We start from the raw sequence: 144,179 nt of genomic DNA, 5'->3' as shown, positions 1-144,179 counted from the left end.
GGTGTGTGTGTGTGTACTGGGCAGTACCTGAAAGCACTCAGAGATACAAAAAGCATTTTACCTGTTGAAAGCCTTTGGCTCACTGCACCACTGTAGAACTACAGACGTTTTGTCTACTCTTCATTATTTACTATGGGGGGAAAGGGAGAGGCGGGGAGAGAGACACTTGAAACAATGGATAGGATTCTGTTTGCAACAACATGCCACATGTAAGCAGGACTGAAACTGCTAACAGATGCAAGAATCAGATTATTATGGTGCATCCATTTCCCCACCTCCAACATCTTTCCTTTGGTGAGGTGGGGGAAGTTCTATTCTCCATTTCTAACCTACGGCACACAACTTACTTGCAACTGAAATCAGTTTCATGGCTTGCAGAGGGGCTCCCATCGCATATCCTCCAACATTTCTCTGATGAAAATAGAGCTGTCCCATTCCATAATGATGATTTTACTATTTATGCCGCACACATCTTATTGGGTTGCCACAACTACTCTAGGCAGTTTCCAACACAGATAAAAACATAACAAAACATTAAACATTAAAAAAAAACCTTCCCTACACAGGATTGCCTACAGGCGGCACAGGGATCGGATAACTCCCTACCCTCCAACATTTCTCCAATGAAAATTGGACATCCTAGGGAAAAGTGGGACACTCTGGGATCAAATCAGAAACCAGGACTGCTTCTCTAAATCAGGCATGTCCCTGGAAAATAGGGACTCTTGGAGGGTGTGCCATCATTGCACAGAAGTGCTTCTTACACAGCACTTGGTTTTCCAGTTTCAGTATCAGAGTACAAAAGGCATGTGTAATGCATCAGATACAAAAGGGGTCCAGGATAGATCACTAATTTTCCCTTTAAAACACCCACATTCATTTATGAAGAAAATACCAGTGCTCTGTTTATGTGTGTTTCAAAGGAAAACACACACGACAAGGAAAACCTAGTCAGGGTCAGAGAAACTGAGCCTCTCTGAGCCTGCAATATTGGTACAAAAGCAAGGACAACCATCGAAGTGGATCAGACGAGGTGAAACTAACAGAATGGTTTCTTTCCCCCATAGCTGATATGGCTGCCTGGTGTCCATACAAAGCCAACTCAGAGCAAAGACAAGAAACAGCCTCCGGCTCCTCCCAATGTCCTGATGTCATGCGCGTGACATCAGGGCATCACATACGCAATGCCCCCCCCATCACATTCACAAACTGGCGCCTCTGGGACCATATTTTCCTTTAAAAGTATTATGGATTGGTTTCAGGGTTTAAAACATATCAGAAGCACTTAAATGCCATCCGTTCTGCTTTCAGTGGAGTTGATGCAAGTGCATTTATTTTGGAAAGACAGGAAAACAATAAACCTGTACAAACAACCATTTCTCTACGCCTTGTAGCACATATTTTGCTACTCAGGCAGCAGCAGCAGCAGATGTCATTCTCCTTACCTCTTGCTAGGAAGGTCCAGATTTCTGAATGACACTGGGCAAGAGATTACTGCAAAGTAGTTTGGTTTTCTCTACAGGTTCAATTGTTCTCAGACAGATACAGCGGCTGTGTCAAGATATGTGCGTTTCCATTGTTTCCACATATTTATTTGTCAGTTCCCACCCCCCCTCAAAAAAGTGAAACTCTAAGCAACTTTCCAGAAAGGAACATTAAAAACAAGGATAAAACTAAATGGTACACAAGCAATATACATTAAAACAGACCCACAACTCAATCACAGCCCATTAAAAGATAAGCAGAAGAAGCAAAGGTCTAAAGCCCTGAATGAACAGTGTTTCTTAATTCATCCCAGAACATGCAGTGCAATAATGGTTTCCTCAGGATATCTTGAATATTTGAAAATAGAACAATCTCCCAGGACATTCTATACAAGATCTCAAAGTAGCTGTCTTACTACAAAAGAATTTCAGAAATAGACTGGAAAGAGAAGTTGCTGAATTACAACTTATCACCAAGCTCAAAACAATGGAGGGACCTGGTTTGAACAGAGATATCGGATTCTTATCTCATTATACATGATAAGTGATCTTCAGCCATCTCAACCCTTGCTTTTTCATGCAAAACCATTTGCAGTCGTTTTCGGTCATCAACAGCTATCAGTCAGTCAATCACCCACTTCCACCACCCTTCTGAGTGATCTCCCCTCCCCATCCCCACCCCTCCCCACCCCTTCTCTACATAAGTGCCTGGGGACTTCTATTTCACTGTATCTGAAGAAGTGTGCATGCACACGAAAGCTCATACCAAAATAAAAACTTAGTTGGTCTTTAAGGTGCTACTGAAGGAATTTTTTTATTTTGCAAGGGGGATAAGGGGAGATGAGGGGTTTGCAATCAAAGCAGTGCTAATGGAAATGTTTTCACAGGGCGAGGATTTCTCCTTGCACAACGGAACGTTCTCTCTGTCTCCTTCTCCTGCAATACTTCTAAATCTGTTACGGGGGTTCCCTCAATCCTCCAGGACAGATTTGGGGATGGCTGAAGGAGAAGAGGGGGGGGAGTTCCCTCGCACAGGTGGAAGTTGTTCCACCTGCACCATTGTTCAGTTGAATCTACCCCATGGTCTCATTCTGCTGAGCTGTCCCTATGCCAGCATTCTGCCAGCATAACAGTGATTGCTTCCACGAAACCTTTTAAACGAGCATTTAGCCTCATTTGTTTGCATTGAGATTAGGCAATGGTGGCTATTTAATGAGGATTCGCCCTGATTTGTCAGTGGGGCAATTAGACGGCGTTGTGCCAAGCTAATATTACCCCAGTGCATTTTCCCATTGCTCGCCTGATTACAAAAATATATTTTCGGGTTGTTTCAAAAGAGCTCCAAATCAGCTTTAATTGCAGAGCTTGAACTTCCTGGGCTGTGACTGAATCTCACCTCCAAACGGTGGCAGTTTGAGTTGTGATCTCATGCAGAGTTGGAACCACAGCAATTGTGTAGAAATGCATTAGAGTAGCGACGACAATTGCAATATTGTGACATCAGCACTCTGGAGGAGCATTGGCTTCGGATGCAAGCCTATTCCTCCTCTATCCTACTCAAAATTTCACCCATTTGTGCATCAGTGGGGTCCCATCCCTAGAAGAGGTCACACACACATAATGTCCTGCTGGCACAACAGAATTGCTACAGCAGCATAAATACCAGTTGTAAAGCTGTGCTGCATACCGTATCAGGAAATCTAGCATGCTTCGTACTTGAATTAATAACAGTGACCACATAACTGTCTACCTGAAAAGGCCAAGTGTCTAATTAAGAAAGAGAGAACATTAGTCTTTACAAAATTGCGAGTATCAATCCTAGGCTAGTTTGTTCTCTGGTAAGAGTGTTTGTGTCTCTCTTCCGACATACATTGTGTGCTTGAATTTGGGCTAAGAGCTCCACCAGTCATAGCTTCCCCCCCGCCCCCTTGCAAGTATATTCTGCAACATGTCATTGATGCAATAATAGTGTGTTACTGGTGGATTTAAACTGGAACTCGTTCCAACTTTGTAGTTGGTTTCCCCAATGTTATTGTTATTGGAGGACTATAGTTCAACGATAGCCTGATTTTTTTAAAAAAAGTGGAACATTTGTGACATAAAATATTACAGGATTTCCCCCCCCTTCAGTAGCACCTTAAAGACCAACTAAGTTTTTATTTTGGTATGAGCTTTCGTGTGCATGTATCTGAAGAAGTGTGCATGCACACGAAAGCTCATACCAAAATAAAAACTTAGTTGGTCTTTAAGGTGCTACTGAAGGAAATTATTTTATTACATTTCAATCAGTTGGACTTTCTTCCAAGTTAGCAGGCATAGGATTGAGAATGCAATCTTTTTTTACAAAATTAAAATATTTTGAATTGCGTCTGAAAGCAATCAGGAATCTAGAGACGGAGTTCTTCGTGGCTATTCATCACAAATGAGCTAAACATTCTCAATTCATAAAGAAGCCTGGGTTTTTCCATGCTTGGTTCGTCCCAGATTTCAGGAGCTGTGGGATGCAGATGAGAACAGGCTAGAAAGTATCTGTTGTCATGAACACATGTCAAAACCAGTTAGAGTGGAACACTTGGAAGTCCCATTGATTTAATATACTTAAGCATATTCTATTGAACCAAGAACTTGAAAGTACTTCAGTGCGATTCTATACCTGTCTCCTCAAAAGGAAGCCCCACTCAGCTGAATGGTGCTTGCTCCCAGTTAAGTGGAGATAGGATTGCACTCTTAGCCAAGGAACCTGATCTCGCATATTTTTTGTTCTTGGTTGTTTATAGCTTTCTTAACAGAGAAGGCATATGTTTTAGTTATTAGAAGTTAATTTGTACATGCATATGTTCCTAGACAGTAAAAACATCACTTCAGTAAATATACAATTTTGGTGGGGGATGGGGTGGGGGGGTGGAATAATAATAACAATAACAACAACAACAATAATAAAGCTAAAGGATCCCTGGATGGTTAAATCCAGCCAAAAGAGACTATGGGGTGTGGTGCTCATCTCGCTTCAGGCCGAAGGAGCCAGCATTTGTCCACAGACAGGTTTCCAGATCATGCGGCCAGCATGACTAAACAGCTTCTGGTGCAATGGAACACCATGACGAGTGTCAGAGTGCACAGAAATGCCCTTTACCTTCCCGCCACAGTGGTACCCATTTATCTACTTGCACTGGCGTGTTTTTGAACTGCTAGGTTGGCAGAAGCTGGGACAGAACAACAGGAGCTCACTCCGTCGTGGGGATTTGAAACACCAACTTTCCGATTTGGCAAGCCCAAGAGGCTCAGTGGTTTAGACCACAGCACCACCCGTGCCCCTGAGGGTGGAATACAGTACAGAGAACCACAGACAGCTATTGCATGTGTATGAAGAGCAGTGCCCATTGTGGATAATTGCAAATAGGAGTCAGGCAAGTCAATTGGTACACACAAGCACTTCTGTAAACATACTTGTCCAGTTCTGCACCTGTGGAGGGGCCCACAGAGAAAGAGGCAAGGCAGGTTACTTGTCACAGCACCACAGACAGCTCCAAGTGAGACATCCACTCTCACAAAGGCTGGACTGAACCTCTGCCTCCAGTCCACCTCACGAAAACCCTGCCCACCTTTTGAAAACTAGAATTTCTTAAAGGGCCAATGCTCTGAACTGAAGATGGACATTTTTTCTTACCTGAGGTGAACCCTGTGCTTTTGGAAAAGCAGCTTGGGAGGCACTTGGTTCCTTGGTTCCTGGAAAAGGTACGGTACTCATGAGAGTTGTGCCTCTGGTTCTGCGGGCTCCTGTCTGCCGGCTTCAGTGGTCCTGTGATCAGCAGCATCGGCTTCAGAGTCAAGAGTCCTCAACAGAACCACCGACTTTATGTCCTAGTCACTGCTGTACTCTGGGGTCATGATAACATTAAGGCATGGGTAGGCAAACTAAGGCCTGTGGGCCAGATCAGGTGCAATTGCCTTCTGGATCTGGCCTATGGGTGGTCCAGGAATCACCTCTCTCTCAGTGGCAGGGCCTCCTCCTCCTCCTGGCTTCTCCCTGCCCTGCCTAGAGGAGGAAGGGGGCTGGGCTTTGTTGGTGCCAGCAGCAGCAGCGCTCGAGCGGCCAATTTAAGCAGCCCTTCTCTGTAACCCTTTCGCGCGCCACTCTCACAGGTAAGCAGCCACCAGGGCTCATGGTGCTCTTGCATCATTTTTTCCCTTCAAAATATAGTCTGGCCCCCCCCACAAGGTCTGAGGGACAGTGGATTGGCCCCCTGCTGAAAAAGTTTGCTGACCCCTGCATTAACAAGTCTGATGTTGACGTTACTTTTTTTTAAAAAAAGCCCCCCCCCCATGATTTGAGTTCCTCAAAATTTTGTGTAATTTGAGGAAACTGTTATTCTATGCAAGTCTTAATTACTGAAATTAAGATTTTCATTTGACCTATTTGCTGTAAAGAACAAGTCAGCCTGTTTCTCACTTACTCATCAGTTCAAAAGCTGTCAGAGGAATAAATCAACTTGCCATTGCAAGTATGGAGACTAGGAACTAATTATCAACTTTTTCTTGTATTTGTCATTTAAGAGCCCTGGCTAGGACCACGATGACCCCTTCTCTTATCTTAACTGCACATCAAGTTCAGGCCTCTGTCATATGCATATGACATGTTATTAAAAAATTTCCTTTTAGAACTGTAATCTTGTTATAGTTCTGATGTTGGAAAAGATTAGTTTAAACCTTCTATCTTGGAAATTTAACTCATTAGATCAGATGTACTCCAGATGGTTTGGACTGTGGGATGCAAAGGGTTAAGTGCAGTCAAGTCACAACAATCCCTAGATAGTCCACTTGGAGGACTGAGGAGGAGGATATGACTAAGCGTAGTTTCCTCTTCCTTCACATGCAAATGAGTTGAGGAAGTGGCAGATAAATCCTGAAGGAAACAGCCATTTCCCCTCTCTTGGACCAGACCTCTTGGACTACACACATCTTAGTGAGTCTCTCCCTCAAGGCCTCCAGCCTAGAGAGAGAGATGAGATGGAGTCTCACTTCTTATAAGTGAACTTCACAATGTATATATTACCTTTTAACTAAGCAAGTCTACCTCTTGAGTGTGCTGTACCTCGAGATGCTTGTAAGTAAACATCTTTTATACTTTTAAGAGCATTGTGTTGTGTCTTTTCTTTTAAGAGGGAAAAAGGGGAAATACCAGGAAAATACACTTTATTTTAGTGGCTTAAATCAAGCCTGCGCAAACGTTCTTCTGCTGTGTATTTTGCAAAAGGGGAATGTTTTACTCTGCTAAAGTTTTGTGCTTGCTAGCGCAAGCGGGGATAGGATATATTAAACAATATCTCCTCATCCACATTCCTGAACATTCCCACATAGGGTTATTGCGGCCCAGAGTTGCGTATTTTGTGTATTTTTGAAGGATTGATTTGGATTGTGATTTTGAACTCTGTAGGATTTTTCCAGTTAGGATTTCCTGGTTGAGCACATGGTCTCTTTGTTCTGCAGTGTGCTTGGGGGATTAACTACCCCTCCCCTCCCTCAGAGTTTACAGCACTGAGAAAGCTCAGAGGTAGTGAAGATATTTTTGAGATTTTGAATTTGATTTTTGAAAGATTTTTGAATTTTGGAAATTTTTGAAGTTTTAAGATGGCAAGCTCCAGTTTTGATAGTGAGGCAAGACCAAGTTTTATGCTGCTGGATGACAATAATTTTGTGCAGTGGAAGCAGCGCGTTTTAGTTTATCTTGCTGCTAGGCGTGTTCTGCAGGCCATTAAGGAAGAAAAGCCTACAGGAACCGATGCAGAAGCTTTAGCTAAGATAGAAGCTTGGAGTATTAAAAATGATGAAGCCAAGCACATAATTTTGAGCAGTTTGAGGAATGAGCATCTATCAATGATAAATTTTGAAGATGATGCATCTAAGATCCTAGAGGACATTGAACGCATTTATGCACAATCTACAGAGAGTTCCTATAGATACTTGTTGGATAAGTTACTCAAGTTGAAGATGAATTCTAGAGAAGAGTTTACAGAGCATTTTAAGAATTTTTCTGAGATTGTTCAAAGAATTGCCCTTACTCCCAGAGCCTTTGATGATGTGACTAAAGTAACGTTTATGCTTGCATCATTGGGACCTACGTTTGCTCCATTTAAAAGTATAATGGATCACACAAAGGATTTAACTTTTAATGAGCTTATCAACCATTTAAGAGAGGAATGCAGAGATAGCCTTGATTCTCAAGAAAGGAATCCAAGGAGGAAGGATAGCAGCTATGCATCCAAGCATTTTGGAAAGTCCAGACAGACATCTAGAGAAATAATTTGTTTTAAATGCAATGGGAAAAACCACATAGCAAGGAACTGCAAGAGTCAAAATGGGGATAAAGTTGAATCCCACCCCTCAAAACCACAAGGTGTTAAGAAGGGGAGTCATGAGCAAACCATGTTGATGCAGGAGAGGAGTTTAGCTGTCCAGGATTGTGAAAATAAGCGCAATAAGTGGATTCTTGACAGTGGAGCGAGTTCTCATTTCTGTTATGAAAAGGAGTATTTTAATGAGATTAATGGGGATGAAACCTCTGAAATTGAGATTGCTGATGGCAACATTGTAAAGGCAATTGGTTCAGGAACTGTGAATTTGAAATTCAACGTAGATCATGAAACAATTAATACTAAGATAACTGAAGTTAAGTTTGCACCAAAGCTTAATTGCAACTTACTCAGCGTGTCCAGTTTGGACAGGAAAGGTTTTAAAATTACATTTGAAAAAGGACAATGTATTGTGACTAAGCATGATGAAGTTTATGTTCAAGGCACACTAAAGGATGGTGTATATGAGCTTAATGTTTCAGAGAACCAGCAGAACCAGTCTGCAAAGGTGGCGCAACCAAGTCAAAAGGACGAAGGAAGTCTGGAACTCTGGCACAAGAGACTTGGACACAGAGACACCAACGTTATTCTGGAACTACAGAAAGGTGATCTTGTGAGAGGTCTGCAGGTAAAGCAAAGCAACACAAATACACCAACATCAAAATGTATAACTTGTGTTAGTGAGAAAGCAACTAAACCTTCTTTCCCACGTTGTGCAGAGAAGAGAAGCACTAAAGTATTGGACATTGTCCATACAGATCTATGTGGACCAATGAATGTGTCTTCTCTAGGAGGTAATAAATATATTTTGATATTTTTGGACGATTTCTCGAGATTCTGCGTAGCCTACTTTATCAAGGAGAAGAGTGAGACAGTGGAATTGTTCAGGGACTATCTTAACATGGTCAAGAACAAGTTCCAGCGAGCCCCTTCCATTTTAATGTCCGATAATGGTGGGGAATTTTGTTCACATGAGATGCAGGCCGTCATGGCTAGAGAAGGCATATCACACGTGACCACAGTTGCCTACACACCCCAACAAAACTCAATTGCAGAGAGGAAATTTAGATCCATTTTGGAAATGACAAGGTGCATGCTAAAGGAAGCTAACTTGTCACACAGGCTGTGGGGTGAAGCGGCTCGTTGCTCAGTCTATCTTCAGAACAGACTGCCCACAAAAGGCGCAGAGCGCACACCATTTGAACTTTGGCATGGAAAAGCCCCAAATTTGTCACATATACGTGTATTTGGAAGTTTGTGCTACTATCATGTGCCCAAGGAGCACAGACACAAACTTGATTCCAGAGCGAAGGCAGGGATCCTAGTTGGGTACGCTTCTGGAGGAAAAGGATATAGAGTCTTGGATCCGCAAACTGGCAAGACAAGTTCGCAGCATGTAATTTACTTCGATGAGCAAGGCAAAGTTGATACAAAGGACACTGCCATTGATTGTTCCAAGGAGCCACAGGATGAGGAATTTGTGATTTTTCCTTTTGAACCAATACAAAGTACTAATCCAACTTCTAGTGTCGTAGCACCCCCTATAGGTGACACCCGAGAAGACGTGGAGGTCCAGGCCCCTGGCAGCACCAGAGACGAAGATGATGACGAGCAGCTGTATGGGGATATGCCACTGCTGGAGGAGGATGAGGAAGCTGATGCGGTCGAAAGACCAGAGGTCAGACGCTCATCCAGAACCAACAGAGGTGTTCCACCATTACGGCTGTCCTACCTTACAAGGTCGGCGTCTCCACAGGAACCTTCCAAATGGGAAGAGATAGAGAGGATGCCACCAGATGAAGCCAGTCTCTGGAGGAAAGCTGCTCAGGAGGAGATAGATGCACTTCATCGGAACAGGACCTGGACACTCACAGAACTACCTCCTGGTAAGGAAGCAATTGGAAGTAAATGGGTGTTCAAGGTTAAAAAGGGTTCAGAAGGGGAGGTGCAACGCTACAAAGCTAGGCTTGTGGCACAAGGTTTTTCCCAGAAGTATGGAGAGGATTACGATCAAGTGTTTGCACCGACAGTTCGATACAGCAGTGTCAGACTACTTTTAAGTATTGCAGCATCTAAGCAAATGTCAGTTTACCATATTGACATTGCGACAGCCTTTCTTCACGGCGAAATTTCTGAGCAGATTTATATGAAGCAGCCCAAAGGTTTCATTAAACCAAATGAGGCACATCTAGTGTGCAAGCTGCAGAAAGGACTTTATGGTTTGAAGCAAGCAGCGAGGGCTTGGAACCAGAAACTCCATGAGATGCTGGTGCAGCTTGGGTACAAGCAAGGGACTGCTGATAAGTGCTTGTACACCAAACAAAGGAATGGACAGTTTTCGTACATTTTAGCCTTTGTTGACGACCTTTTAATTTCTACGTCAAATGAGAAAGACTATAAAGACATAGTCAAACACCTCAACAGGGAAGTAGAGGTCAAGGAACTTGGAAAAGTGAAATACTACTTGGGAATTCAAGTTGAGAGAGAAGAGGATGGATCGTTCTTACTCAGCCAAAGGCAAAAGATAACTGAACTGATTGAAAGCATGCAGATGCAGGACGCACACCCAGTTGCGACACCGATGGCCACAGACTTCTTGAAGAATCAACAAGGTTCGAAGTTGCTGCCAAACAACACGCAATACAGGTCAGCGATTGGCAAACTTTTGTATTTGGTTACCACATGCAGACCTGACCTGGCAAGTGCAGTGGGGATCCTAAGTAGGAAAGTAAGTTGTCCCACTGAGCATGATTGGGCTGGAGTTAAGAGGGTTGTTCGTTATCTAAAGGGAACCATGGACTGTAAATTAAAACTGCCAGCTGTCAGAGACCCTAAACTGCTTGGGTACACTGATGCGGATTGGGCTGGGGACAATAAGGATTATAAATCCACAAGTGGCTATGTTTTTATGTATGGGGACGGAGCTATTGCATGGGGCAGCTATAAACAGAAATGTGTAGCTTTATCGTCCACAGAATCTGAGTACATTGCGGCTTCGGAAGCTTGCAGAGAGATCCCCTGGCTGGATCAGCTCCTGAAGGACTTTGGCGTGCCAAGAACGGGACCTGTCAGCTTGATGGAGGACAATCAGAGCAGTATGAAGCTGACACAAAGTGAAAAGTTCCTTGCACGCACCAAACACATTGGGGTCAGGTACCACTACATACGCCAGGTGATCGAGGATGGACTTGTTGAAATGTGTTACTGCAACACTGACCAGATGACTGCAGATGTCCTAACAAAGCCCCTGCCAAGAGAGAAGTTCCAGGATCTTCGTGGCAAGCTGGGACTCTTGGGTGGTTGATTAAAGTTATTTATGTATGTTTTTGTGTATGTTGTGAATTGCCTGAGAAGGGGTTTGTGGGATGCAAAGGGTTAAGTGCAGTCAAGTCACAACAATCCCTAGATAGTCCACTTGGAGGACTGAGGAGGAGGATATGACTAAGCGTAGTTTCCTCTTCCTTCACATGCAAATGAGTTGAGGAAGTGGCAGATAAATCCTGAAGGAAACAGCCATTTCCCCTCTCTTGGACCAGACCTCTTGGACTACACACATCTTAGTGAGTCTCTCCCTCAAGGCCTCCAGCCTAGAGAGAGAGATGAGATGGAGTCTCACTTCTTATAAGTGAACTTCACAATGTATATATTACCTTTTAACTAAGCAAGTCTACCTCTTGAGTGTGCTGTACCTCGAGATGCTTGTAAGTAAACATCTTTTATACTTTTAAGAGCATTGTGTTGTGTCTTTTCTTTTAAGAGGGAAAAAGGGGAAATACCAGGAAAATACACTTTATTTTAGTGGCTTAAATCAAGCCTGCGCAAACGTTCTTCTGCTGTGTATTTTGCAAAAGGGGAATGTTTTACTCTGCTAAAGTTTTGTGCTTGCTAGCGCAAGCGGGGATAGGATATATTAAACAATATCTCCTCATCCACATTCCTGAACATTCCCACATGGACTACAGCTAACTCCCATTATCCCTGAGCACTGGCTATACTGGTTTTCCATGGGTGCAGCAGTTCAAATTGTATTCCAGCCATAGTGCCATCCATATACATGGTGCTTTACAAAAAAGAAAAAAATAGTCGCCTTGTTATCTAGATTATGGCTCAAGGAGACCACAGAGGAAGGGCTGGGAAATGAAAGGAGAGGTAAACAGGAGAACATGTGGCTGTTGCTTCCCCCAGTATTTATGCTTAGTTGCAACATGTCTTCCAAATCTTAAGAAAAAGAGAAGTCGCTGGTGTCACACAGTTTACGTGCTCCATAGTATTTAAGAGTGGATTGAGGAGTTACAGTGTCAAAAACTTTAATCAATGCTTTATTTTTCTAAAACAATGTTTAGGGGTACTCTCATTCCATCTGAGACTCAGGAAACACTGTGACAGGAAATGAGGCTGCCATCGGGGGTAGCAACGGAACTGACAATTCACCGTGCTAGAGAAGAAACTATTTTTTTTTTTAAGTTTCTTCTCCCATTAGATTCACAAAATGTTTAGGGGTATGTGTCCCCCTGCATCCCCCAGAATAAAAGCAATGGTTGTAAGTGCACGGCCTATAATTTTGGTTGTGCTTTCCTTTCAACTGTTTTAAAATAGGGGTGTGGATGGCACCTGAAAATTTCCAGGACTTGGGCTAATCCCAATTTTACCATTCCCCCTCCTTTTTTGGATGTTAAGTAACACATAAACCAGGGGCAGGGGCTTTTTCAGCCCCAGGGCCACATAAACTTATAGGCAAACTTCTTGGGGCCACATTCCTGTGGTGAGTGGGCACAGAGGGAAACGTAAATGGAGCAATTCTTAGCTTTCTAAAGTAGGCTACATTTCAAATACACCAAAAACAGATATTTCTATACATGCCCAGCTTTCTCCATCTTCCACCCATGCAATCAAAGGGTATTGTTACAGTGAAAGGGCACATTCTACCCAGCAGAATGTGAGGGGGTGGTCTGGGGAGGGACGTGGCCTAGGTTGAGTCTGGAGAGCCAAGTAGAGAGTTCTTGAGAGCTACACTTAACCCCTGGGTCTGAGGTTCCCCACATAGGAATAAGAGAGGTAGGACACTGAGTGATTTTGTGCAGAGCTCTCTCTATGGGCCTTTGGATCTCAACCTATGCTGTTTGCACATGTTATGGCAGAGATTTTTGCTCACAACTTGGATACTTGATATCGGGGAGGTGTTAAGGAAATCAGGTAAGTACAATAAATAACCACAGCTTGGGGGAAAAAACCACTCTCGAGAGGTAGTGGTAGAAAATTGCGGCTGCCTTCCATTCCCCTTTCCTCTCTGCTATGGCACTGTGCTAAAGAGCCTTCAACATACAATCACGTCTGTTTACTTACGAACTAACGTAAGTCATCTGGAAAATGGAAGAAAGCATCCCCGGCAATTGCAGGTAGAAGACATTTCTCATTTAGATGTATCCATAATGTTCTTTCCCCACAAATTGCTTGTCAAGCTGCCTTCAACATAATTAAGCTAAGCTAGTCAGACAAAGTTACTGTTATTTTTCAAAGAGTCTGTGCTGGTTGCCAGATCCTTGACTCTATTTTTTCAGGACAGTTAAGCACAGTTGCCTGTGGCATCTCCCACAAGGAGTTTAACCCTGCTTGTCAAAACCTCTGAATTGCTTGAAGGTGGCTTTATTTTTATTTCGCTTTTCTGAAGGCGTGCTGCTGTTTACCTTTCCTAATAGATTTTCGTTTCTTACCTACCTTTTCTTTCTTTTCTTTTCTTTTTTTGATCGGTAAAGCTGATAGAACATCAATAATTTAAAGGAATCTGTTGTGAAGGTCTGCTATAGAATCTTTTCATTTGTGCTGCTCTTTAGATTTTTTTTAAAAAATGGCCACATGATCAGTGGAACCTTTCACTTCTCATAGATGAAGCTTAAAACAAGAGCCTTTGTAGGAGCAGTGATTTAATCTGCCAGGGTTCGTTTTGCTTCCAACTGTTGCAGCGACACAATACATTTCTATGTCCCTGCCAATCCATGTAGGTGGGTTGAGTATAATTACCCGTACTGGAATTTGGCCAGGATGTTGGTTTGAACATTCCTGTTTTCCACAAACTGTACGGAGAGAGCTTGAATATAACAGGGCTACCGAGGACCCATTTTCACAGTTTATTCAAAGCAGTCCCACCAACATCAAACTTTCCACCATGGCCATGCGACTGTATTGACTGGGATGAAAACTTCCCAAATTGCCACTGTGATTTTCTGCTTTAAAGTTTAACACTCTCTGTGTACCACCACTCACTGCATTTCTACTTATAAGGGCTGATGTGATTACATCTCAGAGCTGGATCGTGAGAAAATAAGGTAATTTCCTGAAGAGCAATTCATTGCAATCCCAGTATATAGGCTAACCATGGTTGGTTAGAGACACCATTTGCTGCTGTTCTTGAGATAAGTAGCAGAAGATGAGCTGATGAACCTTAAACCTCGGTCCTAAACAACTTCACTTTAAAATAAGCCTCTTTGGCTTTGATGAGATTTATTTATATGTAAGCAGACTTTAGTAGTGAAGACAAGCAATGGGGGAAATCTAGCATGCCTTCATTCTTATCACAGGCCAATTGGCTAAAAGTTGGTTCTCTAAGGCAGGTCTTTTGAAGCATATACAGTTAATATCACTTTTTATGAATTAGTTACACCTTAACATCCATTTTACTCATCCTGTCATAGTAAAAAAAAAAAGGTTGTGGAAGAGTACCCTTTCAGATCAACTTCTGTGATTGTATGGAAACATGTAGTGGTAGCACTTCCTCCAGCAGCTATGCAGTGATAATCCTCTTATCAGTTAAAGGACTCAGGTAGGAGGTGATATGAAAGACCTATGCCTAAGACCAGGCATAGGCAAACTTGGCCCTCCAGATGTTTTGGGACTACAACTCCCATCATCCCTAGCTAACAGGATCAGTGGTCAGGGATGATGGGAATTGTAGTCTCAAAACATCTGGAGGGCCAAGTTTGCCTATGCCTGCCTAAGATGCTGGAGAGCTGTTGTTAGTCAGAGTGGACAAAACTGGGCTAGATCTGACCTGATATAAGGCAGATATAGCTGGGATAAAGTATTATAATGCACAACAGCTGGCTGCGTGTCTGCAGCTACATTGGTGGAAACACCTCAATCTCCCTTACTGGAAGGAGAGAGCACATTCCAGGCACCCAGAAATCTCTCGTCAGTTATCTGTTTGGTGGTACTTGGGGCAAGTTGGACAACGACAAACGTACATCCTAGAGTACAAGGATGTGATATTGGGTATTGTCACACCTAGGTTACATCTTCTGCACTCCAACAGCCACCAGCGGCAAAATTGGGTTTTAATCTCCTTGTTTGTGCTATAATAGTCAAGAGGTGTTCTCAGGCAAGAGGTGCTATAATAGTCAAGAGGTGTTCTCAGGTAAGAATAGATGCTGTTGGGTCCCATACATTTAAAGCACTCTTGGACCACTTGTTAAGAATGACGAGAACTGTAGGTCTGCAGGTTCAGGATTCTTAACAAACTACTCATTCTAGGCTTCTCCATGACTGTTAAAGTGGTACAAGAGTGCTTTAAATATATGGCAAATATCCGGGGCACAGCTTTTTAGTGCAATGTCACCCACAATTTGGAAAACACTCCCCTGGAAATTAGGACGACACATACAATTTGTTCTTTCGGGTGTCTGCTTCAGAGTTCTTTTGTTCAGCCCAGCTTTTTCAGGGTAGCATTGCTGCTGGATATTATTCTTGTCAGGTTATACTTGTCAGTATATTATACTTGTCAGTTTTACAAATGGATTTGATGTATTTTTGTGGTTTCAACTTGGTAGTTTGTTTCCATTTCCTTTTTTGTACACCACCACAATATTTTCAAACAACGGGTGGTCTGTCTGAGGCAAAACAGGAAGGTGCCGCTCTCCTGTTCCCCAGCCGTATCCTCGCTCACTGGGCTGAAATGGCAGCAGCAGCTTCTGGTGAGATCTCCCTGGAAGCTGCCACCACTGTACATCAACATTGCCCATAGGGTGTGTGTGCTGCCCAATGGGGAGATCTGGCCCATGGCATTCTGCCCGCCCCCCAGGCAGCTGCTTCAGCCCACCTCATGGGCAGGCCAGCCCTGAATAAACGGAACCATCTTATCAAACAAGGCAACCATCTCATCAATGGCACAAACAACATTGAGGTCTCTCTTTCCCACCCTGCTTCTGGAAGCTCTATGGCTCCTCCTACAATGATTAACCCTTTTCTGCCCACAGTACTGTTGCATGCACTCTGCCACATTCTGAAAGGCAAGTTGAGATCTGGCAGGGCTGCATGCCATCTGAGCTTAAGCAATAGCTCCCAGCTGCACACATGGACCTCTGGGTTGCAATGTGTTTGTGGAATTTAGGCCTGATGAAAAACAAATTGGACTTCTTTCCCTGTAATGTGTTCAGGAACAGGATGCCAGACTTTAAATATACGTCCTCCGCATCTGTTTAGAAGAAACTGACCCAGTAATTTTAAACCATTTTGCGATTTCTATGCTAGGCTTGTGGTTTGTATGTAGACATTCATCTGAGTCTTCCGCCCCCCCCCCCCAATTGTGTCAGCTGTAGTCATCTTCCTGCAGTTAACTACACAGTGTGTCTTAGAAACCGAGCGTGCCAATAACCTCAGGATGCAGTTCTTTCTCATTGTGGCTAATGGAAGAGCTGGATGAAGGACAGGAAAGCAGAATCAGCGCAAGCTTGGCTGAAATAGTGGTTAAGCAAGAAGAGATGGGCTGGGGCGGGGGAGAAAAGAGGCACACATCTATTCTTGCGGTGTTCATATGAAATATTCACAATGCCATGGTTGAATGGAAGGCAAAGGGCTGAGTTTAGCTTAGCTTGTCTCATATTCTGTTCTCAAGAAAAGCACTGTTAGTATTATTATTTTTAAAAACAACAGAAAAATGCTGGCCAATTACTTTTTATCATCTGTATGGAACAAACTAAATAAGTAGGTGCCTATAGCCCATTCCTATGTTCTACTGCATGGTAGCCAAAAAAGACAGGATTAGGTGCTGGGCTCCCAACTGGAGCAAGACTAGAGCTATAGCTATCTAGTTATGTCTTGTGCTGATCCCGAAAGCTAGGTGCTGCCTGTCTAGAAGGACTCCTTTTATCCTACAGGCTGTGGAGATGGGCCTTTCTCTCTAACACCGGTGCTAATCTGTACCAGCAAATTAGTGCAGCAAGTGGACAATCCAACACTATATTTGGGTAATGACCCCAGGTTCAATCCCTGGGAGCTAGGAATGTCCCCTACCTCAATAAGCCTGGACAGCTGCTGCCCATCAGTGTAGACAACACTGAACTAGATGGAGCAATGGTCAGACAGCATTCTGTGATCCTGTGTATACAAATACACACACATGACACCTGCAAGGATCACCTGCAAGGATCAGCATATTGCAACAGAATCTTTATCAAGGGAAAGTATTCACGGTGACCCTTCATTAAACAACTAGTTATCTCAAACAGACAAAATGAAATGTGTGTGTGCCTGTCGTGCACTTGTGTGCCAAGGCCCCATGACCCACAGTTCCCCTATGGACAATAAATTACATGGACACAATTATTTTGGTTTATGTGTTCAGATAGGCTACAACTTTGTTGTTTACAGATGTGAGTGGTTTGGCTTAGGCATTGAATGAAGCTAGGCTATAGCTTGACTCCCACCTGTCTGCAGGGAGTCTAAATAATAATAATAATAATAATAATAATTATTATTATTATTATTATTATTATTATTATTATTTATACCCAGCCCATCTGGCTGGGTTTCTCCAGTCACTCTGGGCAGCTCCCAACAGATTATTAAAAACACGATAGGGTAAACCACCAAATGGCTCACCGCCAACCAATCCCTGATGCATTCTGAAATGTCATTCAACCAGATATCATTACCAACATCGGAAAGGTGCACCCCATCACCATGAAACAAGGCCTCCTGGTCAAAGGTGATGGCAGGGTGACGTATCACACGGCCGCTCAACTGTTGCACTTTTTGCGCAAGTGCACAGTTTGCCTTCTTTCTGGCTATGTTAATGGCAACCACACCAACAATGTCTTTCCAGCAGCTGGGACCAAATTATGGTCAAGTTCAGGTACAGGGTCACAAGCTTATCAAAGTCCTCCTTGATGTTCCAGGTTAGGTCGATGCCCTTTTCTGATCCTCTTTTTGATCACCTGGAAACCAACAATACCCATGTTTAGACTGCAGTGAAGGGCCCTTATTTGACTCCTAGTGTATATCCCTAATCATTTCTCCCTTGAGTTCAGTTCCATCAGCTCCTTCCTCTCCTTTATTGATTGTTATACAGTATTTATATAGCCATTCAAATGCTTCCTTGTCATCCTTAACTGCTGTGTTAAGGCCCTACCATTGACTTTCGACCTTCCTTTGAAATCTGCCTAGCTCTCCTGCTACTGTACTACTTCTCATTGCCAGTGAAGCAGTTAGGCCATTTTAAACACTGGACTTCATGGTCTTATTATGGTCCCTTCTTATTATATAGCAATGTGCATTACTTCACTTACTTCCAGTGTGGCAAGCCAACCCCACTGCGCTGAAGAGAGCTCTTGCATATTCTGCAAAATGGGACCCTGGACATCTGCCCCAATCACACCTCTGTCCATTACCAACGTGTAGATCCCTACGTATTGCTGTTTACTCTTGAGTTCCATTCTCTTCACTCTGCTCCATAACTGTTACTCTCTCCTGCCATTTCTGGTTTGCTCCCATCATATAACTCCTGCCTTGACATTATCCTCACTTCCACACTTGAATCAGCGGATGTTCTTTTTGAATGATTGCAGACTCCACACAAGGACTCTTCCGTTCCCTTTATAGAAAGTTAGGCTATAATGTGGTCATGAAATTGGATCATCATAACCACAATAAAAACACAGCTGTCTTCTCCTCTGCTTCATGTTGGTAAATCTTCATTTGAGATCCCTTGTGTGAATGCATTTTACTGTATTTGATTAGGCAATACTGTGGATACCAAAGAGGACTTGATACTACTGGAATGCATTTCTGAACCATAGAATGTGGATTTTGCACAAACTTTGGGCTCTGATCTGCTGGAAACAGTTTTCATTTTATAACTTTATCTGCAATGAATGGTTATTCATTTCCCTAATATTTGGTTTCTTTAATGACCAGCAGATTTTTACAGTTGTTATTCACACATCATATGCACACAACAGATCATCTAAAATTAATGAAAAATACAATAAAAAGAGAAATTGATTTATTCCCATCTCTTGAGGATGATTAATGATGAATTTGAACTGATTATCTGGGAAAATAACCATATTTAACATAACACATACACACAGAGAGGGGTGGGGAGGGAGGGAGAGAGAGAAGGTTAAAACAATTTGTTACATTTCAGAATGAAAAGATGCATGGGTGGAAACCTTTTGTTACTGAGTAATTGATCATGGGAGGAAGTGTTGAAAAAACCTCTTCCTAATCCTTCTCCACATAGAATTTGATTCAATAGAGTGAGCAAAGATCAATTGATCACAACAACTTAAGGACTTCAATCACATGCATACTTTCATAGGAGAAAGCCCCATTGAACACGGTGACTCAGTTCACGCCTAACAATAAGCCAAACCATAGTTTAGTACAAATGTATGAGCATGTGGGCTTCCAGACAGATCATGGCCGCTTTCCTCCTCCTCTGGTCAGCTCTTGCTGAAGTTCTGTGATTTAAGCCATGGTTTGTCTTAGCATGCTATTCAAACTCAGATTCATGGTTTATTTCTTCCAGACAAATCATAAACTGTAAACCAAGACAAACCTTGGTTACAATTCGTGGTTTGTTTGGAGCTCAAAGTAGTGTGGCACATTTGGTGGCTTGTGAGGTCCTTGGGGTGAGGAGGTTAACCACCTGGTGCATAGCCGCCAACTCCCAGATTGCAAAATAAGGGATCAGCAGCGGTGCGACACTGGAAGTCGCATCTACGCATGTCCAGACATGCGTAGAAGCGACTTCCGGTGCCGGCGCTCCCTGATTTCCGGTGCCCAGACATGGGCAGAGTGGCACCCGAAATTGGTTCTGCGCATGTCCAGACATGCACAGAAGGAGCCTCCCTGGCCGGTAGGAGCTGCTTTCTAAATCCGGGGGATTTACGGGATTTTTTTTCAGTTCGGGATAACAGCGGGAAACGGGTTTAAATACGGGGGTTTCCCGGCGAAAAACGGGAGACTTGACAGCTATGCCTGCTGGCACCTGGCCCAGGGGTTGCAATCTCTGCAGGTCCTAACCCTCAACAGCATGACCTGGATGCTCAAATGCCTTTGCAGTTTGTGCTACTGGCTTCTCTTTATCTGACTGGGTGTCTATATTGCTGCAGGTCAAGTGATGATTTTCATGTGTCACAGATATATCTGGGCATCACAAATATAAGACCAAAGATGGAGCCTTCAGATTGCTTTCATATCTATTCACATGCAAATGAGTCATCACATAACACTTTGTGGTGGAGTCAGTTCACACATGTATTAATTTGATTATTCATTTCCAGTGTAATTCTGTGGTCTACTCAGAAGTTCAACGACATTCCTTTCCGGGTAAGTGTGCACGTAATATTGTAGCCTTTAAATACTGTATTTTTGCCCCACCTTCCAATGGTGTGGTCCACAAGGCAGCATACAATTTGTTCTTTGAAACAACATTGTCATAAAAAAATTAAGTGGCCTAAAAATAGAAGCCTATAAACACAGTATGATTAAAAATAACATAAAAACACAGCAGGACGGGAGGTAGTGCAAAGTTAATCAAATGCTGTTAAATGCTTGGACATTTTTTTTTAAAACCTGGCACCTGAATGCAGGTGCTTGGTGAATTAACAAGGTGAATTAAAGATGTGGGATCCAAGTCATTTTCTTGGCTCTTTCCAGCTGTGATTGATAAACCAGCTTGGGGAGGGTGGTTTTGAGCTAGAAAAATGACAGGAGGGTAAAGGTTTAAGCAACTTCTACCCACACTCACTTCTCATGCTCATTCACAGCCTGACTTTTTCAGTTCAAATAAATGGAAAGGGAAAAACCACGGAATGCTGTTTAATGTGTGGTTTCATGAGCTTCACTTGTCCATCATCATTAAGTTTATAGTACCCAAGTGTAGAGAAATCAACCCATTTACATTCAAGAAAGCAATTAGAAGTTAGAACATTTGAACAGTTTCAGCGAAGAGGAATTATCCTCACAGGAGTCAAATTTCTCCATCTTTGCTGGAAGCCAAGCATTCCCTTCTGTCTGTTTGGCTCCAAGTGGACAGAGAGTGGAAGAAACTTGCTAGCATTTATAAGCTACCTTTTTAGTTAATGGATGCATAGCTGCCAAGTTATCCCTTTTTTTCAGGGATTTTCCATTATGCTGAATAGGCTTCCTCGCGAGAAAAGGGAAAACTTGGCAGCTATGAATGGATGGGAAGGATACAAATAAAGACAATGAAAAATATCAACTTGATTTTATTGGGATCCTTATCAGTTTAATAATCAGAAGAGGGATCAATAAAGATCCCTGGCCAGGCTATTTGGATTTGTGGGGACAGCCATGTTTTTCTGGGAGTGATGGAATGTCATCAAGCCCTGTTGCTCCCAAGGTAACTTGTTCTTTGTTCAGTCAAGGTGTGCTCATTCAAGCAAAAGGCCTTGTATCCTAGCTACTCAGGTTGGCAGTGGTTGGATACATCATTTCAGAAGGTTGAAAAGGAAAATATTTTTATGGGGGGGGGGGCAGAATGGATAAAGTGTGTAACCTTTGGATCACTTTGTAAGTTGTTTAAAATTTACCTTTATAATTACTGTTTGTGGATGGATTTTTAAAATAAATTTGCCCTTTAAAATCTGCCTGGAAGTAGGATGGGACAGATCTCTGGGAATTGAGATGCAATGGACTTCAGTGGTTATGTCCTTCCCTACATGAGGAGGGAGAAATTAAGAAGAAGCTATTTGTTTCATAGTTTATAGGTCGGCCCATAGTTTCTACAGCAGTGATGCAGTGGAACTTGCCATGTGGATATTCATGTCCCAAGAATTTGGGCACATGCACCAAGCTGCGGAGTAATGATTTGCTATGACTCCATGTTGTGTTACCATACACTTAAGAACATAAGAGCTTGCTGGATCAGGCCAATGGCCCATTTATTCCAGCATCCTATTCTCATAGTGACCAGACAATGCCTGTGGGAAGCCTGTAAGCAGGGACTGAGCACAACAGCACTCTTTTCTCCTGCATCTTATAGCAACTGGTATTCAGAAGCATACTGCCTCCAGATTTGAGGTCTCTTCCTCACATTCTACCTGAATGCTACTATAAACATGGGTGAAAACAACTGGGGTTGTACATAGTTTGAAATGGCCCTTACAAGCTACACATATACATCAACAATTTTGTGACTTGTCCATTTCCAAGTGGGTTTGGGGCCTGCCAGGAAGAATCTCTTCTTCTAAATGCAAATAAAATAGCTGGTAATGTAGGCACACTCTGTACTTCAGAAGAGAAACATGAAACTCCACAATAGCAATTATGTGATAATCCCCACTATAGCTTTGACATTTGGAGGGGGGGTATGCTGGAAAATATCCAGAGATTCTTGTGGATGTCATTATTAAGTGGTACTCTCTGCTCATGTTCTCTGGGCCTTGTTCTTTCCCCAGGCAGCCTGCCCAGCCATCACTAATCTGCTTGGACAGTGTGGTCCTACTACACACTCCAAATATTGGTAAAACATTGTTTCCTGGCAGTGATGTAACTGGTATCTGGAGTTGCTGGGAAGCAAGAATGACCATGTGCCAAATGGCCCGTGACACTGAACTCGTCCTTTCCAAGTTTCATTATTCTGTCTCCCCCCCCCCCGCCACAACGCTAAAGGGCAGGTGCCGGTGTAATAATAATAATAATAATAATAATAATAATAATAATAATAATAATATATTCTACCCCGCCCATCTGGCTGGGTTTCCCAAGCCACTCTGGGCGGCTTCCAACAAAATATTAAAAATACATTAAAACATCAGTCATTAAAAACTTCCCTAAACAGGGGTTCCGGTTTCCGCCTGCAGGAATGGCGGACCTGTTTTCCATCTCTCTGACCTTCGTAAGGAATTTGGCGGTTGCTAGGGGAGTAAATGGCAACCCCCTACCCTCTCCGGGGGTTACAGAGAGGGGCCGCTGGCCCGCGATGCCCCCAGACCCACTCCGACTGTTTTTGGAGTGGGGGGAGCTTGGGCTGAGCACTTACGAGGGCCAGGACTCCCGGACGCTAATCTGCATGGTGGGGATTTCCATGGTTAAAGAAGATAATTAGGCTTAAATCTATGGACATACTTCAGAAGGAGGGGAAGAAGCGCTGTTTACTGCTGAGAAATTTATGCTGCTGAGGGAGAGGAGTCAAAGACTGTATTGCATCTGGAAGAAGGATTGATGGGGACGGAGCGATAAGGGAAGTGAGTTTTTATTTTTTTTCTTCATATTGTTGCCTCGTACCTTCCCGGACGCGATGTCCTGGCTTGTTTGGAGTGAAAGAGAAGCAAAAGACTGTGTGAGTTGAACTTTATAACTGTTGTTACTGAGCATATTTTTTAAAGATGTGGAGTTGCCGATGAGAAAAGCCCCCCCCCTAGTCGGACGGAAGGAGTTCTGGACGCGTTCGGAGGATTTATGAGCTGTGACGCACTTTAAATTGGAGCAGCGACCTGAAGCTAAGTTCAGCTATGGGGCAAGGAGATCTATTAATTTACCAAGAGTTTATGGTTTGATGTTTGGGTCTCCTGCCTGGAAAAGCTGTAAATTCTATAATGATTGTAAATCTTCGTGGCTGTGAGAGAAAACGAAAGTGATTTGAGCTTTTTAGGATGGCGCTGCTTCGAGCTGCTTCGACGCAACAGGGAGCTCCATTAAGAAGATTTATGGGGAGGCTGGACTGATTAACTCACACAGGAGAAAGAACATCTGTGAAACTTTGTTTGATATTTATCTCAGCAGCTGGGAAACAATCGGATGAAAGTGGAAAACATCTATGTGACTGTAAGGGGAAGATCTGGATTATTATGAACTTGGAGGACGATTTGAACTTTAGAAAAAAGACGGCAGTGGACAGTTGCGAGGAATTCCCAATTTCTTGAAGCATGGGAACCCAAATAAAAAATTCTTTAGATGATTTGGCATAACATTCGGTTTGATTGATATATATATGTGTATAATTTGAAATATTGAATGTGATATAATTGGTTTTAATTGGAAAATTAATAAAAATATTAAAAAAAAAAACTTCCCTAAACAGGGCTGCCTTCAGGTGTCTTCTAAATGTCAGATAGTTGTTTATTTCTTTGACATCTGATGGGAGGGCATTCCACAGGACGGGTGCCACTACCGAGAAGGCCCTCTGCATGGTTCCCTGTATCCTCGCTTCTCACAGTGAGGGAACCACCAGAAGGCCCTTGGTACTGGACCTCAGTGTCTGGGCAGAACGATGGGGGTGGAGATGCTTCTTCGGGTAGCTGGACCGAGGCCGTTTAGGGCTTTAAAGATCAGCACCAACACTTTGAATTGTGCTCGGAAATGTACTGGGAGCCAATGTAGGTCAATCAGGACTGGGAAATCAGGATTGGGGCAGTGGCATGCAAGAAAGGGGTGGGGTTAACTATTTTTTTGTGCCCAGTGCAGCCCTTATGAAAAACTCTGCTTTCTGAGATTGGCCCCAAGAAGAGAGAGTTCATTGCTAGCTTCCCTTCTAGGGTTAATAGCAGCTTGGTGGGGGAAGGGCAGGCGGGATAACTTCCTCTAGAAAGCGTCCCCCATGTGTCATGTTCCTCATCCTGATTGTGTCCTCCTGGGACCTGGTATTTAGAGTATGGGGGAGGGAAATAGCACTTGAAGTGACATATTTGACCACCGGTCATTTTTATTCAGACAGGACTGGGTGACATGTCTAATTTGTTCAATGGGATGTTATTTATTTCAGTTTCATTGGGGGATCTGTACAAATATTTTACAATTTTGTTTAAACCGTTAATATACTGCCCTTCATTGAAAAAAATTCCACAGCATCCCTTTTCAATGACATTGAACATAACCTGGTACTTTTTAACTGCTTCTTTGCCTCGTCCCATTTTCATTCTCTTCATGCCATTCCAACATATGCCTCCTACAGGAAAAACAAAATGGGAATGGCCTGTATTGATTGTTTAAACATTTCTGTGAGGTAGGTTGGGTCTGGAGTCAGTTTTAAAAGTTGCTTAAGTTGTAAATAGAAAAATGTCATACAAGTTAGACCTACATTTAAAAAAAAGCTGTGTCCAGAGAGAAGCTTTGAGTTGTTTGTCAGGGAAAAGCCCCCCCTCCCCAACATGCTCTTTCAACTTCAGTCCCATTAACTATGCTAAGTGGGAAATGCAAAGGGCTATCTGTTGAAGTTCATGGCTGAGCAAAAAATCAAACCTTGATTTCCACAGCCCTCCTTCTATTCAAGTATACCAGAAGTGGTCTTCCAGATATGGCCTTTTAATTTCATCTGTAATGTCTATTGATTCCTATAATTTCCTACATTTTCCCTGTAGCTAGGCAAAATATTCAATAAATTATCAGAACAAACAGAGTTGAAAATGAGATCATTTAGCTGGGCAATTTCCTTTCAATTCTGCAATGTGAGGTAGGAAAACAATGCTGCAGCCTGCTTTTATCTCATTAGAATGTTTCCACTTACGTTTAATGGCCACAATTAATTAACCTTCAAGCAAGAGCCTTTTATCTTAGATACATACCAGGATTCTGCAAAAAGAAGAAGTTTGTGTTTTAGTGTTCTCTTGTTGACTGTTGGTTGAAAAAAATACAAATGGCAAAAATTAAAATAACGCAAAAAACAAGTTTCAGATGGAAATTGCACTCCATTACCATTTTGCAAAAGCCTGTATTTCAGATTTGAACTGATTTCAAAATAGCAAGGCAAGCAGTGAATTGAAAACTCATTTGTGCACAAAGCACTGCAAAGTGTAGGGAGCAGTTTAGCTTTTTAAAAATATTCTAAACAAAGTGAGTAAACAACCAGAGACCCGTTACAAATACAGTAGTTTTCCCACTCTTTCTTTGTTTCTACACAGTTTCTCTCTCTCTCTCTCTCTCTCTCTCTCTCTCTCTCTCTCTCTCTCTCTCTCTCTCTCTCTCTCTCTTTAAAAAAGTTCTTCAATCTCTGAGCTGCTTACACGATCATAGAATTGTTGTTGTTGTTGTTGTTTAGTCGTTTAGTCGTGTCCGACTCTTCGTGACCCCATGGACCATAGCACGATCATAGAATTAATCAATGGTTAAAAGGGTTTGTTGTAAGCAGACATACGCCTAACAATTACTGGATCTCAGCTTACTTGTGTCATATTGATAGAAACGAACACATCATCAGTGGTGTCTTCATTATACCAAGAAGGACAGAATTCTCTATTATATGACAGAATCACCTGAGAAAATAAGAAGATTTTGTCATTACTCCCATGCCCTGCTCCAGAATTCCTTTAACTGCCATATATTGTTGACTCAGCATGAAAATAATGAGCAACTTTAGTCTGGTCAGACAAAAAGCAAAAGAAAAAAAAGCAAACATTTTCAACAAAACAACATAACCATTTTAATTCCTTCATTATAAAAGCATTTTATTTGAAAGCTAGCCCACATAAACATGCCAGGCACACTTGCATTCACAAGAATGGTATATATCAAAACCATCGGAACTGTGGGCTCACATTTACTGTTATTGCTTGAAGAATTAATTTGTTCATTTATTTTATTTATTAAATTTGGGTACTGCCTTGTCCACATCCTCAAGCCTTACTATCTGAAAGTTATCCAGCACAACAGGACTAGACAGTGTTCTGGACACTCCTTGAGATTCATCTGCTATCATAGCAGAGTCACGATCCTGGTGGAGGCAAGTGATTATTTCCTCAAAATGCTTTGCAAAGAAGTGTACAGTGAGCTACCATCAGTTCTACCACCTCCTGTAAGAGGCCCCACACTACCCAGAAGAGCTCTGACTGGACAGACGGCAAAGTGAGGATGCAATGGAGGCAACAAGTACCATATTGCCCTGAATATAAGCCACACTTTTTTTTCCTCTCCAAAATTCTGACCGTGAGAATTTAAAGTGCGGCTTAAATTCGTGATCTTACAAAAATTGGCTTTCACGATATCACTGCTGAAACGGACATATGGTAAAACGGAACAAAAAATTGTTTTATTGTCAATTTGCGAGCTTGAGACTATTGTGCAATTAATCCTAATGTCATTCATTAAGGTAAAGGTAAAGGGACCCCTGACCATTAGGTCCAGTCGTGACCGACTCTGGGGTTGCGCGCTCATCTCACATTATTGACCGAGGGAGCCGGCGTATAGCTTCCAGGTCATGTGGCCAGCATGACAAAGCCGCTTCTGGCAAACCAGAGCAGCACATGGAAACGCCGTTTACCTTCCCGCCGGAGCGGTTCCTATTTATCTACTTGCATTTTTGACGTGCTTTCGAACTGCTAGGTTGGCAGGAGCTGGGACCAAGCAACGGGAGCTCACCCTGTCACAGGGATTCGAACCGCCGACCTTCTGATCAGCAAGCTCTAGGCTCAGTGTCATTCATTGCTTTCCCCATATTTTACAGTGCAGCATTGATTTTTTATTTGCATTTATGGTGCTACAAACAGGTGTTTAACCCACTTGCAGGTCATCTCTAGTACCCGTAGGATTTTCTTCTACGTTTGCCATTTACGGGTGTGAGTGCCTGCAGAATTTTAAGGGAGCGGCTTATATTCGGGTATTGCCTGCTGAGGGCCGCCTGCTGGGGGTCTGAAGGGCCCCGCCCTTGCCTCTTTTCACCTGGCGTGGGGCTTCACAAAGACTGTGGCTGCTGCTCAGCAGAGAGGGCTCCTCTTTTAAATTGCTTTTAATTTTTCTCTGTGTTGTTTTAAATGATACTGTCTTGGCTGTGAGCCCTGGAAGACCTGCACCCTGCCTTGCTGGCCTTTTCCCATCTGGCCCGGGAGAGCGGAGTGCTGACTGACTCCAGCTACAAAAACTGAGGCTGTTGAACAGATTCTTGGACTGGAGTATTTTTTAGGGGGGGTTGAGAGAGTTTGTTGCTGTTATTATTGCTGTTTGTTCCTGATATTATTGTTGTATCTCTAGATTTAGATCTTATGATTTACATGGAAATTGTTTCCATTTGGATGTGTACTTTTTGATGTGTTTTATTTATTGTTTATGACTTCTGTTATGTTTATAATTATGTAGCTCTTGCCATGTGGGAGGCAGTGGGAGGCAGGAGTGCCTGGCGTGCTATGGTCCATGGGGTCACGAAAAGTCGGACACGACTAAACAACTAAACAACAACAACAACTCTTGTCATGTTGTAAGCCGCCTTGAGCATAGTTTCAACTATGGAAAGGCGACATACAAATAAAATGATGGTGGTGATGATTGTATTTTCTCTCCCCCCCCCCCAATTTTAAAGGTGCAGCTTATTTGCAGGTGCGGCTTATATTCGGGCCAATACGGTATTACTCAGAGCAGACCTGGCATTCAACAACACCAGGTGCAAACCCGAAGGCTGACTGATTATGACAACCACAGTTCCCCAGGTTGGAGGAGGGCCTGGCACATGGCACAGTCACCCACTACCTGCTCCGTGTGCCCCTTACCCAGCCTGTCTTACTGCCCCCTACCCTGAACCATTGCGACTGGGCCATCCTGCTCTTCCCAGCCCCATTCTTCCCAGGCACATCCCACAAAAACCCTGAATTTAAAAACAGTTTAAAATAATTTAAAGCATTTTAGACAATGGGATCAGTCATAATGAAACTGAAACCAGCTAAATAATACTGCAATTCAAATGTGTGTTCATCTGCAGCAACTTTCATAGCTGCAGTTAGTCAGGGCCCCGCCCTACTAGGCCAGGTGGAAGAGGCCTGTCAAGCAGGGAGCAGACCCACAAGACCCACATCTGAGATACTATATGGCCTCCTCAGCAGCCTCAGCTTCTTCTTTTTTTCTAGCTGTAAACTTGCTCAGCATTTTATTAATATTTTCTATTCTCAATTTAAACATTAAAACCTTTGAAAGCTTGCAATTTAAGTTTAAAATACTTAATCGTTAACTTGCATGTGCTCTCCTTCCCCTTTCAATGATCTTCAAACAGGTTTGGTGCCCTGCTGCAAATTGAACATAGGCACTTTTCATGGAGAACATTCACCGAATGCAGTCTGCATTTCCAGGTATCGTTGATAGGAAGCTGTATAAGACACGGAGATGCTCTTTTTCTTCTCAGACAGTTTTAAGAAAATCAATACAACTTTTTCCATTTAAATCACAATGAGCCTAGAGTATAATTTAACAAGTCCAGCCAGAAAACCAGACAAACATGGAAAGTGGCTCCCCTCCTGTTGTCTGTTACATCGGCTTTAGTTAGTACTACATGCTAACAAGGGCAATGTGGGGAAAGTGCCACTATATTGCTGGCAGCAATTCCAGATTCACCCAATAAGTCTATGTATTGCTTGATTGTACTACACCCTTATTGCCTGGAAATGTCACTCCCAGAACCAAGAAACTGATTAGCTTCATATTCATCAGCTCTAATCAAGGCTTATGACTCAGGCAGGGTAATAATACATACGGAAACCTTGTTCTCAAACCGAAGAAAATAAGAGATATAAATAGAAAGGTGGTAGTTTGTAGTTGCTTAACATGTGGGGATTATTAAAACTCTTCTCTTGGCACAGGTAGGTAGCCGTGTTGGTCTGGGTCGAAGTAAAATAAAAAAATTCCTTCAGTAGCACCTTAAAGACCAACTAAGTTTTTATTTTGGTATGAGCTTTCGTGTGCATGCACACTTCTTCAGATACAGTGAAATAGAAGTCCCCAGGCACTTATGTAGAGAAGGGGTGGGGAGGGGTGGGGATGGGGAGGGGAGATCACTCAGAAGGGTGGTGGAAGTGGGTGATTGACTGACTGATAGCTGTTGATGACCGAAAACGACTGCAAATGGTTTTGCATGAAAAAGCAAGGGTTGAGATGGCTGAAGATCGCTTATCATGTATAATGAGATAAGATTCTCTTGGCAGAAATGCAACTCTCTCTCTCTCTCTCTCTCTCTCTCTCTCTCTCTCTCTCTCTCTCTCTCTCTCTCTCTCTCTCTCTTACATACCGGTACACACACACAAAGGGGAACTTCAGTGAATTATGATGCTTTCAGTTTGAATTTGCAAAATATGCACATGCTTGTTGGGTTAGGTCAGATAGCACTGAAAAGACAGAGGCTGACAGTGTTGGGGTGAGACATTCATTCCCAGAAACAACGCTGGAAGTTACCAGAAGCGGGAAAGCAACATATAGTCAATATATGTGGGCTTCTGACAACATATAGGATCATGAAACAAGATGTACATGTATTTATTTATTTATTTCATAAAAATTCTATACAACTTTGCTGCTTGATAATGTAGCCATGTAGAATGGCTTTTCCAAAGCCTGGTCTAACGTTTGAATGAGATAATATTCAGTGATTGCTATTCACTGTATAGTGACAAGGAATAATTTTATGTAACCCTTCTAAAATGCAAGGGTTAAGATGTCAGACTTTGGGTGTCAAGTCCAGAAACTATTGCCTTGCTCAGAAGTGGATCTTACTCAAACTACAGATGGAACACTTCTCGCCATCCTCTTCCTTCTGTTGCAAGAGGCAGTGGGTAAGGTCTCTATCTAGCCAGATGGCTGGAAACGGGGCTGGATTTAAATTTATGTAATGAGTTTATTTATTACTTCTCTTTTTTAAAAATTACTATAAAGACTGCATGCAACATTTGATGGATGGACACTGATGTTGTAAAGTTTCCTATGGATTTTTTTTAAAAAAAAAACATATTAATGCAGGTCAGTATCACTTATAAAGAGAAAATGAACTTTTTATGCACGTGTACAAATGAGTATCAAAGAGTAGCGAAGTTTCTTAAAGTATATCAAAGTACAAAAAAATAAAAGTATTACAATTCAAAAAACCTATTATTATGATTCTTCTTCAAACAAACACTTAATAAATATATTGTTCATACAAACAAGTTGGTTCAATTTGAACATTTCTGGTTTAATCATTTTCCAAATTATCGTATCAGAATCTGAAAGGAAAATTAAATTAATCCCTGTCCCTGAAATTCCTGTCTGTTTAATATAGTTCACAACAGAGACCCTGTCAGATCCATGGCTGAACTGTGTCTAGGGTGCTGGGCTGGGGTTGGGGGAACCCTGCCATGTACTCCCGTATCCAGTCAACAGCTGAAACAAAAAGTTCATTTTCTCTTTACAGGTGATACTGACCTACATTAATTTGTGTTTTTTGTTTATCCATAGGAAACTTTACAACATCAGTGCCCATCCATCAAATGGTGCATGTAAGTACTGTTGTTAGATCTGTGCATGCAAATTTATTGTCTTATGGGACAGGAATAAATCATGCATGCAAATTGTGCATCAAAGCCACGAAACAGGCTGTGGGATAACCAGTCTCACATAACCAACAAGCTTAAGTCTCATCAACCACTCTTCAGTTCCTATACCAATAATATAGGAATTTGTAATTAAGCTAAGTTCTACTGTTTGTGCAGCTTTTCTGACTGAGGTATGGGAAAGCACATGAACCAGACCTTTGAGAAGTTTGTAAGTAAACCGTTTTAAACTTACCCAATGTGTGGTCTTTTCCTATGTTGTGGGGAGAGATATGTTTTGAAAATCACTTGGAAGAGCATACTTTAAAGGTCTAGCAGCTTTACCTTGCTGCATATCTCTGCTGTGGTTCTCCCACCAAAAGGTACTTGCCTCAACCTTGGATCTTGGAATCCAGGAATTCTCCTTTCTATATTTATTTTTACACCAACACAGGCTTCAAGTGCAATTTAAAATAAGGAATTTTTGCAAATGAGGTGAACAAATGAAGAATTGCCAAAGATGTTCCTTTCCTTTCTAGGGCTGGTTCTGGATGGCTGCCATCATATCACAAGCTAGAGGGAGGCCCAGCTGACAAAGCTCCTCAGCATTGGCTGACAAAGCATCGAGGCAGGTTAAGCAGATGAGTGAGTTTGGCACAGGGTGAGGAGGCCTTTTCCTTGACCTAACCTCCTAGGATTGGACAAATTCATGGGGGATAAGGCTATTAATTGATACTAGCCATGATGGTTATTCTCTGTCTCCATGCACAGAGGTAATAATTTTTCTGAATTCCAGTTGCTGGAAACCACAGAAAGCAAGAGTATTGTTGCACTCAGGTCCTGCTTAGAGGCTTCCCATAGGCCACTGTGAGAACAGGATGCTGGATTAAATGGGCCATTGGCCTGATCCAGTGGGCTCTTAAGTTATTACATTATCAAGATCTGGACCTTGTGTATTGTATTGAAGGCAACTGAGCCTCAAAGGTTTGTAGTTCACATGATTCCACCAGCCTCCTACTGTGAACTGACTCATCCTCACTACCTGCTGTTTTGTGCTACTTATGTGGAGAACAGAATTAACAGGCAGGGCCAAACTGGCAGGTTAGAGGACACTGAGAACCTGGGCACATATGTACACTCATGGTGAATTCCAGAAAGATGGGCATCATAGGGCAACAACAATTCAATGAATACTTCTTGACTAAAAGCAGCACCTGCTTCCTGCTTCTGTTTTATGTAGGATGGCATTTCAACGCTTCCTCTGCTGGCTTTCTTCCCCACTCCCCGCCCCAAGTGACAGAGTGATTATCACACAATCTCTACTTGCCTTGAAACCATGAATCCAATTTCCAGTGAAGGCCTGATACACACATCCTTTGGATATGACGCAGAACCTTACAGATACAGTATATAAGTTCTCGATTTCATGCAAATTGCAGAGAGGCAAGAGCCCCATAAGGCAAAGGGCTGCATATGTAGCACAGTGAACTAGAGTTCTCATTGGCTGCTATCACTTGAAGAGGAAGCCCAGGTGGAGGGGCCCTGTCCCCACAACTGTGCAACTCCTCAGACCCCTTTGCAGTGAAATTTTGCAGTGGGGAGGCTTCTCACACAGGTGGGAACCTTGATCCTCCAGCGCTTCTACTTATGTGAGGAGTCTCATGGATCACCACTGCAAAAAGTAAACATGTGAAGGGGTTGGAGGGAGTGGGGCTAAGGGTTTATCCCTGTTCTATCCATGCTTCCTTTTCATGTGATGGCACCAGAAGAATGCTTAGGGTGGCCTCTTCATGTATCATGTATATCATATCATACATGATTAGACCTTCAGTTGTGACTTACTTGCCAAAAAGGTTGAATGTACTGTACTGATTTGACCCCAAACACAGTAAAATTGACTTAAGAAAACAAAGAACGGGGAGGAACACTCAGGACAACTGTTCCTCCAGTTTACAAAGACTAGCTCTGTCCTGAATGTGCAGGCTTTTACAAAAGGTATAAACAAGACTCTGATATCATAGATAAAAGTGATTCCCCTTGGCATCCATTCTAGGTATGAGGTCTTGACTATTTCCTTCTTCTGTAGGCACAACATTTAATGTGGGTTTTGCACATTATCTGAAATAGGAGAGCATTGCTAAACAGAAACAGGTTCTTTCTTGCATAGTAACAAGAGTTAAAGCATGCAGGAGCTGCTGCTTTGTAAGTTTGTCTAAACTGAAGACTTAAACCCCCCCAAGCATTTAATTTAACATGTAACTGCTGCTTTGGGAAAACTGGCTAGGCCTGATTTTCACATGCTTAAAACCATAAGGTATAAAGATTTGTGATGCTTAGTCCCTCGGATATACTTATGCTCATATATACCCTGTGAAAAACTTCCAGCAAAAAGCTTAGGACTGATTATTCAGACCCCTGCTCCAGCAGCAGGATTGGAACCCAGAACCCATTCCCCTTACCTCCTCCCTGGACAAGAGGGTGCATTGTTTGGGCTTGTCCACACTTCCATTTGCCCTGCTGTTCCCCCGCCCCCAGGGAAAACTCACTCTTTACTGAATCAGAGCAAATGTCAATCAGGTTTTCCACGGACTGACATTTGCTCTTATCAGGCAATAGAGAGTGGGTTCTCCTGGAAAAAACAGCAGGGCAAATGGAAAACTGCTCTGACCCACGTCTAAAAAGCACGGGGCAAACGGAAACCTCTTGCACCTGTGCTTTCTAGGCACAGGACAAGTGGAAGTATGCTGCTTGACTCCTATAAGGGATTTATACTGAACACCTGCATTGTTTTACCCTTCTTGGGACTGATCCCAAGACTCACTCTGCTACTACTTAAGAGCTTATAATGGGATGTGCCAGGCAGCCTGCCAAATGTCACAAAACATGTAATGGCACACTGCAGAAATAGACAGTACAGTATATGCCAGAAACACAGGCAAATATGTTGTCACAAATGTAGGAGGCAAGATTCTAAGCTTTAAATCGTAACATATGTTGCTACTTAAATAACTTACTTGCTTCCCCCTCCCAAATTCCCACTTTCTCTCAGTATATACAGCAGCTACATTGTGTGATTGTTTGCTTAAAAGATGCACTTGGCCCTTCATATATGACATTTTAATTTGATTTCATTTTTAAATGGTGCATTATATACCATACAGCACAGTAAAAAGAAAAACAGCATTATCCATATATATGGTAAGAAATTCTTACACATTCAAATTTTCTCCTTTCAATTTTTTTTAAACAATAATATCAAAATAAAAATGAAACCCCATTTTAGCCAATGTTATAAATGACAAAGCCAAAGCATATAAAACAGCCGCAGAGGCAGCAAAACACCATGCATTTCAGACTAAGTCCAAAACGGAAGAACTAGGGAAGTTTTTAATGTTTGATGTTGTTGCTTTTTTATTATTGTTACTAGCTGGTTCTGCCACGCGTTGCTGTGGCTCATCCCTGTGACTGCCCCCACCCTGTCCCAACTCATGAGCTATTTTGTCCCTTCCCCCCACCCCCCGGCTGATCCCTGTAACTGACCATATCCTGTCCTGACCCATGAGCTATCCTGCCCTCCTCCCCCACCCCGGCTCATCCCTGTGATTGGCCCCACCCTGTCCTGACCCATGAACTATCCTGGCCCCTCGGCTCAGACGGCGAAGCTGAGGTGAGATCCTGTGGAGAGGGAAGCTTTCCTAGCTGCAGTACCAGTGTAGCTGTTGCTAGAGGGCGCTGTTTTGCAATATCTCCTGTGCTCCCAGCATGCACTTAAGGGTGATTTGTGAGTTCTGGAACATGGGGTTTTGGGGTTTTTATGTGGCCCAGGTGTGACATCTGTCTACGCAGCCTGTATATGGTCACTCTCATATTCGCTTTGGACATTGTGTCAAAATTTGAACGTAATCGGTCAAGCGGTTTCGGAGAAAAGTGGACAGCCACCCACATGTCCTTTTTACATATATATATATATATATATATATATATATATATATATATATATATTCTGTTGGAAGCCACCCAGAGTGGCTGGGGAATAAATAATAATTTGTTGTTGTTGTTGTTGTTGTTGTTGTTGTTGTTAGAGTTTGCTTGCCCCTGCCTCCTGCTAAAGCTTGGGCTAAATTTGCATCTATATACAAAAATTAGCATACACAGATTTTATGCCAAGTTGTGCTACAGCCCTTCTGTTGCTAGGTATTGAGCAAAACCCTGTGTGCAGAGCTGACCATTGATACCTTCTGGGCAGGAAGAAATATGAGGACTTCTTGTTTAGGTGGTGCTTTGGTCAACAAGGACTCCTTGAGCTCTAAGGTGCCTTGTATTCCTCGTTCTTTGGTCCTGTCTTTTGGTTTGCATTCCAGTCGAAGTTGCTATCTAGTCATGACTTTTGCCTTGTTCCCCAGTCCTTCTGCCTCATCTCTCTCCCATCTCTTGGGGTGAGTGAAGGAGCAAATTTGTTTGTGTATACAAACACCACCCTTCAATAGGTTCCCAGGGTGCTTTACACAGTTAATTACAGTAAAAGAAGTTTACTTACAGGAGATATTACTGCCCTGCGGTTAGGTCCATATGTTTTATATCAGGGGTAGGAAACCTTTTTCACCCCAAGGGCCACATGCCAGTGGTGGGAGGGGCCAGGGGCAAAAAGTGGGTGGGCGAATGGATATGAATCTTCCTTTTGTAGATAGCCTATAGTATAGCCAGACAAAAAACAGAGCTTTACACACCTCCATCCAGGTAAGGAAGAGGATTCAAGGACACATTCCAACCAGCCAAAAGAACCTAAGAAGGGCATAGAGCAGGAGAGGTGAGAGGTGTCCCCCTCCTGTTTTATATTGCCTCACCTGTAGTTGCAGCTAAAAAACCTGTTTAAGAAACTTGTTTATATTGCTTTACCTGTAGTTTCAGTGTTTCCGTGTGCTCTGGCTTATGTCACGGTGTTCCGTTGCGCCAGAAGCAGTTTTGTCATGCTGGCCACATAACCCGGAAAGCTGTCTGTGGACAGACAGCAGCTCCCTCGGCCTGAAAGCAAGATGAGCGCCACAACCCCATAGTCACTTTTGACTGGACTTAAACGTCCAACGGTCCTTTACCTTTTACCTTAAAGGTAAAGGAGCCCCTGACCATCAGGTCCAGTCGTGTCTGACTCTGGGGTTGCGGCGCTCATCTCGCTCTATAGGCCAAGGGAGCCAGTGTTTGTCCGCAGACAGCTTCCGGGTCATGTGGCCAGCATGACAAAGCTGCTTCTGGCGAACCAGAGCAGCGCACGCAAACGCTGTTTACCTTCCCGCCGGAGCTGTCCCTATTTAGCTACTTGCACTTTGATGTGCTTTCAAACTGCTAGGTGGGCAGGAGCTGGGACCGAGCAACAGGAGCTCACCCCATTGCAGGGATTCGAACCGCCGACCTTCTGATCAGCAAGCCCTAGACTCTGTGGTTTAACCCACAGCGCAACCTGGCTCCCTACCTTTACCTTAGTTTCAGCTAAAAACCGGTTTAAGAAAAGCTATCCTTCAATGGGACTGAACATATACACAACCCTTAGCATTACTTGTCTGAAAAGTTTTTCTCACAGATTTAGGCTGATAGCTAAATGTTTGTGATATGGATGAACAACCCCTTGTATTTAATAAATGGAAGTCTGAGTATGTCCATTTTTGTTGCTTCCTTCCACTCTCTTCCCCCACCCCAAGGCAGTGCTCAGAAATTGTAACAAATTTGCTGCATCTCCCAGAAAGGGAACTCCAGCGTTTTCTGTATTCTTAACAATGAATGCAGATCTGAATCTATCTACCTATCGATATATATATATATATATATATATATATATATATATATATGTACATGAAAATGTGTCAGATAAGTAGATTTTACAGGCAATGATACCATGAACCAACTAAATATATGGGTACAAAGCTAACAGGCTTTTAAATGATTAAGCTACAAATGCTACAATATTTGTTTTATAGTCTCTGAGTTACATTTATATGTTTGGTAAAATACACTGATTTCAGTAAAGACAAAATATTTGTGTAACACCAGCTGTAAGGATAGAGAACACACGAGTGCACTGTGTAAAATTATATGCAACGTGTAACCACCCTGTGTCTGTGTCATTCTTTTGATGATCAGGCTGCCACCTAGTTTGTGGTACAATTCAAATTAAATGAGGTGAAAGAATCATAGAACCATAGTATTGTAGAATCATAGAATTGGAGGGGACCACAAGGATTATCTAGCCCAGTGTTTCCAAAACTTGGGTCTCCAGCTGTTTTTGGACTACAATTCCCATCCCTGACCACTGGTCTTGCTAGCTAAGGTTGATAGGGGTTGTAGTCCAAAAACAGCTGGAGACCCAAGTTTCGGAAACACTGATTTAATCCAACCCCTTGCAATGCAGGAATCTTTTTGCCCAGTGTAGGGTTTGAACTCATAACCCTGAAATTAAGAGTCTCCTCCATGGAGACTAGTTTATAATGATCCAGTTTGCATTACCAAAATCTGCAATAGTGGAAATGAACCCCAATGGCGGCAGCTGAAATGTTCCTGCATTGCACTAATGGATAGGAAAAGGTTTTAGCTTACAAACTAATTCAAATATGCAGTCCCATAAAATACCATCATAACCTAGCAAAAAAAGAAAGAAAAAAGAGATAATCATAAATCAGTTTTATAATGGATCTTTTACGTAGTGGAGTTGGGAGTTTTTATCTATGTATATTCCACTCAGAATATGAGGCATGAAAACATGTACTTTCATATAATAACTTCCAAAGAACTTCATTTCTCATTATAAAACCATCACAGGCTCCTTGGCATGGGCTTAGTAGCTTGATCTTGCAACAGGAACTTAAGTAGTTAGTAACTAAGGAAAGAAGAACTTCCCCTCAGGCCACAACATTTCACCACAGAGCCTTTACTATAATTTTAGGCAGAACACTTAGTGGTGCCTGTAGCTGAGATTATATGCCTTCATTTCCATCTCTTGACAGATTTGCCAAACTGTTTGGTTTCAGTTCTGCGCATGGAGCATGGGACATAAGCAGCACTTTTTGCACTGTGGCTCTCCAGATACTATTGGACTGCAACTCACATCATTCCTGACCTCTGGCCTTGCTGGCTGGGGCTAATGGGAGTTGGAGTCTAAGAACATCTGGCAGGTCACAAGTTTACTATCCCCATGCTCTTCCTGGATAGACCTGTCCTCTTCTTCCCCTCCCGTCACTCCTCTTCTTGGACTTCTCCTTCTCAGCACAAGGCTGAAGTTGGTTACTAGTTCCCAGTTCCTGATTAGCTGAAAAGTTAGCAAAAAGGAAGGAAAATACACATGTCCCTCATCTCCAAAGTGATGTTTATCTGTCACTGATGCCCAAAATAAATGTTGGGATACCCATATCATATACATGTATCCCCTTGATTAGGGGACTCTTCAATTCAAGCACAAGAATAAAGCTACGGTACTCAACTAAAGTTATAATGCTTGCAGATGTTCATGAATGCATGGTGAAAACATAAAATTGAGAAACTGAAGGTGCCTACCTCAAAATCCAGTTTAGGCCAGTGTAATCAGGAGAATGTTTTCTTCTAGATGCCAGTGGATCCTGCCTGGCCTAGAGCTTCCTGTGGGCACATGACATAGAATCATAGAATTGTCGAGTTGGAAGGGACCTGAGGATCATCTAGTCCAACGTTTCTCAACCGCTGTTCCCCGGCACACTACTGTGCTGCGAGACGCTGGCTGGTGTGCCGTGACATGAGAAGGGCGATTTTGCAGCATCGTGGTCCCCTTTCGCTCTAGCTGCAGGAAGCCGGCCAGAGCCTCCCCCCTTTTTTTTTTGCAAATAAATTTTGGGAGGGAGACCGAGGGAAAGCCGCCCGCTTCTCTCTCACGCTGCTTTACGGCTGCTGAAAACCCCCCGAGAGAGAGCAGCGCCGCCGTACAGCGCCCAGGCTCCCTCCTCTCCCAAGGTAAAGGGATTCGCCGCCGAGAGTGGGAGGGGGGAGAGGGGGCGGGGGGAAGGAGGAGCGCAGGCGAGAGCTGGTGGGCAGAAAAGTTGGCCAAGTTGCGGCAAGGTGAGGCAGGCGCGCGGGGGCGCGCGCGCAGGTAGCGGCTCGCGAACTGTGAGGCGCCAACCCGGCAGCGGAGAGCTAGAGCGCGCGAGGAGGGAGCGCGCGCAGGCGCCGCCGCTGCCGCTCTTCCAGCCCAGCTGCCATTCTCCCAACACTAAGCGCTCCCCTCTCCCCTCCTTCCTTTTATCCCACACCCCCATCTTTGCCTCGCTTTCTCCCGCCCTGCCTGTGGCCGCAATGAGCTTGACCCGCCGGAAAGCAATATTTGGCAAGTGTTTCTTACAGTCATAATTATAATATAGGGCGGCAAAGAGTTAATTTTTTAAACTTTTTTAATGGTGGTGTGCCTCGTGATTTTTTTCACGGAACAAGTGTGCCGTGGCCCAAAAAAGGTTGAGAAACACTGATCTAGTCCAAACCACTGCAGGGATATGCAGCTGTTCCATATGGGAATCAAACCTGCAACCTTGGCATTATCAGCACCATGCTCTAACCAGCTGAGCTATCCAGCTATCCAGGCTGTGCTGCATGGATATAGGCATCTATTCACAACAAAGATAACCAAAGTATGCAGAAAAAATAAGTATTGAGGAGAAGGGTCCCATTGCATAATCTGTTTCAGGCCAGGGCAAAATGTACAGCCAAGAAAATGGGAAGGTATTCTCCATTAGATGCCAATGCATCCTGCCCGGGCCAGAGCTTCCTGTGAACGCATCTGTGCCCATCAAATATAGACAAAATGCAGAAAAAAGTTACTGGGTGGGGGTGTCCACCTGAACATCTGTTTGGGGCAGGATAATTCATACACCCAAAACAAACAAACAAACAAACAAACAAACAAACAGAGTGTCCTCTACAATATGCTCAATAGGCTCCCTCCCAATGCCTGGGACTAGTGCTCAAATACCAGTGACCAGAGGGTGTCCACCCCCTTACCTATTGTGATGCCCCCTCAGCTACTGTTTTTAGATTACTGGCGGCATGATTTGTCTAACATTAGCAAGTGTCATTGGGTGAGGCTTGTGGATTTCATGACAGACCTCTCCTGTAATCCAAATTACTTCCTCATTGTTCCAGAAGTCCGTTAGGCTTCCAAAATGTTCAGAAACCAAAGTGCGGCTTCTGATTGGCTGCAGGAAGCTTCTGCAGCCAATCAGAAGCCCCGGAAGCCCTGTCGGACGTTCAGCTTCCAAAAATAGTTCGGAAACCGGAACAGTCACTTCCGGGTTTGCAGTGTTTGGGAGCCAAAACATTTGAGAACTAAGCTGTTAGAAAACCAAGGTACGACTGTATTCTAAGTATACCTTAGCTTTATATTGTTTTAATACAATAAGCCTACTGTACAGCCATTCTGCAACAGTTTGGGATGCATTTAATTTTACAGACTCGCAAGCATAATTGGACAAATCACAAGCACTCTCTGTTTATTTTAGCCCACACATTTCTGTAGGCTGAGACTACTTGTCTGACAAATGCCTGCGCAGAAGCTATTCAGATACCTTTCCATGTAACTGAGTGGCCTGATGTCTCTTCCCTGCTCCCACCCCCCGCCTGGGTGACATTTAAGCTTTCCCAACCATTGTTCTTCTGAGTTTATTCAGAAGAGCCATATGGGGAAATGAAAGCAGCCACTAAAGATGAAAAGATGGACTCCACTAAATGTAATGGGAATTTATTACAGTAAGTCTGGTGTGCTCTGGTCCATGGGGTCACAAAGAGTCGGACACGACGAAATGACTAAACAACAACAACAACAACAAGAAGAAGAAGTCTGGTGAATATACCGGTACAGTTTCACTCCAGGTGCATGAGAAAGGATTCTTCATATTTTGGAAACTGACCTTCAAATTATTTAACTCCAAACTAAAGCTACCTGCCAATGTACATGTGGCTACATTTTTTGTAGTGTATGTGGTTACATGATTTATCTTTACCCTATCATGGGGGGCTGGTATTTCAAAATAATTGAGGGCAACCTCCATCTAACAGAAAAACTGGTGAGGCTGAGATTACATACATGAGTGGCTTAAAATTCATCAAGGTCATCCCCCCCCCCCGCTGCGTTTCAAGTTGCATTTGCACTTCGCTCTACACACCGCAGAGGGGGGGACATGATGTACCTTACCTCTTTGGTTTCCTGCCCCTACACCCCCCTCCAACCCCTATGCATGAAGCTGTGGTCTGTGTCTAAACTGTCATCTGCGCAATGGCTGTCTCTAATATACACCTCAGCTGAAATGCAAAATGAATATGCCTTAAGTTTTGGTTTTGGAAGCTGTTTTGTGTAAAAATGCATCAAACAGCAGTACAGTATATCTCAAGAAATTACAGGCTAGCTCTGCACTGTGGGTAATTTCTGCTTTTGACCCATTTTCTGCAGTGCAATGGTATTTCATGACCTGCAGTGTTCTTCCTCCCAAACCCCATGATTTCCCATGTTTACAGATGTCACAGGAAAAACAAATTCAGGCACCCTCAGAAAGTAATGCTGCCAACTTTACCTCTTCCTACAGTGGATAATTAGCTAGTGGAATTCACTGCAACAAGGTTTGCTGATGGCCATTAGTGTAGATAGCTTTCAAAAATGCTCTTCATAGACAATGTATTAGTCATGATAGCTAAATGGAACCTCAGCTTTCAGAAGCAACATCCTTAGAAGTACCAAGTGCTTAGAACAACAGAGAAAGGTACACATTGATTTTCACTGGAGTTTCTAGCACTCAGGTGCTCCATTCATACTGAATGAAAGTGCACAGAGCATTATACTCTCATCACCCATTTTCATTTTAACATATACCAGTATTGTAAGAACTGTAAGTATTTTTCTTTTTGATGCTTACTGCTGGAAAATTCCAAACCATTTTGATGTTTTGTAAATATTGCTTCACTTCCCATTCAAAAGGTCTCTTTTTACTACAAAAGTGGTATTTTAACATTCACATTTTAAAATCTGAAGTATGAAATCCTATTATTTTACGCAATTGGACCTCAGAAGGCAACCAGCCACTAGTATTCAGAAGCATTACTGGCTCCAGTTGTGGAGGTAGAGCAGAGTTATACACCCAGACACAGATGTCTACATCTGTCATTAACAAAATAATGTTTTCCAAGATCTTGGGCTTACAGCAACCTTCCCCAACCTTGGATCCCCAAATGTTGCTGGGGTACAATTAACACAGCTACCACTCTGGAAACTAATCAATATAATCATTTCCAAGAAGCTGCCTCCGGAACAAATGGGAGCCAGAAGTAAAATGATGGAAAGGCAGAGTAACAATTCAGTGGGCAAATTAATATGCAGCAGCATGGATACCTGAAATGAGATTGTGACATCACCTGTTCAAACATCTGTGGTATTAATTGTTTAGTAAGTGTGTAGAGAGGGAGAACAGTCTGTCAGAGCATGCTCCAATAGACTATGATACAGGACTTGAGAGTAGATTGATACCCAGCGATTAAAATTGTATTTAATGCAGTTTTGCAGTCCTGCTCCTTAATGTGTGGGAAATATGATGTGTCCTATATGTTGCGGGCGCTTGGAAAGAAAGAAAGCTGTTTGGTGCATTGTGAGGGTTCTGGGCAAACCTTGATCCAAGTTATGGTCCAACCAATGCTGGTGTCTGGCTGTTTTGTGTCCTAGGCAAGGCTAACTACTTGCACCGCCCACCCACCCCCAGTTGCTAACATCAATTTTCAAAAACACATGTGCTGTAGAAAAAAAAGAACAGCATAAAACTTGAAACTGCTAAAATTATTTTAAATTGCAAAAGTAAGTAATACAACGATCTTTTATTGTCATACGAAAATATTTTAGCACACAAAGAATTTTGAACGATTTTGTTATGTTGAAATTTAAGTCTCTTCTTTTAAAAGTTTCAATTTCAGGCACATCAAAATCTCACTTTGTGTGCCATTTCCTTTGCAATTCCCTCCCACCCCAACCAATTCCTTCAGGTCAAGTGCTGATACTTGGGCATGTTCAATTGATATAGCTGCCAAGCCAATTAGTCTCTTTTGCAACATTGTTGAGCATATGTTTTATAAGTTTGAGCTTTGAGAACCTGCATTCATCACTTGCTACTGACAATGGAAATGTGAGAAGGATCAAAAATAAATAAATAAAAAGGAAATGTGAGAAGAATCCTTAGAGCAACAGAAATATTATACACATTATATAGGAGTTTTTGCTGTAGTATGAAGAGATGTGGTGGCATAGACTTTGGAAGTCTTCAAGCTATAAGTTTGCAGCATAGATATTCATCATCAACATATTTGCTTCCATTGTGCATCAATTATTTTTTCCAAATTATTGCAGGCCTTAAGTACATCTTCAGCAGATATTATGTTGATACTGCATATATCATACAGGAAGCCAAATAGGAATTTATGTTGCTGTAGCTGTTGGAATCTCTCTCCAACATATTGAATGGCCATGTCTAAGCACAGCACTCCTTCATGGATCACTGCCTTGTCGTGGCGAAGGGGCTTGAATAACTCAGAGAAGCTATGAGCTATGCCGTGCAGGGCCACCCAAGATGGACAGGTCATAGTGGAGAGTTTTGACTTAACGTGATCCACCTGGAGCAGGAACTGGCAAGCCACTCCAGTATCCCTGCCAAGAAAACTCCATGGACAAAGACAACAAGCATATAAAAGTTATGACGCTGGAAGATGAGCCCCTCAGGTCGGAACACGTCCAATATGCTACTGAGGAAGAGCAGAGGAGAAGTACAAGTAGATTCAGAGCTGATGAAGCAGCTGGGCCAAAGCCAAAAGGTTGGTCAGTTGCAGATATGCCTAGAAGCGAAAGGAAAGTCCAATCCTGTAAAGAAATATATTGCATAGGAACCATGAACCTTGGTAAGCTGGATGTGGTCAAAAATGAGATGGCAAGAATAAATATTGACATCCTGGGCATCAGTGAACTAAAATGGACGGGAATGGGAAAATTCAGTTCGGCTGACCATCATATCTACTACGGTACTGTGGGCAAGAATCCCGTATAAAAAATGGAGTGGCCCTCATAGTCAACAAAAGAGTGGTGAAAGCTGTACTGGGATGCAATCTCAAAAATGATAGAATGATCTCGATACGAATCCAAGGCAGACCTTTTAACATCACAGTAATCCAAGTTTATGCACCAACTACCGGTGCTGAAGAAAGTGAAATTGACCAATTCTATGAAGACTTACACAACACGTTCTAGAAATGACATCAAAGAAGGATGTTCTTCTCATTATAGGGGATTGGAATGCTAAAGTAGGGAATCAAGAGATAAAAGGAACAACTGGCAAGTTTAGCCTTGGAGTTCAAAACGAAACAGGGCAAAGGCTAACAGAGTTCTGTCAAGAGAACAAGATGGTCATCACAAACACTCTTTTCCAACAACACAAGAGATGACTCTACACATGGACATCACCAGATAGGCAGCATCGAAATCAGATTGATTATATTCTCTGCAGCCAAAGATGGAGAAGCTCTATACAGTCAGCAAAAACAAGACCTGGAGCTGACTGTGGCTCAGATCACCAGCTTCTTATAGCAAAATTCAAGCTTAAACTGAAGAAAGTAGGAAAAACCACTGGGCCAGTAAGACACAATCTAAATCAAATCCCTTATGAATACACAGTGGAAGTGAGGAGCAGGTTTAAGGATTTAGATTTGGTGGACAGAGTGCCTGAAGAACTATGGATGGAGGCTCGTAACATTATACAGGAGGCAGCAACGAAAACTATCCCAATGAAAAGGAAATGCAAGAAAGCAAAGTGGCTGTCCAATGAGGCCTTACAAATAGCAGGGGAGAGAAGGCAAGCAAAATGCGAGGGAGATAGTGAAAGATACAGGGAATTGAATGCAGATTTCCAAAAAATAGCAAGGAGAGACAAGAGGGCCTTCTTATACGAGCAATGCAAAGAAATAGAGGAAAACAACAGAATGGGAAAAATCAGAGATCTGTTCAAGAAAATTGGAGATATGAAAGGAACATTTTGTACAAAGATCACCATAATAAAAGAAAAAAGTGGAAAGGACCTAAGAGAAGCAGAAGGCATCAAGAAGATGTGGCAAGAGGAATTATACCAGAGAGATATGGAGGTCTCGTATACCCCAAGTATACCCAATGTCTGACCTTGAACCAGACATCCTGGAGAGTGAAGTCAAATGGGCCTTAGAAAGCACTGCTAATAACAAGGCCTGTGGAAGTGATGATATTCCAGCTGAACTATTTAAAATTTTAAAAGATGATGCTGTTAAGGTGCTACACTCAATATGCCAGCAAGTTTGGAGAATTCAGCAGTGGCCAGAGGATTGGAGAAGATCAGTCTACATCCCAATCCCAAAGAAGGGCAGTGCCAAAGAATGCTCCAACTACCGCACAACTGCACTCATTTCACACGCTAGCAAGGTTATGCTTAAAATTCTACTTAACGTAAGCAGTATGTGGACCGAGAACTCCCAGAAGTGCAAGCTGGATTTCGAAGGGGCAGAGGAACCAGAGACTAAATTGTAAACATGTGCTGGATTACGGAGAAAGCTAGAGAGTTCCAGAAACTGCCATTATAGTAGCATTGCAAAAACTACATGTTAGATGTAAGAAGGGAAGCTGATACCATATATCTGTGAGAGAAGACAGAGGTGGTTTGGGGAAGATAGTGATTAGCTGTGCATTACTGCGGTCGAGGACTTTCAGACAGGAAGTACCAAAACCATTCATGAACAGTCCCATAAATACAAAGTCCTGCAGTCATGTCACCAACGTATTTACATATTTACCACATTTCTACAACACCCTATAACAAACGTATTCCCAAGACAGTTAATACACAATAAAGCAATCAGAGAAGCATGTGTATGTATAAAAATTATAAAGCATGTTAATGAAATAATTCAAAAACAAAACAGCCATAAAAACACATTCCCAAATAAATCTCAAATGTTTCTGAACATTTGAGGCAGAACACAAATAGGACTCTTGAGAATATATTCAGGAGTATATGCCACAGGTCTGAAGCTGCAGCTGAAAGGACTCTTCTCCTAATACATACTAATCTCAACTCCTGGGAAGGCGGCACTTAGATTGGCAGTTCCGAAAGCCCCACTGGGCTCATAAGGGAGAAGGCATCTCTTCAGAATTTTGAATTAGCTTTGGAAACTGGTAACCAATGCAGATGGTTTGGTATCTGTTTACACTGGAGCTGAACTAAATGATTCTCATGTGAGATATGGGGAGGGATGATTCCCTACCCCCCACCTCATGAAGTCTATCCAATTTTTATGGACTGCAAATTCTGATGGGCTAAGTAACCTTCCCCCTCCCCTTTAAAAAAGTTTTAAAACGGGGGGAAGCAGCAAATGGAATCTTCCTGGCTGCCTTCTGGAAGCTGCCATTCCCATCCCTACCCCACAATGCCGCAGGCAGTCCACAATCCAAGTAGTCTTATATGCAAGAGCACATTTTCTCAGGACATTTTGGGGGACCCTCCACCAGTGGCTGCCACCCGCCCTCAAACTGGTTCCAAATGCCCTGCATGAGAGTAGGGTTGTAAATTGGGTGTCATTTTGATGCAGCTCTGGTTCTTGCCACCTGAAACTTCATGGTGTTATAGATGTGGGTAAAATTGATAAATGCTAGGATTTTGGTTATTTGTGGTATGAAGGGAGAATGCAAGCTGCAAATGAATTCCTGGGCTAGGTGTTGATTCTTTGGCCTGGGGAGTCAGATGTCACAAAGGTTGTCTTTGTGTTTGTGTTAACTGTGTTTGAGGGGACAGGAAAAGGGAGGTCTGGGCATAAGGAGGACAAAGAGAGGCTGGGATCCATCTTGGCAAGAAGAGGGAAGATTGCCTGCAATGCTTTGGACAATGCCATAACATCAGGACTTCTTTCATGCAGACAGTCTCCACTGTGTCTTCTATTCTCCAAAGGGACACAGACCATGTGTGTGCGCGCGTCTGAGGCCTCATGTCTTGCCGCTGCTTGGCAGAGAGAGGGGCAGGCACCAGGCTTTTGTAACAATAAGTTAAAGAGGTGGCAGTAGCATTTTAAGCTATTGACCCATTTTCAAAGGCAGCCCCACATGAAATAAAGTAGGCCAATCTGGAGATCACCAAGGTATGGATTACAGTAACCAGGTTTCTCTGTTCCAGCAACTGGTGCAATTGGAGACGTTGATGAAAGGTGTCCCAGGCTAGATACTATCTAAGATTCTGTAAGTCATCCTGGTTCCAGGAAGGCTTAAGCCTTGGAGTATTTTGGGGGGAAGTAATAAGGTCATTAAGGGACACGGTTGGCGCTGTGGTCTAAACCACAGAGCCTAGGGCTTGCTGATCGGAAGGTTGGCAGTTCGAATCCCCATGACGGGGGTGAGCTCCCATTGCTTAGTCCCAGCTCCTGCCCACCTAGCAGTTCAAAAGCACTTCAAGTCCAAGTAGATAAATAGGTACCGCTCTGGTGGGAAAGTAAACGGCGTTTCCGTGTGCTGCTCTGGTTTGCCAGAAGCGGCTTACGTCATGCTGGCCACATGACCCGGAAGCTGTCTGTGGACAAACGCCAGCTCCCTCTGCCTATAAAGCGAGATAAGCGCGCAACCCGAGTCATCCGTGACTGGAACTAATGGTCAGGGGTACCTTTACCTTTTAACAAGGTCATTTGCCGTACTCGCATGGCTCCTTTGTGGCAAGATGTCCTCAGTCATGCAATCGTGGTCTGCAGAAGTGGCTCCCAGGCACTACCCCTCACATAAGAATTAAGAATTGGGCCTCATTCTTTCCCCTCCTCCTTGGTAGATGTAGGGGCAAGATTTAGATCACTGATGGGGGGAATCTGTGGAGCTCCAGATGTTGTTGGACTCAAGTTGTAGTCCACAAACATATGAAGAGCCACTGGTTCCCCACCTCTAATCTAGAGGGCCTATGGTGCTGCACACATACAGAAGCAGCCTCCTCAGGAAACACCATATAGGCACACCTTCCTATTGAAGGCAGGAACCAGTTCAGCAACTGCTTCACAAGCAACTCCAGGAAGTTAAGGCAAAAATATGAATGAAAGTAGTGTATACTAATATTTGTGTGAATTTTTTTTTGCTTTCAATATAACTGACACTGTTTGATAACAAAATACTATGCATGGTGAAATCCTCATCTTCGTTTCTTTATTCAAGAGTCTTCTTCTTCACCTGGCTCCCCTGTATTTCAGTGTTGTCACTGCAGCTCTCCTCTTGCGACCAGGGGCAGACCTACATTTGGGGAGCCCTGACGTTTGAGCTATAGGGGCTCCTTCGCAACCAGCACTGAGGTCTGGGTAGCCATTGTGATATTCAATAGAGTACAGTACGTAGTTCTATGACAGATGGCCACATTTATTTATTTTAAAGTTAGCTACTACATCTCAGATTTTGATTAAAATTGCTGTACTGGATTATCTCGCATGTCAAAGTCACTGGTGTGAATAATTATTTCCTATACCTTATAGTTTTCAAGTTAGTGTGTGTGTGTGTGTGTGTGTGTGTGTGTGTGTGTGTGAAAATTAGGGAAATGTCATATACCGTACCTACATGAATAAAGTCGTTTCTTGGGCCCCGTGGGATTAGGGGCCCTAAAGTTTAAACTACATTAATTTCATAGTAGATCTGCCCCTGCTCGCGACTCTGGGCTGCTTGAGAAGCATTTCAAAAACACGAAGACGCCGAAGAGCGGCTGTTCCGCCGGGCTGAGGAATAAAAGCCTCCACTTCGCGTTCAGGATCAGGGCCGAGTCCGACGGACTGACAGGTCGCTCCCCAGCTCCCGGCAGTGATAATCGCATTCGGTGGAGATTATGCAGAACGCCGCTCCTACCCGATCCCGCCAATGCGCGTTCCGCGCGCTCTCCGCCGGGCGCGGCGAGACCCGCGTTGCCTTCAAGCGCAAACGCTAAGCAAGCCGGAATGCAAAAGCAGAGCAGCGGAGACCGCCCTACCACGCATGCGGGCTACCAGCCCTTTTGCCGCCGCCGCCGCCGCCTCCCCGGCTGTGAAGCTAACGTTCCGCCCGCAAGGAGATTTCACAGGAGCGCCTCTCCCATTGGCTGCCTCCCTCCCAGCACGCGCGTCTACGCCACACCCACTTGGCTCCCTAGTTTCCCTCTGAGGCGTCGAGGGCCAATGCCTCGCGCTCCTCCTCCCCAGTTCGCGCGCGCCCTAGTTGCTCGTAGTTCCTCAGCTCGGATTACTTCTTCCCCTCCCTCCTTGCCTGCCTTCGGTGCGCGCGTGAGGGGAGCGCGTTTGCGCGCGCCGTTTCCCCCCTCCCCCCTGCGCTCTGTCAGTGTCTCGCGCTCCTCCAGTCTGTTGGAGGCTCCGTTAAACGGCAGTGGGTTCCTGTTTCCGTCTTTTCATCACTCCCTTCCCCCGCCGCCACTCCGTTTCCACGGCCGTCTCCCTCCGCCTCTTCTTCACAGCCGGCAACCTCAGGAGCGCCGGCGTTGAGGAGCAGAGGTGACCAGGAACCCAGCCTGCGGGCGGGCGGCCGGGCAGCACGGGCACCGAGTCGGGTAAGGCGAGGCCGTGGGGGCGCTCCGGGAACTTGAGGGATGCTGCTTCTCCCGCTCCAGCCCATCCTCCCTCGCGGGCCTGGCGCAGCAGCAGCAGCTGCGGTTACTGATGAGGAGGGAGGGGGCGGGCGGGCGAGCGAGCGAGGGGTGGCTGACTGGGAAGCTCCATTCAGCGAACGAGGGGAAGGAGTGATGGGGAACGGACGGACGGGGACCTTCCGCCGAGGCCGTCTGGCTCTTGGGGTTCCTTCGCCTCGCCCGGGACAAAATCCTCAGGGACAGGGAAGGAGGAAGGAGGAGGTGTCATCCTGGCCGGGGCCTGCCTGCGTGCCCCGGGAAGGCGGCCGGGGGTGTCTCAGGCCGGGGGTGTAGGTAGGAGATGATTCTCTTGTTGGGGCAGCAGCGTTGCTATGTGGGTGCTAGGAAAGAGGCAGCGGCGGCGGCGGCAGAAGCAGCAGCAGCAAAAGCAATGCTGATGCACACACACAAAAACACCCAGGAAAAAAAGGACGTGCACAAGCCAAAGCCCCGAACATCGTGCGCGGAGGCGCCCGCGAGAGACGCGGCAAGCTGTACAAAATGCAGCACGAGCATGTCAGCAGCCAGTGTGCAAGGAGCTGGGGGTGGGGTTGCCATCTGGGGAATAGGCGGGGGTGGAAAAGGAGGGGTAGGATGTGCTGAAAGCGGGCGCTGAAGAAGAAGGACTGCGGGAGTGGTCTTGCTTTTCTTGCACCCCCGCCCCTTGTGTAGAAGTGGTGGCTTTCAACTTTACTTCAGAGTCAGGAAGTGCACTCGGTAGCTTGCGAAGGTGCACACTCCTTTTATTTCCTTAGATCTTGCTCTTTCATTCATGGGCCTCATTAACAAGCATGGGCGCTTGGCCGTCCGCTGTTCAGTGGCCTTGGCATTATCGTTTTTTATGTACTGTATCTGTTTTAGTCAAATTGCTTACTAAAACAGGGTGTTTTGTGTTTTATGTAATTGGTGCTGTTTGCCCTTGGATACCTTTCGCATTTAGTTCTTTGGACTTTTTAAAACTTCTGCTGTGTTGTGTGAGTGACTCAAACATGTCAACTAGAGACTATTTCAATAAAAGTCGCTGTTACATCCTTTCCAAATGTTCATGGATGATCCCCATTGCAAAAAATTCAGAAGACTTGAGAAACTATAGACAAGGACATAAAGACCTCTAGTATAAACAGCTACTCTTTCTTTCCTCTCTTTATATCCTCATAACCTGTGGACACATCCCCACCTACTTCAGAAGTGCATATGGTATTGTACAGCTTCCGTAACCTGTTCTTGACTTTAACTCTGCAAATATTTACATGCATTCTAAATTTGATTACTGATAGTTTAACTTTGGGGAGTAGTCCTTTCAGTGGGGCTGTTGACACCAATAAAAAGAATGGTATGTGTTTCGTTTTAAAGTACTTTAATGGTTCAAAATTTATTTGCTTCCATATGGCTTGAGCTTCCAATGTTGATTTAAATTTTTGCTCAGCAAGGAGTGTTAGTGTTAATGCCAACATTGTTTCCAGTACTAATGTCTCAAATTTCCAATGATGTTAATACATATTTGGACAGTCCTCATGTTTTAAAAAGCCCTAAAAGCTGAAAGAACTATAACAAATCATCCGTCAGACTTATGCCTTCGAGTCTTTCCTTCATAGTTTCCCAAAATTGCCCTGTTTTAGAGGATTAGAAAGTAAGGAACTTGCACTTTAAAGTCTATGAAGTAGATACTGTACAATATTTAAAATCAGTTGCTGGTAAGGGGTTTTGTAGAAAGATACCTGGTGCAATATGGCATTTCTTTATTAATGCAATTTTGCTTTGAGTAATGGCCTTGTTGATCATGCATCCTTTAGATATACACTAATTTGGTACTCACTTGCATCCTGCAGATGTTCATTCTTTTGTAATAAAAAACAAGGAAAGCCTACTTGCAGCACAATCGTAGGTCTGTCTGCTTAGAAGTAAATCCAGTGGGATTTATTCCCAGGTAAGTGTATAGGATTGCAACCTTAGATTGTATCTTCTGATAACTTTGTTATAAACTGCACTGACTTGTTTCATACTTCATATCGTGCAGCTATTTAGAATGTCCAAAGAGTTAGCTGGGTTCTTAAGTTGTGTTAAAATAGTGTTTATTTCAGAAATGTAAGTTGATAGAAGTAAGAAGTGCTATTAGTTGATAAAAGCAGAGGCTTAATTTTCGGTAAGAATTCTCGTAGAGTTTTTGTTTTAATTTACTTAGACTATTTCTTCAGAGGAGTGAAGGGAAATACTGTACAGAAAGGTTGTATGGTAGACTACTTTACAATACTAAGCAACCAAGTAGGCTATTTAATAACAGGAGTTTAATAATAATAAGTTGTGTGGAGAATTCCTTGATTACATAATTTCATTCTAAATAGGTTATGTTTGCATCTAAGTCTACTAACAAACAGGTTAGTATAGGTACAATAAAACTGAGTGTTTCTTCCATCTGAAAGCAGAGTGTTTAATGTTACAACAAACTGTAATGAGTGTCAGTACTGTTCCAAATAGTACTATCTTGGCAATATGGACAATACAGACACCTTCCTTTAAAAAGTAGTTCTCATCATTTTTAAAGACTCACTGCATATTATTTGAAGTTTTGAGAGACAGTTTCAGTCTGTGGCTTTTGTAGCTGTGTATTCCATAATGAAAAAAGTAATTACAGTGTTAAGTTGGTCTGGAGGGGGAGCTAGTGCTAAAGCAAAACAACATTTAAATTTATGTTGGAATCCTACAGACCTTACAGGACTGTTTCCCGTTTGATTGTGGTATGTTCTTATTATGGTTATAATTGCTTTAAATGCTTCAAGGGAAAAGAAAACTATTTTTATTATGCTGTACTCTAATGCCAGTAATCCAAATATGTTCAAGAAGTTCATATAATAGTGTTTTTCACAAACAGTGCATAAAATGTTGGCTTGGAACATATGTCTGCAGACATTTTAAATAAATTATTTTGTTCTGAAAGTTATGATTCTGTTTCAGTGTAAAAAAAGTTTTTAGTGTAGATGTACTCTTCTTGTATTTCTTTTGCAACCTGGTTCATAACCAACTAATTACAGGTAGGTAGCCGTGTTGGTTTGACATAGTCGAAACAAAATTTTTTTAAAAAATCCTTCCAGTAGCACCTTAGAGACCAACTAAGTTTGTCATAGGTATGAGGTTTCGTGTGCATGCACACTTCTTCAGATACACTGAAACAGAAGTCACCAGACCCTTATGTATAGTCAGAAGGTGGGGGAGGGGTATTACTCAGAAGGGTGGGGGAATGGGTGATTGACTGATAGAGTGGTAAACCTGTTGACAACTGTTAACCAGCTAAGTTATAGTACTTGGGTTTAAGCTGAGTTGGACTGCAATCCTAAAAATACTTTCTAAGAAATAAGCCCATTTGAACCCAGTGAAACCATGCCTTTTAGTGTCATTGAACTCAGTGGAACAAAACTGCTTAAATAAAAGTACATGCTGACTGGTCTGACAGTATAGTAATTTCTTAACCTGTTTATATATTTTTTGAAATATTAAGTGCTTTATAAATGCTTTTAAATAACTCCAAGATTAGTCCTTTATGCACTTACTTGGGAGTAAGCCCCAGTGAATATAGTGGGACTTACTTTTGAGTAAATATGCATAGACTTGGAAGAGGTCCTATTGGTACCATGAGAAGGTAACATTTAGGCCTGAGCCAAATTTCCTCTCAGTTCATTTGGGTCCTTTTCTCATAGATAGGCTTCTTGTTTTGTTGGGGGAAAACATTGAAAAAATGTGATATCATAATTATGTCTTTATTTAAGATTTGCTGTCTTGCTCTGTATGACATTGTTGCAGTGCTCAGTAATATCAGCACCTCTTGTCAAGTATAACACCTCGTGACAAGTAGTGGTATAATTGCTACACTGGTGGCAGCTCTGGCTTTCATGTGTTTCAGTTGACTTCTATGTCACTTGTTCATGCCTAAGTTCAAAAATCATATCTGTATCTCGGATAAGGTCCTGTAATTAAGATAACTGTTCTGCACTTTGCTCTTTGTAGAAATCTTGGAACAGGGTTAAATAGTGTAAAGTGTGGGCTGTAGCTGGCTTGTCAAGGCATTTCTCATGGTGCTGTGTACAAATTTGTCCATTGTCAGGTTCTTCTGTGGAAAAAGCCTTAGCAGGCTGAGTGGTGGTATTGCATATTTTTGCTTTAAAAGAATGATTATTCACTTATGATGTAATTCTTGTGATTGTCTTGCAAGTAGGGACTTGTTTGTATTTCGTTAACCTGTATGCAGCTTTGCATGACAGTGAGCCACATACCACATACCAAGTGGAAGTGTTAGAGAAGTGTAGTAGAAATTACTGAAATACAACTTGTTGTTAAGGAAAGCAAATGACACAATATGGATCCTTGTTCCTGAGTGGATTAGATTGACTTTCAACCACTTTTCTAGCCACCTTCTCTCCAATCTCCCTACCCCCCGCCCCTGCCCCACAGCCTATAATAGAAATCTGGGAGCTCAAAACAATGGTTTTTGTAACACATTCCCTCATGGCTTTAAAACGTGTTTCCAGGTGGAAGATGCTGCCTGCTCAGTAGTCTTAAAATGTTAGGTTCTGTACTCCTCTTTGCCCTGGGATGTCTGCTCAACAAACAAAGAGAGAGCATTCCTCTTGTGTGTGCATATATTGATTGATATATCTCAGGCATGTCCAACAGGTAGATCGTGATCTACCGGTAGGTCACTGGACGTCTGCGGTAGATCACTGGTAGATCATTGGCTCCCCCCAAAGAAGCTGAACAACTGTGGATCCCTAAAAAAGCTCAATATTTTATCTACTCCCTGAAAAAACTCAACTTTGACCTACCCCCCCCTGGGCTTTCCTCAACAACTTTGACCTGAACCCCAAAAAGGGGGTAGATCACTGCCAGTTTTTAACTCTGTGATTAGATCGCAGTCTCTTGGGGGTTGGCCACCCCTGATATATCTGATATGGTAGCACTCCATGTGTGTATAACATGAAGGTATGTAAAAAGGGACAGTGGATGCATGCCACTGAAGTTGCATATCTCTTTGGCCCAACCCCAATGCATTAATGTCTGCACAGGTGAAGCCTATGTATGAATTCTTCCACATGAGCTGGAGTGCTATGTAATTAGATACAACTTCAGGGGAAGCCTATGCACACGAGTTTCACCTAAGAAGAGTCTGCACTCAATAGCCATGCAATATATTGCCCCTTGAATATTTAGAGCCCCTTCACACAGTTGATAGTAGTTGGGAACAGCATTTAGGAATAATTCTTTTTGTAAAAAATGTTTGACTGTACTAACAAGACTTTCAAATGTGCATGTGGAGAACAGTAATGTAAGTACTGTTGTTGTTAGGGTTGCCAGACTCAATAGAGGACAGGACTTCTGTGCCTTTAATTGCCCTGCTCCCTTTTGAGTCTGGAAACCTTAAAGAGAAACCAGCAGACCCTTTGTTTAATTTCCAAGCAAAGGGTCTGCTGGTTTCTCTTTAAGGTTTCCAGACTCAAAAGAGAGCAGGGCAATTAAAGGCACAGAAGTCCTGTCCTCTATTGAGTCTGGCAACCCTAGTTGTTGTTGTTTTAAAAAAAGAACCAGCAGAAGCCCTTTAGGTCCATTAGGGGGGGGATCAAAATCCAGTTTCAGGAAATGCCTTTATTTGTATTTTCATTGTTGGATTATTATTTCTATATTTTTATTTTTAAGCTGCTGTAAAAAAAGGCTTAGCAAATACATTTCTATACTGCTTTTCAAGAATAAAATTCTTCCCAAGATGGTTCAGATAATGTATCAAAATACTGTACAACAGTAAAGTACAGTAAACATAATTCAAAAGTGTCTTGTCATTTTAATACAGTATAACATAATCCTATACTGTTAAAAGTATTTACTAACACCTGTTCAGTGCTAAAAACACAACATAGTTCAGTCACCAGTATCAGATTCCAAACCATAATTTGCTACCTTAAGCGAAGGTAAAATATCCAGTGACAGGGCCTTCCTAATATCATTTAGGTGGTCTTCTATTTGAGAGTTGTGAGACCACTGCTGAAAAACCCCTTGCCTGCATATCTGCCAGCTTGACGTCTTTTGCTGGCAGGCATTTCAGCAGGGTTTCAGATGCAGATCTGCTTTGCTTTGAGCAGTGCCTTTGGACGGGAAGATTAGGGTATAAGTTTTAAAAATAAATAAGAACATGCCAAAATTGTAAGCAGTCTTCCAAGTTCTGTTGTAACTTAGTATTCAAATTTTTGGCTGCCTTAGTGTTACGTTGAACCTGTCAGGGATTACAAACCTGTGGCACTTAACTCCCATCAGTTTCAACTAATGTGGTCTGGGATGATGTAATTAATTGGTGATTCAACAAAGGCTGCAAGTTTCCCATCCTTGTTTTAAATTGTTATAATCACATCTAAGTCAGTGTTTCCCAAATTTGGGCCCCCAGCTGCTGTTGGACTATAGCTCCCATCTTCCTTAACAAGTTAATTTATTCCAAATACAGTGGTACCTTGGGTTACAGACGCTTCAGGTTACAGACTCCGCTAACCCAGAAATAGTACCTCGGGTTAAGAACTTTGCTTCAGGATGAGAACAGAAATTGTGCAGCAGCAGTGGCGCAGCAGCAGTGGGAGGCCCCATTAGCTAAAGGGGCACCTCAGGTTAAGAACAGTTTCAGGTTAAGAACAGACCTCCAGAGCAAATTAAATTCTTAACCCGAGGTACCACTGTAATAAAGGAAGGCACTTGTGATAGGACAGTGAAGATGAGTTTAAGCTACAAAGGAAGGGTTTATCTCTTCCTTTGCCACAGGATTTGCTGATAGCACCAAAGGGTGAGTAGTACGTAAGTATCTTATTCTGGTATTACTTCATCTTATCTTGCGGTGGTATGTATCCTGAGCCCTTGGGATGGGGATGGTTAAAATATAATAAAATAAGTTTATTCTATTCCTGTTCTTCATGTTCTTGTTTCTTCTTCTGACCAGCCATAGTTGGCTGAAAGATAATCTGAATCAATTTCCTTTACCATCAGAAGGGGAAATGCTACTTTCTTCACCCCTTTTGAAATGTTTACTCCAGAGCGGAAGTGAATCACTTGACAATATATTTTAGAGAGAATAGTACTTTTTTGATGCTATGATGTTTAGTTCTCTCTTGCATCATGATGTGGAAATGATCATGATTATCTCTTTTATCAGCTTACACAGACCAGTGATGTAAGGGCACTTGCATTATCTCCTTGTTACTGGTTATCTTTTCCTCCCTTTCCTTGAAGTCTTGAAGCTGATAAGAAAACCAAGTTCAACACACCCGTATAAATAAACTGGAAAACAACTTTGTCTTCTCCAGTTATTAAGTAAGTTCTGTCCCATCTGAGTATTTTTAAGGTGCCCATTCTGTATGCTTGCTCTCTTCCGTGTTTCTGCAAAGTTGCAAGGGAATTAGCAGTTTATTTTGCATTGTTGACTCTCTGGGTTTTGCAGTTAAGCATTTGCTCATGTAGAGGTACCGTAGTATAGTGAAATGTGCTGGAGAGCTTCACTTTGATGTCTCCTTGTTAAAGTTTGCATTGAACAAAATCATTGCATGTGTGGAATGACTTCTGCACATGCAGTGCAACTTTCCCTTCTTTTCCTTTTATTCTGCATGGGCCCTAAATCTGCTTTGAAGGGTTGGGGGAATGCACAGAGCAGGTGAAGGGGAGGAGTAGTTCTATTATGCTTATAGAAGTAATTCTGCATGTGCAGTTATTTAGTTGAACATGACCCTGTGACTACAGTCCTGTACACATTTTCACTGTCTGCCTTAATGAAGGATTCTTGTTTCAAGTTTTCATAGAAGCAGAAAAACTTCAGAGGAAGGCCTTTGTCTGTTCCTTTGAACCTGGTATTTTGATCAGGTGCAGTTTGCTTTTGTGGGGGAAACTTTTTCTTAAAGGCAGTTCACATTTCTTGAAGTAAACAACATCTAAGGTTAAAAGCATTTGACTGTGTCGACCACAGCAAACTATGGCAAGTTCTTAAAGAAATGGGAGTGCCTGATCACCTCATCTATCTCCTGAGAAATCTCTATGTGGGACAAGAAGCTACAGTTAGAACTGGATATGGAATAACTGATTGGTTCAAAATTGGGAAAGGAGTACGACAAGGCTGTATATCCTGCTTATTCAACTTATATGCAGAATTCATCATGTGAAAGGCTGGACTGGATGAATCCCATGATGGAATTAAGATTGCTGGAAGAAATATCAACAACCTTAGATTTGCTGATGACACAACCTTGATGACAGAAAGTGAGGAGGAATTAAAGAACCTTTTAATGAGGGTGAAAGAGGAGAGCGCAAAATATGGTCTGAAGCTCAACATCAAAAAAACTAAGATCATGACCACTGGTCCCACCACCTCCTGGCAAATAGAAGGGGAAGAAATGGAGGCAGTGAGAGATTTTACTTTCTTGGGTTCCATGATCACTGCAGATGGTGACAGCAGTCACGAAATCAAAAGGCGCCTGCTTCTTGGGAGAAAACCAATGGCAAACCTAGACAGCAGCTTAAAAAGCAGAGACATCACCTTGCCGACAAAGATCCATATAGTTAAAGCTATGGTTTTCCCAGTAGTGATGTATGGAAGTGAGAGCTGGACTATAAAGAAGGCTGATCGCCGAAGAATTGATGCTTTTGAATTATGGTGCTGGAGGAGACTCTTGAGAGTCCCATGGACTGCAAGAAGATCAAACCTATCCATTCTGAAGGAGATCAGCCCTGAGTGCTCCCTGGAAGGACAGATCGTGAAGCTGAGGCTCCAATACTTTAGCTACCTCATGAGAGGAGAAGACTTCCTGGAAAAGACCCTGATGCTGGGAAAGATTGAGGGCACAAGGAGAAGGGGACGACAGAAGACGAGATGGTTGGACAGGGTTCTTGAAGCTACGAACATGAGTTTGACCAAACTGCGGGAGGCAGTGGAAGAAAGGAGTGCCTGGCGTGCTCTGGTCCATAGGGTCATGAAGAGTCGGACATGACTAAATGACTAAACAACAACAAAGGTTTAGAAGTGGGCACTATTCAATTTGATGCTCTGTTTCTGACTATTTGTGGCTTGATTTCCAAAATATTAAGAGGCAGGAATGGGAGAGAAGGAATGAAACAGCGGTGCTGTTGTTAAATTTCTATCCTTCCTATTTATGTAGAAAAAACCTGCTCCTTTCCCCTTATCGGGTATGCAAGAGCCCATATAGAGTCCTTAAGTGGGATCCCTATCTGTAGGGTAAAATAACAGGCCAACCAGAGAATATTGAGAAGCAAAGCAGCTACCGGTAGTATGGTAAGCCTGATCTTTATTAAATTGTTGCAACAGAGTCCTCACTCACCACATGCAGGAGGGAGGAGGAGGAACCCAGAACAATGGTGTGCAAGCCCTTATATAGACTTTTGAAATTGCCTACCCTGTAGCTCAAGACCACCCCCCAAAACATTATTACATATACATCACAGAAGGAGGCGGTCTACAACAGAAATCCTGTCTACCAGGATACCTGTCAATGGCCAGTAATTACTTGGGCAGCCTGCTCATTCTTTTGTGATGGTAAATACTTTAATTCCTGAATCCAGGTCACAGGTTCACCCTATTCATACACAAAGATGCCCTAAAGACAGGTAAGCAAAAGACAATGGAGAGGGTTTCCCATTTCCTTCCTCCTTGAAGAGAAATATTTGAGGTCAATTTGGGAGTTTCAGGATTGCTCTCCTGTACTGTTTCAGACATGTGGCTTATATACTTATGTATGTGTTTGCCTTTATGAACATTTAATTTTTATATCTGAGACCTTAAATTCTTATGTTGTTGTTGTTGTTTAGTCGTTTAGTCGTGTCCGACTCTTCGTGACCCCATGGACCATAGCACGCCAGGCACTCCTGTCTTCCACTGCCTCCCGCAGTTTGGTCAAACTCATGTTCGTAGCTTCGAGAACACTGTCCAACCATCTCGTCCTCTTAAATTCTTATAAATAAATTCTTATAACACCTCCCAAATTTCCATCCTGCCATGTCCTCCTCAAGACAACAAACTACAAAATAGCAAAAAAAGCAAACTTTTTAAAAAAAGAAACCAATCAAATATTTTCACAGCTAAATAAGTTCAAGGTTGCTAGGAACAACATATTTCAGCCATCAAATACGTGAGATTTGATGCTAGGTCTTTGGAATTGAGAATATTTATTAGACAATTTCCCAAAAAAGACTTTGAAGACTTCAGATATGTTATGTATCATCTAAATATGCAATGCAAATATGTTAAGAAGATTATTATCTTTGACCTTAGTAATAGGTATGAAATGCACTGTAGTGTGCAAACCTCAGAGCAAAATGAAAATAAAACATAAGATGCCAGGGGCGTACCCAGGATCAAAACTAGGGGGGGGCAAGGGGTGGGCCCAAGGCATGGGAGGGGAGGGGCAAGGGGAGGGGCCAAGGCACAGGAGGGGAGGTGCCACAAAGTGGGGACGTGGGTGGGGCTACAGAGCCCAGGTGAAACTGACTCCAGTCTAATAACACCAAAAGGGGGGAAATCCAGGGAAATAATAAGGAGGATCAGAGAAAGGTCAGGACAAGCAGCTATAAAAAGGGACATTCTCAATGAGCCTGCTGAGGACCAGCTGTGGTTACGCAAGAGCAAGGACAAGGCATATCCCATACTACGCACATGGGCACTCATATTATGAATGAACAGCATCCTTTGACAGCCTGGCACCTTCCACGTGTTTTGGACCACAACTGCGCTGCCAGAGGCAGATGGGAGTTGTAGTCCAAAGCACACGGAGGGGAATCAGCTTAGCAAAGCCTGCTGTACAGAAATAAATTAAAGTTTGCCTGCTTTTGCCTTATCCCATCTTTTGCCTTATCCCATTCTGGGCTGCATCAATAGGAGTATAGCATCTAGATCAAGGGAAGTAATAGTACCACTGTATTCTGCCCTGGTCAGACCTCACCTGGAGTACTGTGATTCTATGATTATATGAAAAGTATTGAGGGAATGGAGGAGGGGGGGGGGCAAACTGCAAGTTTTAATATTGTTCCATGCCACCCCAATATCCACAACAGTGAGATTCCAGGGGCCCAGGCACTTACCCAGGGTTCATATTTCCACAGTGGAGATAGTGGTGTCTTTATGATGTATTGCTTATTTACACATATTTATAAGCTGAGCCTACAATACAGGCGCTACATAATTATACTTTGTCCATAATAATTTTCACACAACCATCTTAAGAAATCAATCTATGCCTAGGTAAGCCTGTATAGGATAGCAGCCTGAAGCATAGAAACTATCTACAGCCGCTCCTTTCACTTGAACCCCTCACAGAAATCCTGTAGAGCTGGCCTGAAAGGGACCCCCAGGGTCATCTAGTCCAACCCCCCCGGTAATGCAGGAATCCTGCCCACAGCAAGACCGACCCCTTTCATACGTCTGGATTCCTGTAAGCCTAGCAAGCTGAATACACCAAGGTCCGGACTCTTCTGCCCTGCGAAATGCAACCCAATTGTCTGAATGGTGGACAATGTCAGCAAAACAAATAGGCAAGTTTGAAGACATGGCAAACAGTGGCAAAGTTCATTATGAGAAGGAGATGGAAAGTTATATCCCTCCTAAAGGAGAGAAGAAGAAGTAAAAGGACTCCAATTCCCCCAAAAGTCCACCACCTGCTTTCTTCCTGTTTTGTTCTGAGCATCGCCCAAAGCTAAAAAGCGACTGTTAGGGCAAAATTCTGGGTGCGAGAATGCTCAGCCACCCAGCTCATCAGGCAAGGGCCTGTGGTCGTTGCAGAGTATAAAAGGAAGGAGTCCAGCCACGATCCGGAGCAAACAGCAAGGTTTATTACTGCGCAGCAGGTTCAATGCCAGACTGAACACCATGAACAGGGCTGCAAGAACTTTTAAAAGTTCCCACCACCATCCCATAACGTACATCGAAAGCATCATACATACATCACTTGTGACAGGGTAAAACGTCAGAAAAGGGGAAGGGGCAAGGGGCATTAGCATACAGGTAAACAGGAGGTAAACAGGATTAACATACGGTAACAATGCACGATGTCCCAGAACATTGTTAAGCAAGTACCAGTAAGTATCTGGGAGGGGATCCTTGAGTACCTGGCGGGGGGGGGGGAACAATGGGTCCAGGTGTGAGTATTGCCTCTGGCTTCGGAGGGTTGGGAATGGCAGGAGATGGTACCTGAATGGATTATGGATATGCAGAGGAGCACCACCCTGGCTACCTGACCTCTTGCTTAAAGGATTATGGCTGTTCCCTGCATCCCTGAGAGCCCTTGGCCAGAGTAGCAAAAGGGGGGTTCATTTAGAAATAAAGATACACTGTATTCATTCATAAAGAAATATGGTTACATAGAGTCTCAGGCAACAGAGAAAGGGTAGGAAAGGGAGCCTTTATTACACAGGGCTTGATCTTGAGGGGGTTCGTGTTGGTGCGATACTAGACTGGTGTTGTAGGATCAAATGGGGTCCCGTTGAGGGCATTTGTGCCAATCTTGATTCCCAAATGAAGCCTCGTTTGGGTGCCCCCCCCATAAAATTCCCTAACAGTGACCACCCAGGTTTTTCTATTGGTGAGACAGCAAAGAAACTAAAAACCGTAATACATAACAACATAAAAATATCTGTTGTCAATGCCAACATACCATCGCTTCCAATGAAGCTACATGCAGACTCTTTATAGCAGGGGTGGCCAACTTCCAAGAGTTAAAAACTAGCAGTGATTGATCTACCCCCTTTTGGGGGTTCAGGTTGAGGTTGTTGAGCTTTTTTTTAGGAAGGAAAGCCATCCATGTTTTAGCGGGTTCAGGTCAAAGTTTAGCTTTATTTAGGAAGGAAAGCCCTGTTTTGGGGGCTTCAGGGCAAAGATGTAGAGCTTTTTTTAGGGGAGCCAAAGTTGCTGAGCTTCTTTGGGGGGAGCCAGTGATCTACCACAGACGTCCAGTGATCTATTAGTAGATCATGATCTACCTGTTGGACATGCCTGCTTTATAGCAATAAAGGGGTGCTGGCCCTTTAAGGCTGAAAGAGAAAACTGAGACATCCATGCCCACCCTTTCTAACACACATCTTTTAAGATCACATCACACAGTGGCTGCCCAAACAGCTTGGATGATAAAAGACACAAAGGAGGGAGGACAATTGGGAAAGATATAACACCATTGCATTCCCATGCCTTCCAAGCCTCCTTATGCAAAACCACCCAGTTAAAACGGAACTCCTTTCACACCTCATTATCGCTGGAGGTTTCATTAAACTGATAAAGATCCCCCCTCCCCAAGGACAAGAGTAAAAGCTGTGGTGCCGACCATTTGCTACCTGAAACAAGGAAACAAATTGTATCTTAAATACTGGCACAGGAGCTTTGGAAGGCTCGCCCTGTCCAGCCTCCTCTCTTTGCGCGCGCGCGCGAGAGAGAGACTTCAATCCTTCAGCAGCCAGCTTCAAGTTCTCTCTCTCTCTCTCTCTCTCTCTCTCTCTCTCTCTCTCTTCCCCCCTCCCTCCCACCACGATCCCTGGGAGGAACATCAGAGTGAGTGTGGTGTTTTACGTACAGTGTTTTAATCCACACCCCAGCTCTTCCAATTCTGGTTCTCCATTCCCCCCTCCTTTTTTTGCTCTAGTAAGAGCAGCAGCAGAATGAGCTGAACGAGCGAAGGCTGTGGGGAGGCAGCCCGGCCGAGCTCCAGCAGGAGGGTGTTGCGCTCTCTCCCCTCCTCTCCCTCGCTGCGTCCTTTTGCTTCTAGAGAGGGGCAGCTGCCAGCTGGCTTCTAGAGTAGGGCAGCTGCCCTAACTTGCCCCATGGTGAGTACGCCCTTGTAAGATGCAATAAAGATAATTGTTTTGCAAAATGCAGTTACAGGAGCAAAGAGAGCAAAGAGATCCTCATGCATCACTTCACATTATTTCATGTGCTCAGTTATCCATTCAATGCATAAATGATACCAGAAGCTATGATCTACTTCACTAAAATTCAATAACCAATAACAGGAGTTAAAATAAAGTCATGTGCTTCCAAATAAGAACCCCTTTTATAGTCACGTGGTAAATAAACCTTAAGTAATACTAACCTAGTAAAGGTCTGCATGATATGTGATGCAGACACTTTATGATGTCAGACATTCCTGACATAAAAATTTCAACCTCGCTGCTCTTGGATTTACTACTGTTCCTCTGCAGCTGTAGATAGGAGCCAAACTCTACAGATAAATCCTTTAGTGCAGGAACCTTTGGCCCTCCAGATGTTGCTGAACCCATCAGTCCCTAAGAGCATGGCCAATGGTGAGGGATGATGGAAGCTGTAGTTCAGAATATGTAGAGACAGAAAGCTTCTTCACACTAATTCTAGAGAATGAATGATTCTACTCATATTTAGTAAGAAAAGCTAAAAATTGCTAAGGTTACCAATTTTCTGTGGAAAATAAAGTACTGGAAAATGTTCTGCCCCACATCACTGATGATTAACGTGACTGTTTGCCACTAGATTATCAGATTAGCAATATGTGCCTTAGGGCAGGAGGAAGAAGCATAGAAGTTGCCCTTGCTACCAACTTCATTCTCTTTTAGGAACTTGAATGAAATGCTGCAGGTTGGACTACATGGGCTTTTTGCTTTCCCATTCTTGACAATACTCTATTGTATCTTCCCCATAAGAAAAGGTTAAAATGCTTAGTTTTGTTGTTGTTGTTTTTTAAATAAAAGTTTAGGAAAGGGAAGGACTTGGCTGAGATTTATAAAATTCTGTTATGGTGTGGAGAAAGGTGGATTTTTCTTTCTTTCTTTCACACAGTAGTAGAGCTTGGCCTCCCAGTGAACTTTATTGAAAACAAAATGAAGTACTACTTTACACATTAAGTTCTTAAGTAATTAGCTGTCCATGGATGGGGTGATGACCATTGACATATATGGCTTTAAAATGGATTTACACAAATTCATAAAATATGGGTAGCAACACTGCTTCTGTATTGGATATGTTATTAGATGTTATATCACTTGTGTGTTTGCTCCCCATGGCTCCTATGCAATGAAGAGTGAGATGCAAGTTTAATTAATAATGATGGTGATGGTAATGATAATGTTGTTGTTGTTTAGTCGTTTAGTCGTGTCCGACTCTTCGTGACCCCATGGACCATAGCACGCCAGGCACTCCTGTCTTGCACTGCCTCCCACAGTTTGGTCAAACTCATGTTCGTAGCTTCGAGAACACTGTCCAACCATCTTGTCCTCTGTCGTCCCCTTCTCCTAGTGCCCTCAATCTTTCCCAACACCAGGGTCTTTTCCAAGGATTCTTCTTTTCTCATGAGGTGGCCAAAGTATTGGAGCCTCAGCTTCACGATCTGTCCTTCCAGGGAGCACTCAGGGCTGATTTCCTTAAGAATGGATAGGTTTGATCTTCTTGCAGTCCATGGGACTCTCAAAAGTCTCCTCCAGCACCATAATAATAGTAATCGCTATTAGTTATCATGGCCAAATGAAGCTTCCAGGCTATGTGCTTCGGAATGCTATCTGCTGGGTGTGGAATCTATATGGGGAGGGTTCCTTTGTTCCTTGCTTGTGACTTCTTAGAAGCATCTGATTGATCTGTTGCAAACAGGATGATTGACTAAATGGATTTCTTGATGATGGTCTGGTTTAGTTGGATGGTAAGTCTTCAGAGTAATATTCAGATTTGGTTTGTTGATATTCTTTGACTGTTACAGTGTTAATAAGTAATTTAATACAGTGTTACTAAATAATTTAAAATTTTAAACAAGTTGATATGTTAAATAACCTAGCTGTCTACACAGTTATATCTGCTTGCTGAATTGATCTTCTTGACCTAATTTGGTTAGCCCCTTTCTCAGTTTTGAAATTCACCATAGCTGAATTGAACTCTAGCCTTCTGGAGTTCTTAGAGTGTAAACAAGCGTGTGAATGGGAACAAAGTGGTATGGAATTGTATACTTGGCCTTTCAAAAAGCTTTTGACAGTCTATCAAATAATGCTTCAGAGTAAACTTCACAGCCATGGCTCATCTTATTGATTGGTGACTGGTTAAAGAAAAAGAAGTAAGGTACAAAGAAATGTACTGTTATTGGATGGAAGAAGTAAGAAGTGGGGTATTTCCAGACTAGCTGAATGGGTATTAAAGTGGGCAGTGTGTTCATTGTTTGCAAGATTAAAGTGATACACACTGAGGCAAAAAAAGAAAAGAAAAAGCCTAACTGCCCATATACAGTACAGTCATACCTCGGTTTAAGTACGCCTCGGTTTGAGTATTTTCAGTTTAAGTACTCCGCGGACCTGTCTGGAACGGATTAATCCACTTTCCATTACTTTCAATGGGAAAGTTCACTTCAGGTTAAGTACGCTTCAGGTTAAGTACGGACTTCCAAAACCAATTACACCCATACCTCAGGTTAAGTACGCTTCAGGTTGAGTACTCCGCGGACCTGTCTGGAACAGATTAATCCACTTTCCATTACTTTCAGTGGGAAAGTTCGCTTCAGGTTAAGTACGCTTCAGGTTAAGTACAGACTTCTGGAACCAATTGTGTATTTAAACCGAGGTACCACTGTAATGAGACACCGAACAGGAAAGGAATCTTAGGGTTGTGATGTATAGTTGAATGAAAACACCAGCTTGGCGTCAGATTCAACTAAACAGTTGTGCCAGTGGGACCAGGTCAATGAGTGTCATAAGCGCAACGAGGATTTCCCTCCCCAACCCACTCCACATGCCCCCTCTTCATTGGCTGTGCACTGACAGAATGATCATCATAACACAACTTTGAATTCCACCCTTGGTGTGTGCCAGCTGTGATGAGGCCAAATCCAGTGCTTGGAATCATTAAGCAATGCACTGAAAACAAAACTGCCAGCATTGTGATGTCCTTATATAAATGTACGGCACAGTCACACTTGGAATGCTGTGTATAGTTCTGTGTATAGTACCCATGTATCCAGCAGTAAAAAAAAGTTTTAAAATAATAAATTTCAATAGGACTGATCTAGGGAGACTGGGGGATTCTTTTGAATCGCCCTTTTGATTTTATTTCCCTTCAAATAAACTCGAACCAATCAGGAGTATCTCAGAAATGCATTGAAAATTTTATAACACTAGGACAGGACTATGAAGATCCTTACTTGCCATGTGTGTTTAAACAAGATTGAGAGAATTACTGAATGAGCAGAGATCTACAGTAGGTTCCTGTTCACTGCTGAGGAAGTGTGACTTAACTTTGTGCACACTCATGAAAGCGAGCATACAACTAAAGCTCCGTTGGGTGCCAAGTATTAATAAAACAGCAAGGTTTGAGTGTTCACTGTTTCTTTGCTAAAAGAGGAGGATAGGGAAAGAGCCAGAACAGGTGGAGGCCATGCAACTTTTCTCATATCAGAAAACTGTGACAGCTGTAAAATAATTTTCAGTATTTTACATATTTTACTGATCCCCTTTCACAGTGGGATCAGGTGTTAAACAGCGTTGTGTTATTGCCCCAACTCTATTCATTATTTTCATTGCCATGATCCTACACTTTGGCAAAGGGAAACTCCCCACTGGAGTACAAATCATATATCGAACAGATAGAAAGCTCTTCAATCTGAGCAGGCTGAAAGCAAAGAGCAAGGTTACCGTAACTTCCATCATAGAACTTCAGTACAGTGGTACCTCGACTTACGAAGGTTTCAACTTACGAAGTCGGCAAACCTGGAAGTATTTTCGCCGCGTGCGCGTTCTGCGCAAGAGCAGAAGTGCAAAATTGCGCTCCGCGCATGCGCAAAATGGACGCTTCGACATCCGAAGGTTTTGACTTACGAAGAGCGCTGCAGAACAGATCGCCTTCGTATGTCGAGTTACCACTGTATGCTGATTACAACGTAGTGCGCGCACGCTCAGAGGATGACCTCCAAACCATCCTAAATATCTTTGCAGAAGCTTACGAAAAGCTTGGCCTATCACTCAACATCCCAAAAACCAAAGTGCTACACCAACACGTACAAAATAACCCCTCTGCAGCACCATAAATCCAACTCAATGGTGTAACGTTGGAAAATGTCGATCACTTCTCCTACCTAGGCAGTTATCTTTCCACAAGGGCAAACATTGATGCCGAAATCCAGCATCACTTGAGCTCTGTGAGTGCAGCTTTCTCCCGATTGAAGTCCAGAGTGTTTGAGGACCGGGACATTCGCAGGGAAACCAAAATGCTTGTTTACAAAGCTATTGTACTACCAACCTTACTGTATGCTTGTGAAACATGGACCACTTATAAATGCCATCTTCAACTCCTCGAAAGATTCCATCAACAGTGTCTCCGAAAATTTTTACACATCACTTGGGAAGACAGGCGAACTAATATCAGTGTACTGGAAGAAGCAAAGATCACCAGTGTTGAAGCAACAATTCTTCAACATCAACTTTTTTGGACTGGTCATGTTATGTGGATGCCTGATCATCGTCTTCCAAAGCAACTACTCTATTCTGAACTTAAAAATGGAAAGCGTAATGCTGGTGGTCAACAAAAGAGGTTTAAAGACTGTCTCAAGGCAAATCTAAAAAAATGTAGTATAAACACTGACAACTGGGAAACACTGGCCTGTGAGCTCTCCAGTTGGAGAACAGCCTTTACCAAAGGTGTCATGGACTTTGAAGACACTCAAACTCAGGATGTAAGGGAGAAACTTGCTAAGAGGAAGGAATGCATGGCAATCCACACCGTGATCAACTCCCGTCTGGAAACCAATGTCCCCACTGTGGAAGGACGTGTGGCTCGAGAATTGGCCTCCACAGTCACGGACTCATTGTTAAAACCGTGTTTATGGAAGACAATCTTAATCGGCTACGAGTGATAGCCAAAGAAGAAGAAGATGACTTTTCAGTTAGATGCTATTTGCAAGGGAGCAAGTTTTGGAGAAAACTGGAAGTTGCCACACACCCTGTGACATCTTCCCAGGTCTAGTGGGCACCAACTGCCACTGTTCCAGACTCTTACCTTGCTTTCTTTACTGGAGCAGGTAGGGGAAGGAAAAGGTTCCACAACCAGTTGTGCTAATGGACAACTACTTACTTTAGCCTGCAAGGAGTGGGAAGGAAGATGGCTGTATTTTCATCCTCCAAGGATGACGAAGGATGAACCCTTCTTCAAGGGTTAAAAACATTGGCCTAGAGGTAGAAGGCATGTGAAACCTGGCCACTAATGCTTTATGTCTGTGATCTATTGCCCCAACTACTTTACTGAAAGAGAATTAGCTAGCTTCAGGTCAGGAACACATGTTTTTTTAAAAAAATGTTTTTGTTGAAATTTTATTGGGTAACAATAGAACATACAAAGCCTCTGTTTTCAAGTCATGGAATCATTCAAACAAATAAGTCATATTCAGGGTGAGACATAACTGTTACAGGTAATATGGGGTTGTGGGAAATAAGTTTCAGAGAGAGTTCCCTGCTTTTGGCTGAGATAGTTTTAAAGGGTAGCTTGGTCGATGACCTCCATTGAATGTGGTAGCTTGCAGTGTGGGAGAGTCTGAATAGTTTCCCTTCCCACTTAAAACAAGATTCTTATTACTTCCAATCATTCACCATTGTGTGGACCAAATGCTGTCTCCTCTAGTCAGTATGTTATAAAGATGATAATATAAAAAGTGCTCGCCATATATGCAAGACAGGAGTGCCTGGCGTGCTATGGTCCATGGGGTCACGAAGACTCGGACACGACTAAACGACAACAACATATATGCAAACCAAACAAACATGTAAAGCAATCAAGGGAGCAAGTGTTTTTAGGTCACCATAGGTTTGAATTTATCTTTAGTAGTGATACTGTTTTTCAAGCTCTGCTCTTCTGGATTAGCATTTTAACATGACACCTCTTGCAGGATATCACCTATATAGGACTATAGGTGATGGAAGCATGATTTCAGTCTGAACTCTACCCTCAGGAAGGTTTGCAACATAAAACACAAAAATCATCTTCAGAGGGAGCCCTATGTATAATGTGTTGCAGTAATCTACCTTAGAGGTTACCAGAGCATAGACAACAGTAGTTAGGCTATCCCTGTCCAGGTAGGGGTGCAGCTGGACCACCAGCCACTGAGTCCATCTGAGCCTCAAGCAACAGCAAAGGATATAGAAGTACCCCTTAGCTGCGAACCCGTTCCTTTAGAGCAGGCATAGGCAAACTCGGCTCTCCAGATGTTTTGGCACTGATGATGGGAGTTGGAGGGCCGAGTTTGCCTATGCGGGCTTTAGAGGGAGTGTAACCGCATCAAGAGCAGGCTATCTCCCAGCCATCTGATATAGGGAACCACCCACTAACAGTGCCTCAATCTTATCTGATTGAGCTTCAGATTGTTAGTTCTCATCTAGTCCATTACTGAGGCAAAACAATGATCCAGTACAGAAACTGCCACACCTGCAGATGTAAAGGAGAGCTGTGTGTCATCAGCGTATTGCTGACAATGTACCCCCCAAATCTGTAGGATCCCACTCAATGTTTCATGTAGATATTAAACAGCAAGTGGGTTATAATCGAACTGCGAGAAACCCTGCATTGAAGGCTCCACGGAACTGAGCAACACTCTCCAAGCATCACTCTCTGAAAATGACCATCCAGGTAGGACTCGAACCACCATAAAGCAGTGCCACCCCCCAAAAAGCCTCAGACAGCCACTACAGAATGTTATCCTGGTCGACTGAGAGTTCAAGGACAATTAACAGGAACACATACTCCCTGTCTCTCTCCCAACACAGGTCATTGTGCAGGGTGACCAAAGCAGCTCTTGTGCCAAAACTAGACCTAAACTTTGATGGAAGTGGATCTAGAAAATCCTGCTTCTCTCATCTGAGAGTAAGGAATCTCGTTAGGAGTCTTTCTCTCCTAATCTCTGATATAGTGGTACCTTGGTTTTCAAACTTAATCCGTTCCGGAAGTCTGTTCCAAAACCAAAGCGTTCCAAAACCCAAGGTGCACTTTCCCATAGAAAGTAATACAAAATGGATTAATCCGTTCCAGACTTTTAAAAACAACCCCCAAAACAGCCAATTTAACATGAATTTCACTAACTAACAATACCATTGATCCATAAAATGAAAGCAATAATCAATGTTCTGTAGTATAAAATAAATAAGACAGTATTGTAGATGATAAAAATTAATTTTTTTCCTTACCCTTCTGATGATAGTCATCCCCCCCACACGCTTATTTCCATGCTTATTACATAAAAAAAACACCGAAAAGGGGTACAACTTAAGAGGGGAGGGAAAATGAAAGAAAATAAAATTTGCACAATCTGTTAATAAGATAAAAATTATGACATAAATTTGTGATTGCAATTTCATGTTACAACAAAAATAAAAATAAAAATCTCATTATCTTTTATACCCGACCTCCCATTTTTCCTTAATTCTTTTTACATAAATTTACTGCCATATCAAAATGGTATTTTTATATTAATATTTTCACAGTTTATAAATGTTTATAATTATATAAACAATTAATAAAAACTGCTGGGATCACTCAAAAGCTGCTGCAGATTTTAACATGGTATGATTTGGTTTAAGATATGTTCTGAAGGCCTCCCATTTTGATACAAATTTAATTCTCTGTTTATTTTTATTTTTTCAGATAGACTATCTAATTCAGCATATTCAGTCAATTTTTGTATTCACTCTTGTCTAGAAGGAATTATGTTGCTCTTCCACCTTGCTGCCACTGTTGCATAAAAAAATCTTTAAATTTTTAAGGAATATCTGAATCATTGATGCCCAACAGATATGCCTCTGGTTTCCTAATGTAAATGAGTTTCTTAACATTTTTTCTAGTTCAAGTGGATTTCCTCCCAAAATTTCTTAATTTTTCTACATTGCCACCATACATGGTACAATGAACCTGTTTGGTCCCCACATCTCCAACAATTACTTTTGGCTCCTTTGTACATTTTGGCTAATTTCCATGGAGTTAAATACCACCGGTGTTGCATTTTTAACAAGTTTTCCTTTATGGCATAGCACGTAGTAAATTTCCAACTATTCTTCCACAGGTTTTCCCATTGGGACATTGTTATAGCATACCCAAAGTCTTGAGACCACTTCATCATGGCTGGTGTAATTTCCTTCTCCTCGACTTCCCAGTCGAGGAGGAGGCGATAAGCTTTAGTGAGGGTTTTACTTTTTGAATTTATTACGTCGGATTCAAATCTCAAGGTTTCCTTGGCGAACCCTTTTTGTTTATCTACTTTAAATCTTTCGAATATTTGACAATATTGAAACCAATCTGTAATGACATCTCTTAATTCCTCAAAGCTCTTAAGTTTCAGTTGGTTCTCTTCTTCTTTTAAAAGTGTTTTATAGGTAGGCCAATTTTCCAACATTTTTTTTTCTTTACCACTGTGGTCTCTACTAGAGAGGCTCACCACGGGATTTTGAACGCCAACCAATCTTTACGGGTATATTTCTCCCATACTTTAAGAAGTGATCTCCTTATGATATGATTTGAGAAACCTCTGTGTATTTTTGCCTTTCCATATATTAAATAAGTGTGCCAATCCCAATGTCATTGTTTGGATGGGGGGGGGGGGGGTTATCCATTTCCGCAGTCACAAAATCAGTCAATCATAAAATGAAAAACAAGCCACAGTCACAAAAATGAAAAAGCCACAAAAACAAAACCGCAAAAAATAGCAAAAACAAAAGCACCAAATATCACCTCCAAACACTGCAACCAGAAACAGAAGGCTTTAATTACGATTGGGGTGGGGGGACTCAGATGAGCGGCGCAAGGGCAGAAGCGGGAAGAAAATAGGCTTAGTTACGATGGGGGGGGGGACTGAAATTTGCTGTGCAACAGTAAAAACAGAAGCTCAGGAGCACGTTCAGCTTCTGGGGCAAAGTTCGAAAACCGGAACACCTACTTCTGGGTTTGCAGCGTTTGGGTTCCGAGTTGTTCGGGAACTAAGCTGTCTGAAAACCTAGGTACCACTGTACATGAATTTGTATCCTCCTATCATTCACATATGCCATTTCTCTATCCAGAACTTTTAATATGACACCTGGTACATGGCAGCGACGGGACATGGCGGCAGTAACAGCGGCAGCCTGCAAGGCCTTGCGGACGCAACGGTAGGTGATGGCAGTAGCGGCATCCTGCGAGGTCTTGCGGTGATGGTGGCAATAGTAGTGGCAGCCTGCGTGGCCTTGTGGCGACACAAGCATCGGGGTTTGCAAGGCCTCACTCTGGCAGCAAGAAGTGGTGGTGGCCTGCAAGTCCTCCTGGCGGCAGTGGGAGCTTAGTAGATGCTGTAGCAGCCTGCCTCAGCGAGGCCTTGCAGTCCACTTCTGCTTCTGTCACTGTCTCCTGCTGTCACCGCTGTCGTCGCTACTGCTGCCACTACAACAAGGCTTTGCAGGCTGCTGCCGCCACTGCCCACTACCATGGCAAGGCTTTGCAGGCTGCTGATTATTGTGCTACTGCCGGGAGGCTGCTTCTGCATCCGCTTCTGCCCCCCTCCCCCACCATTGTTGATTCTGCTACCAGCAGGCTGTTGCCACTTCTGCCACCTAAGAGGCTTGCTGGTAGCCCCAGATTATTTGTATTCGCCATGACTCATCACCATACTTTGAATTGTCCCGAATACCACCATATGGTAGAACCATAAGTCTAATTTGGATGTGTTTTGGCTTGCTGAAACTGACCATGAGGTGATTGGTAATACCATTTATCATTTTTAGACCCTTAAGTAGTAGCATTGTCTTGTTTGCCTCTGTGTATTTCCTTCCTTATTTAAGATATTGTGATATATCAGTATATCGCTATATTTAGCTGGTGATATATCACAATATTGAAAACCTGTTATCGCTCAGCCCTACTGCCTATCTGCAACCCTTCGTACAAAACTTAATTTCAGCAGGTAGCGTGGTGAGGGGAGGCAACCATGCAGATTCCAGGGGAGGCTTCTTCTTCAGATGCATATGTGCATATCTGTTGGTGACCCTGTTGTAGGCTATTGCTGATTCATGATCAGGACCATGATTCACATCTCTGCAATAGTACTGTATATTCCTGTGTATAAGACTACTTTTTAACCCAGGAAAATCTTCTCAAAAGTTGGGGGATCTTCTTATACGCCGGGTCGTTTTTCTTATATATATATACGGCGAGCATACCCCAAACTCTTTATTTTAACTGGAAAAGTTGTGGGTCGTCTTATACGCCCAGTCGTCTTATATGCCGGAATATACGGTATATCATTTATGGAACATTGCACAGAACATTTCACAACATAACTTTACAATCAATCAGGAGAAACTGAATTGTACTCTTTAAAGCAGAGTTTTCCTAACTGTGTGTCGTGACACGTTAGTGGGTCAGCTGCAGTGTGTAGGTGTGTCTCACAAACATCATCCACACTCCTTCCAGGTCTGGAAAGCTGTTAGTTTGCTAGTAAAACTGAATTAATATGTTGCAAAATAATGCATGTCTAAAAAGTGTGTCACCAATATGAAAAGTTTGAAATGCTCTGCTTTAGAAAATGACTTTGGGCTGATAACTGGGTGAAGTGTTAGTAGATGAAAACATATTTCCCAAATGGTTATGGTTATGGAAAGAGCTTTGAAAGTAGATTAAAGTTTCGACTTCCTGAATATTGGCTGTGGACACCCCTGTACTAATTTCTTTCCCAGTGATGCAAGATCTGTTGAAAGCATAATGTAGAGTTGGGAGTAAGACTGCATCTTGCTGCCCTTCACTCAGGACTCGACTCAAAAAACAAAAACAGATTAGCAAAATTTGCTGGTGTTTATGGGTTACAGGGAGAGCTATATTGAAGTGCTAGTTTGAGAATCCTCCTATTATATTGGTCTCTGTAGGCCAATGTAATAGACTGTTGTATCTCCTTCAATGCTTTTCAGAAGATTCTTCTCCATTTCTTGCTTTGATATGTGTGACTGCAGAAAGAAACACTGGAAGAACATTAAGAAGTAAACAACTCTGTTTTTCTTCTACATGCCTCCATAGGGAATTCTGAATAGATGGTACCCTTGAAAAGCTTATAACTTAGCAGGTAGCTACAAGTTCCTTTCCCAAGAGATGGGAGAGGACTTGGAGAGCTGGTGTCAAGCTAATTCTTGGCCCCTTTGCAGTTTGTCCCACCACCAGCCAGGGAATACTTCCTTCACAGACTTAAATTGAATTCTCTTTTTCTTTTTGACACTTCCTGCCATTCTCAGTTTCTTATTAAGATGTGAAACCATGAACCCCCTGCCATACCTGGTATTTCTGCTCCCCCCCCCATATATGACCATTAACTCCTGGCTGTTTTACATTTCTCCAGGACTCTGGCGGAGCTGCCTCCATACTAAACCTTTGTGGTAAGCAGCCTCCCTTGTCTCTTGTTTACAATATCATTCACTTATACTGAAAGAAGTGGTCATTGTTTATACATAAAATCTGATAAAATATTTTAATTATCTCACAATCAATCTCAATTTTCTTAAGATATTTGAATTTCATGACTTGAGAAATCAAATTTCAACATTTTTAATTTAATTCATCCTTTCATTAGACTTTGTATGTGTGTCCCTCAGGAATAAGTATTATACAAAATTATTTCCTAAGGGCAAAATTAGAATGATCAAGTGCTAGTGTAGTAATCAGTACAGAAAATATCAAATCCTGCCATTTCGAATCCATTATATAAGTATGTACAATGATGGGGAGCAAAAAGTCAGCTATTGAGTGTTTGGCAGTTTTCCACTCGAATGTTAAAGAATTGTGAAGTTAGAGATGGTATGACCTTCTTCAGCAGTACAGTCATACCTCGGTTTAAGTACTTTCAGTTTAGGTACTCCGTGGACCCATCTGGAATGGATTAATCCACTTTCCATTACTTTCAATGGGAAAGTTCGCTTCAGGTTAAGTACGCTTCAGGTTAAGTACTCCACGGACCCGTCTGGAACGGATTAATCCACTTTCCATTACTTTCAATGGGAAAGTTTGCTTCAGGTTAAGTACACTTCAGGTTAAGTACAGACTTCTGGAACCAATTGTGTATTTAAACCGAGGTACCGCTGTACTTGAGCACAAGTGCAGGGGATATTCAGCATGAACACATGATTATAATTCACCATTGTGTTTACCAGTCTCTGTTTTCTGGCATATAAAAAAATGATCGTTGTCTTTGGCCACTTCCCCTCCTTAAGAAGATTGTTCTGCATAAGCACATCAAAATTTCATTTTCAACATGAGTAGAACTGGAAAACTCTTTTGACTCCGTTCATGGGTAAACTTTAAGTCTTCATATTGATGGAAATAAGTAGTCAGCAGAGGTGAAACAACTTGAGGGCATCCACTTTCAATTGTGTGTGTCTTGAATTGCACATCATTTCCAGTGAGATTGTTTCTTTGTGTAAACTACCCTGTTTCTCATATTTTAAGACATCCCCATAAAAAAAGCCATAGCAGGATTTTTAAGCATTCAAGGAATATAAGCCATACCCCGAAAATAAGACATAGTGATAGGCGCAGCAGCAATGCCGGCTGTGGCAGGATGAGGAGGAAAAAAATAAGACATCCCTTGAAAATAAGCCATAGTGTGTTTTTTTTGAGGAAAAAATAAATATAAGACGTGTCTTATAATATGAGAAACACGGTAGAATTTTCTGCAATGATGTGGGGGACTGTGACTAAATGTTAACCTTAATGCAATATCCTTGCCTGTCCTGTGTAGCACACTAAAAAACCATGCATGTAGAGCTGGAGTCTGGGGGCTTATGTAGTTACTTGTACTCAAGTGTCAGTGCCATAGTACACATAAATGTGTATCACATTGGATATGAATGAACACATGTATAAATTGTTTCCTTTTCAAATGAAAGCAAGCAGGAGCCAGATCTTTTTTAGGGCTGTGGATGGACACCCTGTTACAATTTGCAGCTCCAATTTGTGAATCTAGATTGGTCACAATCTGGTTTTAACAATTCTAGGACCATTCTGAATCTGAATTTTGCAAATTGCCAGAAATCTCATTGACCTGTATTGTGAAAGGAAAATAACCATACCTTTATTGTTTTTTGACATAGGGGCATGAAATTTGGGGACATGGTAGCTCTTATAGAGGGGATTAACCCTCCCAAATTTTCAATAGCGCTAGGATTTTATCAGAGCCACCTTTAAATTTTGCTTTTTCCTAAAAATATTTTTAAAAAGAATGGACTACGAGTGCTCAGTCACACCATTTCCCATGGATGTGTATTTGCCCCATTCCAGAGCTCTGAGGTTTTTATTTTAAAATAGGTTTGAGATACAAGGCACGAGTATAAGGATCTGACTGGCATAAGCAAGCAGCAGCATAGAGATAAAAATATACATAGGGACATGGAATTTAAAGATATCATGGCCCCTATAGAAATGATTAACATGTTCAATTGCAGGTGGGTAGTTCCAGAGATCTTCATGTTTGCCATCTTTACAGTTTATTACCCCTGCCTTTTCTTTAAAAAAGATCCTGCCATATTGAGGGCAGATTGCAAGCCATGAGTGAAGGGAAAATCAAAATACTATTTAATAATAATATTCACTGTGGTTAGTAATTGGGATAGTAGTAGTAATTCTGAAGTCAGAATGCTAGCTAACATGCACATTAATTTTGGCTGACTGGTTAATAATACAAAAGTTTTGTGTAAACCCAGTAGGTTACACCACCCAAGCTGCTTAGCAATTGCAGCTGCTCCCCTACCCCTTACTCCTCTCCTCACTCTAGCATTCTGCTTGTATGGTGTTGGAGAGACACTGTCTGGCTTTCTGAGATATTCCTTTGAACTATAAATCTGTACAAATCTGTATGAACCTATTTGGGAAAAATTGGATCCATTCTGTAATTTTACCTGCTTTTACCCAATCCAAACAGGATATAAATCTGCTTGGACAGGCCTGATTTGGTTCAGAATTTAGACACAGGCCTAATCTTTCTACAGTTGATGTTTATCAGTATTTTAGAGAGGAAAGTAATGGTGTATGGTGTATATGTGCACTTTGTATCTATTCTGAGATTTGATTTGATTTTTTGCACCACGGGAATATGTGCTTTGCCTAACTTGGTTGGCAGGATAGACACAACTAGTTTAGTTTTGGATGTAATTGCAAACTATGGAATACCACAAACTAGGACATATTCAGAGCATGTGAGGGGAGGAAGAAGTGGAAGGATGAAATAAATATGTAGAGACTGGAGTGTTTGAGCATGAAATACTGATCCATGATTTGGTTTTAAATGGTAATTGATACAAACTGAAGAACTCTTTTTAAAATGTATGCAAGTAATGGAGGGTGACCAGTATTTTTGTCTTCTGCTTAGTGCATGAAAATAGTACAATTTATTTCACAATGGCAACATGGATAACATGTTACCAGGCATTGCAGGCAGGAAAACTAGACCATTGCTGTTTGATGCTTCTTTTAATACAGTGGTACCGCGGGTTACGAACGCTTCAGGTTACGAACGCTTCAGGTTACAGACTCCACTAACCCAGAAATAGTACCCCAGGTTAATAACTTTGCTTCAGGTCTAGAACAGAAATCGTGCTCCGGCGGCAGCAGGAGGCCCCATTAGCTAAAGTGGTGCTTCAGGTTAAGAACAGTTTCAGGTTAAGAACGGACCTCTGAAATGGATTAAGTTCTTAACCAGAGGTACCACTGTACTGACTATTAGAAGGAAAAAAGAATGTGTCAGTTTGGGTGCGATCATCACTTGTTGACTGCAAATTCAGTGTGCTCCTTCTCGGAGCCTTGTTATTTTCCTGATTATGCCAGATGCTGCTGCTAGGTTGGAGTGGACCATATACCGGTATGTCTGGCTGAGCAAAGCAAGGCCTTTGGTTAAACTTGCCCTTTTGACATTCTTACATGACAATCTATTTATTTTGTAATATGATAACTCCCTTGGAGAATGAGATCTGTATGACATTTAGTACACAAGTTGAAGATGCTTAATGTCCAGTTAAGGTTTCAAAGTGATTTTAACTCTTGGGGGGAAAAACATGTGCAAACTGCTTTTAAAGATGAATTCTAATGCAATGCATTTCATTTTGCACTCAGTGCCATCATCTTGTTATAACCAGAAGCTTTTGTTTGTTTCATTTTGCCTTATCAGCAGCTAGGTTTTTGTTTTTTTAAAAAAGCTTGATGGTGTAATTCAGCATATGCACAGTTTATATAAACTGTAATAGCACATGCAGTGCTATGCTGCTTTCTGGCTGCTGACTTGAGCTCAATTTGCAGTTTGCTGTTTTCTCAAAAGAAATCTGAAGTGCCTTTCAGTAACAATGCTAAGTTAATAACTATAGCATCCATTAGAACCATTTTCAGGAGGTTTTTTTCCTCAAGCAATTTACTAAACACTAGTTTTAAGTAGAGCATAAACTTGATCAAGTAAACATATCCTTTGTTGGCACTGCCTTCTGAAACTCAAACTCTTAGTTAAAGATATATAAAACTTATGGGATAGGTTGCATTTATTAGCCAATTTCTGTTTGTAGAAATTGCTCTGGATTATGTTCTGCCACAACTTCTTTATACGATAGTGAACAAGGATGTATGCATTGGATTAAAGAAGCAACCTGCTTTCACTCTAAACATATAGCTGGTTTGGATTGTTTGTTTTCCCCTGGAGGGATTTGCTCTTTGAAAGGCTGCACACACTTTGGCTTTGTAAAACAAAGTGTGCATGAGCTTGCTGGTGGTGGGGATGTGATACTGAGTTTATACAACAGTCTCTATGTGGGCCAAAATGGATGAGAGATCCATGAAGGGATCCCTTAATATTTCTATTTTTAGCTAAGAGTAGCTGTTGCATCCCACACCCCTATTAGATTATGGCTGCAATATTGTGAGAAGTGGAGTTAACAATTCCCTTAATCTAAATCTCTCCCAGAGATTGCTATTTACCCCACTGGGGAAAGCCTACACAGGCACTTGTGTTTCCTTTGTTGATTAATCAGTTTTGCCTCTGTTTTGCAAAGTGAATTATAAACTGACCCTCTAAAAGAGAACATTATGCTGAGAGCAAAGTGACTGTTCCTGATAACAGTTAAGTGTGTCAAATACGGACGGGATTCGTTCTGGAGGCCTGACCGTAACACAGAACTGACACAAGCCGAAGCGCTGCATCTGTGCACATGTGCGGCACGATTTAGTGCTTCTGTGCATGCGTGAGCAGCGAAACCCAGAAGTAACCCGTTCCGGTACTTCCAGGTTGCTGCAGGAGACAACACGAAAACACGTAACCTGAAGCAGACGCAACATGAGGTATGACTCTATCTGAAATGATTATACTAATATGAAGCATTATCATAAACATAATACAATACTACAAACAGGGTGAAATTTCAAACTGAATACCTGCAGAATCATCCAATCATACAAGTGGGGGGAAAGTACTTGTGTGTGAGAATGAAACAACAACAACCAACACCTGGAGATAGAGGACCTAACTAGGGTTGTTGTTTTGCTTGTTAGGTAAAATGAGGGCCATTCTTAAAATTCTATTGAGTATAGTTGCACTGGCTGCCTGGTGGAAATCTAAGGCAGTATTTATTAGCAGGCCCCTCTACCCAACTGGTGATATTGTATATAAAAAGGCTTTTGGGTGTTGAATTGCTGGAATGCATTGTTATTATTGTTTATTAGATTTGTTAATCACTTGGTTCCCAGAGGTATGTAACCTTTACAATTTAGATTTGCACATTGTCTTTATATTCAGCAGAAGAGAGAATGTTCCAACTGTGGACAATCAGTGTTATACTGATGCTAATATTGGAAAAAAAATGCTATCATGACTCATAGCCACTGATAGCATTGATGATTAAAATTCTATTTTTCCGTAAGAAAATGAATTTGTTTTCTTTTCATTAAAATGATTTTCAAATGCTATTTGAATTTTGGGCAAGAACTACAAAAGAAGAATAAAAAGTTGTATTATAGGTTTGATATGCTGTGCTTACGTTGAAGCCTGTTTTTAATAGAGCCATTCAATAGAGCTTATATGACTTGTCATGTTTAAATCTGAGTTCTTGACTTGTTTCTCCCAAACAAATTATGAGTGGTAAGCCAAGAACAAACTAGGGAGTAAGTTCTAAACTTTATTGACAAATAGAAAATGACAAATCACCATGTCCAGATGGTGCCCATCTTACAATTCTTAAAGAAATCAAATGTGAAATTGCTGATCTTCTAACAAAAATGCATAACATGCCACTGAGAATGGTCCCCTTCTCAGAGAACTGCAGCTAATATGCCACCATTTTTTAAAGGTCCCAGATCCCCATGTTGGGCAAAAAGATTATTCCATTGCAGGGGTTTGGACTGGATGACCCTTGTGGTCCCTTCCTACTGTACAATTCTCTCTCTCCTCCCCCCTTTAAAAGCCAATTATGTGAGTGTCTGTTCCTGGTAACTTGGTGGGACACATTATAAAAAGATAAAAAAATATTGAGTATCTAATAATAATGATAATAATAATTTTAAAAAAATTATTTATACCCCACCCACCCCAGTCAAAACCGGGCTCAGGGTGGCTGACACCAACAAAACCACAACAAAACCAAAAACAACAAAGCCATATAGAAGAAAGAGTATTGCTGGAAAAGAATAAACAGGGCAAAGTTAAATTCTGTCTCACTAAGCTTGTTTATTTGAGTGTGTGAACAAGCACATGTATAGGTATAACCTGGTATATATCTGGAGTATATAACTTTTCAACAAAGGTTGCTGAGCAAACTTAGCAGTCATGGGAAAAGATGATACTTTCTTTTATGAGTTGGTAAAGAACAAGAAGGTGCAAGAAGAATAAACAGACAGTTTTTCTAATGGAGGAATGTACGTAACTAGTGTCAGAAACTCAAATATATAAGCTAGGCATCAAATGGCTCCTTAAACCTAGTCCAAGTGGCATAATTCAAGAAAATCCACACTGTTTGATCTGTATAGGTAAAGGTAAAGAGACCCCTGACTATTAGGTCCAGTCGTGACCGACTTTGGGGTTGCGGCTCTCATCTCGTGTTATTGGCCGAGGGAGCCGGCGTACAGCTTCCAGGTCATGTGGCCAGCATGACAAAGCCGCTTCTGGCGAACCAGAGCAGCACACAGAAATAGCCGTTTACCTTCCCATTGTAGTGGTACCTATTTATCTACTTGCACTTCGAGGTGCTTTCGAACTGCTAGGTTGGCAGGAGCTGGGACTGAGCAACAGGAGCTCACCCTGTTGCAGGGATTCGAACTGCCAACCTTCTGATCGGCAAGCCCTAGGCTCTCTGGTTTAACCCACAGTGCTACCCGCTTTTACTCCTTCTTGCATTTATTAACAAGAACTTTTATTTTTCCCCCCTCCAAGGAGCTCAGAGCAGCTTGTGAGACTCGTGAGAACTTTATAAAATATTAACATAGTAAGTGTGGAATAGAGAGAGTCTTGTTCCACGTTGATGAACTGCATATCTGAGCAGGAGTTTGAACACAGGTCTAGTCTCACTTGCTTCTGGGAGAATTCCATTTGTGTCTGGGTGGTCCTCTGTGGAAGGGATTACAAAATAAGGGTATAGAGGCAGATAACACCACTGTTAATTCTGCCTTGAAGGAGCATGTCAAGGCTTTGCTTGGTTGCTTATAGAGATAATGCTGATATGTATGAAGAGTTGGTCTCCTAAGAGCCAAAATTATTTAGCTTGTATTGTGCCTGAGAAGAAAAGGTTGGGTAGGTTGCCATCTCAGGAATAGTAACTTCAGAAATTAATAAATTGCCATGTAGGAAGTAGGGAGTTTGGTTACAGGCTTTAGCTGGATGAAGAAGTAAAACACTGGCATGAAAGCTTTGAATAAATAAGCACGTGACATCATTCAGTTGCTGCATCTTATGCTAGGATGGGTGGTGATGGGGGAGGCACCCAGCTGAATGTGTGGTATCACAGTGTCCCCAAGTGGCCAAGCAGGAAAACTGCAAACTGAATCTGACATTGTAGGTTGGTTTGACATGCTGATATAGGTGGTAGCTATTGTTGCTTTGTCTTGTATGTCATCACTATTATAAGGGATTTCTGTCAACTATTTTAATGATTTTATACAAGTGTGTACAATATCATTTTAATTATGATTTTGTGTTTGTAACATGCTGTTTAATGCTTAATGCTGGAATGAATACATTTCATGTTCTAGATTCTTCCTTGTTTAAATTACTTCAAATTGGAAGTGGAAAGTTTTATGCTTTGCTTTGATTTTAAAGCACCAAATAATTTTGCAACAGGACATCATAGATACAATATGGATTTTTTATCATAGAATTTTGAATTCTAAGAGAACATTCACCAACTGTTCTCCAAAGCAGCTGTATATTTATGTCCTAATAAGAGCTTGTGGTTTTAGTAAGCAAGTAGATCTCAAAATAAAAACACAGAAGTTTTGACTTACTTGGTGTGTGTTCTGAGCCCCAAGTCATACAAAATTGCACTGTGATGGCCACGTTGGAGGCACCAAATGTTTTGGCTGTAGTAGTTGCTTGACACATGGATTCATTCTGGCTACATCTTTTTAATTTTTTTGCAAAGTTGTTACTGAAAGCAAGTATAATGCTTTCATTTACTTTTAAACATTATTAATGTTATTATTATTTAAATTAAATTTGTATCTCCCCTTCATCTGTCGATCTCAGGGCAGTTCACAGCATAAAAATGCAAGATAATAACAGTAGTGGTGGGCTTTCAGAACTAAAGATTAATTGTAATTCTGAAATGCTATGTTTTTAGTCGATTGTTTGTATCAAGAAAAAATGCTTTCTCCTTTTTAGTGTGATCTGTTGCATGATCTGTAGTGTGTAGTGTCATCTGTTTTCAGGGGTTCTAGCCAGCTTAGTGACCTAAGTACGTCTTGCTAAGTATTAACCATCTTCCTTTATTTATTTAGACTTCCATTCCAAAAATGGTAAGTAGAAGGGAAAATAGCTGCTGCCATTCCATAACTGCCTGTGTAAGGGGCTAGTGAAAGCTCACACAGTGCCACAAAATACTGGGAGTTAAACTACAGAAGGTGAAATATAAGGTAGACAAAGAAGTGGGAAGTTTCTACATACTTAACACATCTAGACCCTGATTTAATACTGTGTATGGGTGTATGACTAGAGTGAGGCTGTGAAGTACATAGTACACATTGTCTATTTTAAGATTCTGGCTGATGTAGTGGGCCTCTCAACTGAGGATGTAATGGAACATGGAGGCCATTATTGTCCTGCATGTGAATTATATGGATAGTGCTGCAGAAAAACAATGAAGGATAGTTAATCAGCATTACAACACAGACTACTGCTATAATGCCACAGTGCTAGGCATTTGAATGCAGGACTTTTAACAGAGAACTCCTGCAAATGATTGTGCATACTGGTTCAAAGTTGCATTATACTGGGTCTAGAGGGTCCTTCTTTTTCAGCCCCTGGTTATTGATTACCCCTGGTTTTGGTTTTTGCAGGAAGAGTGGGTAGTTAATATACCAGTTGTTATGCTTCTGTGAATCACAGCTCTTGTGGAAGTGGAAGAAAATCTTTTGGATTTGATGTCACCTTTATCTTGCGCTCTACCCTGATTTTTACAAGGGCTCTTCTACAATAAGATGATGTTATTGACTTGGTTTATTATCAAAATAAACTATGGCTTAATGTGAATGAGGACAAACTTTGGCTTCTGTTTAGAATGGTTTGGAGTGCAGCAAGCGTCTAGCCTCAGTTCAAATGCCTCAAACAGCCAAGGCATGTCTTATTTTGTTAGCAGCATGGTAGAAGCAAGGAATCAAGACCAGTATAAGAGAACTAAAACTTCTGAAGTTGCTAGTAAGTTTGCTCAAAGAGAAGAAAATACATTATGTGTTATAAGTGGTATCCATTCCACTTACAAGTGTATTGTCTTGCAAGAAAGAATAAATCCAAACCTGTTGCATAAGGTCTCTTATGATTTAGATGCAGTTTTCTAAAGTTCAAAACAGCACTGTGTAAACAAATGTGCTACTTTTTAGTTTTTTTGTCATTTCTATACATGCAGTTGCTGAGAGACTTGTTATTCCTTTGCAAGTTGCTGAAATGTTATAATGCTATTAACTGACTTGAAATTCAGCACCAACTCATTTAAGCTTTACCTCAATATATGTTATTAGCTTTAAATCAGAAAATGTAACTTCATTTTGTTTCTTTCCCCACAGACTATAAATCCAAAACATCTGTGACATTAGAACTTGGATTGCTCATCTTCAGTGATAATTGTTTCAAAGTTTTACTGTTGGAGAAATGCTGTGAGAAGCACAATGTGGTGAATGAAAGACACAGAAACCTTGGAATCTTTGTACTGATTGAGGAGTTACAATGTTTGCTTTGTGAACAAAAACTATTTGGTAGTGGATAGAACTTCTGAAAATGCGGCCATGGACTGGCTCCTGGCGTTGGATTATGCTCATCCTTTTTGCTTGGGGGACCTTGCTGTTTTACATAGGTGGACACTTAGTACGAGACAATGAACACCCAGACCATTCTAGTCGTGAACTATCAAAGATATTAGCAAAACTTGAACGGTTAAAACAGCAAAATGAAGACTTACGACGAATGGCAGAGTCTCTCAGGTAAGTTGATAAAAACTTTCTCAGTGCGGGTATACTGAAATTGCATTTTCTCTGTTAATGTAAAAGACAAAATACTGTACTTTTTTTCCTGGCATGTGTCTTTTCTGAGGTTGAAGGAGACATAAGGGTGCTATGTGTGGTGGTATAGTAGTTGGCTGTTTGTACTGTATTTGTGGAAGCTGATGGTGAAAGTTTGGGGGAAAGTGCAAATTTAATGTTGCTTTTAAGATCCAGTAATCTCAGGTAAAAACTGTAATCCATAATTCTAACTTTCACCAGTACTTAGGGCCAGGCCCGTGGAGAGGAGGGGCACAGCTGGGTACACTTGCCCTGGGCCTCGGAGGGCTAAGCCTGCCAGACACTGGCTGCTGTTTTGCTTGAGTTTATAACTTTATTCTAACAAGACTCCTGCCCTGGGCCTCAGATAAGTTCTGCATAGGCCTCCTTGGGGCTTTATCTCCCTCTAATAAACAATTTATGATAGACAGTCTGTTTTCCTCAGCATACATGCTTACCTTCCTTTCACTTGAAGAAATAGTTCTGTTAGATTATCTTCCAGTTATCATGGCTTGGAGACTCAGTACAGGTTTTTGCCCCCACCCCAGCTTAACGTCTGAATCATCCTGAGCGAAACTGATTTTTCAGTACCAAGGCCCTTTCCTTAAGCCGGTACAGGAGGGTAAGAGACTGGGATATAAGAGACACCTGGTTTTATTCCCCATACCTGCTAGATACAAATGTTAGACTCTTTAGAAGTGGGAAATGCCATGTTTGATAGTCATTGTCTCATGGTCATGTAGCTGGCAAACATATGGAACAGAAAGGGTAGTAATAACTTTTTTACTCTGCCTACTTGGTCCATCTGGACCTATAAAAGAACCTGAACATGTTAATAAATGGAATTGAAATATATAAAGTGAGGTAGCCCAACATGCAATAAACAATGATTTTTTTCATGTTGGTAAAATACTAAGCAGGTTGTGAAGAACTTCAAATGTCCACTCCAAAATGGATATCCATAGAAATGGGATCTATTGTAAGGATTTGTAAATGTGTAGACACTTGGGTTTTATAAGTAAAAAGGGAATGGTAGGTTTTCTGAGGGTCCTCAAAGACATTTAGGATCCTGGCAAGAAGAACAACCCTGTGGCATGAAAGTGTTGCATGATTGCTTTTCTCAAATAAGGATGATTCCTGTCAGTTGAAGGTTGCACACAGATGATAGTATTCTGCTGAGGGCTGAATTGTGTTGCAAAAGAAGACTGAACAGTCTGATACTTCTCTCACTTTCGAGTTAAATATTAGATTTTTAGCTCAGTTTTCAGGGTAGGGCTCATCTTCAACTGAACCCAGCTGTGGACTGATTTTCAGAGTGTATCTGTGGAAAGGAGAAAAATTTCCCTAGGATTTTCAGTGAGTGGTGGCTTGTTTTAGATTTTTAAAAAAGGGGAGAGGGGACTACATTTTTTAAAAAGCATCCTAGCTGTCCTCAGGACCCTGCTATGCTATGCAGGAGTTGGATTGGATCACCTTTAAAATGCAGCAGTAGTCTCCAAGTGGCTATGATGCTACTATATGCTGCTTTCCTGCTGCTTCTGAGTACTCTGCCCCTCACCCAGGCATCTTAGAGATTAGAGCACCTCAGTGGTCAAAACTACTCAACTCTTGCATTTAGCTATTCAGGCACTGCCACTGACTACTGCTTCAGTTCAGCCACAAACTCAGTTGGCAATATTCAGCATTCAGTTTCCATGAGACAATTTTTTTCTTACTTGATGTCATATATGACATACCTCACTGCCCAAAGCAGGGTTTGCAACAGGAATTTCCCCACAGAAGAGGTGGTTTTGGGGATAGCACTGCTTAAAATATATTGCCACACCCCCCGTCAGCCCTGATGGTTTATAACTACCGGTAGTACTATGAGTCTGAGAAAGAGCAGGACTAGATTTGTAGTTCATGGTTCTTGTCCCCAAGGGCAGTGTCTTGGGGTAAATAGCTGCAAGTGTCTTAAATGAGCAGAGGGATGGGGAGGGGAGGAGGGGCTATTCCATGCCATCTTTTCCATCCATTAGTCTGTTCAAAGTCCTTCCCTGTTTGTCTGCAGCTGCTTTCACTGATAACGGAAAAGCCATATAGCTGTATGTAACATGTATCTCAGCCCTAATATCTTACACGTGGTGGGGGGCAGGAATAGAAATGTAAAAAGTGTGTGTGGTTTTTGTCCCTCCCCCCCAATAATGCTTTTAATTTGGGGCATCACTGAAGTAAATTTGAAAAATGTTTTGTAATTAGTGGGGTTTTTTTTAAAGAAAGGAAAGCTATTCTTCATTCCATATGTGGTGCGAATACTTTATGTAAGACAATGCCATATAGCATTAGAGAATGACGGTTCCTATGTATATAGACATAATGCACCACTCAGATCTAAGATTCATTTCTGCAGAGGATACTGAGAGTGCCAAACTACTGGTAGGTGTTCATTGCTTGGGGTTAGGGCAACATTTGATTTAATTTGGAACTGCTTAAAAGCAAGTAGCTCTGTACATTTTATAAATATGTAAAACATTGGTTTTATATGGTTATAAATGATGCTTTTATGAATCTAAAGCAATAATGTTAGTTTAGCTTTGATAAGAAAGTCAAATCTAAAAGGTTTTTCCCCATAAAAAGTGAAAAATGATATATTTTCATGGCTTTACAATTTCTGTAAATCTTTTATCTCTATGCAGAGAGGGAATAAAGTTTTTCTTCAAGTGCTTACAAAAGAGACAAATTAATTTAACATTTCTGTACTGGCCACTACCCAGTGATATTTTTCCACATGAAGAAAACTCTTTAATTCAAGAGTAGCTTTCTGCATAACACACATAATCTGTATAAGATTTTAGAAAATCAGGATAATTATAGAGAAAGTTCTGCATGCAAATGTTTCATGCCACTAATTTGGCATATAGCTTTTACATGACTAGCATGCACAAGCAGTATTTTTTCCTCTGCCATCTAGCTTTCTACATTGTGCCCAGTATATGTTAAATCTAGTGTTCCATTTACTGTATTTTCACTCCATAAGGCGCACTTTTCCCATCCTAAAAACAAAGGGAAACTGCCTGTGCGTCTTATGGAGCGAAGGCACTGGATGGCAGCAAGATCCCTCGAGCGGAGGGATGCCTCTGCTGCCAGAGCCATGGCTCCCAGCGGCAGTGGAGGGATGAGCAGCCCGAAATCGGCTGCTCCCCCTCCACCGCTGCTGCCGACAGCAGCAGGGGGGGGCAAGCAGCCCGAAAGCAGGCTACTCCTTTCTCCGCCACCGCCGACAGCGGCATTGATTCAGAATTTTTTTTCTTGTTCTCATCCTCTTAAAAACTAAGTGCGTCTTATGATCAGGTGCGTCTTATGGAGCGAAAAATATGGTGGATATTTTTACAATATGATCGAAAAGACCATGCTTTTAAATAATTTATGTATTCTCTAGATTTTAATGCTTGTGACTTCATTTTATTGCATTCTATTCTGTCCTTTCTCCAAGGAGTTCAGAGCAGTATTCTTCCCAGCCTTCAGTTCATCTTCAGCATCAGGAGAACTGTAGGTTCTGGATGTTATTGACTCCAAAAATTGTATTGAGAACCCTTCTATAATAGGGAAGGCTATGGATCTTTGCCTTATGAATCCGACTTGATAATGGTAGACATAGTTGGGTAAATTTTTTGAAAGCCTACTGGCCCAATATGCCTGTAAATAATTAAGTATCCACACTAATCATTGAAATAGTTTAAGGAATTTGGCCTCTATTCTGTATGTCAATAAACAATTTCAGAAGAGAAGGCTAATGAATCTGCTGGGAGCAGAAGCATTGTGGAACTTCATATTTTTGATTCCATTTTGGATTTCTGCTAGAGTAAAAGATTGATACAATATAATGATTCCTGGTGAGTCTGTTTAAATCTTGGAATTATATTTTTTTCCTAGGAGTTTTGTGAAGATTTGGGAGTCAAATGGTTCAGTGTCATAGAGTTTTGTATATATATATTTAAAATTCCTCCAAAACCTTTTTTTGTCTATAGGTTTTTTTTTTCAACTTTTGCATTTTAACAGTGCATTACTCATTTTGCTTGCTATATGTACTTGTTTCACTAGGAGGGCAGAATTTTGTTGTTGAATTCATAATAATATTGCTTTATCTTCTGAAGTGAATAAGTACCTGTGGCATATATAGAGATCTAGGTTCTGCTATTTTTCTTTAAAAAATGTTTTCTGTACACTTTGGTTTTGTGTGTGGTTATGTCTAGTTATAATACCTTGTATTTCCTGAATTATATTGACACTTGCCTTTTGGTTATATTTTAAAGTTCTGTTTCTTTCACTTAACAAGTATGCCACAGATCACAGCATTAAATATGTCCCAAACCATGGAAGTTTTCCATTCTCCAACCTATACTATTAAACTTAAAAAATTCAGGAATCTCTTTAAGGCAGAGGTTTTCAACCTTTTTTGAGTCCACGGCTCCCTTGACCAACTACATTCTTTCTGGGGCTCCCCTGTGGGGAAATGTGCTCTGAGCCTCAGAAGCTCAGTTATGTCACTCCTTGCCTACGGAGCCAGCAACCCCTCAACCCTTTTCAAACACCCCACACCCCTCCCTTGTGGAGTGTTTCCTTTCTTCTCTCCTTGGGAGTCCTCCGGACAGCAGCTGCGCCTCCCTCCACAAAGAGAGGTGCCTTCTCACACTGCTCCACAGGGGCCTGGGAAGAGGATACCCCCAGCCTTAGTGGCCCAATGGGGAATGGCCAAGGGTGAATGTGAGGAAGCAGTGGGTGCCACCAGGCCTGCATGGCGGAAAAGCTCCCTTTCAGCGCTGGGCACTCAGCTCCCAGGCAGGCACTGCACACAGCAAGCACAAGAAAGGCCAGTGCGGCACCCGCCTGCCTGCCCGGCCTCTCACTTGTCCATCCATTCCTAACATCAAGGGCTGGTGGACTGGCTGGCTGGCTGGGCTCCCTCACCCACTTGCATGCTTACTCTGAGGCTGCCTCAGCTCCTGGCAACCAGCACCTCTTGGGCACCATTCACCTGGGGAGTTTGTAGCCAGATGTGCTGCAACAAACAACCATACAAGCCTTTTGGAGGACATCAGAGGAAGGAAGGAAGGAAAGAGGGATGGAGGTCAGTTTTGCCTGCAGCACCCTTGACAATTATTCAAGGCACCCCAGGGTGCCACGGCACACTGGGTGATAATCTCTGCTTTAAGAAGCTTCTCTCTAGTAAATAATAATTATGTCTAATTTATGACAGAAAGTTTTAGGTCTGTGCACTCCCAATTGAATTCTGGTGATAACAGGGGTATGGTCCAAGATATTAAGAAGACCAATCTCTGAGTTATGAACCTGAGAGACAAGGCCTTCTGTGATTAACAAATAATCCAATCTGGCATAATTTTTGTATCTTGCTAACATGTGTATAGTTTCTTAGTTCTGGATTGGCTGTGTGCAAAGCATCAAAGGAATTATGTTTATGTAATATTTAGGGTATTTTAAAAAAAGACTGTTTACATGGGTTTTGTTATAGGTGAGATGTTCTGCTTTTATCAAAATAATAATTGAGTACAAGATTTAAGTCAAGTACATTGAGTACAAGATTAAATGAGTGCAGTAATGTAATAAGTTTCATCTAGAATTTGTTCTTGTTGGGTATTAGGCACATAAATAGAGCATAATGTCAGCCAAGAGTTAGCTAACAGACCTTTGAGGAAGATAAATCTTCCATTAGGGTCATTTAAAGGTAAAGGTAAAGGCACCCCTGACCATTAGGTTCAGTTGTGACCGACTCTGGGATTGCGGCGCTCATCTCGAGGCACTCATCTCAGCTTCCAGGTCATGTGGCCAGCATGACAAAGCTGCTTCTGACGAACCAGAGCAGCACACGGAAATGCCATTTACCTTCCCGCTGTAGCGGTACCTATTTATCTACTTGCACTTTGACGTGCTTTCGAGCTGCTAGGTGTGCAGGAGCTGGGACTGAGCAACGGGAGCTCACCCCGTCACGGGGATTCGAACCGCCGAACTTCTGATCGGCAAGCCCTAGGCTCTGTGGTATAACCCACAGCGCCACTCACGTCCCTTATATACTAAGGGTCACTTAGTTTATCTTTTAATTGAAAATAAAGTTTGGGAGGAATCTAAATTGCTGACCCCCTGCTTTTGGAAGTACCTTGTGAGATGTACAATGTCCACCTCTACTTTTGAGGAAGGATTTTACATCAGTATTGTATTTCTTTTTTTTAAAAAATGAATAACTTGTAAAAAAAAAATATAAGGTCTGGGGTATTTCGCTTTAAAGCAGACCTTATCCATATTCTTCTTTTGCTTGGTGCACCCAGGCAATTCCAAGTTACTGCAGTTAACTATGGCACTATAAGGTTAATTTTAAATTGTACAGCATATACCAGGCAACAGATCTACAGTCATGGGAAAAAGAAAGTGTACCCTCTTTGAATTCTGTGGTTTCACATATGAAGACATAATAACAATCATCTGTTCCTTAGCAGGTCTCAAAATTAGGTAAATACAACCTCAGATGAACAACACATGACACTGTGTCATGATTTATTTAACAATCAACCTTCCCAACAGAATAATCTCTACACCTATGATTGAGAGCAGAATAGCCCATCTCTTCCTTCATGAGCTAAATGATCATAAGCTAAAGTGAAATAGAGGTTGTTACTCAAGTAAGTTTCACTCAGAGTAGACCCACTGAAATTAATAAACATGTTTAAGTTAGGCCCATTAATTTCAGTGGGTTTATTCTGAGTGTAAAATAGGTTTTTATATTTTTGTTTAAGTTTTATAACAAAAGACAAAGCCACTCACAACACAAAACTACACTTTTTTCCCTAGTCCATTATCAAGGATATCCTTTCAAAAAGCATGTAATACTAATCAAACTTATTTCATGCATTCTTTCAATTTTGCTATAGGATACCAGAAGGTCCTATTGATCAGGGCCCTGCTGCAGGAAGAGTTCATGCTTTAGAAGAACAGCTAATAAAGGCCAAAGAACAGATAGAAAACTATAAGCAACAAACAGGAGATGGTTGGTATATGCCTATTTTGTTCATAATTCTACAAATGCATTTTCTGTCAAGAAGAAAACTAATGTTGACAATTCTACATTTTTTCCTTTTTTTTAGTGGGCTTAGGAAAAGACCATGAAATATTGAGGAGGCGGATTGAAAATGGAGCCAAGGAGCTTTGGTTTTTTCTCCAGAGCGAATTGAAGAAACTTAAAATATTAGAAGGAATTGAACTCCAAAGTCATATTGATGAACTTGTATCTGACTTGGGTAATCATGAAAGGTATTTGCTGTGCTATATTATTTAATTTGTATACCACCCTTCATCCATAAATCTCAGGAATCTGAAGAGAGCTGGAGATGCCAGACAGACTGGTCTCCCTTGGAGCTGGTTCTCTCTGGTTGGCTGTCTGTCTTCCCTTTTGACTCTTCATTCCGCCTTGCAATAACTGCGATGTACCCTCTCTCTCTGTTCTGGCTGCTTTCTATGATTCATCTCAGCCAGCCATCAGGCACTTAACTGCCCGGCTGCTTCGTTGACCAGCTGCTTTTCACCTTGGCTACCCCTACTCCTTTGACCGTATGCCTATCTGCATCCCTATCCCTGAGATCTCCAAGGATGCCTGCTTCTTTGCCCACAAACCCATTCCCATGCCGCCACCCACAAGATCTCCAAGGCTGTCTGCTCCTTCTCTTATTTGCCCCATCTCTACCCCTCGACCTGTGGATCTCAATGGCTGCTCTTCTTCCCACCACCACCACACGCAATCTTAATGTCCACCCTTCATGTTTTAGACATCGTGATACAGTGGTTACCTCGGTTTAAGGACGCAATTGGTTCCGGGGAGCTGTTCGCTCCCCAAGCAGTACTTAAACAGAGCGCCTCTTTCGCGCATGCCCGAAGTGCCGCTAACCCAGAAATAGTACCTTGGGTTAAGAACTTTGCTTCAGGATGAGAACAGAAATCCGTGTAGTGGCAGCGCGGCGGCAGCGGGAGGATCCATTAGCTAAAGTGCCACCGCAGGTTAAGAACAGTTTCAGGTTAAGACCAGACCTCCAGAACGAATTTAAGTTCTTAACCGGAGGTACCACTGTATATTACTATATTGCATTGTTTAGCTGGTGGTATATCACGATGTTGAAAATCAGATATCGCCCAGCCCTAGTGGCTAACATTGTCCTTCACAGGCAACATGGAAATTTACTGTAGACACTCAGTGGGTTTTATAGTAGAAGCAGGTTGGCTCAAGGGTACTACGGTAGGTGTGAATTATACCCCAGGGATGTAGATGGGTCCCTTGAACAATGAAATAAGATTTTGGGGAGGTACAGGGGGCTTTTACTCAAGATTTATTTGTTTCATTCTGTATAAATTGAAAGCAAGTACAGCTGAAAGCTTATCTGCAGTGCAAATGTTTAGATGTCAAACCTGTTCTAGGTTTTGTAGACTAAGGTGCAATTTATCCCCACTTACTTCCACTTTCACACTAACACATATTTAACACCACCCCCTGGGCATATCTAAATAATGGCCTGGCACATTGAGAGCATTGGAAACTGTCTCACACCATGTCAGACCATGCTCAATTATCCCAGTTTAATCTTAACTTCTGGTCGTTGCCCAGTATTTCTAGCAGAGTACATTCCCATCACCCCTACCCATCACTTGCTATCTGATTCCTTTAATTGTTGGTGCCAGGCATTGAATATGAGAACTTTTGAATACAAAGTATGTGTGCTACCATTGAACTATAGTTCCATCTCCTGAGGTCTGCATTTACTAAGGCAACCAGAGCCCTAAACCCAGTGCCATTCTCTCTGCATGCAAAAGGCTTGATGAACCTGAGATGGATCATGCATTAAGATTATAGCAGACAAATTTTGGGGGTGCAGGTACTATTTAGTCCTAAAATAACCTGAGATTCTCCAATAATTGAACGGACCAATTGCATCTAATTTGTTTACCTAATGTGATTTTAAAAATACTTGTTTTAAAGATAGCACTACCTGATAATGAAGATTATGTGGCTGCTTGACCAGATTATGTAACTCCATGAAAGCTGATACTCACCATGGATTCCTATTCAGTTGCATTCAGGGTCTTATGGTTTATTGAGCCTTTGACATGCTGATTTTACCTTATAACTGTATTTATTGGGCAATTATTGATCTTCCACTAAAAGAGTGATAGGGAATATTGTGCCCTGTTCTTTTTTTATTTGATACAATATACTATGAGATGTTGGGAATGCAGTTGCAGGATATGGCAAAGATTTGTGGGTGCCCTCTTGAGTAATTCTGGATATTGTTGGCCAGTAAATTTTAGAGAGCATTGTTGCTGCCATCACCATAGGACCTTTGTGTGTCACTTTAAGCTTTGATTCTGTTTTTCCTTCCTCTGCCATTCTCCTTCAGGATGTATTCTTTGCATTCTGGGATTTGGCAATATTTGTCTGTTGATAATTCACAGATATCTCTTGAATCCCAGGCAGCTGCCCTGCTGAGTTATCATGCAAGCCTAGTTGAATCTGTCCTTAACCCATTGAGAGTGTTTGTCCTGGGCTTAGCTCACGTGAAGTTGACATCAGGCATTCTTCGACATGCACTCCAATGCCATACATGTTGGTACATGGCACGTAGCACATAGACATATTGTGCTAAAAGTTGTGCTCAGCACTGCACAGCCAGCCTACCATGGTGATAGAGAATTTCACTGATTTTTTTTGAGGGAGTGGATGTTGATTTGACCAGCTACCATTTATTTATTTATTTATTTGTTTATTTATGGGCAGGAAAACTATACAATCACTGGAAATGTTTTCCTGTTATTTATCTGTAACAAACATGAATTTGTCTGGAACAGATAGGTAATAGATACAGCCAGGTCTGTATCAACACCTTTACCCCTTCTTTGCATTCTGTGTGAATGGGAGAGCCATGAATAATTCCTAAGTAAAGGCAAAGAAGGCACCCTCTGAAACTGCTTAGGGGGGAAAGGGCAAGGCTTCAGATATAATTTTGTGGGGTTTGGGGCCTGTTACTGATTGGCTAAGGTCTAGCACAGGTGTGAGGAACCTGTGGCCTCTCAGGTGCTGAACTACACTTCCTACACTCCCTAACAATTGGCCTTGCTTGCTAGGGCAAAATAGAGTTGTACTTCAACATCTGGAGGGCCAAAGGTTCCCAGTCCTATCTTAGCCCAAATAGTAAGAACCTTCAGCACTTCTAAAATGTGTTCAGAATTTGCAAGCCTGCTGAGAAGGAACTTTCATAACTGTGGAGCAGCCATTCTAACTGTTCATTTGTCATGCAGATTGTATGCATTTGCAGTGCCTTTTTGGTTGTTCTTGAAACAAATGTATGGATACTAGTCAGGGTACGATTTCTTGTGTGACGTTCAAACTATATATGTAGTTTTTAACTAAGCTATGAGTATAATAAACTCTGGGTATAATTATACACATTTATAGTTTTTCTCTGTTACCTCCCCCAAAATGGATTGAGTGGTTTGAGTTTGTTATTGCTCAGAACTAAATTTATTAGTATGCACTGATGGTTTGTGTCTTTATCAACAATATTGAGTTAGCCTAACTGCCTGTAATTTCCACCATGAACCTATACTTTCTTCTCTTTTGCCAGCACCTCTCCTTGATATTCTCAATGGATCAGGGTACCAGTTTTAGTCCACCTCTCTGCCTGCTATCTGTAAACTGAAAACTTTTCACAATACTTTGAGAAGCAGGGAGATTGTGTATTAAACCTATATGCATATTTTCTTAGTGTTTGATGGTAGCAACTCATTTTGGCTTTCAAGAGAGATTATTATGTTGCTCTACCTGCACCAGAAGATTTGTTTTAATATGAATATTGTTTTTGATGCTTAGGGGAAATCAGTTCCAATTCTGTCTGTGCATGTGTGTGAGCTTGGTTTTCTCATCCCTAAACTGTTCAAATATTTTGAATAAATCAGTTTGAGATTGCTAAATTTATTGAAGGTGAATGGCATGTGTACATACAGATATTGGGTTCTGGAAGTGGAGGGAAATCCATTTTTTTAAAAAAAATTCCTATTTTAAGATCTTGTAATCAGCATTTACTGTAGTTTTCATTTTGTCAGTGATTCTTCTGATTAGTTAAGTTAGCCACTAAGGTTGTTTCTTTCCTTTTTAAAAAAACAGGTCAATAATGACAGATTTGTACTACCTCAGTCAAACAGATGGAGCAGGTGATTGGCGAGAAAAAGAAGCCAAAGATTTGACAGAGCTGGTACAGAGGAGAATAACTTACCTTCAGGTAAGAATTATGGAGAAAGTGTCCTTGAATAGTGTCAGGGGTTCTTGCGACTATTCCAGAGTAACGACACTCCACATGCTTGTCTTTAAACAGTATTTTATTGGTGCACTCTATTTACACTGAGACAGGTGTGGAAAACATGTCTGCTCATTCCGATGCAGAATCCGGCACTGCCCCTCCGTGTGACTTCCTCCAACATAAGAGTCTCGGGACAGTAAACCTCCCTTTTTTTCTCCTGCGTAATTCCGGAACTGGAGGAAAGGGTCTACGCTCCATGCTTTCCTTCTTCTCCCTCTATCTCCTCCCTCCTGTGTAGCCGGGGCTCTCCCATGCTGCCAGAGCCCTGGCACTCTCCCTCCACTTCCTGACTGGTTTCCTCAGAGCCCTCGCTTCCATCACTGCTTGGGGAGGAGCTACTTCTGATGCAAGGGGGAGGTTCTCTATACTGTCTCCCCCTTACAAATAGAAAGAAATTAAAGTAGGATTTACTGAAGGAACATTTAATTTACGCTAATATAGAGCACCAGAAAAATATATACGTATTTATCAGGATTAAAGCAACTTCAGTGATTAAAATAATGAAATTAGTTTATTTAATATGTGTTTGGACATTAAATAAGATTTAAATAACATTTGGTAAGTTTTATAGATCAAATTTATTTGCTGTTCGTTTTCAATTTCTGTTGAAGTGCATTTCCAGTCACTTAGCTATGAAAAATTGCTATACCTTTCATCAATATACTTTCTGGTTTTATCATTTTTTTACTAAATTAATTAAAAATAAGAAAATCTCTTTGGCTGTTCAGTATTTTGTCTAGATAACATTTTTTCTCAGGCTCTGAGGGAAATCTGTAAGGTATGTTCTCTTGGATTGAATCACATATGCAAATTCCATAAGTCGATGGCCCATCAGCCACTATCTTTATGGTTAAAGGACATAGTGACCATAGTATCCAGGATGTTATGCTTGGTTGTTCCATGGCAAATACTTTTCTGGTGACATCTTTAAAAATCATGGTACTACTGCCAGAGAGAAGGAAGTGCCCATTCAAACATGACCTTAGGTTACCAGACATCCCCGTTTCCCAAGGACGGTCCCCGGATTTACAAATCAGTTCCCATACAAAATCCATTGAAGTTGACAAGTGTCCCCAATTCATTGAAAAAAAATCTGGTAACCTTACCTTAGAGATACTTCATGTAGTACTTTTCCTGACATTGAGATTAGTTCTAATCAGAAAAAGTATGTAGAATTATTTTATAGAGAGGTATGTTTGTGTGTATGCATGTGTGCCTTGGTACACATATTGAGAAGCAAATTAATGTAGAGGTGCAGAACCCATGGCCTTCTAGATGAGTCTGCCCAGCTGCCAATCGCCTGATGTTACTATGACAAAAGGCAACCCAGTTTTCCTTTGTAGCACAGCAAATTATACAGCAAAAGAAAAGCCAAGGCTTGAAGTAGCCATGGGGAACTTGGTAGCGAAGCTGATCCCAACAGGTTTTCTCTCAGTGCTGATCTGCTGATCAGCTCATCAGTGCTGACAGCAAGCCTGCCTTGCAAATGCACAATTTGGAGTGTTTTTTAAATGCACCTGATTGTGCATTGGCAGCTGTGTCTTCACCTGCGCCCCCCACCTCATATCACATCTGATGTCAGGTGTGGGACAGGTAGACGTGCTTTGAGGGAAACAGCCTTGTGAACAAAATTGGCATCTTTGCCAGGCTTAATTAGGTGTGTAGGCCAGAGCTTTCCTGTTGCTGTTGCAATACATGAAAATTCAAAAACATGCATTTCTTTTAAATTGTTTAAAGGGGAGAAAGCATTCTGTATAAACTTAGCATTTCAATGGGTAGTGTTAGATATCTGATTACATAGTTACCTGAAAAAGAAGTTAACTTTGAAGTGATGCAGTTGGTATTTAATTTTATTATACAATAATCATATCCCATTTATTCACCACTCAGGGCAGCTAGTGACATTTAAAATCAATAAGAAATAGAAAAAAAAATAGAAATAATAATAAAAAAGTTGAATCCAGCATTGCACAAATGGAGGTCTGCTTGGATAATGGGACTTCTTCCTCTCCTCTCCCCCTACAGCACCACGTGCTTCCCCAGAATTGCTGTGGAGGGTCCCCCACTCTCTAAAACATGTGGGAGGCTGCAGGGAGGAGGACAGGAAGTGGAAGTCCTATTGTCAAAGTGGAACTCAGTTTGGATGCAAACCATAGACAAGCAGCAGCAGCTAAAACATAGCTATTGAATACATGCTGATTACTGTCAGAGCCCGTAGTGTTGATGACCAACACCAACCTCATACTTCACTGATCTACAATACCACCTACAGGGTAACATCAAGGTCAGTAGTGAACACTATTTCCTGGGCTGTGACTTCTGGACATAGCTCAACATCTGGTGGTCCAGCCTATGGAGGTATAGGGAGCTGGCCTTTGCAGTGCCCCACCCCCAATTCAAAGCCTGATCTAGATCTTGCCCTGATTTGCTTTGGAGTGATCTAGTAATCCCAAATATTGTAGTCCCATTCACTTGCATTAGGAAACCAAACCAGACACAACTATTAGGTTTTTACACACAAATGCATCAAATTAGAAGAAAAGATAGTCCCCAAAAGAGGGGATTAACCCTGCTAAATTTCAGATAGGTAGGTCCAGGGGATTTTGTGCTAGGGGATTTATTTTTGCAATAAAGTATTTTAAAAGTACAGTACTACATTGGTGTGCAAAGAATCATGAAATGTCTGGGGAAGGTTATTAACGTGATTGTGTGGCTATGCATTTAAAACTTTAAATTTTCTAAAGTAATATGGAACAAAATAAAAAGAAACAATACAGTATTGTTAAACAACTTCACTAAAACCTAACACAAACAATTAGATTATACAAAGCAGACAGCAAAAGGAATCCCATCTCTTCTCTACCTGAGATGCAACCTTCTTGTATGCAAAGTATGCACTGTGCCATGTGAAGTAATAATCCAACTCGGTTCATTTTTGTAGGAAGTGAAAAACATGTCTCTGACCTGGTGCAACTTTTCATTGGGGGGTATAATGAGCAATAGAAAGTGGGATTGCAAAGACACAGTACAGTGGTACCTCCAGTTACAAACTTAATTTGTACCGGAGGTCAAATGAACAAGAGGTGCACTTTTGCTAATGGGGTCTCCCGCTGCACGCGCGCCTCTGGCATGTGACTTCTGCTCGCATCCCGGGGCAAAGTTTGCTACCAGGAGCACCTACTTCCAGGTTAGCAGAGCTTGTTACCCGAAGCGTTTGCAAGGAAGACGGTACGTGACACGAGGTTCCACTGTACCTTGTGTCTTAAAGAAGAACAGACTGTATGTAGGCAAGAGGATAGGTGGTGCAGGAAAGGCAGATAAATGTTAAATGAACAGTTGGATTTTAAAGTGTCACCCAGGAAGAACTGGAAAGGACAAGAAGTCTACGACTATAGCTGAATCAATCAGACTTCCTTTTCTTAATGCTGCCTATATTTGTTTTGATTTTAACTTGATTTACCGTGTTTCCCCTTTTTTAAGACACCGTCTTATTACTTTTTTTTCTCAAAAAACCACAGGGTGGCTTATTTTTGGTGGGATGTCTTACTCGTATTTTTATTATGAGTCTGAGGGAAGGGAGGTGTGCGTCCCTGGCCCAGCCCTCTCTCCCCAGCCCTGGGATGTTCGCAAAGGGCTGCTCTCTCTCTCCTCTGATGTGGGGACTCACTTAATAGCAATCTGCTACACTGGAGCTTCTTAAATCTAAACCAGTATAATGGAATCTATCTGTGTGATACAGTCCTAGCAGTAGCCTATAGTAAAGCAAATAAGGATCTCTACTAGCCAGCTGCCCAAGACTTAAGTTCCAACAATGTAACACTTTGTAGTGCTAAAATAAAAAAAATCCTTCAGTAGCACCTTAAAGACCAACTAAGTTTTATTTTGGTATGAGTCTTTAAGGTGCTACTGAAGGAATTTTTTTATTTTACTTCGACCCAGACCAACACGGCTACCTACCTGTAACCAGAACTTTGTAGTGCTATCACTGATAGCAAAGAAGCTACCTGCTGAGAACAAAGAAGCCAGCTAAACAGCAATTAAGATTGCTGACTTGGTAAATGGTAGCAATTAAGAAGCAATTGAGCTAGCAAGGTAAAATTTTGTGGGTAAAGGAAGCTAGGACCGGCAGTTTAACTTTTGTGCTCACAAACAGCAAGAAGGAAAAAGTCCTTAATTTTTTTAAAAAAGTCCCCAAGGCAAGGACTGCGATCCAGACTACTTACAAATCCTTAAAGGGGCAGCTCCACAGACAAGCAAGCATAAGGTAGAAAGGAAGGCTGCAAGGAGACAACAATCAGACACAGGAGACTGCCGTCAAGAGGAAATCAACAGGCAACTCATGGGTGGACGCATAGAATGGAAGGGAAAGGTGGAGGGAAGCGAGAGGTGGGTTCTGTGTGTGTGTGTGAGAGAGAGAGAGAGAGACAGAGAGACAGAGGACACAGACGCGCACACGGAGATCTCTCCCTTAAAGGGAAAACAGCCTTTGCATTCAATCGCCCCTCTCCCGTCAAGAGGAAATCAACAGGCAACTCAGGGGTGGGCGCATAGAATGGAAGGGAAAGGTGGGGGGAAGCGAGAGGTGGGTGCTCTCTCTCTCTCTCTGTGTGTGTGTGTGAGAGAGAGAGAGAGAGAGAGAGAGAGAGAGAGAGACGCAGGGGGCGGGGGGAGAGAGAGAGACAGATGCGCTCACGGAGGTCACGAGGCTTCGGCAGCCAGCAGCTACGGCTCTTCAGTGCATTTTTACAAGCTTTTAAAGGAAATACGTGTCTGTGGAGCGACAGCAAAATGGAGATATTTTTAAGGGGGGGTTGGCTGGCGGGAGGGGGGTTATTGCTACTGGGTGAAGGGTCTATCAGTATGTCTTATTTTCGGGGTATGGCTTGTATCGCGCAATTGCTTAGAAATCCTGCTATGGCTTATATAATGACTACGTCTTAAAAAAGGGGAAACACGGTATTTAATACCCCATTTTTATTGCCCTTCACCAGAAAACTGTTATTCAGTTTTATTCTCATAGCAGTGTTTTAGACTAGGTTAGGCTGAAAGATGGTAACTTGCTCAACGTCAAGCAGTGAGCCTTATATTTGCATGGTAATCTTAACCCATTCACAAATGGTGGATTTTGGCAATTGCAAGTGGGGGGGGGGGTTCTACAAAATTTCAGGGAGCACATAACTCATTTTCGCTGGTGGCCACTTAACTCCCCACTCCCCAATGCTTTCAAATGATGCAGTTTCCAATCATTCTGGGTAAAATATTGGCACCAGTGGCTGCTGAGAAGATCTCTGTTTCCATAAATAACAGCACTGAAATAATGGGGGAAGGGAGAGATAACAAAATGACCTCAGTTCAGGAGTTTTTGCGCTCTCAAGTTTAAGTCAAAAGTTCTTTTCAGAGAACTTTGATCTCAGCACTGTTGGTTTGGGATTTTGAACATGGGTCTCCTTGATCCAACTCCATCTTTGATTAAATCAATTCTCACTTCATGTTGTACCACAAACTCAAGCAGTCCCTTCCATTATACATCAGATCCTTAAAGTCCCTTTTGAAAACTATGATGTGCCCGTGTGTATTTGTGTGTGTGTGTGTGCGCAAACACACACACACACACACACACCTGCATTTGTGCGCAAACACACACACATACACATACACACACACCTGCATTTGTGCATGTGTGTGAGACAATGTTAGTATGTGCATGTATGTTTTACTACTTTCCTGGACTTTCCATTGTAATAGTTTCCAGAGAGGGTAGTATCCAGGTCTGTATCTGCTGAACAGATTCTTGAGACTCCTTAAGGACTAACAAATTTCAAGTTTATGTTAGTCTTCAAGCCACAAAGCTCTTTGTTCTCCTGGACTTGTCTTTTTATTCATACATCTGTTTCTTTGTCCTTGATATACAAAAATTAACATACAAACAATTAACATTTGTTTAATGTTAACAATACAGGCAGAATTGCAGTAGGATGGGTGGGTGGTTATGCATGTTCACTGAAGCAAACTAGGAAATTTGGAAAGTAGCCATCTCAATGGAGAACATTCCACTTTCAAAGCAATACTGGTGGCACGTGAGCATTGAGACCAAAAGTTATAATTCTGATGAATTCAGAAATAAAACAGTAATTTAAAATCATAAAATCATTTTATTTTATATTAGCTTAGTGAAGAATGTGCATAAAATTTTGACTGAGCAGAAGTCTATTCCTGTATCTGCATATGAATTATGATAATTGCTATATAATTTAATATCTCATTTGCTCTGAAAAAATTATTTCTTTTGTGTGTATAATGTCTTCATGTCTACTTTCTCATTTGTAGAACCCTAAGGATTGTAGCAAAGCCAAGAAACTAGTTTGTAATATCAACAAAGGCTGTGGTTATGGTTGCCAACTTCATCATGTAGTCTACTGCTTCATGATTGCATATGGTACTCAAAGGACGCTAATTTTGGAGTCTCAGAACTGGCGATATGCTACCGGAGGCTGGGAGACTGTTTTTAGGCCAGTGAGTGAGACATGCACAGACAGATCAGGAAGTACTACTGGGCACTGGTCAGGTAAGTCCCATTTCATTACAGCTATTTTTCTTTCTTGCATAAGGGGCATGTTAAGAGAAATCTGATAACATTTCAGTCCCAATTACCATTTGGGACCCAGCCTGCCTTTCCATAGTAGAGGAAAGATAATTTATGTTAGGAAATAAAGAAAAACAATGGAAAGAAGAAAAATGAATATTATCAGGTGGTTCAAGAATTTCCACAGATTACTGCCCCATGCTTAATTGGCTCTTCTGATGTTTTTATCAATTGCTCAGACACAGAAAGTATTCAACAGTGTGTGAATGGACTTCTCTGCCTGCGAAACAAATCTTCTTTTCTTCTCCCCACACATCCCAAATCTGTTTCAGAGGTTTGGGGAGCCCCTTCAGTCAGATTTGGAGGGCACAGAGGAGGAGAGGAAGGGGGAATGTTCCATTGAACAAGCAAAAGTCTGCTTATTTAGCATTTGACCTACTACTCTGGGTAGTATCCTTCTTCTCATAGCAATTCAGATAATCTACTGGTCAAAAGGGTAGATAATGGAGAATTTTTTAAAAATTATCTAAGGTATTATTTCATGAAGCTAATCCTTGTAAGATAAGGCTGAAGTCCAATGCTCTAACTCTGGTTCATCAGATGAACTTGGGAAGCTCATAGATGAGCATACAAGAGATATCCCTTGTTTTGGTCACATCATTTGAAAAGACGATGTGTACTGTCAGTGAATGTTGTGTCATTGGTTTGTTTGTTGTTGTTGTTTAAAAAAAACTTTGGCTGGTAGCCAGTCATGTTATCAACAGTATCTAGGCTAGCCTTCAACCCTTATTCTCTTTCTAATTGAATAGCTATATTAGGCATGTTGGCTGGAATCCAAAAGGCAATGGCGAGAGCCTTTCTGTATTCATTTGTATCAAAACAAGGGTCACTTATTGCACCAAAGAAATACATTGCTGAGAGCTGTTTATATATAAAGAGTTTAAGATGTATGGTTAGGAATCTCAGCCTAGCATGGCATAGCAAATGTTTATAAGCATATTAGATATACCAGGCATTGGTTGTCTGATCTTTGTTTGGATCTGATTTTATTGTGCTTCTTCCATACTTTATAGTTTTGCTTCTGTAGAGATTGATCTTGTTGATAAATAGCTGTGATTAAATTTCTCCTCCTCTTGGAATTTTTGTTCAAAAAGTAGCTCTGGGTTATCATCTGAACTACCAGGTGTTCGGCTGAAAATCAGTTACACTGAATAGTTTATCTGGCGTATATAAGAGTTCCAATTTGACCTATGTTTTAGTTAGATGACTTGTAGCTTTTTGCTTCTCCTTAACAAATGTTCCGGTCCTAGAATCTTAGCTTGTTTCTTCTTTCTTCTTTAGGGCCACACTTCAAAGTGATATTAGCCACATATTTCCATCCATAATTGAAGGGAGTCTTTTTTTCTTTGTTTTGACCAGTAGCCAATGTGGAGGCTTAAATCAGATTGGGATCCTGGTAGATGAAAGAGGGGCTCTAACTCCCTCCCCCTCTCACAAATACATACTGCAGCCTGATCTAGATCAAGGTCACCACACCTGAAATTTGCATTGCCCAAAAGGGGTCTTCTTGGAAGCCGCCCAGAGTGGCTGGGGGAACCCGGCCAGATGGGTGGGGTATAAATAATAAATTATTATTATTATTTTATTTGGTTATACAAACTCTGGATGCTGTATCAAACCCTGATCTGTATCAGCCCACAGTGGGGAGGGCAAAAGGGTTAAAGCCATATTCTTCACACACTAGGGCCCTGGTCTGGTTCAGGTCTCATGCTATTTGCTCCCAAACTCTTTGCATATAATTTTTTATTTATTAAATTTCTATATCACCCTTCATCTGAAGGTCATAGGGTGGTTTACAATATAAAAAGCAAAAATATATAGCATAATTTTTGGGTTGGATAGCCATCTGTCATGGATGCTTTAGCTGAGATTCCTGCATTGCAGGGGATTGGACTAGATGACCCTTGAATCCCTTCCAACTCTTAAGATTCGATGATTCTATAAATCACAAACAAAAACAATACCCTCAGTTTAAAAGACCATTGATTTGTTTTAGAGCAGATATACATGACTAAGGGGTCATCCAAACTTTCCTTTGTTCTGGATTTTCTAGTCATAGTTCTACACTTTCCAGGTAGGTGACGGAATGGTTTGCTTGTTTTTGTCCCAGCGCTTTCCCTTGCGATACCTGCATTTTACTACTGAATTGGTACAAACAGCAATCTGAGGGACAAAATAAATAAATAAATCAGATAGGCTTGGAAAGCCCAGACCTTTTGCCTAGACACACGGCACAAAAGGAAGTGTGGATGAGCCTGAACATTGCCTGTAATTTGGCCCAAAGTTTCAGGAAGTCTTTCACACCTTTTTACACTACTTGAGTACTTGATAATGAACTGCTTACTTTGAGCCAGTTACTGGTTTGTTTCGAGAAGTTCAATATGCGTCAAGGAATCTGAGATACTTTAGAGTTGGATTTAGCTGCTTCTCTGAAACAACACTCTCTGAACCGGTTTCCAGGTTCGGTTTCAGGTTCGATTCGACTCTCTGAATTAGACTGCAGGATCCTCCAACTGCGAAACATCAGTACATGTAAGGTTATAAACACATGTGTGTGTGTGTGTGTGTGTGTGTGTGTGAGAGAGAGAGAGAGAGAGAGAGAGAGAGAGAGAGAGAGAGAGAGAGAGAGAGAGAGAGAGAGAGATTCATTTTAAAGATGATTTAGAGTGAGTGAGTGAACAACATGCAACTTGTATTGAATCCATAATTTCAGACTGATAACATTTCGCTCTTGTTTGTGATTTGCTTGTTAGTGATTTGGGTTGGTGCCAGTTGGAAAGAGGCTTCTGTTCTCACCAGAGCTAATAGAGAGCAAATGGTGGCTTGAGCTTGTGTTGGCAGCTGACAAATGATCACATGTAAAATTATGCATTAGCATACTTATGAAGTTCTTGGCCTCTCAGTCCCATGAGAACAAGTAATCTTTCACTGAGGGCAGCCAGTGGTATACGCAGGTTTGCTTCACCTGTGCAATTATAGTGAATCCGTTCATTATCCATTCATCTATTGATTGAAGTTCCAGGATTTACTCTTATTTTGGGCTGAATGAACTGCTGCACAATTCAAACAAGAACACAATTAGAAAGCAGTTCTTTACTAGACTGCTCCCCTAACCATACAGGTGATTAAATTATATGGCAGGGTTTGTAACACTCTTAAGATGGAATGTGGGAATTGTTAAAAAGGACTTAACTTGTTTTGGTACAAAAAGGCACCAAAAACATCAGGGACAGAAAAGCTTAGGTGTTGTCCCTCTGAAAAGTTAGTTCAGTTTTGTATTCTTCAATCCCTGTGATGCAACCTGAGCATCGTTTTATTTTTTGCACCAAAAATCGCCTTGCAGTAACCTAACCTTATAAGGACTCATAGTTGAAGATCTTACTTTGCACAACCAAGAAAGTCTAGCTTTGATGGTGTTTCCTGTTTGGCAGGGGTTGGACTGGATGGCCCTTGTGGTCTCTTCCAACTCTATGATTCTATGTTTCTATTCTATGACTTAATGGTGACAGGAAGATGCCCCAGTTATGTTGAGTACTTGTGTTTGGAGTTCTGAAGCAGGGTAGCTTGAAACGTTATAGTATGAGAAGTGTTTTCAGTATGCTCAAGTTCCTCTGTGTTCTGAGGCAAGACTTTTGTGGGAAATGCCAAAGCTTCCATCACCAGAGCTTCAAGTATACCCAACATGAATCCAGAAAGAGATAGTCTTGTGCTGTTTGCACTGTCATTTCAAGCTTCCTGTCTGGAGTTTATAGACAGGTGTTGATGTGATTGAGTTTAGGTGTAAGGTTAGGGTCACCCCCAATCTCTTATTCTACAATGTGCCTGGCAGTGCAGGGGGCATTTTTAAAGTGTGTTTTTCTTCTCCAGTGGGAGATATTTTCCTCCCGTCAGCTCTTGTTGCTCAAAATCTATTCTGCAAGGAAAACCTCAAAATGTGGGGGTGGGTGGGATTGCGTTTTGCTGCTCTCTGAATGTATTTAAATATATTAACTTCTTTCTTCCTGTTTCTTTGAAGTAATAAAACTTTTCAACTTAACTTGTGCACACAATAAATAGCTATAATGATCTATGCCAATGCACATTCCATTAGTTTTCCTTTTGCTCTTTCTATGTAGACAAGTGCATTGTGAGTTCAGAGGCAGCGAGCCTGGCTTCACTGGGGGCCAACAGAGTACAATTACCAATAATGACAGGACAACAGTTTGGGATTAAAATGGTCACAACCTTATTGATTACAAGATGCAAGAAGGCCTTTGGCAATAGGCACTTGATATGTATTCTGAATCAGCCTAGCCTGATTGCTTGCTAATTGCCCGTTATGGTCGATCCTGGGTTAAAGGATCCCCCCATGATGCAGATCAAATGGGGAAGACCTGCTAGGCTGCCATTTGGGAAGTTTTATGGCCTGTTAGTCAATGTCTGGGCCTCCGGACAAAACTTTCCCCATGGTCCGTTGCAGAGTGCATTGCCCACTCACAGTACAGCAGGAATGTAAGGTGTGGAGGTGGACCAGAGTGAAGACAGGCTCCCCCAGGTCTTCCTCCAAACCCATTCCCCCGACCACAATTGGCCAATTTGAATTTAAGTTTTGGTGGAACGTCCCAGAGCACCCTGCAACTGGCCGAGATTGTTAATGGTGCTGGCGGCTGCATGGGTAAGGACACCCGGCTCCCCTGAGTCTGTGCCAGGCTTCAATCACTGCCATTGATGATATGGTAAGTGGTCCTTCTAATAAGTATGCAAAGGGAAAAAATTCAGAACTCCTTTAAAATACGTTTTAGTATTTATATTCCTTATGCAGTGCTCTTTCATTGTGACAACTTGCAGTCAATGACATTAAATAGCAGTTACTAAATTGTTTGTTCCTATCAAGCAGAGTGTAGTGCATTTATCTTCATACTAATGAACTGAACTGTCCCTGTTGGAAATTTTTAATTAATTTTGATTAGTAATTATTTAAATATGTTCAAAGCCTGGAATGGATGAAACAATTTATATAGTTACCTAGTGTGAAAATAATTAAGCGGTTTATCTGTGTATTAAGAGGATTTTTACCTTTAAGTGCCATTGTTGATGTCTTTTCTATTTATGTACACTAGCCATTTGTGTGTATTTCAGAGGCTAATTAAATCAGTTCTAGTATTAAGGGAAATAGCATGAATTCTAATAGGGTATTTGACAGTAATCCTTCAGCATTTAATGAGGTAGCACCCCCACCCCACTTTGTATTCTTCTGGCAAAGAATCTTGGGATTTTTCCTATGAAGTTCAAGCTGGGTATTTCTAGAGAGTTGAAAAGACAACAGTTATGGTTAGATGAGTCTGTTGATCAACTTTAAGTGATAAAACAGCCAGAAAGACAAGTATATTTATATGGGAGTCCATCAACATTTCTAAAGTAAAGCATTTCACCTGCCAATCCCGGTGGGGTTCAGGTGTGGACAGAGGGTTGACCAGCCTGGATGGAGGCAGGACCTCCTCTGCATCAGCATATCAACACAAACCATGCCAAAAACCGGGTTGGGGCAGAGTCAGCTAAGTTATGTAAACATGCACAGTCCTCTTTGGATTTTCATCACTTCTTTTGGGTCAAACTGTAGGACTAGTTGGTTTCTGAGTAACTGAGTATCACCACCACCACCACCGATTAGCTATAATTGGCAGGTTTTCTCCCACTTCCTCTGCACTACACAGAGTGGAATGTTGCAACTGGTTCAGAAGTGCCTTCTTAAACAGTTGGCAAGTTGGTTCTTTGTACAACTTGGAGCCACTAACATGCCATTTTACTATCTAAATTCTGATCCTAGCAGACAGTTTATGTAATCCAGGCCAGCTCTAGTGATATATGGCTTTTTCACTGCCTATGTTTAGGAGGCCAGTTAAACGTCTTATAAGTCTTTAAGGTCTCTAAGCTATTGTAGTGTGCTGTGAGTTTGGTGGTACTTTGTTTTTCAATTTTTATTGCATGCTGCATTGATATCCTTGGGCACGAAGAACAGGATATATTGTAAATTATTTGAAATAAACAAACTAGTAGGTTAGAATCTGATTGCTAGAGTAAAATGATTGTATGGATGGAGGTGCTGAACCCTCCTTATACTTGTAGCTTAACTTCCAGCAGACTGTTCCAACACTCTGTTCCTCTGCATCTGAATTCCAATACATTACTGGATATTAGCTCAATTCAGAGATTTTGGGAATTTGGCCCTCCTCTGCTTTAGTTGTTCAGATTTCAGATTTTCCTTTTGTGTTACATTTGCTGGTTTTAAATTTTGCTTGGGTTGTGCAAATGAGTTTTATTCATATCACACTGGAATCTTTTTATAAATAGTGTTTAAAATATTGTAAATAAAAGGGAATGTATAGAGTAAAATCTTGACTGTCTGCTAATAGAATGAGACATGAAGGAGGAACAGATGTTATCAGCCCCATGGAGCAGAAAACGGGGAAAAAAAAATAAGAATACTCCTATACAAATTAATGCATCTTCACACCTAACTGTGGTGGGGTCCAGATGGGCATGGCACATCTTAATTAAAAAAATATGCTGTAAAAGTTTATGATGAAATGCAGCAAGAAAGTTCAGGTATTTTGAACTTACCCATTCAAGTAAATGGGGTAAAGGTTCCAGTTGTCTATTGTGTCAGCTAATTTTGAATAGTGATGTACAAGATATATGAAGTCACATGATCTAGGTGATTTGAGAAGCTAATTTAAAAGCTAATTTCAGAGTGTTGACCTTCCAAGCTCTTCTCACAGAAATAAAGGTCTTATTCTAATGTGGAATGCCTGTTAACCTACAATGCGAAGTAATACATGTTGTGATCACACACAACCCTCCAATTTTCCCAACCTGTATGCTAGAAACAAACCAAAATTACTTACGGCTTTATCTCTGATCTTTTCACTGATGTCATTATGTGTTGGACTGAACTTTTTGGACATGAAATGTCAGATAGGCTTACCTGTATCCGAAACTAGATGTCAAGTACTCTTCACATTGAGGATAATTAGAGGAAACACTTCATGAATATCAAGCTCTCGAAGTGTTTCATGTAGGGAATATAGCCAACAAGCCTAATTGGGCCCACCAAGCCTCTGAATGTGTCCTGCTAGGTCATTTTGGACAATCCATATCTTACAGCCCACAGTTGTCACCTGACATTATATCAGATCTGTTATTGCCGATCTAAGCATTATGATCAGGGGTGAATATTTGATTATCTCTAATCTTAATGCTATGTGATTAATTCTAAAATTGGAGAGAAGGCTCTGTCTCCTCTTTAAAAGACAGCAGACACAGACTTTTTCAGATCTTAGCTCTGTGGTCCCATAGTGCTAAAATTAGATATAACAGAAATGCTGCCTATTTTTGACAGTAAAATGTAATTCTTTGTATTCCTGGCTTGAGTTCAAGCTGCAGTTTGAACTTTGAAGCACCTGACATAATATGAATGGCATCAGGTGATTGACTCATCTGTCAAAATAGTCCATGGATCTTCCCCTTATGTGTATTGATACAGTGGTACACTTTGGATTATTTTCTTTTGACATTCTAATAGCAATAGAAAAGGGGGATCTTGCAGTGTTGGTTCTGGAGCCCCTATGCTTTCTTTGTAGATTGAAGTTAACTTTTGGTTTTGCTCATTGCGGCAGTTGTTCTTGTAAATGAGAGGAGAGTGCATGTGCAGCAGTGACTGATAACTTGGAATATTTTTTCCCTTTATCTCTCATCATAAAATTAAGTAATACATTGCAACATAGGTACAAAACATCACTACTATTAGCTGTCTTGGGTACCTCCCATAACAATACTTATAAACAATCAGATTGTCCAACAACTACCTGTAATTTGACATAACCTGATTTCCAGTACTGGAAGCAGACAATAGAGTGTTTTGAAGACTGAAGGGTACTTCATGGGCACTTCTTTTCATATAGTATATTTTGCCCCAACTGTTTTATATATATTTTGCCCCAACTCTTTTATTTTGCCCCGTTGCTTCTTGCAGCAGGTTTGTAATTTTCTGAAGTATCTAAAATAAATGGTTTTACTACAGACTATTGTGGTATGAATGTGCATGCCACCAGAAATAATGCTTGTTTTATACCACATCACCTTTGACCTTTTGAGAAACTATTGCCTATCTTCAGGCGAAGCCACAGGAAGATAGAATTTAGATATTTCTGTTCTACAATAGTGGTGCTCTCAACCGATATTTAAGGATATGACAAGAATCCATTCTTAATCTGCAATATTAAGTCAAAGCCATTCCTTTGAAAGGATAGGGCCGGTAATATAAGAATTGAATATTATGGATGAATGCTTGGAACAAATGCATTTTTGCTGGAAAAAACAATAAATGTTTAGAACAGTCTACTAGGCAGGAATAATGAAGCAAAGAATTTAGTGCATTTCAAAAGCAATTATATTATATTCCAGTAGAAATAATATGTTATATGTCTTAGTAGTAGAGCGTTTTCTTGATTTTGTGTGCTGGTGTTTTCAAGAACAGTCTAGAGAATATACCATGCCTTCCAATTCAAATAGTAATGTACTGTACTTTGAGAATTGGATTAACAAAACTGAGATTATTTAAATCAGGGGTAGGCAACCTAAGGCCCATGGGCCACAAGCAGCTCACGGGGGTCATTTAACCGGCCCACGAGCCACCCCCGAACCGAGCTGCCCACTCGGCGAGTCCTCGCGCGCTGCGATAAACCAGCACAGTGCGGGGACTCGCTTCTGCGGTGCTGGAAATTGCATCTGCATGACCCGGACGCCAGAAATTGCTTCTGTGCAGACGCCAGAAATCGCGGGCACGCTTACGCGCAATCCGGCCCTCAGAGGGATCTCCGCTGGAGTGAAGTAGCCCAGGCGAGGTAAACCTTGCCAACCCCTGATTTAAATGGCAAGTGGACAGTAAATGAAACCTGCTTTTGAGACTATGACTGGCTTGTAAAACAATCATAATGTCAAAGGCAGGTTTCATTTACAGTCCATTTACAATTAAGATAATCTCGGTTTTATTGCTATAATTTAAAAGCTATGGAAGTTGGGGTTGTTGATCATTTGTAAACCACTGGGAAAATGTAATTTTTCCAATGGACAAACTGGCTGCCTTTTAGCAAAAATGAACAAAACTTATGTCTGTGTCACAGGAGGTGAAATTATTTACACATAAGATTGAATTTGATTTGGTTAAAAAGATGAACTTGAGCACTATTTATGTACATTAAAAAAACCAAAAACAAATTAATGATAAAGAACAAGCGATGTATGACCTGATAGTTCTTTCATGGTTACTTGTGGCTGTTATATGTTCTAACAGGAATTCTTCAATAAAATGTTAGAATATTGAAAAATTCCAATAAAAATAGTTTTGTTTGGGGTTTTGCTTTGTTTTTTAAAAAAGAAGAAGCATAATGGAAGTACACCAGTGTTCTAAAGGATTGCATAAAAAGATAGGAATTGAGTGTCACGGGGGTTCCCAATTTAAAAAAGACACACCATCTAAACATAGACTGCCTTCACATGCTGAGATTAATGAACCGCCAGGAGCCAAACTTTGGGAAACTAGCTTCAAGGAACTCACAGGGGAGGAGAGGCACCACAGCAATTTCTCTCCTAAAATCTCCAACTACAAAAGGATGGGTGGGTGGGAACCCTGAAAAGGTACCTTCTGTAAATCATGAAGTCCAATTTTGCAATAACTCACCCAAAAGTCTATAGCAGCAATACAAGATCCTGTAACTCAATGCAACGATAAAAATTTGAAGATAAGCCATATTAGAATTTTAGGAACATTTGAATCTCAATACAGGCACACACCAAGAAAATAATAAATACCGTAGCTTAGGCCAGAATACTTACTTTCCAGGCCCCCCAGTGAGAAGTGGCTTAACGAAACTGGGCCTTGAACACAGCTCCAGGAAATCAGGCAAGGAGAAATAGCCAGCAGAAATAACTGAAGCAATAACTTCACAGCAGCAGGAGGGCTAATGGCTGGCAGGGGGCAAGAAATCTATGAGGTAGATATATTTTATACCAGTTCGCACAGAGACAGCACAACCTGCCCTCAACTAATCCCAGAGTTTTATTGAAATTTCCAGAACTAGTCAGAAGATGAACCCCATGACAGGCTCAGCTGCAAGATGTTTCTCTAGTGATTTTGGAATGCAAGGGGATGTTGTTGAGTTTTTGGTACCAGACTCTAGAGATAAGGGACTGTATATTAGCAATTACTACATTAGAACACTAAATTCCCAGAGAACCTGGGTCAACCCAGTAGCGCTAGCTGCCAGTGAACTGAAGTTTGCTCAAACGGCCCTGATTTGCACAGTTGTAAAACATACCAATTCCGATTAATAATAATCACATCACAAGATTCACCCAAACCTGATACTGAACACTAATGACATACATAACACCAGTATTCCTGTTACTGGTGGCACTACTATAAGTACTGTGGATGATCAAATCAAAATGTAAAAAACGGGGGGGGGGGATAGATATTAGTGTCATTGATCCTTTAGAGCAGGCTTCCTCAACCTCGGCACTCCAGATGTTTTTGGCCTACAACTCCCATGATTCCTAGCTAGCAGGACCAGTGGGTCAGGGATGATTGGAATTGTAGTCCCAAAACATCTGGAGGGCCGAGGTTGAGGAAGCCTGCTTTAGAGGAAACAGCTGTTGACTTTTTGACTGATTTTTCCTCCAACAATGCCATGTAGAAGAATGGAAATGCTGAGTGTGTGTGTGTGCGCGCGTGCGCGTGCGCATGTGCCTTCATGGCTTGTGTGTGAGATTCTGTTGACTGGAATTTTCTACTCCATTATGTGTCACTTACCTGAAATCTAGCTTGCCACTTTGTTGCCATTTCACTTAATTTGGAGAGAGTATCTTGGAGCGATTCAGTTTACTTGACTTTTTGCCATCCTGAATAATTTGGTGTTGTCTTCATACATACTGCTCACCCAGACTCGTTTATTTATATACGGTACAGGTTAAATGTATGTATTAAATGAATTTCTAATCAGCATTTCAGGGCACATTGCTCTTATAAGGAAGGTGGCAAAAATATCTTAAACACACAGACACCATAACCAACCTACACACACACACACACACACACACACATATAACTTTCAAAACCATTAATTAAAACTAGCAGCAGCTAAAGTTTTTTTCTAAGCATGACACATCAACTAAGTGTGGACTGGAATAATGCTAGTCCTAAAACAAAACCTTAGTAGACTCCATTTTTTTCTTCCATTGATAACCAAAAAGTATTCATAAACCTGTTCTCTCTATATTTTAGCTAACTGCTGATCAGTTACCAGTCCATAAGACAATCCAGTCTATTATAGCATTACCGCTATGACCACTTGGTGAGTGCTTTTTGAATGTCCCAGTACATAGAGTCTACCATATGACCACTATGTACCTGTTTACTTTAAGCTCTAGGTGTATAAGCTGAGTTCTGAGGTTACTGAGGTAAAGCTTTCCTTCACACAAGTGAAGTTAACTTCTTCGTAAGAGGCATTTAAATTATTTTACTTGACCACCTCCTATGATGCTTATGAACTACAGTTTGTTCATTAGAAATGATGGTAGAATAAAGATTACATATAAGTGAGAAAATAAAAACCCTAAAAGACTTTATTCAAACTTTCTGTGTAGGATTTTTTTCATTTATTTTCTCACCAGTATTGCCATCAAAGACTTTGAAAAATGTGTTGTGTAGGAGAGATTTCCCCCCCCCCCCAGCTTTTCATTATGTGAATCATGGTGATAGGAAGCAGGGGCCCTGCTTCTGGTCTTCCCATAGAACACAGTGAGAACAGGATGCTGGACTAAATGGATCTTTAGTCTGATCCAGCATGGTCTTAGTTATTGTGTACATGAAATAAAAGGCAAAAGCTTTTTCTTCTTCACCTCTGAAGCTATTTGCGAACGTGTTAAATCATTCACATCAGTTTATCCTTTTCATCTGTTCTTTGAAGAACAAGCATTGAGTGTTAGTGTTAATAGTGTAAAGCTGCTGGTGAGGAGTCTCTAATTGAATAGGTTAACAAGAGGGAAGCATCTCATAATTTGACTGAAGTTCTGTGCTCTGCAATGATAATTCTTAGCATGAAGGTTGTGTCTGCAATTCTTCCTTTGTCAGTGTGGCAGGAGGAAGCAGTAGAAGAGTTCTCACTGTCTTACATAAAGTACAAATCAAGTATGGTATGTATAAAGATCTTGTGCAGATAGACAGCAGCACTCACTAGCAATGCTGCCATTATTTTAAAGATCAATCAGAAAATTGGCATTGGAACACTTTAAATCATAATCCTATACACAGATTTCCTGGGAGCAAGCCCCAGTAACCATTATGAAGCTTTCTTCTGAGTCAACATATATAGGATTGTGCTGTGAACCTGTAAGCATACAGTTACGATTTGATTAAATCTCCAATAGGCTTGTATATACTAAAAATTCATGAGGAAAAGTTTACATCATGACTGAATAGCATTAAGAAAGAAGATTTAAGCTTCATACTCCTAGCAGTAGAAAGTGCATTAATGTTCTTGTTAAAATATTCCAAAGAGAACTTACAGCAATAGTAAGATGTGATAAGAGGGCCTGGCAGGCCTCAAATAGGTCTGCTGCTTCCACTGCTGCTGCTGCCCAGGAGGACTCCCCTGTCGTGAGTGCCTGCAGGTCCTGTCCCTGCCTCTCACCACCTGGCCTAGGGCGGGGCCTGGCGGCCCTGCTGGGGACTGTTGCCCCCAGCGCTGTTGCTGTCCAGGAGGACTCTGAACTGTGCAGAGTTCTTTTTAAAATGTTTTAAATTCTCCTTTTATCATTTTAAACACATTATGTTGGGGGGTTGGTTATTTACTTGGGTCTGGGAATTTTTTAAATTCTGTTACTTCTGTGATTTTTGTTTCTTGGTTAGTATTGTCTTATTGTGTTTTTTGTGTGGTGGGTGCTGCCCAGGACTCTCTCCTGCTGTGAGTGCCCACAGGCCCTGTCCCTGCCTCCTTCCACCTGGTCTAGGGCGGGGCCTGGAGGGCCTCATAAGGACTGCCGCCGCTGCTCTGCTGCTGGTGCTGCCCAGGGGAACTTAAAACAGCACAGAGTTCTTTTTAAAATGCTTTTTAAAGAATTTTTATGTTTTTATTTTCTTGGGGTGGTAGGTGGGAGGGTATTTTCTTTGGGGTGGTAGGTGGGAGGGATTTTTAGTTGGGTGTGGGAATATGTTAAATTTTGGTGTATTGTAATTTTTATTGTTTTTGGTTTTATTGTTTTATTGTGTTTTTTGTGTTTTTCTTTTGTTCCGTTCTTGCTGTTTTTTACAGAGGTTTTATTTTGTTTTTAAGGGGAGGGGTCAGGGCTGCCCGGGAGGGGGTCCCAGCAAGCAAAATGGCTGGGGCAGATTCCACAGGGGGGGATGCACTGGGACAACCGATCTCAGTGGTCACGGGTAGGAGGAGGAGTTACGCTAAGACCAGACCATGTCATTACCGAGGAGGCAGACTTAGTCGTTGTCTGAAGACTATCCCTGCCTCCGGGTCTGGTCCTGACCGGACGGATATTGGAATCAGCAAGGGATACCCACATGACCTGAAGGTGCTGCTGTGCAATGCCAGGTCGATGATGAATAAGACCACTGCCATTCACGACCTGATTGTGGATTGAGGATTTGACCTGGCATGTGTGACAGAGACCTGGTTGGATGAAGCCGATGGGCCCGTTCTTGGCGCTGCTTGTCCAACAGGTTTCTCTTATGCACAGCAACCCAGGCCATCTGGGCGGGGAGGGGGGGTTGCAGTGATTTTTAGGAAGTCATTAGTTTGCACCAGGCGTCCTATTGGTAAGATGGAGTTTTCTGAGTGCATGTTCTGGAAGTTGGGCAATAGGGGCAGTACAGGATTCCTTTTGGTGTACCGACCTCCCCGCTGCACCAATGATTCCCTGCCCGAGCTGCTTCAGGTCGTGTCGGATGTGCTCCTGGAGACACCTAGCTTGGTTGTCTTAGGGGATTTTAACATCCATGCCGACACGACCTTACAAGGAGCCGCTCGGGACTTCGTGGAAAGCATGGCCACCATGGGGCTGTCCCTGAATAAGTCTGGCCCAACTCATAGCCGCGGACATGCCTTGGACTTGGTGTTTACCTCTATGGATGTTGGTGATCTGACATTAAGTAAAAGTGAAACAAAAGAAGTGCCATGGTCAGATCACTTTCTGGTGCAACTGGACTTCTCCGCAACCCTTCCCCTCTGCAGGGAGGTGGGACCGATTCGGATGGTCCGCCCCCGCTACTTAATGGATCCAATTGGCTTCCAGAGAGTGGTAGGGGATGTTTTATCCCATGTCGATGGCCTTTCAGCTGATTCCCTGGTGGCCCGCTGGAATGCGGAGTTAACCAGCGCTATTGACTGTCTGGCTCCGAAGCGCCCTCTCAGATTGCATGGAGCCCGGACAGCCCCGTGGTTTTCCCCGGCGCTGAGGGTGATGAAACAGTCATTGAGACGGCTAGAGCGCCGGTGGCGGAAAACTCATTTTGAATCAGACCGGACACGGGCTAGAGCTCAACTTCAAGCCTACCAAGTGGCAATGGCGACGGCGAAGAGGACCTTCTTCACCGTCTCCATCGCATCTGCAGAAAACAGCAGCAGGAGACTCTTCCAGGTGGTTCGCAATTTAGCGGAACCACCTGCTCCATCCGGGCCCAGTATGGGCCACATGATCTCCTGCAATGATTTTGCAAAGTTTTTTGCAGATAAAGTCGCTCAGATTCGGGAAGAGGTAGACTCCACCGTGGGAGCAGGGCCGGGGCGGGGGAGTGCTAGAGTCCTGTCTAGTCAAGCTTTGTGGGATCAATTTCAATCTGTTACCTCCGAGGATGTGGACAGGCTGCTTGGACGAGTGAAACCAACCACCTGTCTCCTTGATCCTTGCCCATCCTGGCTTATAAAAGCTAGCCGGGAAGGGCTGGGCGATGGGCTTCGCGGGTTGGTAAATGCTTCTCTCCATGAGGGAGCCTTCCCAGACCCGCTGAAAGAGGCGGTTATTAAACCGCTTCTTAAAAAACCATCTTTAGATCCGGCCAATATGGCCAACTATCGCCCAGTCTCAAATCTTCCATTCTTGGGCAAGGTGATTGAGCGAGTGGTTGCTGAACAACTCCAGGCACACCTGGAAGAAGCGGACCATTTGGATCCCTTCCAGTCAGGATTCAGGCCTCATCATGGGACTGAAACTGCCTTGGTCGCACTGGTCGATGATCTTCGGCGGGCTAGGGACAAAGGTAAGAGCTGTTTCCTTGTTCTGCTGGATCTCTCAGCGGCTTTTGACACCATCGACCATAACATCCTTCTGGACCGTCTAGAGGGCTTGGGAGCTGGGGGCACTGTTATGCAGTGGTTCCGCTCCTTCCTCCTGGGCCGTGTTCAGAAAGTGGTGGTGGGGGATGAGTGTTCAGACCCCTGGGCTCTCACTTGTGGGATGCCTCAGGGTTCTGTCCTCTCCCCCATGCTTTTTAATATCTATATGCAGCCGCTGGGAGAGATCATCAGGGGGTTTGGGCTGGGTGTCCATCAGTATGCTGATGATACCCAGCTCTACCTCTCTTTTAAATCAGAACCAGTGAAGGCGGTGAAGGTCCTGTGTGAGTGCTTGGAGGCGGTTGGAGGATGGATGGCGGCTAACAGATTGAGATTGAATCCTGACAAGACAGAAGTACTGTTTGTGGGGGACAGGAGGCGGGCGGGTGTGGAGGACTCCCTGGTCCTGAATGGGGTAACTGTGCCCCTGAAAGACCAGGTGCGCAGCCTGGGAGTCATTTTAGACTCACAGCTGTCCATGGAGGCACAGGTCAACTCTGTGTCCAAGGCAGCTGTTTATCAGCTCCACCTGGTACGCAGGCTGAGTCTCTACCTGCCCACTGACTGTCTCTCCAGAGTGGTGCATGCTCTAGTTATCTCCCGCTTGGACTACTGCAATGCGCTCTACGTGGGGCTACCTTTGAAGGTGACCCGGAAACTACAACTAATCCAGAATGCGGCAGCTAGACTGGTGACTGGGAGCGGCCGCCGAGACCACATAACACCGGTCCTGAAAGACCTACATTGGCTCCCAGTACGTTTCCGAGCACAATTCAAAGTGTTGGTGTTGACCTTTAAAGCCCTAAACGGCCTCGGTCCGGTATACCTGAAGGAGCGTCTCCACCCCCATCGTTCTGCCCGGACACTGAGGTCCAGCTCCGAGGGCCTTCTGGCGGTTCCCTCACTACGAGAAGCCAAGTTACAGGGAACCAGGCAGAGGGCCTTTTCGGTAGTGGCTCCCACCCTGTGGAATGCCCTCCCACTAGAGGTCAAAGAGAACAACAATTACCAGACCTTTAGAAGGCATCTCAAGGCAGCCCTGTTTAGGGAAGCTTTTAATGTTTGATGGATCTCTGTATTTTAATGTTTGATGGATTTCTGTATTTTAGAATTTCTGTTTTGTTGGAAGCCGCCCAGAGTGGCTGGGGGAACCCGGCCAGATGGGCGGGGTACAAATAATAAATTATTATTATTATTATTATTATTATTATTATTATTATTATTATTATCACAATTAAGTTTGAAGAGGAATGAAACACTTTTCCATTAGTGCTCAATAATAGTGGTCTAATTGTTCCATGGAAAAACTAAAACTTGTTCCATGACAATTAATGGATATTAATGGAGTGGATAATTGACTCGATTGTATTTTTCAGCTGCTGCTCAGGATGCATGTAACTTTTTAAATATATATATATATCCACTGCAGAAACGTGTACTCCCAACCTGATTATCTGAACCCTCAAAGGATTTCTTAAAATCATCTAAAATTTCTTTGTTTGCTTACCTGAATGCAATTGGATGCATGTTTAATCAGGACTATGTGGGGCTTCAGCTACTGCCAGACCCGAACCCAACCCTGTGTTGGTCTGACATAGTCAAAACAAAATAAAAAAATTCCTTCCAGTAGCACCTTAGAGACCAACTAAGTTTGTCATTCGTATGAGCTTTCGTGTGCATGCACACTTCTTGTAATAGTTTCGCCACCAGCTCATAGGTCCTTGCACTGCAGCATGAGCTGAGAGAAGGCTCCTAGCTCAAGGCCTCCAGCTGTGCTTTATTTAATAGGCAGCCAGGCCCAAAACAGGCAGAGGGGGAAATTGGACAGTTCTAAAAGATTTGTCTGAGGGACGCTGGTGCCACTGTGGGTTAAACCACAGAGCTTAGGGCTTGCCGATCAGAAAGTTGGCAGTTCGAATCCCTGCGACGGGGTGAGCTCCCGTTGCTCGGTCCCAGCTCCTGCCAACCTAGCAGTTCAAAAGCATGTCAAAGTGCAAGTAGATAAATAGGTACCGCTACTACGGGAAGGTAAATGGCGTTTCTGTGTGCTACTCTGGTTCGCCAGAAGCGGCTTTGTCATGCTGGCCACATGACCTGGAAGCTGTACACCGGCTCCCTCGGCCAATAACGCGAGATGAGCACACAACCCCAGAGTCGGTCACGACTGGACCTAATGGTCAGGGATCCCTTTACCTTTTAAAAAGATTTGTCTAGTTGCACTTTGTCTAGGTGATTTGTCTAGGTGATGGAAAAGTGACTGTCAGTATGAAAAGCAAATTACATAGTTCTGACTCTCCAAGAACTCCAGACCCTGACCAAACAAATTTATTTCTCCTCTTTCTCCTAAATACTCTGGGCAGACTCCACTGCTACTCTCCACAGGGTATTCACCAGTATTTATAATATGATGGATAATTCTAGAACATGGAGACACCTTTCCTGACAAGTCACATGAAGTTGTCAATGTCATAATAAGGATGGTGAGGCCAGAAATATCCAATATGACATTCTTAACAGGGACCTTATTGGGGGAAAGCTACATGAAAGGTCTGTGTCTGGTATCATCCTAGCACAAATTGCTGAATTTGAGCTTCAGAAAGAAAGAAATCTACCTAGATTAATGAGAGTCAACCACATTTTGACCCCAAAGAGGCACTTAGGAAGTATGAGTTCTCCACTCTCTGAAGATCCCTCTTCACTCTAAATGGAAACAAGCTCTTCTTACCAGTCAAGTACAGTATCAGCCATGTCTTAACACAACCACCACCACTACCACACACATTCCAAGTTCTGAGGATTCTCTCCCATGGTGTGTAGGCTATTAAATGTCATGGAATGTGCTCCCTGAGCAAGAAAACTTTTATGTGCACATAAAGACATGTGCTGAAGTGGTATGTGCTTTGCACACAAATTGTAATTGCATCCACTGAGCAGCTCTAAATTTTCCTGGCTTCCTGTAGCACTCTGCCAACCCAGATGTAATGTTAGGTTAGTTTGATTTGGAAGTTTAAAGACTGTGGCTTAATGTCAGTTTACTAATCAGGACCTCAAACCAAATTTGGATTTAATGGCAAACTGCAGTTTAATTAAACCAGAATAATTATAAGAGGAAAAGAGGGGCATCTCACTTGTTCCCAACTCCCATCATCCCCTGACTGATGGTTAGGTTGGCTGAGGTTGATAGAAGTTGTGGTCCCACAACATATGGAGGGCCACAGTTTTACCAGCCTTACTTAAGCATGGTTTAGTGTGATGGGCAAACAAGATCAGTTACCTGGATAACTTTATTCTAGAATTCATTTCTGTGATAGCAGATGCTATTTAGCCCCTAGTCCAAATAAGTTTTAAAAAGTGAGGAATTTCACATTTAACACTTTTCAAAGTGGGAGAACATTGTGGATTCCTTGTTGTCCATAGTGTATGTGTGCATACACCTTTCCTATCCCACTGTAGCTTCTGGTTAAGTCTGCATTTAGGAAAACTAGATTTGTCCTCCCTGGAGGAAGATGAACACTGGTTCTAAAAATGTGTGTGTGGCTGCTGCAGCTGTCTATTTGCCATTCTCCATGGCATCACTTGTGCCAAGCAGTACATCTCTATTCCCTCCCATTATCCCATACCCACATACATAGAACCATTTTGCAGTTGTTTGAATAAGGTCAGTAAGTTCATATATGCAACTTAGCTGCCCTTCTTTTTTCAATAGCACTATCTCTTTGAGCCATTTTGCACTGACAAAGGGTTGCACTGGAGCTAGGGTTTTATTTATTTTATTTTTAGAGCAAGCAAGTACATCTAATGTATTTCAGAATGAATGAATATTACCCCTTTGGTCTACTTCTGGGCTATAGATTGAGGTCTAGCCCATGCCTTTGCAGTGTTGTTCCCATGTTTTCTCTCATCTTGTCTTGGAGTTGATAGGGCTGGGAAGGAATTTGACTCTGCATTCACACAACTTGGTGCTGCAGAATTTAGCAGTGTCTTTCTTGGTTATTTGGTTATGTTGTCCTATAATTTTGCAAGCATTAGACTCCATGTTTGTTTATTATTATTATTATTATTATTATTATTATTATTATTAAGTTACTACCTTATGGGATATTGGGTGTCAGTTCAAGAGCTGTCTCAGAGGGACTAGCATGCCTACCACATCCATATTCTTAGTGATGGCGTATGCCCTATTGCAGACCTGGACTTGCCTTCCACCCATTTATGTTTTCCCCAGCAAGTGAATTGGTGATTTTGTCAGTAAGCAGCTTGGCTGTCAGTGATCCTTGCCCTATGCCATGTCAAACTATGTAAGTTGTAACCAATAAAGTTGTAGCTGTTTTAACCCATTTTCTGTATTGGTATATTTCTTTTCCAATTTGTGGAGCAATTATTTGCAAATATTTTTTGAGTTTTCAGTTTCTATCTTAATTATTTCCAACAGTAGGCATGGTGAGAAATATACTAAAGTTAAATTGTTTCTTTCAGAACATCCAATTGGGAATGTGTCTCATTAGACGAGTCCATCTCTGCATTAAATCAATTATTTCGATATTTACAAAGTATGATAAATTATTTCTAGTATCTTCTGTTTAAGATTTAATTTTCCTTTTCATGTTAATGTGGCATAATGAATATGTGTTATTTCTGAAAGGCCGGTGTTTTTTCTTTTTCATTTTTCATTATCTGCCCAAGAATAAATGATTCTGGAAGTATGCTATTTTTCAGATAATCATTTATGGGTCTGCTAAGTGAAGAAATCTTAGTAATATTTGCCAGGCAGTAAATCACCCCTTTAAATGAGTACTTTTATATTGGCAGTTTTTTAGATGTGGTAATTTAGTGTGTTTCATTTGTGTAGTACAATAGTCAGTTATTATTTTGGTGCTAGCAGAAGTTTCACATGCAGCTCTTTGGGGCTCCTTGTTAAGTATATTGTACTTTTGATTGTACTACTCTCCATATAGAGTAACAATGAAGCAGCTCAGGCCTTCAGCATCTATAAGGATGTTGGGCAGATCAGTTGAAAACAGTGTTTCGAATGGATTTCCTTCTGGTCCCCCCCCCAGTTGACCCCTCTCATGGTATGGATTCTTCTTATGGGTGCTTTTAACCTTAGTTGTCTACAACATAAATATTTTTTTTTAAAAAAAATGCACACATGATGTGTATACATATTGATTTGCCATGTACATTTAGATGTCCACTGATGCATATTTGCCACTGTCCCAATGGGTGCATCATTGTTTTTCTTTTTTCTGAAGTATTTAATTATGTAAGTTGTTTATTCCTAGACTACGTATATCCACTACGGCTGGAATCCTAAACATGTCTAATCAGAACTCAGTTGGACTTGTTTCTTTGCGGTTAGGATTGCAGCCTTAATCTGCTTCTTATTGTGAATTTTAAAACCCAGTGGAATGCATTGTTCATTATTGTTTTCATATGGAAATAAGTTACGCTTTTTGTTACATGTAGACTTTATCTGTGTTCCTCAGTTAAAAGTCTAAGCCTCTTTGTCAAAGTGAGTGGAACCACCAAGATTTGGCTGCTCAGTTTGACCACCCACCTGCCCTTTAAACATTTGTTTTGTTTTTTCATTTAATAGCATCCAAACCAATGGAACACATAATTCATTGTTGTTCTTTTTCCACATGGCAAGAATGCATTGGCACTAAAAAGGATTTAAAGCTGCTAATCATGAATTAGCTTGAACATTATGCTTCTGCATACCCATACAGTGGTACCTTGGTTCTCAGACTTAATCCGTTCCAGAATTCCGTTCCAAAACCAAAGCGTTCCTAAACCAAGGCGCACTTTCCCATGGAAAGTAATGCAAAATGGATTAATCCATTCCTGACTTTAAAAAACAACCCCTAAAACAGCAAGTTAACATGAATTTTATTATCTAACAAGACCATTGATCCATAAAATGAAAGCAATAAACAATGTACTGCAGTCACACAATCAATCAATCAATAGCTGAACTGGGTTCCACATAGTCACAAAAACAAAACAAAAACTCAAAATAAATAGCAAAAACAGACAGACCTCAGTGTAACACTCAAAACGGAAGCGTGACACTCAAATCGGAAGTGTAACACTAAAAAATGGAGCACGTTCGGCTTCCAAAAAAAGTTCGCAAACCGGAACACTTACTTCCGGGTTTCCAGTGTTTGGGTTCAAAGTTGTTTGAGTACCAAGGCATTTGAGAACCAAGGTACCACTGTATATGACTACTTTCTGTATAAAATACAAATTTATGAAATAAGATGTTGCAATAAATAGAACTTGTATGTAGCTAAGCTAGCAAGAGAGACTGCAACTGTAACTCCACTTACCTGGGAGCAAGCCCCATTGAACTGAATGGTACTTCCTTCTCAATATACTTGGATAGAACTGCAGCCATAGGTGACTTTGTGATGTGTCGTTAGCCAGTTCATTAACTTTGCCACCTTTGTAGCAAAATCCATTATTCTTGTGGCATCTTAGCCACAAGAATAACTGATTTTGCTACAAAAGAGGCCTACCCCCTCTGGAAAGTCACTAACTTTGAAAGATAACACACAGGGAAAGTAATTGATTTGTAAATATATTTTGACTGCTGAGAGTTGCATGTTTCCTGTGTGCTATGATATATATGAAAAAATATGTATATTTCTACACCAGAGGATGACAAAACTGAAGAAAAACTTTGGCAAAATAAACCAATTGCCATGGAATGGAAAATACCAGATCAAAGTGTGAATGAATGTTGGAATGGATTGAGGCATGTTCAAACATCTCTGCTTGTACACCAAATTTAGCTTTACAGTGGTACCTCGGTTTATGAACACAATTGGTTCCGGAAGTCTGTTCATAAACTGAAGCGAACTTTCCCATTGAAAGTAATGGAAAGTGGATCAAGCTGTTCCAGACGGTCCGCGGAGTACTTAAACTGAAGCGTTCATAAACTGAAGCGAACTTTCCCTTTGAAAGTAATGGAAAGTGGATTAATCCGTTCCAGACGGGTCCACGGAGTACTCAACCTGAAGCGTACTTAACCCGAAGCATGGGTGTAATTGGTTCCGGAAGTCTGTTCATAAACCGAAGCGTTCATAAACTGAAGCGAACTTTCCCATTGAAAGTAATGGAAAGTGAATTAATCCGTTCCAGATGGGTCCGTGGCATTCGTAAACCGAAAATTCATAAACCGAGGTGTTCATAAACCGAGGTTCCACTGTATATTGTTGCTGAAAATAAGGCATGATGTCCCCAGCTTTGCTTACTGTCAAGTGTCCTCTGCTGCTGGTATGTCTTGTGTTTTTGTCCTCAAGACGCTTGCACACCCATGAAGTTCTCATACTGTGAGAAATTGAATCAGTATTATTTGGCTTCCTTGATGTTAAGTCCCGAAATAGCACTCAAGGACCAAAGAGACAGATGAAGACTGAGGAGTGATTACAGTGATTCAGAAACACTTTGGAGGATTGGAGTATGTAGCAGTTATCCTACTGTATGCAAAATGTAGAAGGTTTTCGTTTTGATTACATCAAAAGAAGGCTTAAGAGAAATCCTTAATTGTTTAGATATAGCCGTCATCCATGGGGTGTCCCCCCCCCCCAGAATAAGCACATTTATCTTACATTCAGAAAGTGGTAACATTTTGATTTTTGAATTACGGTACCATTTTATTTTACTTTAAGTGAACCTTCCTTGGAAATCAGTTGTTGAGACCAGAGTTAAATAACCTTCATCTACGGAAATAACTCATCTTTTAGAATTAGATTTTTTGTGTGCGCATGCGCGCGCACAAACATGCATACTGTGTATTATCAATCAAATAGTGTGTTAATGCATTGAATTTGCAACATTTCAGTTATTTTGTTGTTAGGGAATGTTCAGTTCATTCTTTACAATTTCTTATTGCGCACTACTATTAGCATCACTTCTCTCATGTAATTATTTCCATTCTTCTTTTCATGTGAGAATTCCAAATCTAATTATTATTCATTAAATTTAATTGTGTGTGTGTGTCTACACACACACACACACACACACACACTGCATCATTCTGCCTCACTTATAAATTAGTCCTTTCTTCACAAATCTCTAATAGAGGTGCTTTCACATGCTTTTCAACTAAATTGATTATATTTTTCTTTAATCAATATTTTGTTGATATTACAGCAGCAGCTAGTGAAGACCATTCTTATAATTTTGCAGAAATTGTCATTGGATCTTTTCCAATTGTTTTCACCATCTAGGTGCAATATTCAGTTTTAAATTGTGTCTACAAACTACAATACATGTGTCGGAATCGGATCCACCATCAAAATGTCTATAAAGTGTGTGTTGGAGGGGGGAGTTCAAAACATATTGGGGTGAGCTGGAGAAATGCCAAAACCTTTCCCTGCCTGTGCTTTGTCTCCACTTACCTCCCACTTGCTTCTCTTTTGTGGACCCAAAGTAACTCTTGCAGAGAAGAAAACTGCTGCGGGGGTATGTTTTAGGGGGAGAAAACTTTGACACACAATAGAATCATGAAATTGTAGAGTTGGAAAGGATCCAAAGGGTCATCTAGTTCTTGCAGTGCAGAAATATCAACTAAAACTTCCATGACAGATGGTCGTCCAACCTCGGCTTAAAAACCTCCAATGAAGGAGGGAGTTTGTTCTGCTGTTGAACAGCTCTTACCATCAGAATCCCCCCCATATGTTTAGTTGGAATCTCCTTTCTTGTAACTTGAAGCCATTGGTTTTGGTCCTACCCTCCAGAGGAGAAAGCAAGCTTGTGCCATCTTCCATGTGACACCCTTTGATATTATCATGTTGATCAGCAAGCTCTAAATGAATCTGCTAACCATCATTGCCAGATATATACAACATTTTACATAAGTTCTTGAACAATGGGTACGGATGAACTGGTTAAATGGTCATTTAGTTTGCAAGCAATCTAGAATATTTATTGTGTTCTCAAATATATCTGATGTTGCTGCTGAATCATTTGCCAGAACTCTGAAATATTGCAGGTGCTACATGCAAGATATTAATAAGAATGGGTGGTTGGGAGTGGGTGGTTTTCAGCTGGGAAATGAGGGCAACAATAAGTTCTACATTTTGTGATCCAGCCTTTCTTCAGTAATATTTGTCAGGCAAGTCACTTGGAAATCTTCTATTTTGTCGCCTTCATTTTAGTATGCCCATACCAACATTCCATGTGGTCATAAACCCCAGACTTGTTCAGATACTGTAAATTGAATTGTGGAACCTGCTCTTTCTTTGGCACCTCTGCCAGGCTTATGAAAGTTGTCTAAACTCCAATGAACTTCTACCAGGGATGAGTGATTTTGTTCTGCAAAATAATATCGGTAGTGCTTTTCTGTCACCTTATTTTTGTTTGTATATATTCTTACATACATTATTTCTTTTATACTTAATCTGGTGATTTATCAAACAAGAAAACATTGTGTGTTTGGTAAAAATGATCTCCTGTTTGGTTGTATGGAAAGCTATGTATCTGTTTTTGAAGTATTAACTAATACTGTATCTTTTATAGGTGAGGCAAATGATAAAGAGGTTCAAGTAATAGAGCTACCCATAGTTGACAGTCTACACCCGCGACCTCCATATTTGCCATTGGCTATCCCAGAAGACTTGGCTGACAGGCTGATTCGTGTCCATGGGGATCCTGCAGTGTGGTGGGTCTCACAGTTTGTCAAATACCTGATCCGTCCACAGCCTTGGTTAGAAAAGGAAATAGAAGAATCTACAAGGAAACTTGGCTTTAAACATCCAGTTATTGGGTAAGATATTTTATTATGCACTACGACTACAATCCTAGCCAGATCCCTATTCATGCTTACTCCTATATTGAAATAAGTAGGACTTCTGAGTAAACAAGAACATTTCACCACCTTTAGAATTCATTTTCACACAGAAGGCTGTGAAACACTTCTTGGAAAGTCATAACTCAAAATGCATTGTGACTAAAGGATGCTGTCCTAAACCTATTTTGCTACTTTATTATTTTAATGCATGAAGTCAGCAGCCCTCCTGTGTTGGTCATCAGAACCTAGTACTCTGAGATAAACTGCTTCTGAATGTGGGTGCTCTGTTTGCCCATTGATAGTCCTGTCCTTCATGAGTTTGTCTAATCCTTTGAAAGAACTTCCTAAGAGAGAGAGAGAACTTTTTTTTCTCACTGTCTATAACAGTGGTGGAGAACTTCTGGCCTGCAGGCCTAATTAGGCCTACCAGTCCTTCTGATTTGACTGTTTTTGCCAAGCCATGGCCATCTACCCTGCCACTGACATTTTGTGCAGGGCAGGTAAAGCTGTGGTTGAGCTGAAAGACTTTTCATCTGCATCTGCAAAGCCCCATGAATAGTGCTGTGGAAGTGCCAACAATCAGCTGATCCTCCAGGATCAGTACAGTACTATGCAAAAAATGGGTCACCTGGCAAAAAAATGGGTCACCTGGCATCATTGTAATGACAGTTACATATTTTGTTGTAGAAATGTAGGCTCCTGCCCACCCTTGCTTGGTTTAGATATGAAAGGAGAAGGCATACTTAATACTTTTATAAGATTTCTGTGACTTATGCTTACACCCAGTTGAAGACTAAATTAAAATCACAATAGAAATAATTAAAATCATAATAGAAATAAATTAAGCAACAAAGAAGACATGACATATTTAAAAAAAGATGAAGTCCTCAATGCAGATCCTTATCTAAAGTGATGCAGCAAAGCCTGTTGGTACAGAAAGTTTTCACTGACCTGCAGAAAATGGCAAAAGAGGGTGCTACTTGAACCTCAAGGGATAAAGTGTTTCATAATCTAGGTGCAGCCACAGAAAAGGTTCTGAATAAGCATTTTCCTGTCCCTGTCATATCTAATTTGGCACTAATGGTCTTAATAATGTTTGGATACAGTGCACCAAGAGTTCAGTGTATGGAATTGCTCTCTAAAAATTAGTGTAATTCTTGTTCCACCTTTTTACATACTAATATTGTTATCCATCTACAATAGCTCCTTGGGTTTCAGAACTCAGCCACTTGCATAATATTGGTTATATATTTGACTTATAACTTATTAACATACTTAAAATAAGACACTTCTAGTTTGAATCTATTCCTATCATTCAGTCATCAGTTTTGTGGGGAAATGAACAAGATGTTAAAGAAAATTGAAGTTTAATAGGGGACTTTTCAGTAAACATTTCTTCTTGTTTGTTTTTATATTCCACCCTTCAGTCTTGAGGTGGATGACAGACAGCATCAGCTAGTTTAAACAAGACAGGGCACAATTAAAGCCATAATTGAAACCACAGAATCGCAATCAAATCAGCAGCAGTAAGTAACTATAGTACTACCCCAATAAAAGACAGCTTCCTTTCCAGAAACCCTGGAGAAAATTAATTTTACTCCAGTGTTTTAGTTCAGCAGGCATGTTTTAGTATGGATGAAACTAGAGAAGCGAAATGCCTTAAGAACCCTCTTGACAAATACATATTTAAGATAAATGCAGTGTCTTTTCACACAAGGTTAAATTCTGTGAGCTGGCAACTAAATTTTAAGCTACTGGTTTTGTGTGTAAAAGGAGGCCATGCTGACCATGTGGAACATTAGTACCTTGAAGGTATTTGCAAAATCATAATGCTGTGATTCTACTGTGACATGTGTAAAATATATTGGCATTTGGCCTCCAACTATCTATTTGGTTTTCAAGGATCTTTACTTCTCTCCACCCACCCTCAGCCATGTAACTAATCCAAGCCCTTGCTCTGTGGTTTTTGACAAATTTATTCTGAAAATAATATATATTCTAATGCCAATTTATTTTACAGTCCGTTCTAATGAAAGTGAAGGACAAACAACCAAAAAACAAACAAACCCTGATCAAGAGAAATGTTTGTTTGCTTTTCTTTGCAGTATTCATGTCCGAAGAACAGACAAAGTGGGAACTGAAGCAGCATTTCATCCCATTGAAGAATATATGGTACATGTTGAAGAACGTTTCCAACTTCTCTCCCGCAGAATGCATATTGACAAAAAACGAGTCTATTTGGCTACAGATGATCCTTCATTATTGCAAGAGGCAAAATCTAAGTAAGACCATATTATTGTACATAGTGATTTTACATGAAGTGCGGCTATTTAAACAAACAGCATATTTACTTTCAATGTCTATATGAATACCTGTGTTCGAAACTATTTGATAATAGCTATAACTGCTGAGCTTTATATACATACTTCCAAAACAGGTATGGTAGAACAAGGCTCCACTAATAGTACCGTAATTCTTATGAGATACAGCTGAAAGCTTCCAATTTGTTCTTGAATTTGCAGGTCGATTATGACATACATGAGTCATGGGTTTCTGTTTACAAGAAGTGGATAAAAATCCTGCAAAATTGGCATAGCAAACTGCTAAGAGGTGAAAAAAATCTGTTTAATTTAAAAGTGTGGTATCCAATTAACAAGTCCTGTCAGTGCACGAATTTCCACTTGTGCAGCAAAGCGGCGGCGTCCCCCGTCCCCCCGAACAGATTTAGAAGGTACTTGAGGGGAGGCGGAAGTTCCATTGCACAAGCAAAAATCCTTGCACTGATGGGATGTACTACTTTGGATGCAACCTCCAAAACTGAATGCTGATATTTGTGGTGCATTTTCCCCCTGCAGGTATCCAAATTATGAGTTTATTAGTGACAACTCCATTTCGTGGTCAGCGGGTCTCCATAATCGGTACACAGAAAACTCTCTACGGGGTGTTATTCTGGATATACACTTTTTGTCTCAGGCAGACTTCCTTGTCTGCACATTTTCTTCACAGGTAAGGTGGTACACATTATAAAGTTCTGTATATCAGTACACCAGTAGCACAATATAAACATGAATGGCTATAGTACTTAGTGGTTTCCTATAACCAATAGTAGTACTATGAAACAAAATTTTAAAATTCCTTCCAGTAGCACCTTAGAGACCAACTAAGTTTGTCATTGGTATGAGCTTTCGTGTGCATGCACACTTCTTCAAATACCTGATAAAAGCTCATATGGGACGCGGGTGGTGCTTGGGACGCGGGTGGCACTGTGGGTTAAACCACAGAGCCTAGAGCTTGCTGATCAGGTGGTCAGCGGTTCGAATCCCCGCGACGGGGTGAGCTCCCATTGCTCTGTCCCAGCTCCTGCCAACCTAGCAGTTCGAAAGCACCTCAAAGTGCAAGTAGATAAATAGGTACCGCTACAGCGGGAACGTAAACAGCGTTTCCGTGTGCTGCTCTGGTTCACCAGAAGCGGCTTTGTCATGCTGGCCACATGACCTGGAAGCTTTACACCGGCTCCCTCGGCCAATAACACGAGATGAGCGCCGCAACCCCAGAGTCGGTCACAACTGGACCTAATGGTCAGGGGTCCCTTTACCTTTAATGTGCTACTGGAAGGAATTTTTAAATTTTGTTTCGACTACGTCAGACCAACACGGCCACCTACCTGTAACTAGTAGTACAATGAAATGCTTGAAATATACAAGCATTACTAATGCCTTAAAATTATTCTCTTTCATAACATGCAGAAAATCAATGCAAAACTAACATCCCTAAAAACAAGAGCAAAACTACTACTGTATTTAAAAAAGGAAACCACAGCAATGTGTAGCTCTGCTTGTTACATCTCAGAAATAATGAGCTGCATTCAGACATGCCCTTTGACATACAGAAGGAGGAAGAGGAAGCAATTTTAGCTGATCCCCAAGTCGCCTCCCATGATGTTCTGGAAAGTCCCCACCCTTCCAGAGCAGGTTGCGAGAATTGGAGGAAGAGTCAGCAAAAAATAATTCCCCCCCCCCTCTTCCTGTAAGTGTGTCACATTAGTGGAACTAGTTTGCATAATGACACTGGATCCAATCCATGGTTTGTTTCATGAAAATATAGTAAGTTTAAGAGAAGTGATTGGAAGTTAAAACTCTGCCCCTTTGAAAAAGATGAACATGGGGAGCAATGGTAGAGAGATTTGTTGGCATTTTTTTGTCTTGAGAGACAGTGGAAGTGTGTCTTGGAGGTAGTAGTGAAATCAAATTGTTGGAAGGTTGCAGCACCTGCTGTAGAGGAGATATATGGGAGATACATCAAAAGAAATGTAAATGATAAACAATGTGAACATTTGGTAGAAAAAAGTATTATGTCAGAACATTGGAACTCAGTGGATATCTGGCTGCAATTGATTTTCTATTGGTTTAGGACAAACAAAAGGGTATACTTTTTTCAAACAACTTGGTTATTAACTGGAAGACTATATTGCCAGATGTGGTGATGGCTGCTAATTAACCTTAAAGGGATAATCACATTCATGAAGAGGATAGTGTTGATTATTATTTTTGGATCATCTGTCTTCGGAGGTATATTGCCTCTGGGGACAAACATTAGGAGATGGCTTTCTCAGTCACATAGTGTTTGAGAACTTGCTAGTGACATCTTAATGTCACTAATGGAGACCGCTAAATAGCCTAAATGAACCAATCTAGCAGTTCTAAGAAGTCTACCTTGAAGAGTGAACATCAAACCAAGTGCTGTGCTCTTATCTTGAGCTGTTAAATACCAGCGATAGATTGTTTTAAAACAGTTTACAAATTTCCCTTCAATATTTAAGGGTTTGTATTTTAATTGATTTTTTTTTTTGATTTGCACATATAACAAGGGGGGAAAGAGAAAGAGATGAAATAAAATTAAAGAACAAAATGAAGAAAAAGAAGAGAAAAATAATGATAAATAATAATGGCCTATCACTATTAGTATTATTTGTATATTATTATTGACCCAAATTTGAGAGTTTCTTTAATATAGGATTGCTCCATCAACAGGATTGCCAATAAAAATATTTTCATAGCGGTCCTTGCTATCTTACGCGCTTTTGAGTTTTATTCCCCAGCTTTTCCCAGTTCCTTAGTTCCTTGTTTCCAGGGCCACTTTTTATTTATTTATTAGATCTATATAGATTTATATTCTTTCCTTAAGCTTTGTTTCCCTTTTACTTTCTTTCAGATTCTTCCTCACTCGGTTGCCTATTCTGTATCCTCCCTTCAGCCTCTTTCTTGTGGCCGCCCCATGTTAGGTTTTTACTCTCTTCCAAACTGACAGTTTTCCTTTCTGTCAGAAGGTGGACTGCAGACTATTTGATTTTTTCCCCACGCAACAGAATATTCTTTTTCACCATTTTAGTATCAGAGGATTAATTCCCATGACAGCAATGCAATATATATTTAAAACTTTCTCAGTAGTTTTACGGTGTTCCCCATCTACTGCAGTACCTGGAACAATGTGGATTAGCTACCTGCATTGATGGTTTTTAAATTGCCCTTTTCTGCAGAGAATTTGCCTTGATAGTTAAGCATGATGGAAGAGATTATAGGATTATAAAATATTGCAAGCCTTTTCAGGTATGCTGTTCAAGTATATGCTGAAGAGTTGTACTTTTTATAATCAAGAAGTGAACAATATGCACTACAAAGCATTAAACTGTTTTTAAAGACTGACATTTTGACAAACCATTTCTTAACTTCATTCAAGGCAAAAATGTAACAAATGCCTCTTTCACTGTGAATGTTCCATGGTTAGCCTTTTAATTATGAACCCAGAAAGTATTCTGTTGCACATAAATCTTTGCTACAGTATTCATTTCTTCAGGTTTGGAACTATAAAGTACTGTTACTTTACCGTTCATATCTTTCATCTGTATATTTTATAACATTTCCATTAAGTGAAAAAAGTATCTGATCAATTCTTATGGTATTCATAAATCCTCTTAAATGCGTTAGCTTTTTATATTTTTCATTGTATTGTATTGTGTAATTCTTGTATTGTGTATTACCTTGGAGGTCAGGAGTTGGGATGTAATTCAAATTAAAATATTAGATTTTGAAAGTAGAAATAGGTGGGGTTTTTTAAAAAAAACTATATCCAGTTGCCTTTATTGCTGCAAAGTTTTTTCACACATAAGCTGAGGTCTGCAAATGCCAGTGGTGTGAGGATAGGTGGGGATAGCAGACCAACATTTGGTGATGTGCAACAATTTTACCAGTTTAGAACAGGAGTCTAAAATTCTTGAACCTCACTCAACAGTGTGCCTCATAGTATAATAGGATAAAAAATAAACATATATTAATTTCCCTATGAACAAGGAGATTCCAGAAGTGAAATAAGCACATGAAGATTACACCCAATACTACAACTTTCTACCTTAGTAGTACTTGCTTTTCAACTCAAATAGCAACTTAGTATGAGAACAGATAATCAAATATCAAGTGGCACCAGTTGTTGTGAACTGTAGTGACTATATTGGTGAAGAAACACCTACGTTTATTCATAGCTAGGAGAACACTGAATTTTGTTAATAATTAAACCATTCCAATTTCGGTTTTGTTGCTTACTTTAGTACCGATTGTATTGTTTCTTCAGTTGATGATTGACCAGATTTGCTAATGAGGCAAGGCTTTTTAATGTTTGTGGATTTGAAATAAACTTGATTAAAAAAGAAAAGTATGTTATAGAATCGTAGAATTGGAATCATCATGAAAGTTGTAGTGGTCGAGAAAGTCAGCCAGCAATACCATTCTGTACTTGCATGAAAAGATATAGTTGAGCATCATAGAAATCTGCATATATGTGAGTCTTAAGGCTGTTTTCCACATGTCACTTTAGCAGCAGCATAACATGTGACTAAGGAAACTTCGAGTGTGGCTACAGCCCTTTCCCCAATCATTAGTTTCAGACTGTTATCTAATAATTCATTCCCAGATACTTTATGATTGGGTTAGAGGTATAGAAAGTCAATGTCAAATTATGGACAAGTCAGCCATTCTTCCTGGAGAACTTAGGCTGGGCAATATCTGGTTTTCAACATCATGATTTCTGTCTGCAGTGGCGGGGGGCTTTGTTGGACCTCCCTCCAGGGGCAGAGGATCCCTCCAAACCTCCCTGCAGCAGCAGAGGGTGCGCTGTGCTTCCCCGCTGCAGCAGAGGGCTTTGTCATGCCTCCCCACGGCAGCCGAAGGTCCAGCCATACCTCCCCATGGTGGTGGTGCACTGTGCTTCCCCGCAGCAGCCGAGGCCTTGATGAAGCTCCCTGTGGTGGTGGAGAGCCTTAAGATGTAAGGAAGTAGTACATTTAATAAAAATATTAAATAAGCTTCCATATATCATATTTAATATATTTTCAACTGATTTATGAGTGGTTTAAGTGATTTACTAGTCAAGTTGCATCTGCTTCCCCACTCAGAGGTCTAAGTGGAATCTGTGCATGAACCCACTGAGTTCAAACTTACTTCTACCTTCCTGGGAGTAAGTCCCATTGAATTCCATAGGGCTTGCTTGTGAGTAGACACACATTTGCTTTCACTGCTTACCAAAAAACACCCTCCCCATCATTCTCACATAGTATCCAACCTCCCATTTCAGCATAAGGCAGCCAGCTAAATCTTCTCCCCTGCCCCCACCCTCATCCCACCAAACTCTTCCTTTTTATCAAAGGGAGGGCAAGCAAGCAAGCAGATAGCTTCCTTTGAATTAAAAAAACACCCTTCCTTTTAATATGGAGGAAAGCTATTTAGGGGGGACCAACAACATAAACACCCCCATAAAATAGAAAATAAAAACTCTTCCCCCTCTCTTTTTCACTGGTGAGGGAAGAAAGAAGTGTTTTCCAGTTTACTTTGCCTCTTTGATTGTCTAGGCATGGGGGATCCCTCTTAGATTGTTAGCAGGCTCTGCTGAAATCTAAGTGGAAAGCTTGTGCGCTGCTCTGGTTCGCCAGAAGCAGCTTTGTCATGCTGGCCACATGACCCGGAAGCTGTCTGCGGACAAACGCTGGCTCCCTCGGCCTATAGAGCGAGATGAGCGCCGCAACCCCAGAGTCAGACATGACTGGACCTGATGGTCAGGGGTCCCTTTACCTTTAAGTGGAAAGCTACAGGTGAAGCTGAAAGAGTTTGCTGGTTTGTGTGAGGGCATATCTTCATTATCATTAGGAGGGAGGAGGGAGAGAGCAAACAAAGCTGGAGACATGTGCCTGCAAATAATCTGCAAAGTATTAGTCAGTTGAGCTACCCCCTGGAAAGCTGTTAAGTTTCTACCTTTTGTTCACCAGTATATTGTCTTTTTGAAAAACTCATCACAATGTTATTTCAATACCGGTATTCAACAATATGGCAATTTATTGCACAGCCCTACTCCCAACCAGATTGGATAAAACAAAACTTAAGCTATATTAATGTGTCCAGGTCTGTGTCCCTTTTCACTGAATATGTTGCTTATTCTGTCTAGAATTGGTCACAGACTATGCAAAATGTGGAAAAGCTCACCTGCTTTCTTGTGCAATTCCTATTTTTTTTCAATGGGCCTTGTGTTCACAAGTGGATCATGCCCATATTTTGTGACTTTGAGGACAAGTCCTTCCATTTTAAACATATCTGAAAATAAACAGTGTGCTTTCAAAGGTCCTTTTCCTGTGTACAAGGATTTTTTAAATTTATCAAATAGATGTTTTAAAAAGCTACAAGAAATTTAAATACCATTCATCTTAATATCAATGAGACCTAATAATATCAGGAAAGATGATGGCTTTGCTTCTGCCTTGTAAATAAAAATGAGCAGAAATGGCTTAATTAATAGATAAGGCTGCAGTGTTTGTTTTTTTAAGGTGAAAAAAAGTTACCCACTTCTAATTTTAGAGTGTCAAACCTCTCTTGATTATAACGAGACACCTGTTATACCTAAAAGAGATACTGGCCTTCAGCCTTAGTGGTAGCATATTTGGTAATTGTTGTGGACACAGAACTGTGGCTTCAGAGTGAAGCAGTCAGAAATAGTGTTTAGTAATTCATATATGCATTAAAGTATTAACAGTTATTACTGTTTTTAGGAATAGATGATGAGAGAATGTGTAAATCTGAGATTTTGATAAATGGCTGTGCTTTAAGTTTATTAAATGGGATACATGTTTGATCACTCTAGATTTGAATTTATTTTGTTTACCTACTATCCATCTACCTCTTTTATTAAAACATTTATCACCACTCCTGGCCACCTTCTACAGCATACAGAGGAAATAAAAAATTGGTGATTGGACCAATTTTTCTTTCCGTGCTCTCTGGCACTTGTATACTATTCATTTTTCATTTCCTTTTTCCTTCTGCTACTCTGCTTTGGACTTGATATTCATATTCCATTTAATCGATTTAGTGGCAACTCTGAAAACCAAGAGGGTTTCACATTGCTCTGAAGGTCATGAGATTATAAGTCATTCTAATATTCTCCAATTATCCAGAGCCTTGGGCCTGATGCCAAGACATTCCTATCTTCAGTTCTAAGAGGGCTTGTACTTAAGCCTGACAGCTTTGGAGTTGCTGAAGGATATCACTGCCAAGCAAGATCATAGTCAGAAGGTTGTCTAGATGCCTTGGGCCAATTTTAAGGAGGTTCCACAGACTAATACTAAGAATTTGAATTTGATCCAGTGAAGACCCAGTGTAGTAAATGTCCTTTGGGCTTCTAGTAGGTTCTGAAGTTTCTTACAGAGGATGAGTCACTGTTTTTTATTTAATTAAAACTTTTTTTAAGGTTCAGTAAGTCAGGCTTGGGGCTTATAATATAAACTGCTGTAGTGTGAGTTGCTCAGTGGTAGAGCTCATGCTTTGCGTGCAAAAAGTCTGAGTTCAAGACAACAAAGTAGGTGCATCCAATTAAGTTATACTGACTAGGCCCATTGAGATTTGTCATCTCTACTAATTTCAGTGGGTCTGAGTATGATTAACGTTGGATACAACCCAAAATGCCTTTATCTCATTCTCCAGATGTAAGCAAATTAAAATTACTTTAAATTGAATGTTTTAAAAGAGTTCTGTAAAACATTATACAAGGATTAACATTGTTGCATTCTGTTGCTAATTGCTTAATGTTGAAGTAATATGCTTTATGAATGATTGGAGAAGAAAGAAAGTTGGACAAGATACACTTCTGTAAGGAATACTTAACTGATGTACTGTAATGCTGTTTGCTAATTAGTGCTTTTTGTTACTACTTTCCCTAGGTTTGTCGAGTTGCCTATGAAATAATGCAGACATTGCATCCAGATGCATCAGCCTTTTTTCACTCTTTAGATGATATCTATTATTTTGGGGGACAAAATGCCCATAACCAGCTTGCCATTTATGCTCATCATCCCCGAACTGCTGATGAAATTCCTATGGAACCTGGAGATATAATTGGTGTTGCTGGAAACCACTGGGATGGTTACTCCAAAGGCGTCAATAGAAAATTAGGAAAAACAGGCTTATACCCCTCCTACAAAGTAAAAGAGAAAATTGAGACAGTCAAGTACCCCACATATCCAGAGGCTGACAAATAAAGACAAGCAGGACAACTTGCAGTAACACTCACTTTGAAGCTATTTCAACCAACCATACTGTTGGCTTTTGTGGGATATGAATTTGCATTTTAACATACAGTTAAAATGAAAGCCTTTTATCATTCGGACTGGATATACAGCTTGGAACAATTCAGCGGGCCATGGTTTGGACTTCTTTTGTTACATGCACTTGCACTCATGCACACTGATACACATTCAACAGGGAACCTGTTGTTTTATACTGTTTGTCTCTTTGAGGACATGTCCCTCCCATGAGTCATATATGAGCCTTGGGCTCAGTTCTTTGCCATTAATAGACTATAATAAGACTTTTAACACTGCTGCATTGTGTAATTTGAGTGACATGAGCATATTTTGTATGTGCAGAATTTAAAACATGGTGCCTCTCTTTGAAAGATCCAGTGACCTTTTAGAAGAGCCATGCCTAGTTCTGTTGATGGGTAAGAGTTGTACTTGCCTTTAACTGATGATGTTGTTATGACCACTGAATATGCTCCAACCAACAGATTCAAAACTCAGTCTAGACCTTTCTTTATAGGAGTTTTGTTAGCAATTTCATTGATTAGTTCATCTCATCATTAATAAAGAGTACATCCAACAATAAAATAATTGTCTGGTAGGAACTTTTGTAAAACAATGCCATGAACAGATTCTTTGGTACTGTTTCTGGGCATTGTCTTTGATAACAAAAATAAATTCAAAAAAGAAGTAGCCGGAGTTATACAAGTAATTTGATTTTAAAATTTGGAAGAACCGACAAGGGTATGTATTTCCAGATCCTTGATCTCTTTATTTGGAAAATTATCTGTGATGAAATTTGATAACATTTCGGATTTTTTTCTGGTGTTCTCAATCAGCAGGAAACTGCCAGTCAAGACTTTATTTCTTTCTTGACCAAGTGACAAGACTGCAGCCTGTTGGCCTCTGAATAATAAAAATTTAAAAAACAAGTGAGTGCAGTTGCACACAAACAATCTCTCTTACCTCTCCTGTAGTATTTCTTTTCAATTTTTCTTTATGGCCACAACACAAGATCAGCCATGGGTGAAACTACTGTTGGTATAAGTCTTTGCATATAAAAGGCCACAGGTTCAATCCCTGGTGCCTTTAGGTAGGGCTGGGTAAGACTCCTGCATGAAACCAAGGTAAGCTGCTACCAGTATATGCCAACAATACTGAATGAGGTGGGCCAATGGTCTGACTTGGTGTGCGGAAACTTCCTGTGTTGCAGGAGGTTGGACTAGATGATCCTCCGGGTCCCTTCCAACTCTATGATTCTCCTGCCCAGGCATTTATTCTCTCAAGGGTTGTTACGTGTTTATATCACATTAGCCTTGCTAAGTGTTTCTTGCTAAAAAATTTGTCATACTGAACAACTTGACACAATTTTTTCCAGTGAACTGATAAGAGCTCCTAGCAGTTAATGAAATACAAAAACTTAAGCACATAAGCAAGCAATTCATTTCTATGGGATGGTGGGAGTTGAAACACTTGAGTACTACAATGAACATATTTGTTATAAAAATACTTGTTTATTAATGTTCAATAATCTGTCTGTTGACAGATGCATGGTGTATCCATAGCCATACCTCTTTTCTTTTCAAGCTGACATAGAACCGACCTTGAAAATTTTATAGTGCTTGTAATAGTTCAGTGTTCTTTTCTCCCTTAAATCACAATAATGTTCAGAACCTGAATATCTCTTTTATGTTCTTACTTTTAGGCTGAGCTACACAAGCTGCTACTTTTCTGTTCCTGGTTCTGGTTTGTGCAGTTGGCCACTGTGTAGCAACCTGCTCAACTTCATTCCTAATAATGTGAAAAGCACAATGGAATCCTAGGTCTTAATTCAAATAACTCAAGACAACTGTTGCATATGGTTAAAGCTTGGGCCAGACTTGAAGTTTCTGTGCAAACAGCAGGGCTAATGGAAATGGAGATAGTCAATGCTAACATATTTTCCTATGAAGATATGAATAACTTTTAACATCAGTTGCTCCAGTGTGTTTTTATTCCAATATAAACTATTTGGCCAAGAGTATTATAGAAATACCCTGTCTTATCAGTCAGGATATCTATGACATGTTCTTTGGTGTGAATTACATATAGTATCAGTGTAAAAGCATCAGTTTGTTTGTGTAAATATTTCTTCTGAATGGTGGTAGAAGTCTATTTTGAAATTTATCTGGATGATTTGACACTCCCCCCCCCGAGTTAACTGTTAGGCTTTTCTAATTACTTTTAACTTCTAAGACAAAGAAGTTGCTACATGATCATCAGTTCAATTATCCTTGGTGAGACCATAACCAACCTGTACTATAGAGAGGCTACTTCTGAGATACTATAACATAATGCTTTAAGAGCAAATAGAAACTACGAAAAAAGCTTCCTAACTTAAAGGCTATGAGTGAATTAAGAAATGCTTGCTATTTAGTCTTAGGCCTATTCTATATGTTACAATTTAGTGAGAGTAGCTTATTTTAATGACCACAAGTATATGACAGGTATGTAGTACACACTCCAGGGAACTGGGCCAGTTACATCGCAAAATGTGGGGTGGGGGAAACTGTATCTCCCTTGGATATTACAGCATACATTTGCTGTGCTCCTTATCTCTGCAACAAATGAAAGGGCCTCAAAAATCTCTTCATCAGTTCTGGTGGCAACCAGGGCAACCCTATGCATGCCTACTGAGAAGCAAAACACACAGTCCAGTGTGCCTTACTTTTAGGTAAATGGGTATGTAATTGCAACTTGTGTCACTCCTTTCCCATTAGGAAGGTATATCTCATAAGAGCCACTCTGGGGGAATCTGATCAGAGACCTAACTAGGCTAGCATCCTGTTTTCCCCAGTGGCCAGCAAGATGCGTATGGGAAGCTCACAAGCAGGACATGAGTGTAAAACTCTTTCTGCTTTGTTCCCCAGCAATCTCAGCGCTTCAACATTGTGGGGTCACTAAAAAAGAAAAGTGGTTCTGTGACGACCCTGGTCCCACTCTACCTTACTATCACTGCGACACAAGAATCCAGAGGGGAAAACACCTACCCTCTTCTCCTGGCGCCTCAAAAAAATAAACCCCTTTTACTAATGGGTTTCTTAGTAAGGAGAGCCTTCCAGCTTGCGTGGCCTGGTACCTTAAGAAACTCTAGGCTGTCCCCCAGGAATAACCTCTTGCCTCCAGTAAAGGGTCTCCCTCAGTTGGATTCCCCCCACCGTAGAAGTTTGCCCTATGCACTCTGGCAACTTCTTGGCACCTCAGGTTACCCTTCTTAGCCTCCTCCGTGTAACTTCAGGACACAAACCACCACCTCCCTGCCTGAGGTGAGTTTTGCCCTCTCTTGAGTCACCACGGCTGTGAGTCCTGGTACCTCGCTGGAAAAATACAGACGGACCTCTTGTTGGCAAAAACAGAGATGAAGTTTTATTGTGTTAAAAACATAAGTGATTCTTTAACGTGTCATTTATTAATTAGCTTTGTTCCAGTTGTACAAAATAAACTCAGTCAAACATTTAACTTTAAGTTTTCCTAGCCTCTTAACTGTCTTCATACAAGCCACCTCATAACATCACACCACACCTTCCTCCCTCTCCCTCCTAACTCACCAAACCGACTCTCCCTCCTTTCAAACCTGGCACAGTCCCGCCCCCATCAGAGTTCTATGCCAGTCAGGCTGGAGGTGGGTTAACTCTTTGCCAGCCGGGCAGAAATAAACATTTTAAAAGTGCTTCAATTTGTCACATATCTCCCCCACCACAAAGACATTGCGTCGGCTTGCTCTTAACTAACTAGAGCAATGCCAAAGCAATGGGCTTGGGGTTAAAAAATACTTCAATGCATTCTATAACATTCATATTACAAAGTCAACTAAATTAACATCTCATAAACTTGTACACAGATAAACCATGTTTGGCATGTGTCAGACTATAATGCCTAAGCACAAATGTTCTGCTAGGGTTATTACCGTTTCATATAATACTTTGCACCATTCTATACCTCTCAAAAATATACCTAGACAAAGCGTCCGCTATGATGTTTTCCTTCCCACTTATGTGCTTACCCTGTGTCTATTTTATAAGTTGCTAGGCTGGTCCTCCCTGGGATGTTTGAGAAGATCTGGGCAAACTGAGCAAGGACTAATTTTAACTGCTCCTTTTGCTCTGGGGTCAGACTTTCATCGAATGACACCTCTGCTAGAGTTGTGCCCTTACTTAGCTCTCCCCATCCAGTTAAATGAATTCCTTGGGTCACCTTCCCCTTTACTTGCAACACCAACTTATTTCTGTCAAAATAAGGCTTAAGTAAATTTACATGAAAATTCTTACATCGGTTCCCTTCCCCATCTAACTCTACCAAATAGTTCACCGCCGATATCCTCTCGACCACTTTGAAGGGACCGTCCCACGACATCTCCAACTTCTTTCGACGTCTTGTTCTTAACACGAGCACACTGTCACCGGGCTGGAAAGATCTGTCTCTTGCGTGTGCATCATACCACTGCTTCTGTCGACGCTGTGCCTGCTGCAAGTTGTGAGCAGCTTGCTCCCGTAACTCTTGGAGGTCGCTCTGCAGCTCCTGTAGATACGTCACAACATCAGGGCTGTCGATCTGTTCCTCCCCTGACCACGCTGCTTTCATCAAGTCTAGGGGTCCTCGTGGCTGTCGTCCAAATAGGAGTTCAAAAGGACTGAAC

At 41.5% G+C, this 144,179-nt stretch overlaps 1 protein-coding gene across 2 annotated transcripts; it reads left to right on the top strand.

The window, feature by feature from the left end:
- The first annotated feature begins 49,565 nt into the window (after positions 1–49,565).
- Positions 49,566–141,103, top strand: FUT8 (fucosyltransferase 8). 2 transcript variants are annotated; one of them, XM_035114093.2, is made up of 10 exons: positions 49,566–49,916; positions 85,219–85,632; positions 92,610–92,725; positions 92,823–92,988; positions 96,884–96,998; positions 103,404–103,641; positions 128,625–128,871; positions 131,001–131,177; positions 131,751–131,901; positions 139,148–141,103. In XM_035114093.2, the coding sequence occupies exons 2-10, from the start codon at positions 85,430–85,432 to the stop codon at positions 139,463–139,465; spliced, it is 1,731 nt and encodes a 576-aa protein (XP_034969984.2). In that variant the 5' UTR covers positions 49,566–49,916; positions 85,219–85,429; the 3' UTR covers positions 139,466–141,103. The 2 variants fall into 2 exon arrangements, with proteins under 2 accessions (XP_034969984.2, XP_060130151.1); XM_060274168.1 differs by lacking the exon at positions 49,566–49,916 and adding an exon at positions 72,568–80,295.
- The last annotated feature ends 3,076 nt before the right edge of the window (positions 141,104–144,179 follow it).

Source organism: Zootoca vivipara, chromosome 1, assembly GCF_963506605.1.
Source record: "Zootoca vivipara chromosome 1, rZooViv1.1, whole genome shotgun sequence".
Lineage (NCBI taxonomy): Eukaryota > Metazoa > Chordata > Lepidosauria > Squamata > Lacertidae > Zootoca > Zootoca vivipara.
The sequence above is the reverse complement of the archived record's forward strand: the minus strand, read 5'-3'. Positions and strand labels throughout refer to the sequence as shown.

What these genes read in the sequence shown, in the direction of transcription:
- FUT8 (XM_035114093.2), top strand. Translation starts at nt 85,430, where the DNA reads ATGCGGCCATGGACTGGCTCCTGGCGTTGGATTATGCTCATCCTTTTT. An exon ending in CGAATGGCAGAGTCTCTCAG is followed by an intron (nt 85,633 to 92,609) that starts GTAAGTTGATAA and finishes ATTTTGCTATAG; the next exon opens with GATACCAGAAGGTCCTATTG. An exon ending in TTTAAACATCCAGTTATTGG is followed by an intron (nt 128,872 to 131,000) that starts GTAAGATATTTT and finishes TTTTCTTTGCAG; the next exon opens with TATTCATGTCCGAAGAACAG.